The 121,797-nt window shown below is 43.6% G+C and overlaps 6 protein-coding genes and 1 non-coding gene across 22 annotated transcripts in view; 3 read left to right on the top strand and 4 right to left on the bottom strand.

Moving 5' to 3' along the window:
* Positions 1-6,182: 6,182 nt before the first annotated feature.
* Positions 6,183-59,443, top strand: sptan1 (spectrin alpha, non-erythrocytic 1). Of its 11 annotated transcripts, none has more exons than XM_031802362.1 (51): positions 6,183-6,314; positions 21,465-21,704; positions 22,131-22,256; positions 22,948-23,088; positions 23,381-23,661; positions 23,792-24,091; positions 24,389-24,524; positions 24,666-24,767; positions 24,870-25,007; positions 25,107-25,217; positions 25,294-25,371; positions 25,635-25,790; positions 26,075-26,279; positions 26,574-26,755; positions 27,450-27,816; positions 32,275-32,492; positions 32,643-32,735; positions 33,003-33,137; positions 33,371-33,519; positions 33,976-34,032; positions 34,759-34,957; positions 35,179-35,283; positions 36,838-36,870; positions 36,983-37,018; positions 38,126-38,173; positions 39,106-39,197; positions 39,312-39,456; positions 39,575-39,856; positions 40,018-40,215; positions 40,552-40,802; positions 40,918-41,080; positions 41,643-41,657; positions 44,565-44,696; positions 47,221-47,358; positions 47,732-47,836; positions 48,113-48,321; positions 48,436-48,678; positions 50,222-50,453; positions 50,674-50,833; positions 50,959-51,035; positions 51,147-51,356; positions 51,555-51,851; positions 52,137-52,249; positions 53,079-53,096; positions 53,725-53,787; positions 54,667-54,721; positions 56,651-56,847; positions 56,928-56,981; positions 58,381-58,527; positions 58,711-58,858; positions 59,050-59,443. In XM_031802362.1, exons 2-51 carry the CDS (start codon positions 21,468-21,470, stop codon positions 59,173-59,175), a joined length of 7,503 nt encoding a protein of 2,500 aa, XP_031658222.1. In that variant the 5' UTR covers positions 6,183-6,314; positions 21,465-21,467; the 3' UTR covers positions 59,176-59,443. The 11 variants fall into 11 exon arrangements, with proteins under 11 accessions (XP_031658222.1, XP_031658219.1, XP_031658225.1 ...); XM_031802359.1 differs by lacking the exon at positions 6,183-6,314 and adding an exon at positions 12,928-13,057; XM_031802363.1 differs by lacking the exon at positions 6,183-6,314 and adding an exon at positions 20,937-21,021.
* On the top strand, positions 27,188-27,323 carry LOC116356687 (small nucleolar RNA SNORA84). The gene has a single exon (XR_004205113.1). It is a non-coding gene; the product is annotated as a small nucleolar RNA SNORA84 (small nucleolar RNA).
* dync2i2 (dynein 2 intermediate chain 2) lies at positions 59,442-63,740 on the bottom strand. 2 transcript variants are annotated; one of them, XM_020458107.2, is made up of 9 exons: positions 63,385-63,740; positions 62,616-62,876; positions 62,261-62,370; positions 62,008-62,165; positions 61,802-61,911; positions 61,269-61,436; positions 60,820-61,052; positions 60,182-60,339; positions 59,442-59,915 (listed from the first exon to the last, which is right to left on the bottom strand). In XM_020458107.2, exons 1-9 carry the CDS (start codon positions 63,460-63,462, stop codon positions 59,677-59,679), a joined length of 1,515 nt encoding a protein of 504 aa, XP_020313696.1. In that variant the 5' UTR covers positions 63,463-63,740; the 3' UTR covers positions 59,442-59,676. The 2 variants fall into 2 exon arrangements, with proteins under 2 accessions (XP_020313696.1, XP_020313695.1); XM_020458106.2 differs by having other exon boundaries at positions 62,616-62,898; positions 63,385-63,722.
* A 444-nt stretch (positions 63,741-64,184) lies between these two features.
* LOC109868869 (protein SET-like) lies at positions 64,185-68,647 on the bottom strand. Its single transcript, XM_020458610.2, has 8 exons — positions 67,741-68,647; positions 66,748-66,805; positions 66,509-66,651; positions 66,222-66,325; positions 66,031-66,144; positions 65,725-65,895; positions 65,219-65,344; positions 64,185-65,082 (listed from the first exon to the last, which is right to left on the bottom strand). The coding sequence occupies exons 1-8, from the start codon at positions 67,808-67,810 to the stop codon at positions 65,062-65,064; spliced, it is 807 nt and encodes a 268-aa protein (XP_020314199.1). The 5' UTR covers positions 67,811-68,647; the 3' UTR covers positions 64,185-65,061.
* Positions 68,014-77,509, top strand: uap1l1 (UDP-N-acetylglucosamine pyrophosphorylase 1 like 1). The gene is made up of 9 exons (XM_020458609.2): positions 68,014-68,746; positions 70,917-71,121; positions 72,949-73,124; positions 73,939-74,111; positions 74,290-74,483; positions 74,987-75,127; positions 75,391-75,576; positions 75,789-75,855; positions 76,297-77,509. Exons 1-9 carry the CDS (start codon positions 68,461-68,463, stop codon positions 76,384-76,386), a joined length of 1,518 nt encoding a protein of 505 aa, XP_020314198.1. The 5' UTR covers positions 68,014-68,460; the 3' UTR covers positions 76,387-77,509.
* Positions 77,510-89,350: 11,841 nt separating this feature from the next.
* On the bottom strand, positions 89,351-108,218 carry pkn3 (protein kinase N3). Its single transcript, XM_020457859.2, has 22 exons — positions 107,910-108,218; positions 106,807-107,086; positions 106,313-106,467; positions 104,123-104,252; positions 102,501-102,652; positions 101,843-102,065; positions 101,361-101,543; positions 98,036-98,145; positions 96,974-97,117; positions 96,162-96,237; positions 95,892-96,078; positions 95,509-95,623; positions 95,049-95,122; positions 94,806-94,881; positions 94,520-94,611; positions 94,188-94,364; positions 92,689-92,751; positions 92,192-92,268; positions 91,778-91,920; positions 91,372-91,479; positions 89,932-90,012; positions 89,351-89,834 (listed from the first exon to the last, which is right to left on the bottom strand). The coding sequence occupies exons 1-22, from the start codon at positions 107,928-107,930 to the stop codon at positions 89,652-89,654; spliced, it is 2,850 nt and encodes a 949-aa protein (XP_020313448.1). The 5' UTR covers positions 107,931-108,218; the 3' UTR covers positions 89,351-89,651.
* A 5,620-nt stretch (positions 108,219-113,838) lies between these two features.
* The window catches only part of slc25a25b (solute carrier family 25 member 25b), a 52,856-nt gene continuing 44,897 nt past the window's right edge, over positions 113,839-121,797 (bottom strand). For all 5 annotated transcript variants that reach the window (XM_031802747.1, XM_020458254.2, XM_031802748.1 and 2 more), the window contains 2 exons: positions 121,636-121,786; positions 113,839-116,664 (listed from right to left, as the gene is read on the bottom strand). In XM_031802747.1, coding sequence (XP_031658607.1) covers positions 116,480-116,664; positions 121,636-121,786 — 336 coding nt within the window. In that variant the 3' untranslated portion in view covers positions 113,839-116,479. The remainder of the gene's footprint in view (positions 116,665-121,635; positions 121,787-121,797) is intronic.

Here is a 121,797-nt window from a genome sequence, read left to right as displayed (position 1 = left end):
TACATCAATTGTCTTAAAATCATTTATTTACTAAGTACTCACAGAAATGCATAACACAAACAAACAAAGTAGATATGGTTACAAAGAAATTATAGGGGGATGTGCCCTAGTGGGCTAAACCGGTATGGTGGCTTGTTAGAGTGATAATTATAACAATTTAAATGCTAATCCTTTGCACATGAACGCTCACTCATTTGGGAACAATTGCAATCAATATATATATTTACGCTCAGTGTGTCATCGGGATCTCTGTTGAAAAGTTTGTTTTTGTTGGAGTCTGTCCTCTCTCTCTCTCTCTCTCTCTCTCTCTGTCGTGGTTAGATTGACTAGTTCAGAGTGACATTCATTCATGTCGTTATAGAATAGATGTTTCGGCGGTTGTCGGTCTTCGCGTTCAATGATGCCGAATTCCTAGCTGCAGACTAGTAATTAATATCAGACTTGTTCTTATTCTGTCGGTATCGATAGTCTAAGAGTTTAATCACGTGGTATGGTTAAAAGATTCAGCCATCTACTCAAACCTTAGTTTATACTCAGGTTTATGGTCTCTACTCAAACCTTGGCCCTCTCGTGGTAAGCTGGTCTGCAACCTTTAGCCATCTCGTAATTGAGGTAAGCTCGGTCTGCTGATAGAAAACCCAGGTGGGGGTTTTATTCGGGACATAGAAAAAGGCTGTCTCATGACGCCAGGTCCTGACTTAGTGAAACTTTTTAGGGAATTGGAGTTTCCTTCATTAAACAGTCCAAAATCACATTACACAATTTCACAAACAGTATCACCCTCACTCATTCATCTTATACAACAAATATGTAAGCCTCCTAACTGAGGCTATTGTATAAACAGCGTTATGGTAATGTGGCTGTATTGTCTCCCATGAGTTTCACAAAATTGTACCAAACGGACCAGTTCATACCCGGATTCTTCAATCTTTTATACCTTCTCCAGAACATAAATGTCGTTTGGTTCTCCAGTTCTGTGAGGTGGAAGAAATTCCTTTGTTCTCTCTATGAAAACTCACTCTCTATGCTTTTTCTCATCCACTTTAATATAGGTAAAAGGGAAAATAAATATATACAATGTATACATTTTTATAAAAATATTGTACAGAAAAGCTAAGATCATTATGGTATTCAAAGGAATTATGCATGGAATTTATGCACGAATGCATGGAATTGATTGTATATTTTCATTCTTTCACCTAACTCTCTCATGAGAGAAGCCTGTCATAAGGCTATTGACTTGCTGTCAACTGCAAATCATCTTGCATCAAATAACTAGCCATTTCTCGCCACTTGGGTAAGTGGCATAACTTTATCAAATAACTTCAAATTTCTCACAAACATCACATCCCCTGGTTCCAGAACCCAAGGTTCACACAACATTTGGTTATGGGTTGCTGAGTTTACCTAACTCGATATCTCTTAGGTAGGTCTCATGCACAGCTCTGACTTGTGCCTTCATCAGGATGTGCCTTCTCTCCAAAATCCTCCCTTTAGCTTCAGCTTCTCTGGCTCTGGTCCTGAGCTCATCACGTTGCTGGATTATCAGCGCGAATTGTCTTCGAAAGGTGTTTTTCAGTGCTTGCCGGGATTTTATCACCGCCCGTAGGCGTATACTGATTGAGGTGAGAGGTTGGCCACAAGAAGAACAGAGAGTGTCACCATCACATCTCATAGCACTGTTCTGAGATCCACAAACAGTTCTTATCGGAATAGGCATTTGATACTGTCTAGCCTGTTCACGCAGTTCCTGGAAGAGATCAAAATAAAGCTAAAAGTTCTACATCTAATTTCAACACAAGTAATTGACACAAATTTGGCCCTCGTTGTGTTTAAGGAATTGTCTCCCCATTTGTCTTTAGCTTTCAGCATCTGCACAAAAATACAGCCCTACCTACACATCCTAATCAAGCCAGAAAAGTAAACCTACCTGTATTTGTCTGCTGGCTCGCAAGTTGTTTGAGATCTGACCAGATGGTAAATGGAATTGACCTGGTTGTAAAGCACTGACCTGTGCCCTCAACACAATGGCCTTTCTCTCAAACATCCTCACTTTGGCTTTGGCTTCTCTGTCTCTCCTCTGGTACTCGTCACGTTGCTGGATTGTTATCACTAACTGTCTTCGGAGTCTGTTTTTAAGTTCATCTCGTGAACTCATTTCGGCCATTAGGTGAATGATGGTGGCGATGGGAGATCCTTCACAAGAACAGAGAGCAATCGTGGGACTTCTCATAGCATTGTTGTTCTCAGATTCATGAATATTTCTTCTTGGACTAGGCAGGTTAGGCATTTCCTAGAAAACATCCAAACAACAGTGTTTTTTTAAACACACTGACACACTTTAATTTGGATTGAAAAGATAATAGGTGATAACTGTGTATCTGGTGCCAACACTTAGGCCTAGTAGTCTTTTGATTGTCCTTTCCAGCATGGTTTGAGCAACTATGGTAGAAGGATATCTAAGGCCAGCCCCGTACTGCTTGGGTTAGCTTGGCCCTATAAGCATGAATCTGTAGTGAAGTAATATTTGAAATACATTTATATTGTTATCCCCTCATGGGGCCTGTGATTCCGCAATTATTATGAACAAAGAGAGGGAGAGAGTTCATGGGCTGAAAGGCCATGCCCCAAGAGTCCACGGGGAGTTTAGACAGTGTAGGTATCTCACCACAGCAGGCCAGAAACAAAAGAGAACGACACAATGAGTCTAAGACCCTTTTATAAACATTTGATTTGTTTGGAATCGAAATCTGAGGTGATCAATAGAATAATGTAAAAGTTAACTTCCAATCACAGCATCAGACCTATAGGCTTTTATCACAACTGCTTCACAGAGGTGTGACAGAATGGGGGTTGTGGATAGCGTTTGCATAGAGTGTTGATAAAAATGAGGTCGGGTGTTGGGCCTGCCTACAAATCAGGCAATAGTATGTTTCACAAGGCATGGTCACACCAGAGGGTATTAGCACACAAATCAGTAAAAATAAAACCAAAATAGGCTTACCTGTAATTGTTGGACATCAAAATTGGTTGGGACGACACCAGGTTGCAAACTGTATCCTGAGTCAACTGCATCAAAGCTGTTGAGCAAATGATGAGTTGTATTACTGCATAACCTTTCAGTCAGCGGCAGATATGCTTAAATAGAACAATTTGGTATGGCAACCTCCCCTCAGCAAAGGACTAATTCATGTAACTGTCAGCAGGATAATAGTAAAGAAATGTGGTACTTACAAGTGGAATGCTATGCCTCTACCATTGTCCCTTGCTGCCAAATTCTCACTGGACAATGCAAAGTCCTCAGAAGTTGACATCCTCCTGGTTTGGTCTGTGTCGGTCACTGAAATGAATGTGAAGATTGCAAGGGTTGATTGCTGGTTTATATGGGGTTCTGGATCTAGAGTAGCGGGTGTCTTTCTATTGGTTGTTTCTGTCCTCTTTGTCCTTCTATCTTGATGGGGCTGTCTAATGTAAACAGAGCCGACAATTGAAAGTTGTGACAACATGGTTCATTGCATGTCTGCTAAGGAGGGTGATACTTCAAGACAGAGCCATCTGGGAACATGTTATATTATAATAGAAATGGAAGCACACTATTGGTAGGTATTCTATGTTATTTGCTACAAGTAAGTTGTTTGTGTGCCTAGTTAAATAAAGGTGAAATAAAAAATGGATAAACAAATAAAGTTATGTTGTGAGTGTCAGGTAATTTGGGAAAACATTTTACATGACATTTTAGTCATTTAGCAGGTGCTCTTATCCAGAGTGACTTACAGAGAAGAGCTTGAACACCTATAGGGGTGAGAGGGCCAAAGTCATATTGAATTGAATCCTCAACCCAACGCCACCAATAATAGGTTGCCTGCTGTAGGCCTAGCACTAGTTATACTACTGCAATTATAAAGTCATATTGAATTGAATCCTCAACCCAACGCCACCAATAATAGGTTAGTTGTGTCAGGTACTTTGGGAAAACATTTTACATGACATTTTAGTCATTTAGCAGGCGCTCTTATCCAGAGTGACTTACAGAGAAGAGCTTGAACACCTTTAGGGGTGAGAGGGCCAAGAGACTTGAGGTGGCAGAAAGTAGTGCTCAGGTTGGGGTGTAGTGTTTGAGCATAGCTTGAAGGTAGGGAGGGGCAGTTCCTCTTGCTGTTCCGTAGGTAAGCACCATGGTCTTGTGGTGGATGCGAGCTTCAACTGGAAGCCAGTGGAGTGTGTGGAGGAGTGGGGTGACATGAGAGAACATGGGAAGGCGCCATTTCCTGTGTTAGGTAAGGTCGTACTCTACGGATGTTGTGACCATGAACCTATAGGAGCATGCCAGTGCTTTGATGTTTTCAGAGAACAACAGGATGTTGTCCAGGGTCACTCCAAGGTTATTTGCACTCTGGGATGGCGACACTGTGGATTTGTCAACTGTGATGGTCTTTGAGCGGGCAGGCCTTCCCCAGGGGAAAGAGCACTTCCATCTTGTTTAGGATGCGCTTGAGATGGTGGGCTGACACACAAGTTGAGATATCTGCCAGGCACGCAGAGATGCGTGTCGCCACTTGGGTGTCAGAAGGGGGAAGGAGAAAATAAGCTGAGTGTCATCCGCGTAGAAATGATAGGAAAGACCATGTGTATGGATATGACAGAGCCAAGTGACTTGGTGTATAGAAAGAAGAGGAGAGCACCTAGAACCGAGCCCTGGGGGACACCAGTAGTGAGAGTACATGGCGCAGACAGAGATCCTCTAGGAGCGGCATGCCAAGTAGGATGCAATCCAAGAGTGTGCAGAGCCTGAGATGCCCAGCCCTGGGAGGGTGAAGAGGAGGATCTGATGGTTCACAGTGTCGAAGTCAGCAAATAGATCTAGGAGGATGAGAACAGAGGAGAGAGAGTCAGCTTTGGCAATGGGGAGAGCCTCCGTGACACAGAGAAGAGCGGTCTCGGTTGAGTGACCCGTCTTGAAGCCTGACTGGTTTAGGGTCAAGAAGATTGCTCTGAGAGAGATAATGAGATAGTTGATCAGAGACAGCACTATCAAGTGTTTTTGAAAGAAAAGAAAGATGGGATACAGGTCTATAGTTTTTGACATCAGATGAGTCGAGTGTTGGTTTCTTGAGAAGGGGAGCAACTCAGGCCATTTTGAAGTCAGAGGGGACGCAACCAGTGGTCAGGGATGAGTTGATGAGGGATTTGAGGAATGAGAGAAGGTCTCCAGAGATGGTCTGGAGAAGGGAGGAGGGGATGGGGTCAAGTGGGCAGGTTGTCGGGCAGCCCGACCTCACTAGTCGCAGGATGTCATCTGGAGAGAGAGGGAAGAAAGAGGTCAAGGTGTAAGGTAGTTCTGTGTGAGTGAGACCAATGGATTCAATGGGTTGAGTGAATGAGTAGCCGATGTCATCAAATATTTTTTCAAAGTGGTTGACAAAGTCATCTGCAGAGAGGGAGTGGGTGGAGGCTTAAGGAGGGATGAGACAGTGAAATAAAGTTGTCGTCGACAGTTTCCTAGGGTTAGAGGCAGAAGCTTGAAATTTATAGTGATAGAAAGTGGCATTGGCAGCAGATACAGAGGAAGAGGCTGCCCACAGCCCTGTTCTGTAAGCTCACAATGATTCACTCAGGAGGGGAGGGCCGAGCCAGCCCGGAGGAAAACATGGCATTGCCCTCAAGTGTTAAGCATACATTCTTGAAATATTACAGCCTAGTTTAAAATCAAGTACATTGTGTCAGTCAGATTGGTTTGCATGCTAACACAAAGCAAACTATGTATCAATATTGCATTCCATGTTAATTTAAAATAATAGGAAACAATGTTGGTAATTTGATACAGGGGTATAACAAAACATGTTTTATTTCTATGAATAAGACAACAATCATAAGGTGACACGATACAGTACAAACCATACACATTTTTATATATTTGTATTGAACCAACATGTATTCTGTGGCACCCGGCCAAATGGCCTGCATCCTGCACGAGTACACACCCAGTCTACTTCTACACATATGAAACAGTCACTAAATGAATGTGATATGATACCGTTTCATTATCACTGGAAATAATGATAATTTAAGTCACATTTATTACAAATGTATTACATAAGCATGCAAAACTATAGCGTGATGAGGTTCGGTATTTTCCGGTAGTCATCGTTAGACATTCGGTGCTGCGGTGTATGATGTCACTAGCGACATCCCAAACAGCTCGCTCTACAGCCCAGAACAGCTCGTTGCCCGTCGACAGATATTTTATTCCGGGAGGTTTCCACACATTTTTGATCCGGTTTTAGAAAGCTACCCAAGCTAACTGCAAAGTAGAGGTAAGCGTGCACGTGGTGGGTTTCAATAAAAACGGCTTTGGCGTTTACTAACTAGCCTATTCATATAGCAATTTACCATCCTGCTTTTTCTAGTAAGGTTAGGTTGTGTGGGATAGCATTTTTGTCACTAACACAACTAGCCTCACCCTATATACCTCAGTGGCCTCACCATCCCCCTGCTAACTAAGTTAGCTAGCTACTTGCATCTGGGAGATGCAAGCCCGACAGCAAAACCAGTTTCTAAACGTACTATACAATATTTGACATAACTGTCAGGGCACCGCCATCTCCTGCCTGGTAAAAAAACATGCTTAATTTATAACTTGTTGAAACAGACTTATATAACCTTATGGAGACTAGCTTTATTAGCTAGCTGAACCAGAAGCCATCACTGGCTTGTCAGCTTGCTAGCAAGTTAGCTAAGCTTCCTTGCGTTGACAGAGCGAGCCCATAACGTCGCGACCCATTCTACAGCAATATTTTCAGCTTATAAATGTTTATAAATCAAATACCCATTTATACATATGGTATGTAATTGACTATAACCTTAGTGTATACACATACATTATTTAATCAATTGTTATTTATTGTCTGTTGTCGACGGAATACATATTTGTGTCGGCTATAGGCGAAGGACCCGCCCAGCATCAATGCCACACAGTTAGAATGCCATTGAATATAATGGCATCATCTGCTGGTCAAACCATCCAAGGCGTTTGTAAATAGCAGCAATACTGCGTAGTGGCAAATATTTACATACTTCTAAAATACGGCTTTAAGAATATCCTAAACTAATCTTTATCATGGTAAGCAGAAAGCAGCTGGCTGGCTATTCATTGTTTTAGTAATTCGGCCATTGGATGGTGTCGATGGTCTTTGTCGATTTGTCTTTCACCTCGCTTTCAATGCATTTTGATGGTTTTCACATTGGGTGGTGGTATTACTAGCCTTTGTATACCTAATCCTTCCTGATTATAATCGTCTTGATGGTGTGGTAAACTTCTTGCACTAAATAGAGTTTTATCTCACCCACTCTGGCTCCTGAGTGGTGTAGTGGTCGGTCTAAGGCACTGCATCTCAGTGCTAGAGGTGTCACTACAGACCCTGGTTCGATTCCAGGCAGTATCACAACCGGCCGTGATTGGGAGTCCCATAAGGCGGCACACAATTGGCCCAGCGTCATAAGGGTTTGGCTGGGGTAGGCCGTCATTGTGAATAAGAATTTGTTCTTTAACTAACTTGCCTAGTTAAATAAAAGTTGATACATTAAAACCAATTATAATAATAACAAAATTCATAAAAATCGTAATAAATGTAAAGTTATCATAATGAAAATATTTGTATTTTCCAACACACACTTGGATGCTGCTGTTGTCAGCAGTTCACCTTCTTTAAAAGTTTGGCAAGGGCCCTAAGGCAATGTAGATGTGAACAAACATGCCATGCCAATAAAAATAAAAGATAGATATGTGTTGAAGTCACAGGGAGAGGATTTGCAGAGCTGGGTGGGTGATGACCTCTGAGAATTTGGACCACGCTGTGCCTCGCTTGCGTCATTGCGTTTGACTGTCCTAACCACCACCCATTTCAAGGGTGGTGGCCAATTGTGGACATGACATAAGCCTTTTCCATCCTCAGTGAGAAATCCATAGGGAAAGTAACAACTACGTCCTCAAAGATTAGCATGCAAGGCTTGTGATCTGTGCTTGCTGCTTTTAGCTGTTTTAGTTTTTACTTCTCCTGTGACCTAGTAAGACCAATGTCTCCATGACATTGCAGAGACGAGAAGGCCTGTCATTTTTCTAGTTGATGGCCTTATTCCGTGCTAATTTATTAATAGAATTTCAGGTCTATTCTCCGAGCTGCAGCCTGAGTGAAGAAATCATTTCTGCGTTATGGATGAGCCTGTTCAGTTGTCTCCTCTCTGTACTCATAGTGTCTCTGGTAGTTTTTGCACCAATGTCAGAATTTAGTTTTCCAGTCATCACTCCAGACTAAAGACGGTATGTTCCGAACTCGGGCCTGGCTGCATTGTGGCCCCTAACTCCTTCCAATAGTCCCTCGCCCTACTATGCACAGATCTGAATCGATTGGATGAGGGAAGGAAGCTCTACTTAGTGTTTCGGAGAGTTAGGTGGAGCAATCATAATGCTGCTGCTGTCTGTCCCTATCCCTTCGATGAGGTAATCTCTGGAAATATATAGAATGGAAGGGGCCAGGCAGGAAACAAAATTAAGTTATTTCATTAGCTTCTTGTGTAGTCAAGGGAGTTCATCCACCGAGCTCAGACATTGGTATATTTTATAAGCTCTTCTACCCACCACCACCAACTTCCCTTCATAGGTGATGCACATTGTGTTTCTGTTGAAGGGTGACAGAATGGGTGTGGCTCAACAACAAACTGCTCAAACCATTAGACACACACTACCTTGAAACACTAAAATGTACCCTTGGCAGTTCTGTGTTTTGCATTCTTGATGTGTGTTTTGCATTCTTGATGGGATCAAGAACACGGTTGAGGTCATCAACTGTCACCAGAGTGAAGGAGACACACGACCAAGGACAAATTCACGTGAAAAATGTTTAATCAGCGCTCCTCACTTACAACAAAAAAAAAGTGTCGTATGCATTTCATTTTAAAGTCTGAACCTCGTATAGGCCTAACCCTAAACATATTAACAGCGGACTGATTTAGCTTCCAGTTCCCAGCATATTCAAGAGTTTTTTTTCTATGTTTGTCTTGTTTAACATGGTCAGCTATATGGTTTCCGGCTGGCTGACTGATAATCACATTTGAACAGAGAATGTGTTGACCGTGAAGTAGCCTAATTTAAAGCATCCCTATCCATTTAGTCACTCCCTGTCTGAAATGGTCGAGGACAGATGCCACTCTTATTCAGTTATACTGTCCGTATATGTTCTGTTCAGTGTGTCAGTTTTGTGTAAAGGGCCCTACGCAAACAGAGCGACGGATATGGTCCGTTCCAAAATTTGAGCTGCACAAAAGTATATGGGTGATTCTCACGAAACTGACAGAAAATAATTACTCTTGGATCACTAACATTAGGATCTTTATTCATCCATTTCATAATTGTTGGGTTTATTGATCAGATATGCATTTTTACCACAATTTCCACAACTACTAATGCAATAATTCTTAATACCGCAACAGTTTTCGAAGTCCAAAAAGGTAATAAACAAAGCAACCTCAAAAGTTTATTTATTTTGTATTTTATTTATTTTATTTTTACATTGCTCACCTATTGAAAAGGCTGGAGTTAAACAACACTGAAAATAAATATATTTAAAATTAACTTATTATAATGTATTTCGCAACACAATCTTTTTTTAAACTTATTTTTTGTCATAACTTGTGTATACATGTTATTTGTATGTACCCATCCACTACATGGCCAATGGTATGCTCGTCGAACATCACATTCCAAAATCATGGGATTAATATGGAGTTGGTCCCCCCCTTTGCTGCTCTTCTGGGAAGGCTTTCCACTAGATGTTGGAACAGTGCTGCGGGGATTTGCTTCCATTCAGCCACGTGCATTAGTGAGGTCGGGCACTGATGTTGGGCGATTAGGCCTGGCTCGCAGTAGGCGTTCCATTTCATCCCAAAGGTGTTCGATGGGGATGAGGTCAGGGCTCTGTGCAGGACAGTCAAGTTCTTCCACACCGATTTCAACAAACCATTTCTGTATGTACCTCGCTTTGTGCATGGGGGCATTGTCATGCTGCAATAGGAAAGGGCCTTCCCCAAACTGTTGCCACAAAGTTGGAAGCACAGAATTGTCTAGAATGTAATTGTAAACTGTAGCGTTAAGATTTCCCTTCACTTGAACTAAGGGGCTAGCCCGAACCATGAAAAACAGCCCCAGGCCATAATTCCTCCTTCACCAAACTTTACAGTTGGCACTATTCATTGGGACAGCTAGTGTTCTCCAGGCATCTGCCAAACCCATATATGTCTGTCATACTGCCAGATATTGAAGCATTTTTCATCACTCCAGAGAATGCGTTTCCACTGCTCCAGAGTCCAAAGGCGGTGAGCTTTACTCCACTCCACTCCACTGCCAACATTGCGCATGGGGATCTTTGGCTTGTGTGCGGCTGCTCGGCCATGGAAACCCATTTCATGAAGCTCCTAACGAACAGTTATTGTGCTGACGTTGCTTCCAGTGTCAGTTTGGAACTTGGTAGTGAGTGTTGCAATCAAGGACAGACTATTTTTTACAAGCTTCAGCACTTGGCAGTCCAGTTCTATGAGTTTGTGTGGCCTACCACTTCGCGGCCCGAGCCGTTGTTGCTCCTTAACCTTTCCACTTCACAATAACAGCCCATACAGTTGACTGGGGCAGCTCTAGCAGGGCAGATATTTTTACGAACTGACTTCTTGGAAAGGTGGAATTCTGTGTGCTTGATTTTACACACCTGTCAGCTACATGTGTGGCTGAAATAGCCGAATCCACTAATTTGAAGGGGAGTCCACATACTTTTGTATGTATATAGTTTATGTATAAAGAACAAGGGGCACACTATCAGATTAAGCCCAGATTGCCAAAGTAAACGTTTTATTTTTCCAAAATGGTTTCGGGGAGGAGAATGCATGTTTCGGTAATGAGTGTTACCTAGTTTGCCATTGGAAAACTTTACTGAGCTCTATTTGAGATTTAGTAACCCAATACATCAAACTGTGTCATTTGTTAATCCCAAATGATTTGCATAATACAAAAATGACTGATCTTAATGCAGTTGATAAAAATTCCCCTTATTTTAGCACAAGTACTGTAGTTACATGCATGCATTTTCAGAATTCAAAGTGGACTTAAGCATAGAAAAAGTAATTTCTCCAAGGTCTTTACAGGTAATATTGGTGTATTAGGGATCCTATGGGTAAATGGCATCTAAATATGTGGGATCTGGACCAACAACTGGCTTGGGATATCAAACAACAGTATAGGTAAATGCTAAAACAGGTGAACGTGTCAAATGGGGATTTCCTCCTTTAAGTGGTCGGGTTGCTCTTTGCTGAAACAAAAACTCCAGATTGTGTCTTTAAGTAACTCATATTTTACAAAACATCTGTACAATAGGTGTAAGCAGTGGTACTGGTAAATCATTGAATTTACCAGCATAGGACACCTGTTGACTATACATTAGAATTAGCTCATTATCATCACCTAAATTAAGGTTATAATTATCGAAACAGACCTAAAAATGATTTGGTAATGAGAAATGTGTGTTAATGAGGCCCTTGGCTCAATCAGCAAGTAATAGGAGACAGCCATTATGAGTCAGCAAACCATTGACCACATCACTGAAGCCCATTCATGCCTCCATGTTGGTAAGGTAATGGCTCTCGAGTTTTTCACAATTTGAGCTTTTTAGTCATTTCGGAAATGAGAAAGTGTCATAAAGGCGTGTTTGAGAACAAGATATACTAAGGACTACTCCTCTAGATGATGCATCATGGGTGAATAACATTTTATTTAAAAAAAAAAATATTGCAGTTTTTACAGCAACTTAGTGTTACGGTAATGAAAAACATGTCCTCAGACACTGTTTTTACATAATCAATATTATTTGAATGTAAACTTCAACTAGTTTACAATTTTAATGATTTATGCACAACCTACAGCAAAATATTTGGTTTAATTCAAATAAGATACATTTATCTCAAGTAAAAGAGTATAAAATGACGCAAGAATTTAATCTGGTCTCATTTCGGTAATGAGAATTTGGTGTTAAAATGTCTAATTCAGGCAAATGTAAAATGTATTTCAAATAAGACACTGCCATATACTAGGTATCTTCGTTTTCAGAATGACAGTTGATTCTTGCAGATAGATGCATCATGGTTTTATAACTCAACCATGGCAGTAGCAAATTAACTAGTTTCATGAGTATCTCCCACGTAAACCTACATAGAAAACGATGCTGCGTTTGCATAAAGTGAGTAGCAGCTTAATGCCATAGGAACTAGGCTAAGGAGCCTCTTGTCTGGATGTCATGCGAATGCTGTTACCATGGCCTTAGTGGTCTATCAGGTTGCTGGCTGGCTGTCCTAACTCACCTCATACTTTGGGCATGCACACTTGACACAAAGCAAATAACAAACACTTTTGTAATGCTGTGACTGAATGAATATTCTTATTGCAACTGTATTTATCAATGTCAACAAGTCATGTTCGTTAAAAGCAATAGTTTGAATTCTCCTCTTTTTGAATGGTTGGAAATAACCCATTGCTCTGACATGAAACTGTGGTGTATGTTGTTGCCTTTAGCCTGCGCAGGCACCTGCCGTCATGTCCCAGTTTATTAAACCAAAACTGAAGGTAACGTGTGTCACCACTGTGTGTTAGTTTGCATGTTGTGTGCGTTGCTGCTATCGGAAGGGTGTTCATCGGATGCATGGACATTTCTGGAATGCTGAGAGCAGCCAGGGAGAATGTTTGAGAGCAGGCCATGATGCTGTTGTTTTGCTGAATAGAGGAAGAGGGAGGGAGGGAGAGAGGCAGAGAGACGCAAAGGGCTGGGCGGTATCTTGGCCTGCTCCCATCACGGCCTAGCCACTGCAGGGGCGATGCGTCTGTCTGCGCTGCAGCGAGAGAACGAGTGAGAGAGAGAATAAGAGGGGCGTTCAGTTCTCATTCTTCCTTTATCAGTTGAGCCTTTCATCTGGAGCCTAGACCGAAGTGACTGCTGCTGGCTTCATGGCCACCACCTCTCCTCAGGTACTGATTGCAGAGACAGTGTTGGAAAGAACAGGGCTCTGGATAAACAGCCCAGAATATCTTGATGTTCTCTTGATACATAACCAAAGTTGGTTTTACAGGTTAATGGTTAGCCCATGTCCCTTAATTTTTGAGAATTTAAGTTGAGTAAATGTTTATGGTTAACTGTGTTAATCTAACTCTGGTCAGTTTATTTGGTTTTAGTTTATTTTAATGGTAATTTGTCACAGAATTCAGGCCTGCGTTTTCTGCATGCATTGTATGTTTGTGTAAGCAAATGTTTTTTGTCTTGACAGGACTTGGTTAATGTGGTAATTTGATTGGTTTTAACTGAATTCCATGGTAATTGAATCACTGAATTCAGGCCTACGTGTAGGCTACTGCATGCGTTGTCAGTGGAGTCGTGTGCATGAAACTGAAGGTTTGTGTTGATTTTAACTGAGCTGGATTAAATTAATGTCACTGACCATTATTTATGAAAAAAATACATGCAAGGGAATCACGTTTGCATTTGGCATGGTAAACATCCCCAGATGTCAAATCTCTTGACATTGGCATTTCACTGTGTTGTTGACTGGGCGGCAGCCATTTTGATTTAATCCAGACGTGATTGTTTTGGTGATGTTCCAGAGTAGGATTTGTATGACGGATTGAAAGTTTATGTGAAAATTTATGAAAATAAGAGTAACAATGAAGCTGAATTAAATCTTTTGTCATGTAGCCTTATCCCACTCTTGTACATATTGTTTTAATTCACAAACCAACCATCCACTGTTAACTTCTTCAGCTGCACTCAAATCTCCCCTGGGCATGCTACCGATCAGCTAGGAGTAGAGTGGGCTGTAAGGGGGGGGGGGGGTTGTCAAGGTTCACTCTGAGGGAAGGGAACTGAAGCTACGCCTCATCTCTTTGCACATGTATTTGGCATGTACTAAGTCTTCTGGGATCACCCTGCCGTTTCCTGTAAATTCCTCCGGTCTGCATTCGCCCAGTATGGCGTCATATAACCCCTCGCTAACTGATGTTACCATAGGAACCGTGAGGGGGCTGACTATGGCTGCGTTTACACAGGCAGCCCAATTCTGATCTTTTTTTCACCTACTGGTCTTTTGACCAATCCGATCAGCTCTGAAACGATCAGATGTGTAAAGATCTGATATAATTGGTCGAAAGACCAATTATCTGTTTCCCACTGTCTCACCCTTTGGGAGTGATGATGGGCCTTCTCCTCAGTATAATCATTTTTTGTGCTCCGTCAAAACTAATGGATTTGTTTATGCCAGGAAGCGAGCGAAGACTTTGGTGCACTCAAATTAAATATCCAGCTACTAAGAGTAGCCTAGGCCTAATGCGTAGGCAATAATTCTAATGAAGCAAATCGATACCCCTCCCCTCTCCACCAACCCGTCCACCCACCCACCTTGTGTCGCATTCTCTCTCCGCAGAGCAATATCTCTGGATACTTGTGCAGCGATGGGAGCCACACAGGGATCTATAAATATCTCTGGCCTCCTCGAATGGAATCTGTGGCACGTTTTTATGAAAATGACCTGATTTTTAAAATGGGGAGAGTGGGAATAGATGCACTTAGGGTTTTCATCCTTTACTTCTAATCATGGACTGATTCAGAACTGGGACACCAGGTGAGTGCAATTAACTACCAGGTAGAAACAAAAACCAGAAGTGTTTTGGCCCTCCAGGACCGGAATTGGAACAGCCCTGTTAATATGCCTTCATGACAATGGCTAACCGTCTGAAAAGGTACTGTCACTACTGTGTGGCGATTACAAGTGGTTATTTCAGTGACAAATACCTATTGCAGACAATGACGTGATGATATTTGCGTTAAAGTTGTTGACTCATCAAGAATACCAAATTAATATTAATTTTGAATATTGCTGATTCACTCAATTCCGTTAATGCATTGAAAATGTGAAATAGTTTGACATGACAGTTTGAGGTAAACACCCAAGTTGAATGCACCTTTGGTAAATGACTGAAGGGGAGAACAGAGGGAGGGAAGAATCTTCTAGAGAACCTTGAAACAGCCACATTTACATAACACTTCAAGTGTGCCGGTCCCGTGCATGAGTACTGACATAGCGTCTTTCTTTCTCTAAAGATGTCTTATGTAGTTGGTACTGAAGTGGCAATTTAGCCTAGTTTCCTGCGTCAGTATTTAACCCAACCACTTTCCGGGTATCTAGGCCTATAGTTTGTGTTTTTTTTCTGCATAGAAAACTATTTGGGAAAATAGTTTTAGGGATGGAAAAAAAGCTTTTTAACTAAAATGACTAAAACCAAATAAAGTATGTAGGAATGATAATGGCACTTAAAAAGAGACCTAGCAATCACCAAAATAAATGCTAGATAGTCAGGGAGAATAAATAATTCCCCAAATGATGCATTCGGGAGTATTTTTGTCATTGCATGAGGCCCCCATTTGATTTGATGTTTAAGTCACTCAGATGGCATAAGCCATGGCAAAATGTGTAGAATGGCAGATTTTCTCTTAGCTCCATTGTAAAATGGTGTAGATTTGCAGGAAACTAGCATAAATCTTTTAGCTAAGCCTAAAAGATTTCAGATTTTTCGCGCAACAGGTAGCTAAGTGGTTTGAGCGTTGGACTTCTTAACTGACTCGCCTGGTTAAATAAAGGTAAAAAGTATTATTTTTAAGATTTCTTGTTGTTGACTGTACCATTGGCCACACCCATGGCCACCCACCTGTCACCCCCACCACCTAAGTGCTATTTTGAACCAGAAAAAAAACAGTAACAATGAAGCCACAAAAACAGGATGTGGGTCCACCACCTCAATCCACAACCTTTGTCTCTGTACAGTTGACAAGCAGCCCTAACCACGGTTAGGTATAAGTCCTAACCACCGTAGAGTTATTTAATTGCTGCTTGCTTACACGGTTGAGAAACCAGGTGGTTGGACATTGACTATCCTATGTAATGCGGATGGAATTTGTGCATGGTGCTTCTGTCTCCTCCTCTTAGCACTAAAAATGAATGAGCCTGTTGGCGAGAGATCAAGGGTTATATAGACTGTGAGCCTCGAGGAAACATTCAGCTCTGCTGTTTAGTAGTAGTATGTGGGAGTGTGTGAGGTAGTTAGTGGGTAAGTGGACGAGGGAGGGAAAGAGTGTTAGAGAGAGGGGGCAGGAGATGGAGGAAATTGGTGTTATCTACCACTCACAGCGTCAGTCGAGCACTATCTCCTATTGCAGCTGCACTGTGCTAGGGGGTCTTCCGCAGGTCGAAGATACAACGTGCTATGACGTGGCCTCTTCCTTCCCTAAATGTATTGTGGTCTGATAAATGCTACATATGTTTTTCTGTAATGTAACCATTTACAGTGCCTTCAGAAAGTATTCCCACCCTTTGACTTTTTCCACATTTTGTTGTGTTACAGCCTGAATTTGAAATATTAAATAGAGATTTTCTTTGTCACTGGCCTACACACAATACTCTATAATGTCAAAGTGGAATTATTACTTTGTAGTTATTACTCCACAATACTAACCTAAATGAGAGTGAAAAGAATGAAGCCTGTACAGCATAAAAACTATTCCAAAACATGTATCCTGTTTGCAACAAGGCACTAAAGTAATACTGCAAAAATGTGGCAAAGTAATTCACTTTATGTCCTGAATACAAAGTTACATTTGGGGCAAATCCAATACACCACATTACTGATTACTACTCTCCATGTTTTCAAGCATAGGGGTGGCTGTATCATGTTATGGGTATGCTTGTAATCGTTAAGGAGTTTTTCAGGGTTGAAAATAAATGGAATGGAGCTATGCACAGGCATATCCTAGAGGAAAACCTGGTCCAGTCTGTCAAGGGGTCTGAATACTTTCCGAATGCCAATTCTACACTGGAGTTGCTTACCGGCCTGATGGGCCGAGTTACACTTTTGACTTAAATCTGCTTGATGGCACGACTTAAATAAATTTCTAGCAATTTGACAGAGCTTTAATAAAATAAAAAAAAGAATGGGCAAGTATTGTACAATCCAGGTGTGTAACGCACTTAGAGACTTACCCAGAAAGATTCAGAGCTATTTTCGCTGCCAAAGGTGATTCTAACATGTATCGACTCGGGTGTGTGAATATTTTCATATTTCATTTTCAACACATTTGCAAACATTTCAAAAAACATGTGTTCACTCCATCTTTATGGAGTATCATATGTAGATGGGTGAGGAAAGATATCTATTTAATCCATTTTGAATTCAGGCTGTTAAACAAAAAATGTGGAATAAGTCAAGGGGTATACATGCTTTCGGAAGGCATTGGGCTTGAAACCTGGACTTGCACACACATTCAGTTGTCTCTAAACCACATGCCAACAGGGCAAACTCTTTACAAGGTCCGATGACTTCAAGTTCACACTGAAGTGACAATATCTCACACGGCTGTAAAATTCGCTGCATCACTCCTTTAACAACGACTTTGGCACATTGTGTCTCAGAGCAGCAGTGTCTCCCAGGAGAGGGTGGTGTCCTGAAGACACATGACCCAAAGGCTGTTTACTCATTGGTCCAGAGAGCTGTCCCTCAAATAGGCTAGTCAGAGTAGCGTGTGCCTTCATCCCCACAGGCAGATGTCAGAGCAGAACGGGGTTGTGGTCAGCTAAATCCTGGGATGATTTAAACCCTTGTGTATTAGGACTGGTGTAAGGGGACGGGGGAGGGGAAATAGTCTAGTATGATGCTTTTTACAGAAAATGGGCCAGTGTAGAGGCTACTAATGGGTTTAAATGCTTTTTCATGATCTTGTCAGTTATTTCTGACGTATCTCTTTCTTTTTATAGATTGATTTGTTTGATGGCAGAGTGGCCATAAACTCATACAGTACATTCGGATAGTATATTGAAATTAAGCTCCGGTGCTTCCTGTTTTCAATGATCATTGAGATGTTTCTACAACTTGATTGGAGTCCACCTGTGGTAAATTCAGTTGATTGGACATGATTTGGAAAGGCACACACCTGTCTATGTAAGGTCTCACAGTTGACCGTGCATGTCAGAGCAAAAACCAAGCCATGAGGTCGAAGGAATTGTCCGTAGAGCTCCGAGACAGGATTGTGTCGACACACCGATCTGGGAAAGGGTACCTGCAGCAACGAAGGTCCCCAAGAACACAACAGCCTCCGTCATTCTTAAATGGAAGAAGTTTGGAACCACCAAGACTCTTCCTAGAGCTGGCCGCCCGGCCAAACTGAGCAATAGGGGGAGGAGGCATTTGGTCAGGGAACCCAATGGTCACTCTGACAGAGTTCCTCTGTGGCGATGGGATACCTTTTCTAGAAGTACAATCATCTCTGCAGCACTCCACCAATCAGGCCTTTATGATAGTGTTCAGACGGAAGCCACTCCTCAGTAAAGGCACATGGCAGCCTGCTTAGATTTTGCCAAAAGGCACGTACATAAAGGACTCTCAGGCCTTGAGAAACAAGATTCTCTGGTCTGATGAATCCAAGATTGAACTCTGGCCTGAATGCCAAGCGTCATGTCTGGAGGAAACCTGGCACCATCCCTACCGTGATGCATGGTGGTGGCGGCATCATGCTCTGTGGATGTTTTTCATTGGCAGGGACTGGGAGACTAGGAAACATGAACGGAGCAAAGTACAGAAAGATCCTTGATGAAAACCTGCTCTAGAGCGCTCAGGACCGTGGACTGGGGAGACTTCCAACAGGACAATGCCCCTAAGCACACAGCCAAGACAACGCAGGAGTGGCTTCGGGACAGAGAATAATGGGAGAAACTCCTCAAATACAGGTGTGCCAAGCTTGTAGCGTCATACCCAAGGCTGTAAACATGGCCACAAAGGTGCTTCAACAAAGTACTGAGTAGAGGGCCTGAATACTTATGTAAATGTGAAATTTCAAATGTTTTTGCAAAAATGTCTGAAAAGCAGTTTTTGCCTTTTCATTATGGGGTATTGTGTGTAGATTGATAAGTGGAAAAACAATTTAATCCATGTTAGAATAAGGCTGTAATATAACAAAATGTGTTACAAGTCAAGGGGTCTGAATACTTTCCGAATGCACTGTATATGAGCTATATAGAACAATCTGCACTTTGACTGGACTCCTGGCTCCTCAGTTCTCTCTCTTGCTGGTGCCATCTCTTCAGTGGGTTAGAGTTATGGTGTAGTTCAGTGGTTCCCAAACTCTTTAATTTACTGTACCTCCCAACGGAATTTTGCTCTGAACGGAGTGCACCCGAATTACCCCTTCATGTGCATCTTCTCAAGTACCCCCTGGTTGGGAGCCACTGGTGTAGGAAGATGTTTGGGGAAGAATTGAACCAGGCAACAAACTGGTCTGTTGATTGTTGAGGAGACCCAGCCAGCCCAGCGGCCCCTCTGTGGACCAGACCAAGCAGTGTCTCCTGGATCTGCTGAATGTCACCACACTGCTGACTCCACTAATCCTACTGTCAGAGATGGACCATTTCACTGTCTCTCTCCCTCCGTCTATCTCTCTCCACCCCTCTTTCTCGCTGTATGAATGGGAGCTGCGCTGGCCGTGTTTTAACAATGGGCCTATTTCATGAGGTCTAGCACTACCCCCGCCCCCCGGGGCAGACTGTTGGACTGTCAGCTATTTTATTTAATTTATATATGGTCCTCTTTGCTCATGGGGTTCACTGTCCTTGGGTTGGCTGGGTAAATCAATGTTCTGTCCCTCCTTACTGAAATAAATGACTCAGTTAAGCACACTGAATTCTGTTCATCATATTCGTCATATCACATTTTGATCTTATCCATGTCTATTGTGAGACACCTTGTCTGTACCTTTCTTTCTGGAAGAACGGTTTAGTCTGTTTATTTCTGTCAAGAAGGTTCTGATTGTATGAAGGGTATGAGATGGTCTATTGGAACTGGATGACAACCATGCGCAAACATTCCTGACCTGAGATGAAGGATGCTGTGTGTTTTCTCCCCCTGGTGTTCAGCTGGACTGGCCTCTCTCCACCAGGGCCTGGTCTGGTGTATCAGAGGTCACAGGGACCTGATAGGCCACAGTGTAGGTCACACCACCCTGAGAAAAGACTCCAGATGTAGGCCTAAGCATTGGGAAAGACTGGCCACGGACAATTTATCAATCCCCCCACAATGGTTGGCAGGTAGGCTGGGATTACACCCATGTGCTAAAATCCTACAATCTCACGGAAGCCATTTGGAGGCTGCCTCACATTTTGTTGTGTATTCATCAATGATTGAAAAAGACAAACTTGCCATCTTAAATGCACTTTATGCTGCTACAGTTCACTGTCACATCAGCTTCAAAGTTGCCATGTTGAATGCTGGTAATTCAATTTATGGTCTAGGAGCCTAGATTCTCTCGGCCTCCCGGGCCCCCTGCCACTCCAGAAATGACACCAAATGTTCAGCTCACATTCCTCGTTGTCCAGAGAGACAAGTAGTATATGAAAGGAAGCACCCTGGGTATGCCTGCCTGGCAGAGACTGTGTTACAGTCACTACCAGGGTGTGGTCCTCTGACAGCCCCACTATCCAGGCTGGGGACTAGAATACAGGGTGGGTGACTGTGATCCTGTCTGGTTACCTCGCCCTACTCTTCCCTCTTTCTACTGGCCTCCACTCCCCCGGTGTATGGTGGGATGGTATATAGGCTTGGTGAAGAGGGGGGCTGAGGGCCAGTGCGTGTTAGGAGGGCTGACAGCAGCAGTCCAATTGTGAAGTGAGGTCTGGTTACTGTTTGTTCAGAGCTGTGTGGAATTTCTGCCTCCACTCCCTTTTTTCATTCTCGCATTCTCAGCTGCTGGCCCCACGGCGAGTCAGCTGGACTGGAGAGGAGCTGGCTACTTACTTCACTGGGGAGTTTTTGTCCTTTCATAGCAATAGTCAGCCTTGTCTCGTTGTATTCTATAAAGTTGTGTGTCTTCCGTGACTTTTTCTCTATATCCATTTTTTTGCGTGGTGAGTAGAGATCCATGAAGAGCTGCACTGTGTTCAAATGCCCCCAGGGAAAGAGAAAGTGGAAAAGAAAGAATGGCATTTCGTGACCTTCTGGAAGTCCTCCACAGCTATTCAGTTTCTGAGAGCTCTTGTGTTTTAAAGGCCTAAAGAAGCAGAGATTAGAGAGATTGGATGACGGCCAAGTAGAAATGCTTGATGCGATGCTAGCGTTGCCATAGCAGGCTCAGTTGGACCTTTTATTTCTATACTATTCAAAGCGATGGACAAATGGTAGCAGCCATCTTGTTCATACACATACATTTGTCAAGATGGCTGACGGCATTCTCATCCACTCATCTCAATTGTAGTAACTATTAATGCTAACAACTAGAAAGCAGAATCGTTTTGTTGCAAGTGGTAAGAAGTGTTAATGATTACCTCCCCCATTGTATTTCTCTTGTCAGAGAATGGATACCAGTGGGGTGAAAGTGCTGGAGTCTGCTGATGACATCCAGGAGCGCCGGCAGCAGGTGTTGGACCGCTACCGGCGCTTCAAGGAGCTATCGGGCGTGCGACGGCAGAAGCTGGAGGACTCGTACCGCTTCCAGTTCTTCCGCCGCGATGCTGACGAGCTGGAGAAGTGGATCCAGGAGAAGCTGCAGATTGCCTCTGATGAGAACTACAAGGACCCTACCAACCTCCAGGTCAGTCTGCCTTGTCCGTATGTCTGTCAGCATATGGCATAACAGTACCTACCTATCGCACATCATGGGTTTTAGTGCACAAGGATGCATTTCAACAGCTCCAGGTAGATTTAGGATCAGCCTGTCCAGTTGTCATTTTAGTCTATTGGAATTTGGGTTGTGTTGTACTGTAACCATGGCTTTGACAAAATGAATGATAACATCCTGATTCCATTTTGTCACCTTACTTTATTACAGTATGCACAAGCCACTTTTTGTGAATTGACTGACTTGTAGCCTTTCTAGTGGCCGTTCAAAATGAAACCGCAAGGCCATAAAACTCACACAGAATGATCAGTACATCATAATCTGTGACCCTTCGCCAGGTATGTCTGTCCAGTCCATTGTAGTCTTTGCCATGCTAACATGCCTCCTCTCCCCCCACAGGGCAAGCTCCAGAAACATCAGGCCTTTGAGGCGGAGGTGCAGGCCAACGCTGGAGCCATCATTAAGCTAGACGAGACTGGCAACCTTATGATCTCCGAAGGCCACTTTGCCTCCGAAACGATCCGCGTAAGAGACAAAGACACACACCCACACAGTCCGCTGAGCTATGTGCCTGACCAAGATAGATCTACACAATCCACCCTTTTTAACCCTGATCATGTCTGGTTCAGTCCTTCACGCCCTACCGGACTTCCCAGAGACCCATAGTTTCAAGTTTCAATATGGCTGACTATATAAAAGTAGGTGCTTGGGTTTTGTGGACCTCCTGGCTCTTGTGTTTCTCTCTCTTTTAGGTTCCACTCCCTTTTAATTCTTTCAGATCCATTCTGTTTGCTGTGTGGTTATGACCTATATATGAAGACTATGAGAAGTGCATGATGTGTGTGTGCCTATTTTCTATTGATATGCACTTATCTTGGTCTCAAACTACAGCTTCAGCAAGTACTGGACTCAAAGTACTGGAACCATAACCTGTGTCTCAGAGTAGGAGTGCTGATTTGGGATCAGTTTTAACTTTTGGATCATTAATGGACAAGATCACATGGATGAGGGGAGCTGGTCTTAGGTCACTAGGTCTCTTAGATACTTTGTGAATATGGGCCCTAATTTCTACTTTTAGATCGTAATGAATAACGTTGTATGGACAGAGGGGACCTGATCCCAGATCAGCACTCCAACTCCGAGAGACTGAATATGGGCCCTGGTCTTGAATCAGTTTCCATCACCCTGTGTAAATTGTTTCCCTTTCTGCTTTTAGACTCGTCTGGAGGAGCTTCACCGTCTTTGGGACATGCTGCTGCAGAAGACCAAGGAGAAGGGTGTCCGTCTACTGCAGGCCCAGAAGCTAGTGCAGTACCTGCGCGAGTGTGAGGATGCCCTGGACTGGATCAGTGACAAGGTCAGTGTCTCAACCTGAAGTCACACACATCCTCTATATCTACTGGAGGCCATGGCCTAAAGCATGTCTACGGAACTCTAATAGACAACATGACCTTACCCTAAATCATATCCAACAGGAAACCATTGCCATAGGACCTTATTGACAACCTATCCTAACATTAGCCTTCCTAAACCGTGTCTGCAGGGCCCTACTAGATAACCAATTCTAAACATTAGCCTCCCTAAACCATGTCTGCAGGGCCCTACTATATAACCGATCCTGAATCTTACCAAAACCTGTGTCTTAACAGGAGGCCATGGCCACCTCGGAGGAGCTGGGCCAGGACCTGGAGCACGTAGAGGTGCTACAGAAGAAGTTTGAGGAGTTCCAGACGGACCTGGCAGCTCACGAGGAGCGTGTGAACGAGGTGAACCAGCTGGCGGGCAAGTTGAGCCAGGAGTCCCACCCCGAGGCGGAGCTCATCGTTCGCAAGCAGGAGGAGGTGAACGCCGCCTGGCAGAGGCTCAAGGGCCTGGCGCAGCAGAGGCAGGGCAGGCTGTTCGGAGCCGCCGAGGTGCAGAGATTTAACAGGTATGCCCAGGACAGGCTGGGTGTGTGTTTTCTTTTGGAGTGTGTGTGTGATGGGGAAGCCACAAGACAACTGAGAGGATCAAGACATTTGGATTTTCTGTTCTGACTAAGAGTGTTATGTGGCCTGCAGGGATGTGGACGAGACCATTAGCTGGATCAAGGAGAAGGAGCAGCTCATGGCATCCGATGACTTTGGCCGGGACCTGGCCAGCGTTCAGGCTCTGCTGCGCAAGCATGAGGGCCTGGAGAGAGACCTGGCTGCCCTCGAGGACAAGGTCAACACTCTGGGCGGAGAGGCTGAACGTCTGCAGCAGACCCACCCCCAGAACGCCTCCCAGATCCACCTGAAGAGGGATGAGCTCATCACCAACTGGGAGCAGATCCGCACGCTGGCCGCCGAGCGCCACGCCCGCCTCAACGACTCCTACAGGTGGGTACCGGTAAAACCCTGGCCGCCCTAACAGCGAACACACTAACTTTACTGGGTCAGTACCGTATTGTTACTATGTCACTACCATAACATTGCAGTGTCCCTACTGTAACCGTGCTTGGTCAGTACTGTAACTTTACTGGGTTAGTACCGTAACACCACTGCGATCAACACACAGCGACTACCCAATAGCATGGTCAAACAAAACATTTATCAGCCATTTAAGCCCAGTTTAGTTGAAAGTATGCAGAACCCTATCTTCTGACTGACTGTCTGTATGTGTTTTGCCCCCTGCAGGCTGCAGCGCTACACTTCAGACTTCCGTGACCTGACCAGCTGGGTGACGGAGATGAAGGCCCTGATCAACGCTGATGAGCTGGCCAACGACGTGGCTGGAGCTGAGGCTCTCCTCGACCGCCACCAGGAACACAAGGTACAGGAAAACTGATCCTAATAATAATTTTAATATAATTGCAGTTGTTAAGTACTATATATTTTCTCAGATCTTCAATCAGTGATGCTAGTTTTTCCTGCAATGTTGCTGACGTTTACTGTGTGTGTGTGTGGTCCTTAGGGTGAGATTGACGCCCATGAGGACAGCTTCAAAGCCACGGACGAGGCCGGCAAGGCTCTGCTCAACACTGGACACTACGCCTCAGAGGAGGTCAAGGAGAAGGTAGGGCTATCTGTCTCTTTATCCTTGGTTTGGAATTCAAGCTTTTACATGGACCTGTGGACAGATTAATTTAACCCCATCCGTATGTGTGTGTGTGTGTAGCTGGGTGTACTGACTGAGGAGAAGGAGTCTCTGTTGGAGCTGTGGGAGGTGCGCAGGCAGCAGTACGAGCAGTGCATGGACCTGCAGCTCTTCTACAGGGACACGGAGCAGGTCGACAACTGGATGAGCAAGCAAGAGGTATCGCCATCCACACACAATAACATACTCACTTAATTACACTTAAATTATTATTCTCCAAAAATGTTTGGGTGTGAAGTAATTATTGTGTGCGTGCAGGCGTTCCTTCTGAACGAGGATCTTGGTGACTCTCTGGACAGCGTGGAGGCCCTGCTGAAGAAACACGAGGACTTTGAGAAGTCCCTCAGCGCCCAGGAGGAGAAGATCACTGTGAGTACATAACAGTAACCTCTAAGATCAGCTTTTCCTCCTCAAATGTTATGCCTAATCTCTAACCTCTCTCCAGGCCCTGGATGAATTTGCCACCAAACTGATCCAGAACAACCACTACGCCAAGGAGGATGTGGCCACTCGTAGAGATGCTGTAAGTAGAATACGATGATCAGGACCAGAATGTGTCCTATGTTTGTAGCACTTTGCTAAATGACTAAAATGTAAAATAGAGAGTACAGACTCTCTTATCCAGAGCAATTAGGGTTAAGTGCTTTGCTCAAGTGTACATCAACAGATTTTTCACCTAGTCGGCTTGGGAATTCTCAACACTCTGAACCACTAGGCTACCTGCTGCCCTATATCTGCTTATACCATATCCTGGGTGTTATGTATAAAATCTCACCCACCCTTCAGCTGCTGAGCCGTCGTAACGCCCTGCATGAGCGTGCCCAGTCCCGCCGCGCTGCCCTGGAGGACTCCTTCCACTTGCAGCAGTTCTCCCGCGACTCGGACGAGCTCAAGAGCTGGATCAATGAGAAGATGAAGACGGCCACCGACGAAGCCTACAAGGTATCAATGTTTCTCAGTTAGCTACTTTAGCTAGCTATTCTATAGTGATGTACTTTAGCTAGTTAGTTAACTACTTTAAAGTGGTATACTTTAGCTAGTAAGCTACTTAGTACTTTATAATGGGGTTTCAATACTCAACGTGACTTTCTCCTAGACTGCAGTGGGATCCCATTAGGCTGCAATACCACTGTGAACCACACAGTTCCGTATTCCCAGTACTATGGCCTAATACTTATAACAACCCCTTCCTTTCACCATCTCTCTGCTCTTTCTGTTCTCCCCAGGATCCGTCCAACTTGCAGGGCAAGGTCCAGAAGCACCAGGCCTTCGAGGCGGAGCTGTCAGCCAACCAGAGCCGCATCGACGCGCTGCAGAAGTCTGGACAGGAGCTCCTGGACGGCAAGCACTACGCCGCCGATGAAGTGTCGGTCCGCATGGACGAGGTCAGCTCCCAGTGGAAGAAGCTGCTGGAGGCCACCGAGCTCAAAGGTGAGATGAGTGGGAGTGAGGCTGTTATTATTATGGCGCCCACCATTTTGAGTTTGCCTTGAGTGGAGGAAATATAAAATGGCGGTGACGCTAGTTACTCTGTAGAGGAGCGCTGCAAAAAGGCTCATTTATGTTTTAAGCTAGTTTTTAGTCACTACACTAGGTTTCATTTAAGAGCCCCAAGATCTGAAACCAAACCTACAAATTTAGAACTGCCCTTCCTTCAATACCTACATCCAACTTAATTTCATCCACCCTTAAACCTCTCCTCACCACCCTCTTCTCTCTCCCCAGGCATCAAGCTGCGTGAGGCTAACCAGCAGCAGCAGTTCAACAGGAATGTGGAGGACATTGAGCTGTGGCTTTACGAGGTGGAGGGCCATCTGGCCTCCGACGACTACGGCAAGGACCTGACCAGCGTCCAGAACCTGCAGAAGAAACATGCCCTGCTGGAGGCCGATGTGGCCGCACACCAGGTAATGATTTACTGTCATTTATAAACTGGGTGGTTCGAGCCCTGAATGCTGATTAGCTGACAGCCGTGGTATATCAGACTGTATACCACATGTATGACAAAACATTTTATATAACGTTCGTAATTAGTTTATAATAGCAATAAGGCAACTCTGGGTTTGTGGTATATAGCCAATATACTACGGCTAAGGACTGTGTCCAGGCACTCCGCAATGCGGCTTGCATAAGAACAGCCCTTAGCCGTGGTATATTGGCCATATACCACACACTCTCGTGCCTTATTGCTTAAATCACCGCTAGGTAACTGACTGACTGACTGACTGCCATCACTAGATGTTTTCAGAACCAAAAAGTAAACTACTAACAGACACTGTTGCATTTACCTCTGGGAGCAGCTAGTGCGTTTCTACTCTAATTCTAAGAATCGCGTCCATGCCTGGTAGTTCCTAGAAAAAGCTGGACTGTGCTGATCTATAGGTTTTTGAATGACTGGCAAATATATACTCTGTGATTTTATGCATGGGAGTTGCCACTCCAAGTAGCCTTCATAGCCCAGTTGCAGAGACATTATTATGGTCTACAATATTCAGGCATTCAAATATTTGTGTTGACTACTGTCTGTCAGTGCACAAGGTAAGTCTTGCTGACTGACTTACTGCCGACACTTAACTGACTGACTCTCTCTCCCCTCTCTAGGACCGCATTGACGGCATCACCATCCAGGCGCGTCAGTTCCAGGAGGCGGGCCACTTTGACGCTGACAACATCAAGCGCAAGCAGGAGGCGCTGATGGCGCGCTACGACGCCCTTCGCGACCCCATGGCTGCCCGCAAGCAGAAGCTATCGGACTCGCTGCGGCTACAGCAGCTCTTCAGGGATGTGGAGGACGAGGAGACCTGGATCCGGGAGAAGGAGCCCATCGCCGCCTCCACCAACCGGGGAAAAGACTTGATTGGCGTTCAGAACTTGCTGAAGAAGCACCAGGCCCTGCAAGCGGAGATTGCCGGCCACGAACCCCGCATCAAGGCTGTCACCCAGAAGGGAGAAGCCATGGTGGAGGAAGGTAAGCCGGCTCTTACTAACATGCATACTGCCACCTTTTTCAACTGTTCACCTGTTGACTATCTAGCAGGTTGGGTCAATTCCATTTATATTCAACACATTGACTCTAGTACTCGCGCTGCTAAAACACTTGATCACTGCTATTCGCCCTTCCAGGATGTCTACAAAGCCCTCCCCGTCATCCCTTCAGCAAATCAGATCACAACTCCATTTTGTTCCTCCTTTCCTATAGGCAGAAACTCAAACATGAAGTACCTGTGCTAAGGTCTATTCAATACTGGTCTGTCCAATCGGAATCCATGCTTCAAGATTGTTTTGATCACGCGTACTGGGATATGTTCCGGGTAGCCTCCGAGAATAACATTCATATATACACAGACATGGTGACTGAGTTCTTCAGGAAGTGTATAGGCGATGTTGTTCTGACTGTGACTATTAAAACCTACTCAAACCAGAAACTGTGAATACACGGCAGCATTCGCGCAAAACTGAAAGTGCGAACCACTGGGAATCTGGGGAAATACAAACAGTGTAGGTATTTCCTCAGTAAGGCAATCAAACAGGCAAAACGTCAGCACAGAGACAAAGTGGAGTCGCAATTCAACGGCTCTGACACCAGATGTATGTGGCAGGGTCTACAGACGGTCACGGATTGCAAATGAAAAACCGCCCACGTCCCGGGCATGATGTCTTGCTCCCAGACAAGCTAAACACCGTCGCCTGCTTTGAGGATAACACAGTGCCACCAACACTGCATGCTATCAAGGACTGTGGGCTATCGTTCTCTGTGGCTAACGTGAGTGAGACATTTAAGCGTGTTAACCCTCGCAAGGCTGCCGGCCCAGACGGCATCCCAAGCCGTGTCCTCAGCATGCGCAGACCAGCAGGCTGGAGTGTTTACGGACATATTCAATCTCTCCCTATCTGTCGGCTGTCCCCACTTGCTTCAAGAAATCCACTATTGTTCCTGTGCCCAAGAAAGCAAAGGTAACTGAACTCAATGACTATCGCCCTGTAGCACTCACTTCTGTCATCATGAAGTGCTTTGAGAGGCTAGTTAAGGATCAAATCACCTCCTACCTTACCTGACACTAGACCCACTTAAATTTGCATACCGCCCCAATAGATCCATAGACGATGCAATCGCCTTCGCATTGCACACTGTCCTATCCCATCTGGACAAGAGGAATACCCATGCATTGACTATAGCTCAGCCTTTAACACCATAGTACCCTCCAAGCTCATCATTAAGCTTGGGGCCTTGGGTCTGAACCCCGCCCGGTGCAACTGGGTCCTGGACTTCCTGACGGGCAACCCCCCAGGTGGTGAAGGTAGAAAACAATACCTCCACTTTGTCGATCCTCAACACTGGGGCCCCACAAGGGTGTGTGATCAGCCCCCTCCTGTACTCCCTGTTCACCCTTGACTGAGTGGCCACACAAGCCTCATCAAGTTTGCAGATAACACAACAATAGTAGACCTGATTACCAATGTTAGCAACTGATGTTATTCTTCAATAACACAAACTCCAAAGCAAATCATGGGGAGAAAAATAGGTTTATTCAGAGAGGACTGCCCCCGACTCAATATACAGACCAATGAAAACGTGGCACAGGTACCACACGTCACTGAGTTCAGGAGTGACATTCCACAGATTCTGAACAGATGTCGAACTGAACTCCAATTTACAATTCCCTAATGACCATTAATACTCTAGTTTTTAGTCCTCTCATCCGCTCATCTTCTGCATTGTGTATTTATCTTCAACATATTCCTACACCATCAATGGCAAGACAGCCCAGAGGAAGGAGGTGAGTATCCTGGCAGAGTGGTGCCAGGAAAATAACATCTCCCTCAATGTAAAAAAAACAAAGGAGCTGATTGTGGACTTCAGGAAACAGCAGAGGGAGCACGCCCCTATCCACATTGACGGGACCGCACTGGCGAAGATGGAAAGCTTCGAGTTCCTCTGCATACGCATCAATAACAATCTGAAATGGTCCACCCACACAGACAGTATGGTGAAGAAGGCGCAACAGAGCCTCTTCAACCTCGGGGCTGAAGAAATTCGGCTTGACCCTTAAGACACTCAAACCTTTACAGATGCTCAGTTGAGAGCATCCTGTCATTCTTACAGACGGTAGGCAATTAAGGTCACAGTTATAAAAACTTAGGACACTAAAGAGGCCTTTCTTATGACTCTGAAAAACACCAAAAGAAAGTTGCCCAGGGTCCCTGCTCATCTGCGTGAACGTGCCTTAGGCATGCTGCAAGGAGGCATGAGGACTGCAGATATGGCCAGGGCAATAAATTGCAATGTCCGTACTGTGAGATGCCTAAGACAGCACTACAGGGAGACAGGGTGGACAGCTGATCGTCCTTGCAGTGGCAGACTACGTGTGACGACACCTGCACAGGATCGGTACATCCGAACATCACACCTGCGGGACAGGTACAGGATGGCAACAACAACTGCCCGAGTTACACCAGGAACACACAATCCCTCCATCAGTGCTCAGACTGTCAGCAATAGGCTGAAGCTGGACTGAGGGCTTGTAGGCCTGTTGTAAGGCAGGTCCTCACCAGACATCACCGGCAACAACGTCGCCTATGGGCACAAACCCAACATGGCGGATATTTCTTTGGAATCCGGAAACTATCATTTAGAAAACAAAACGTTTATTCTTTCTGTGAAATACGGAACCGTTCCGTATTTTTTCTAATGGATGGCATCTCTAAGTCTAAATATTGCTGTTGCATTGTACAACCTTCAATGTTATGTCATAATTATGTACAATTCTGGCAAATTAATTATGGCCTTTGTTAGGAATAAATGGACTTCACACAGTTCGCAACGAGCCAGGCGGCCCAAACTGCTGCATATACCCTGACTGCTGCATATACCCTGACTGCTGCATATACCCTGACTGCTGCATATACCCTGACTGCTGCATATACCCTGACTGCTTGCACGGAACGCAAGAGAAATGACACAATTTCCCTAGTTATAAGAAATGTATGTTAGCGGGCAATATTAACTAAATATGCAGGTTTAAAAATATATACTTGTGTATTGGTTTTAAAGAAAGGCAGTGATGTTTATGGTTAGGAACCTTGGTGCAACGACAGTGCTTTTTTCGCAAATGCGCTTGTTAAATCATCAAGTAGGCTGTGATTCAATGAGAAATGAACTGGCACTGCATCGATTATATGCAACGCAGGACACGCTAGATAAACTAGTAATATCATCAACCATGTGTAGTTAACTAGTGATTATGTTAAGATTGATTGTTTTTTATAAGATAAGTTTAATGCTAGCTAGCAACTTACCATGGCTTCTTGCTGCCCTCGCGTAACAGGTAGTCAGCCTGCCACGCAGGCTCCTCGTGGAGTACAATGTAAGGCAGGTGGTTAGAGCATTGGACTAGTAACCGGAAGGTTGCAAAAACGAATCTCCGAGCTGACAAGGTAAAAATCAGTCATTCTGCCCCTGAACAAGGCAGTTAACCCATCGTTCCTAGGCCGTCATTGAAAATAAGAATGTGTTCTTAACTGACTTGCCTAGTTAAATAAAGGTGTAAAAAAATTGTTTTTTTTAAATCGTCAAATCGGTGTCCAAAAATACAGATTGTTATGAGAACTTGAAATCGGACCTAATTAATTGGCCATTCCGATTAATCGGTTGACCTCTACTCTTGAGCGGGATCAATTTGGAGGTGGAGGGTCCGTCATGGTCTGGGGCGGTGTGTCACAGCATCATTGTACTGAGCTTGTTGTAATTGCAGGCATTCTCAATGCTGTGCATTACAGGGAAGACATCCTCCTCTCTCATGTGGTACCCTTCCTGCAGGCTCATCTTGACATGACCCTCCAGCATGACAATGCCACCAGCCATACTGCTCATTCTGTGCGTGATTTCCTTCAAGACAGGAATGTCAGTATTCTGCCATGGCCAGCGAAGAGCCTGGATCTCAATCCCATTGCGCACGTCTGGGACCTGTTGGATCGGAGGGTGAGGGCTAGGGCCATTTCCCCCAGAAATGTCTGGGAACTTGCAGGTGCCTTGGTGGAAGAGTGGGGTAACATTTCACAGAAAATCTGGTGCAGTCCATGAGGAGGAGATGCACTGCAGTACTTAATGCAGCTGTTGGCCACACCAGATACTGACTGTTACTTTTGATTTTGACCCCCCCCCCCCTTTTGTTCAGGGACACATTATTCCATTTCTGTTAGTCACATGTCTGTGGAACTTGTTCAGTTTATGTCTGTTGAATCTTGTTATGTTCATACAAATATTTACACATGTTAAATTTGCTGAAAATAAACGCAGTTGACAGTGAGAGGGCTGAAATGGAATTGTCCCAACCCCGCTCTCCAGGTCGTTCTTGTAAAATATATTTTTTAAATGATTTTCCCTCTAATAAATAAACTATCCACCTCTCCCCGTGGTCCCCACTAGGTCACTTTGCCGGAGAGGAGGTGAAGGTGAAGCTGGAGGAGCTGAACGGCCGCTGGGACACCCTGAAGGGCAAGGCCGGGCAGCGCAGGCAGGACCTGGAGGATTCGCTGCAGGCCCAGCAGTACTTTGCCGACGCCAACGAGGCAGAGTCCTGGATGAGAGAGAAGGAGCCCATTGTGGGCAGCCCCGACTACGGCAAGGACGAGGACTCTGCTGAGGTAAGAGAGGCGGAGAGGGACATTTGACTAGGTGGGTAAATTATGGAGGTGAATTAATGAATGAATACTTTGTTTGAGGATAGGTTTGGATGTAGAAGGTTGGAGGATGGAAAGTGGAGATGACACTCACCCCTCTCTGTTCTTCCCCAGGCCCTGCTGAAGAAGCACGAAGCCCTGATGTCTGATCTGAGTGCCTATGGAAGCAGCATCCAGGCTCTGAAGGAGCAGGCCCAAACCTGTAGGGTAAGTCTGGAACCCACATTGTATCTTTAGCATTATTGTAAAATGGATATGAACCATTTGTCAGCTTATGAATGCCTTAACTAGCTAGTTCACATTCTTTGGATAATAAAACTGTGTTTCTCATCCATGCAAACATCTGAGAACCAGAGGTCCAACAAATCAATAATTTATTTTCTACTCCCGGTCTATCATATACACAACCTGATATTTTTATGTTGCCATCTTCTAGATTACACCTATAATCCTTATTTTTAATCTCACCTGCAGCAACAAGTGGCTCCCACCGATGATGAGACGGGTAAAGAGCTGGTGCTGGCCCTCTATGACTACCAGGAGAAGAGCCCCCGCGAGGTCACCATGAAGAAGGGAGACATCCTCACCCTGCTCAACAGCACTAACAAGGTACACACACACACACACACACACAGCATTTTAGCGAGATGAACAAAAGCCTTGTACCGGAAACAACTACTAGGTCATACCCATGACTAGGCACTTGATGTAGAACGGAAAGAATTGGAAGGATATAGGCAAGAGAGTATGGGACATATATCTTAATATTTTATGGGGGATAAAAAGAGCATGTCTTCTCCTGTGGTCCTTTCTCCTGACCTCCCCTCTCTCCCCTGCTGTAGGACTGGTGGAAGGTGGAGGTGAATGACCGCCAGGGTTTTGTTCCGGCAGCCTACGTCAAGAAGTTGGATCCCACCCAGTCCTCTTCCAGAGAGAACTTGCTGGATGAGCAGGGCAGCATCGGCCTGCGCCAGGATCAGATTGAGAACCAGTAAGGGACTACTTCTATTCCCTCCACCTAAGCCAGTCCCAAAATACCCTATCCCCAGTACTTCTCTTCAGTACACTCCTGCATCTCTGTATAGTTATTTACCCCTTTAACTTAGGACATGTTGTCCCTAATGGGTTAATTAACTGTGTATTCTGTGTTCTAACGTTTCCTGACTTGAAGAAATGTCCATGTGAGCTCAACCCAATAACATTTACCTCTTTGATGCCCCAGTCTTGTTCTCCCTTTTCTGTCTCGCTCTCCCCTTTCTGTCTCGCTCTCTCTTCAAATTATTTTTGTTTCCCTTTCTATTCCTTAGTGAAACAGCCCAGAGTCACACTTTTTTTTCTCTCTCTCTCTCTATCACTAACGGCCTTTTGCCTTTTTCTCCATCTATCTCTGTTTCTCTCTAACCACTAACGCCTGCCTGCCTGCGCATGTCATTTCTGGACTGAGCAGGCCGTCGGCCAAGGAGGCGTGCAGTGTGTCTGTACGCATGAAGCAGGTGGAGGAACTGTGAGTAGGACCAGTGTCCCCGTAGGTGTCGTGTTTGCGAAGCCACCACGCATCGCCACGGGCAAAGCCATTTGCCATTCCTGCCACTCCCTAAATCAATACCCATGTCAATCAATACCCATGTCGATGTCGTGGTCCTTGTGACTGTGATTCCAGTGCTCTCTCTCTCTCTCTCACATACCCATCACTCATCTTCTATTCAACAGATGGATAGAAGCTTCATCTGTCTTTCTCACTCCTTTTTTCCTCCCAGCTTGCCTGTGGGTGTCATGAGCTCTCACTTGCATTCTGTTTTTCCATGAGAGCGTATAGACGTGTTTTTCACTCTGCATCATAGACAGCCATGTTACAAACCTGGCTGATTGTCATTCCGATGTCATCTTATGAAATTGTGAGCATAGTAAGGGGGAGTCACCTCATCCACCACCAATGTGTAGCAACCACCTGATGGATGCCATGACAGCCATTTTGTGCTGTGCCAGAAAGCTCACCACACATCAGCTCTCACAGTGGAGAGGTGTGCACTTTAGGGCTGACCCTGGAGGTCTACCGGTATTTAAAGATTTGCTAAATTATTAATCCAAATTGAAATATAATTTTGGCAACAACCCTAGTGCGCTCAGTTCTCCCTGTAGATCATAATGTATTGACACTTCAGCATTATTTCCACCACCGAGTGTCCCCCTCACACAGGGAATTCTGAAAGCCTTTATCCTGTATTTTTAGGTACGGAACTCTCCAGGAGCTAGGCGAGAAGCGCAAGGACATGCTGGAGAAGAGCTGTAAGAAGTTCATGCTGTTCCGCGAGGCCAACGAACTACAGCAGTGGATTAATGAGAAGGAGGGAGCCCTCACCAATGAGGAGGTGGGCTCCGACCTGGAGCAGGTGGAGGTGCTGCAGAAGAAGTTTGACGACTTCCAGAAGGTATGCCGCACACAACATGGCCACCAGTAGTAGGAGAAGGATACTAGATTACTTACTGGACTAAGAAGCATTTAAAAATCATGTTCAAGCACAGGAGCAATGTGTGTATTATACTTACTCAGTTCTTCTAATCTATGCTGTCCCATCTCACCCAGTACATTGGTGAATACTGGTATGAGTTTTGTGTTGACTGTCTTGTCTTCTGTCTGTTTGACTACCAGGACCTGAAGGCCAATGAGTCTCGTCTGAGGGACATCAACAAGGTGGCGTCTGAGCTGGAGTCTGAGGGCCTGATGGCCGAGGAGGCAACCATGGTCCAAGCTCAGGTAGGATGGTGTAGCCAACCACTGCAGAGATATTAAATACTTTTCATATTACGTCAATGATAAAAGCATATGGAGTGAATTATGAGGATTTGTAAAAAGTAATTTGGTACATTATTTGAAACAAATCAAATGTATTAACATTTCTAGCGCGGAACCCCTCGACAACATTCCCCTGAAAAGCAGTGCGCGAAATTATGTAACTTTCACACATTAACAAGTCCAATACAGCAAATGAAAGATAAACATCATATTAATCTACCCATTGGGTCCAATTTCAAAAATGCTTTACAGCGAAAGCACCACATATGATTATGTTCGGTCATAGCCAAGTCGAAAAAACACAGCCAAACACAGGAGTCACAAAAAGCAGAAATATAGATAAATGAATCACTAAACTTTGATGTTCTTCATCAGATGACACTCATAGGACATCATGTTACACAATACATGTATGTTTTATTTGATAATGTGCATATTTATATCCAAAAATCTCAGTTTACATTGGCGCATTACTTGCAGTAATGTTTTTAATTCCAAAACATACATGATTTTGCAGAAATACTCATAATAAACATTGATAAAAGATACAAGTGTATCAGAATTAAAGATAGACTTCTCCTTAATGCAATCACTGTGTCAGATTTTTTTTAAACTTTACGGAAAAAGCATAATCTAAGAACAACGCTCAGAACCCAAAAGAACCAGAGGAATATCCGCCATTTTGGAATCAACAAAGTTAGAAACAACACCATAAATATTCACTTACCTTTGATCTTCATCAGAAGGCACTCCCAGGAATCACAGGTCGACAATAAATGACTGATTTGTTCCATAAAGTCCGTCATTTATGTCCAAATAGCCACTTGTTATTAGCGTGTTCAGCCCAGTAATCCATCTACATGAGGCGCAGGCACACTTCATCCAGGCAAAAACTCTAAAAGTTCCGTTACAGTCCTTTAGAAACATGTCAAACGATGTATGGAATCAATCTTTAGGATGTTTTTAACATAAAACATCAATAAGTTCCAACCGGAGAATTGCTTTGTCTTCAGAAAGGCACTAGAACAAGAGGTAACTCTGTCGGGAGAGCGCGTCATGAGACCGAGGCTCTCTGCCAGACCACTGAAGTCTCATGAGCCCCTCCTTTATAGTAGAATCCTCAAACCAGTTTCTAAAGACGGTTGACATCTAGTGGAAGCCCTAGGAAGTGCAACCTCATCCATATCTCAACGTGTATTCGGTAGGCCAAGCTTTGAAAAACTACAAACTTCAATGTCCCACTTCCTGGTTCGATTTTTCTCAGGTTTTCGCCTGTCATATGAGTTCTGTTATACTCACAGACATCATTCAAACAGTTTTAGAAACTTCAGAGTGTTTTCTATCCAATACTACTAATAATATGAATATATTAGCATCTGGGACTGAGCAGTTCACTCTGGGCACACTATTCATCCAAAAGTGAAAATGCTGCCTCCTATCCCAAAAAGGTTCAACTCAAATGTGTAAGTTGAAGTTATGGTAACATTTCTCTCGTCTTCTTTCTCTCCTCTCTAGGAACAAGTGATGCTGGGATCTGCTCCTGGCCAGGTAAGACAATTTCACAGTTGCAATACGTTATACTGGTAAGGAAAGTTAATGCAATCAAAATGTATAGATGTGCCATCAACGTCAACACAAATTCCGCTCTTTGTTCCAACAGGATGAGGCTGATAACAAGAATGCCTCTCCATGGAAGGTAAGACGCTCGTCTTCTGACAAAAAGACCAATCAACGTGATTTCATGTGCTTCCAAACAAAACATTTTGTGTCCCGACCTTATTTTAATGTTGTTTTAGTCCATAACAGATATCAACTGCTAAGATTGGACAGCATGCAGCAGCCTGTCAATCTGGACTTGTCATATGAACCTGAGCATGATTGAACTGTATGGTGGGTTTTGACACAGTGGGAGTCAAAACTATTAGAATGAACCTAAATCATGCCCACTAATTCAGCCTTGTTCATAGGAGCTTACATCAGTTAATGTAAGATGTATTTGTTAACACAAACAAGAGACAAACGAATGGAAGACCTGGCAGTGGTACTCGCCATTCTATCTACAAGTTTACTTAAACAATAAGGCCTGAGGAGGGGGTGTGGTATATGGCTGTTTTTAGGTATGGCTGTTCTTACATAAGACGCAACACAGCCCCTGCCTGGATACAGCCCTTAGCTGTTGTATATTGGCCATATATTATAAACTGGTTACCAATGTATTTTTACTGCTCTAATTACATGTTTTGTCATACACGTGGTTTACAGTCTTGATATACCACAGCTGTCAGCCAATCAGCATTCAGGGCTCGAACCACCCAGTTTATAAAAGACAGTAGAGTAGCTGTACTCCACTTTTGTAGCTACTCTGTTTACTTACTAGCTGTTTACTCATTAGGGTAAACATTATTCCTCAAAATCAGGTCATTTTTAAATGTAAAGCAGCCTGAAAAGACCAAAGCAGACACATGTTGACTCACCCATATAAATAGAATTAGAACACAGTATTATATGTCTCTCTATGGACACACCCTGCACATAAATGTCCATATTACCTAGTGCACTGTATGTGTAGCAGTTCACGTTGGGGTTCAGTGTCCACTTCAGGTTCTGCTGGTCTTCTATTGCCATGGTGATGGTGCTGGTTGTCTCTTGGGCAACCGTGTAAAGACATGGGCAGCTTTTACCTCCCTGCTGCGCTAACATGGTGACTGGTGTGGTGTTTTCTGTTATTTTCCAAATCCTCCTTCCCTCCTCCCCCCTTTTCCTCTCCGCCCTCCTGATCTGGTTTTTTCATCTTTGATTGTAGAATGTACGCTTGGCTGTTCAAACGACGGCTAACTTTAATACTATCAAGGTAAGATTTTTAAAGACCACTCCATCTGTCCCGCCCCTGATCGCACCCCCTTCTCCTCCCTTGCATTATGTCCTCCTGGCTCGTCTCATACCTGCATCGTGTTTATTCGGGAGACTAAGCCCTTCCATCAACAGTCTCATTGTGGTCTTGCCGTGCGTTCGTTGTCGTCCTGTAGTTCCATTGTCTTGTACATCGTCCTGGTCTGGTCTGCGTGTCCACACTCCTTACATCGTTTTTTGTTCTAATCATGTGACCGATGTCATTGAATGGCCTTGTCCCTCGTTACGGTTTTCATTTGTCTCACCCCCCTCTTCTTTAACCATTGTTATTTGTTTTCAGAAGGAAGGATGGCTGTTACAAAAAGGCATTGAAATATGCCTCAACACCATCTTTGTAACCCTAGCATTTTGTTGTCATTTGTTTCTCCATTTTGTGTGTTCTCATCACCATGCATCCCTCTCCCTGTCTGACTTACCTTCTTCCTCATCACCAACTCCTCATCTGTGTTCAACACCCTCCTTTTACGTCAGTCTCTCTGTCAAACACACAGAGCACAAACTGAATCTTTGAGCACTTTCAGTGATTCACGATTGATATTCACCACTGATATCAGTTTAAGTCTAGATTATCCGGATTGGGCTCCATTGTAACTGTCAATGCAAACAAGTTCATATTCAATTAATAAATGAAGTATATATATTTTTCATTTGAGTTCAAATGGAATTTATCCTAACCTGGAGGATATACAACCATAGAATCCTGAAAATAAGTAACTTATCAATACAGTAAAACATTCCCTCAATTTGAATCAGCTAAATTGGAGCACTGGGTTCCAGAAACCTGGGTAGAGGCCTCAAGGGAGTGATTGACTCCTGGCGATGTTCCATCTAGCTCTGTGATTGGGTGATACATTTCTGGGGGTGTGTTTGTAGGAGCTGAACAACCGCTGGAGATCCCTGCAGCAGCTGGCCGAGGAGAGGAGCAACATGCTGGGCAGTGCCCACGAAGTGCAGAGGTTCCACAGGTACACACACACAGTTGAGCAAGAAACAGTGGGTGGATTTGAATATTACAACGCACATGAAACAAAATGGCTGGTGTTGAGTCAATTGAAATGTCTGCTTTTTGTTGTCCTCAGGGATGCGGATGAGACCAAGGAGTGGATCGAGGAGAAGAACCAAGCGCTGAACACAGACAACTATGGCCACGACCTGGCCAGCGTTCAGGCCCTTCAGCGCAAACACGAGGGCTTTGAGAGAGACCTGGCTGCCCTGGGAGATAAGGTGAGAGTGAACACAGTCGGTCTCTCAAACACACACACACACACACACACACACAGTCGCACACTTTCGTTGCTCTGCTGTTTAGAGACGATACTGACCCTTTTCCTTCCGGTTCCAGGTGAACTCCCTGGGGGAGACAGCGGAGCGTCTGATCCAGTCCCACCCGGAGGCGGTGGACGACATCCAGGAGAAGTGCACAGAGCTCAATACGGCCTGGAGCAGCCTGGTAGGGCGCGCCGACCAGCGAAAGGATAAGCTAGGCAACTCCCACGACCTGCAGCGCTTCCTCTCCGACTTCAGGGACCTCATGTCCTGGATCAACGGCATCCGAGGCCTGGTGTCCTCAGAAGAGCTGGCCAAGGACGTGACCGGGGCTGAGGCCCTGCTAGAGAGACACCAGGTACTGCCTCTACACACACACACACACACACACACACACTGCACTGGTACCGTCCATCCACTGTCTCCTTATGGACACCAGATAAGTTTGATCCCACATATCAACATACAAAGTTCTCGTCCATCAAATACACCTTCTTACCCTCCCCTTCTTCTCTCTAGGAGCACCGTACTGAGATCGACGCCCGTGCGGGCACCTTCCAGGCCTTTGAGCAGTTTGGCCAGCAGCTGTTGGCGCGCGGCCACTATGCCAGTCCTGAGATCCAGCAGAAGCTGGAGGCCTTGGACCACGAGAGGGCAGACCTGGAGAAGGCCTGGGTGCAGAGACGAATGATGCTCGACCAGTGCCTGGAGCTCCAGGTATAAACGCAGGCACACACACTCTTAGAAACCCCCTCTTAGAAACCTCCTCTTGCTGATCTTTGCTTCTGGCACATTTAAGAGTACAAGACGAATCCTTCCAAAAGCAAATGTCTTGTCTCAGTGACTTTTGGCTATTTGGACTCAAGGACATGTTTCTGTGTCCCCATAAGTGTATGTTCCGTTGCACCAGATCTGACACCTTTTGAACAAGGCCTAATCTATTGTGTGTCTACCAACCCACACAATTTTTAACAATTACTAGCCTCTATACAACATCCACTGCCAGTGAATAACCTCTCTCTTTTCCCCTCTCTCTCTGCTCTCCTCCCTCAGCTGTTCAACCGTGACTGTGAACAGGCTGAGAACTGGATGGCGGCTCGCGAGGCCTTCCTGGCCAGCGACGACAAGGGTGACTCCCTGGACAGCGTGGAGGCTCTCATCAAGAAACACGAGGACTTTGACAAGGCCATCAACGTGCAGGAGGAGAAAATCGCTGCTCTGCAGTCCTTTGCAGACCAGCTGGTTGGCGCTGATCATTATGCCAAACCAGAGATATTCAACCGTCGCAATGAAGTCCTGGACAGGTCAGTCTTTCTCTTTTTGATGACCGTGTGTATGACTTAGTTACACACAAAGATGCCCACAGTCTGCCTGTTCGTTGTTGCTCCAGTCTTAAGTGTTTGTCCTCCCGGCCTGTAGGTGGCGCCGTCTGAAGGCTCAGATGATTGAGAAGCGCTCCAAGCTGGGCGAGTCCCAGACACTGCAGCAGTTCAGCCGCGACGTGGACGAGATAGAGGCCTGGATCAGCGAGAAGCTGCAGACAGCTACAGATGAGTCCTATAAGGACCCCACCAACATCCAGGTACAGGATTGGCTAGCAGCATCTCAGGGCTCCACCCTTAGAGGTTTGAGCACGCTGCCCCATAGAGGGCACACTTGCCACAAAAGGCAATGATAAGCATGGGCAGCTCCATGGAAGACTTTAACCATGGGAAGTATGCCCTCTAACCATCTCAATGGGCTGCCCCTATCCCCATATTTAGGGTCAGTTTACCCTACTGCCCCATACCCATTAGTAGGATAACAGATATCTGACCCTCTGGCAGTGGTTAGGGTTCATTTTTACCTAGCCTGTTAAGACTTTCTTGTCGGATGAAACACTTTGACCTGTTCAATAGATCACGATCTAATAATGACTTAATTCATTGTATATTTGTTTCAATGGATGGTTAGTTTTGTGAGGGTTTGTTAATATACGTTGAATGACATCTAACTTGCCAGTGGTTTTAATGCTGCAATTTAATGTCTTGTCACTCCTTGTTAACAATGACTACTACTTCTACTCCTGTGACTACTGAACCAACCCCATGTGTTGTGTCTATATGGGACTGAATCTCTCCTCTGTTTTATTGTCTTGTTTATAGCTGTCGAAGCTGCTGGTAAGTTGAATAGTGTGTCAGCTAAGCTAACATCCAAAGTAGGTTTCCTGTTATATGTCCACGTCTGTTGCCTTGTTTGATGTAGAACGCCATCCCGTCTGTCTATTTTCTGTGTTCCTCCGCACTCGCGAGTGCCTGCTTCTTTTTTGTATGGGTTTCATTCATGTGTTCATCCCCCCCCCATCTTCTGCCATCAACGCACATGTTTGTACATGACTGTAGTTCTGTTATCATTTTAGCAAATGTCACTTTGTGTAGTTGCTGGTCGTGGCTTCCATATTGTGGTTTTCTTTTTTTGCTTGTTTGAGGTATGGTCATCTTCAAACACGCTCCACATATTGTTGCTTTTGTTTAAATATTCCTATAAATCTTGAAATGTCTAAACATGTTCTGATCTTAATATAACAGAAACATGACATATAATTTTATAAAACGTTTAGTGTATAAAAATTTTAAAAACGGCTTCCATCTATCAGAACTGCAATGTAAAATTGAATTGAGCAAATCTGTAGTGTATCAAATACATTGACCTGAGAGGGAGAGAGGATACCTCCAGCTTAGAATTGTTGTGCCTTGCCTTATTGTAGCTAATGTAGAGACATGTATGCTAGCAGAAGCCATGGTTGTGAACAAAAACCATACTTTAGCCGTAAAATAAGTATTGTCAAAGATCTATCAAACATCAAGGATAGCTCAGACTAGGACTGTTGCGGTGACCGTATTACCGCCACACCGGCGGTCAAATTCCACATGACCATTTAGTCACAGTAATTAGGCTTCTCCAAGCTCTGATTCTGCTGCTGGTCATTAGTAGCCTACCAAACTTGCTAACTGCCTGGTACTCAGCACTCTATTGTCCCTCTAATCACTCTGACATCAATGCAAATGTTATTATATTTTCGATCAGACTTTGAGCTCATGTTGTGTAACATTTCTATAGGCTATGCAATTGCGTGAGAAAATGGTGATGGTCTCTACTAAAAAAAGGAGGATCCCATCAGCTTTCTATAGGCTAGGGCTTCCATATTTATTTCTCAACTTTCCTAATATTAAGCACATTGCTTATATTTACAACCGGACTATAGCCTACCTTTCTGGCATGAAAATAAACCACAGGGAAAAGTGTCCTCCATTTGCTATTTAAGTACATAGATGACATGTCTTTTTTCCACTACCCAGTTTCCATACAGGTGCTTGATAATGGTCCAATGTCTCATATATTATTTACCATATCAAAAGACAAGATTAAATCAAGAAAAGGCTAATATTGTCACCAATCAGACAATCACTTGTTAATTATCACTGCCCAGCGTAAGAAACAATGCCTTTTTTTGCAACTTTTTCTAATCATAGTCGCACACCTCATGTAGCCTAGCCCATAGGCCTATATGTTTTGTATCACAACTAAAGTGACCAAATAACTTAAAATTAAGCACATTAATCCGCTTTACAAGCGGTGTAGAGCCTAACTGGCATACATAAGCAGCGGGTGAGTTTCAAGTTTGGGGAAGATCATTTTCACCATTAAAATGCACCATTATAATAAAAGCAATACATGCATAATTGCATTTGCGGTCACTTTTGATAATGGTGTTTTTCCACTAATGGACCATTCACGCTTATAGCCTACTACGAGGTGCGCATTGCAGGGCTCATGCCTTTTGAAGCAACTTTTTTCAAATCATCATTAGTCGCATCATGCAGCCTTACAATGTATTAAAAATCAAAACATATAGCCCAATGTTTGTAGAACAACTCAAGTTACATTAATAACTCTAAATTAAGCATATAGGAATACCTATTTCTTTGTTAACCTCAACACACAATAGCCGCATATATGCGCACCCCCTCAAATCGTTGAGAAAATATTTATATTTTATTCAGCTTTGTTCAATTGTATTCTTCATACTATAAAATAATGCCATGCAATTATGAGTCTTGTCTGCTAAATGAACTAGTATAGCCCACAGCCATTTGGCATAGACACATCAGGTTCTAACATAAGGACAACTCAGAGTATGCTATTCTTTTATTCTGACAGACCACATTTTCTTCATATCATGCTTCTTTAGACCTGTCTAAAATAAATAATGGATTTATTGTGAAGGTATAGGCTATATTACATGGATTTTTTTGACTTAAAAAAAATGGCTTGTAGGCTATGTGTGGAAGCCAGGAGATGCTAAATGTGTTTGTTAATTAACGGTCAATTACCGTGAGACCGACCAGTTATTTGCTTGACAATCACCGGCTGACAATTTCGTGATCGCCACAGCCCTAGCTTAGACACCTCGCATAAGGTTTTTATTGTTTGCTCTCTCTCGGTGTGTAAAAACATTGTGGAACGAGTTTTGAAAAGACCCTAACCTCTTCTAGGTACTCTTGAAAAGTAAAATTTGTCGTGGCCCCGTTGTGGGTCTGTTCCAACTTCATTTTGTGTTTGTCACCTTGGTGTTTCTTGTCTTGTAGAAGTCAGTCCGACACATTGTCTGTCCTCATTTGGTGGTGTCTGAATTTCACATTTGTGACCTCATCTTTAAAAAAAAAAAAATATGGCCTCACCTTTTGTGTGGATTTTGTCCTACAGTTATCTCCTGGATGTAGACTTAGTGTATATATGTTTGTATATATCCATCAACAATAGCCCCAAGTTAGGAGACATTTACTCTCCAAACATGCATGAAAAATGACTGCCACTTATAAAAGTTCCATTCTAATATATATACATGTACTCAGCCTCCTTATTTTCAAATTGTACATCAACCCTTACCAACACATTATTTCTAAGTAGCCTACCGGATTGTGTTTTCACACAATCTAAGGGAGATATCACCCATCCACCACCAACCCACTCCCTCCCATAGTTCTCACTCCCGCTCTTTCACCCCTTCCCCTGCCTGAGCTCAGAGTAAGCACCAGAAGCACCAGGCCTTCGAGGCGGAGTTGCATGCCAACGCAGACCGCATCCGTGGGGTTATCGACACTGGCAACGCCCTCATCCATAGAGGGGCCTGCTCCGGCAGTGAGGATGCGGTTCAGGTACACACACTGTCTTTAATCATACTTGTTATTATACATACACTTCATACTTGTAAGTATATAACAAAAAATATTTACATACAGTTGAAGTCGGAAGTTTACATACACCTAGGTTGGAAAATTCATTTTTCAACCACTCCATTTCTTGTTAACAAACAATAGTTTTGGAAAGTCTGTTGTTTCATGCACAAAGTAAATGTTCTAAGTCATTTTTTCCAACAATTGTTTACAGACTGATTACTTCACTAATAATTCACTGTATCACAATTCCAGTGGGTCAGAAGTTTACATAGACTAAGTTGACTGTGCCTTTAAACAGCTTGGAATATTCCAGAAAATGATGTCATGGCTTTAGAAGCTTCTGATAGGCTAATTGACACACATTTGTGTACCTGTGGATGTAGTTCAAGGCCTACTTTCAAAAGCAGTGCCTCTTTGCTTGACATCATGGGAAAATAAAAATAAATCAGTCAAGACCTCAGAAGGAAAATTGTAGACCTCCACAAGTCTGGTTCATCCTTGGGAGCAATTTCCAAATGCCTGAAGGTACCACATTCATCTGTACAAACAATAATACGCAAGTATAAACAGCATGGGACCACACAGCCGTCATACCGTTCAGGAAGGAGACGTCCAGAAGGACCTTGTGATGATGCTGGAGGAAACCGGTACAAATGTATCCATATCCACAGTAAAATGAGTCCTACTACGACACAACCTGAAAAGCCACTCAGCAAGGAAGAAGCCACTGCTCTAAAACCGCCATAAAAAAGCCAGACTACGGTTTGCAACTGCACATGGGGACAAATATCGTACTTTTTGGAGAAATGTCCTCTGGTCTGATGAAACAAAAATAGAACTGTTTGGCCATAATGACCATCATTATGTTTGGATGAAAAAGGGTGAGGCTTGCAAGCCGAAGAACACCATCCCATGAAGCACGGGGGTGGCAGCATCATGTTGTGGGGGTGCTTTGCTGCAGGAGGGACTGGTGCACTTCACAACATAGATGGCATCATGAGGAAGGGAAATTATGTGGATATACAGTGAGGGGGAAAAAGTATTTGATCCCTTGCTGATTTTGTACGTTTGCCCACTGACAAAGAAATGATCAGTCTATCATTTTAATGGTAGGTTTATTTGAACCGTGATATACAGAATAACAACAAAATCCAGAAAAACGCATGTCAAAAATGTTATAAATTGATTTGCATTAATGAGGGAAATAAGTATTTGACCCCTCTGCAAAACATGACTTAGTACTTGGTGGCAGAACCCTTGTTGGCAATCAGAGGTCAGATGTTTCTTGTAGTTGGCCACCAGGTTTGCACACATCTCAGGAGGGATTTTGTCCCAGTCCTCTTTGCAGATCTTCTCCAAGTAATTAAGGTTTCGAGGCTGACGTTTGGCAACTCAAACCTTCAGCTCCCTCCACAGATTTTCTATGGGATTAAGGTCTGGAGACTGGCTAGGCTACTCCAGGACCTTAATGTGCTTATTCTTGAGCCACTCCTTTGTTGCCTTGGTCGTGTGTTTTGGGTCAATGTCATGCTGGAATACCCATCCACAACCCATTTTCAATGCCCTGGCTGAGGGAAGGAGGTTCTCACCCAAGATTTGACGGTACATGGCCCCGTCCATCGTCCCTTTGATGCGGTGAAGTTGTCCTGTCCCCTTAGCAGAAAAACATCCCCAAAGCATCATTTTTCCACCTCCATTTTTGACGGTGGGGATGGTGTTCTTGGGGTCATAGGCAGCATTCCTCCTCCTTCAAACACGGCGAGTTGAGTTGATGCCAAAGAGCTCCATTTGTCTCATCTGACCACAACACTTTCACCCAGTTGTCGTCTGAATCATTCAGATGTTCATTGGTAAACTTCAGACGAGCATGGATATGTACTTTCTTGAGCAGGGAGACCTTGCGGGCGCTGCAGGATTTTAGTCCGTCACGGCGTAGAGTGTGTTACCAATAGTTTTCTTGGTGACTATGGTCCCAGCTGCCTTGAGATCATTGACAAGATCTTCCCGTGTAGTTCTGGGCTGATTCCTCACCGTTCTCATGATCATTGCAACTCCGAGGTAAGTTATTGTGGGAAGCTTGTGGAAGGCTACCTGAAATGTTTGTCCCAAGTTAACAATTTAAAGGCAATGCTACCAAATACTAATTGAGAGTATGTAAACTTCTGACCCACTGGGAATGTGATGAAAGAAATTAAAGCTGAAATAAATCATTCACTCTACTATTATTCTGACATTTCACATTCTTAAAATAGTGGTGATCCTAACTGACCTAAGACAGGGAATTTTTACTCTGATTAAATGTCAGGAATTGAAAAACTGAGTTTAAATGTACTTCTACCATGCCACTTCAAGGATGAAAGCTTTTGAGAAAAATATGGTGATAACATTGCAAACAGAATGTTAACTGTTCCTATGGCATTCAAACTACGTGAACTGATTCTTGCCTCATTCAACATCTATTGTTCCAAAGCTGGGTATCTAACCTGGGTGTGTGTTTCACCAGTCGCGTCTGGGTGCTCTGGACGAGCAGTGGCAGTTCCTGGTGAACAAGTCGGCAGAGAAGAGCCAGAAGCTGAAAGAAGCCAACAAGCAGCAGAACTTCAACACTGGCATTAAGGACTTTGACTTCTGGCTCTCTGAGGTAAAATAATGAAATAAATAAACATATTTTCTAGATGTCAATATGACTACTTTCATCTCAGTTCAAATCTCCATCCACCACACAATTCTCAAAGTTAAAGATGCTGATATTTGATCTGTGATGAGAAATTGTGTATTCTGTACTGAAAACCTTGATGTTCAATAGGATTTATCTGAGACCTGCACAGATTAAGTACTGGACAGACACCCAAACATCACCTCTGGATCTGAGATTGTGTCAGGCTATTTAGTTTTCTTATTGAAATGGATTTGACTTGTTAACCCATTAGCCTACCTGTGCTGTAGGAAAACAAAAACAAAAGAAGAGGCTGAGATTAGATTTGGAAAAAATATTTTTTGTTTTCTCTCTGTAGGTCGAGGCCCTTCTTGCCTCTGAGGATTATGGCAAAGACCTGGCCTCCGTCAACAACCTGCTGAAGAAACATCAGCTTCTGGAAGCCGACATCTCTGCTCATGAGGTAATGTATTCAACGTCCCTGTATCTCTGTCAAACCTGGATTGATGCTGGGCTCAGCTGGGGGCCTTGATGTACTAAAGGATCTGTCAGATTACACACCTTTATATGCTGACTGGCTGATTGGTGACGCTGCCTTGGACTCAAAGCTTTCGATGGCAACCAAACCGAGTGTCCTTTGTTGAACAACTTCCAAGTCTATGAAGCATGATTTTGTACAAAGACATCCACTGAGTTCAGTCTAGTGCTTTGGTTTGAACATCTTTCTGTCCGTCCACAGGATCGTCTGAAGGACCTGAACGGCCAGGCTGACAGCCTGACGGCCAGCACAGCCTTCGACCCCACCCAGGTTAAAGACAAGCGCGACGCCGTCAATGGACGCTTCACGAAGATCAAGAGCATGGCCACTGGCCGCCGTGCAAAGCTCAACGAGTCGCACCGCCTGCATCAGTTCTTCAGGGACCTGGACGACGAGGAGTCTTGGATCAAGTAAGAGCGCCCCCTGGAGTTGTGGAGGAATGGATGCAAGTTGACATCTGAGGGTTTTTCGATGTTGAGACATTGTGATTACTAACATTCTTTCACTCTCTGTTCTCTATCCAGAGAAAAGAAATTGCTAGTGAGTTCGGAGGACTATGGACGTGATTTGACAGGAGTGCAGAATCTGAGGAAGAAACACAAGAGGCTGGAGGCTGAGTTGGGGGCCCATGAGCCGGCCATCCAGTCTGTGCAGGACACAGGGAAGAAGCTGTCCGATGACAACACCATCGGCCAGGATGAGATTGAGCAGAGGCTGGCCCAGTTTGAGGAGCACTGGATGGAGCTGAAGGACCTGGCTGCAGCCAGGTTAGACTAGGAACACAGACACGCGTATACATTCTGACACACACACACATATATTCCCAGGCCTGCTTTGCAATGAAACGCCATTATCATCTTAAACATTTATTGATTTTGAGTGTTAAATTCTTACGGCTGAGATGCCATTAACGGGATTGATATGACAACAGCCAGTGAAAGTGCAGGGCGCCAAATTCAAAGAACAGAAATCTTATAATTAAAATGCCTCAAACATACAAGTATTTTACACTATTTTAAAGATAAACTTGTTGTTAATCCCACCACAGTGTCCGATTTCAAAAAGTCTTTACGACGAAAGGATACCATGCGATTATGTTCGGTCAGCACCTAGTCACAGAAAAACAGCCATTTTTCCAGCCAAAGAGAGGAGTCACAAAAAGCAGAAATAGAGATAAAATGAATCACTAACCTTTGATGATCTTCATCAGATGACACTCATAGGACTTCATGTTACACAATACATGTATGTTTTGTTCGATAAAGTTCATATTTATATCCAAAAATCTCAGTTTACTTTGGCGCTTTATGTTCAGTAATGTTTTGCTTCGAAAAAAACAGGTGATTTTGCAGAGAGCCACATCAATTTACTGAAATACTCATAATAAACATTGATAAAAGATACAAGTGTTATGCATGGAACATTAGATAAACTTCTCCTTAATGCAACCGCTGTGTCAGATTTCGAAAAAGCACACCATGCAATAATCTGAGTACAGCGCTCAGAGACCAAAACAAGCCATACAGATACCCGCCATGTTGTGGAGTCAACAGAAGTCAGAAATATTCACTTATTATCTTCATCAGAATGCACTCCCAGGAATCCCAGTTCCACAATAAATGTTTGTTTTGTTAAAGTTCATTATTTATGTCCAAATACCTCCTTTTTGTTTGCGCGTTTAGTTCACAAATCCAAATTCACGAAGCGCAGGCCAGACTAAAAGTAAAAAAAATCCATTACAGTTCGTAGAAACATGTCAAACGATGTATAGAATCAATCTTTAGGATGTTTTTAGCATAAATCTTCAATAATGTTCCAACCGGAGAATTCCTTTTGTCTTTAGAAATGTAATGGAACGCAGCTAACTCTCATGGGCGCACGCGAGACTGAGCTCATGGCACTCTGCCAGACCTCTTACTCAATCAGCTCTTATTCTCTCCTCCTTCACAGTAGAAGCCTGAAACAAGGTTCTAAAGACTTGACATCTAGTGGAAGCCTTAGGAAGTGCAATCGGACCAAATTTTACACAGGATAGGCAACGACTTACAAACCTCAGATTTCCCACTTCCTGGTTGGATTTTTTCTCAGGGTTTTTCCTGCCATATGAGTTCTGTTATACTCACAGACATCATTCAAACAGTTTTAGAAACTTCAGAGTGTTTTCTATCCAAATATACTAATATGCATATCTTAGCTTCTGGGCCTGAGTAGCAGGCAGTTTACTCTGGGCACCTTATTCATCCAAGCTTCTCAATACTGCCCCCCAGCCATAAGAAGTTAATCTGTGTGTGCCTCTGTGTGTGTGATCAGGGGACAGAGGCTGGAGGAGTCGCTGGAGTACCAGCAGTTTGTTGCGAATGTTGAAGAGGAGGAAGCCTGGATTAACGAGAAGCTGAACCTGGTGGGAAGTGAAGACTACGGGGATACCCTGGCTGCTGTGCAGGGCCTGTTGAAGAAGCATGAGGCGTTTGAGACTGATTTCTCAGTGCACAGGGACAGAGTGAATGACGTGTGTTCCAACGGAGACGAGCTCATCAAAAAGGTAAACACTGACAATACTGTTGTCGTATAGAAGATGATAAAATATCAAATGAATAGCCTTTCCGTCTCTTCATACGGTACCAGCTGAAATAGTGTTTAAGCAATAGTTCACACACAAAATTTAAAATCAACTTTTACAATGATTTTCCACTTACCTTGGCTGTTGTCAATTCACCCACACAGTTAAATGCATATTTTGCTTTTGTCCATCCCTCCATTAGAACAACCACCACGTGGACAGCATCTCAGCCAAGATGGCGTCCCTGCGGGGCAAGGTGTCTGAGCTGGAGAGGGCCGCTGCCATGAGAAAAGCCAAGCTGGATGAGAACTCTGCCTTCTTGCAGTTCAACTGGAAGGCTGACGTGGTGGAGTCCTGGATCGGTACGGTGTGAGACCTGAGAAGGGAAGGTTTAGGGGATGAGGCTTCAACATTCTCTAGTGAGATGAAAGCATTGTTTAATTTTTAAGTGTAGCACTGAATTTATACTGTCTGGTTGTTTGTTCAGGTGAGAAGGAGAACAGCCTGAAGACGGATGAGTACGGACGAGATCTCTCCTCTGTGCAGACCTTGCTCACTAAGCAGGTACTGTGTAGCAATATGTAGCTCCCAAATGAGTGATGCTACGGCAGCCATTTTGTGCAAGAAAGCTAGACACGTTCTCCTATGCCTCATGTTCCCCCTTCGGGTCCACAGGAGACGTTTGACGCAGGGCTGCAGGCCTTCCAGCAGGAGGGTATCACCAACATCACAGCCCTCAAGGACCAGCTGCTGGCGGCCAAGCACGTCCAGTCCAAGGCCATCGAGACGCGCCACGCTGCCCTCATGAAGCGCTGGAACCAGCTTCTCGACAACTCGCAGGCCCGCAAGAAGAAACTGCTGGAGGCCCAGGAGCACTTCAGGAAGGTATGTAAAGACTATGATGACGGATATTTGTCATTTAGCTTACGATGAGGATATCATGACTACTGTTCATAGATATTATTGTTGTTGATGTTCATATTTTGAACAGGAATATTAGACTATCCTTCACCTACGAAGTCAAAAACCTTAGTGGATGTGGACCTCTTACCTCCATCGATTCCATCTTGCTTCTGTCTCCAGGTGGAAGACCTGTTCCTGACCTTTGCCAAGAAGGCGTCGGCCTTCAACAGCTGGTTTGAGAATGCTGAGGAGGACTTGACTGATCCGGTGCGCTGCAACTCGCTGGAGGAGATCCGGGCGCTGCGCGACGCCCACGAGGCCTTCCGCTCATCGCTGAGCTCGGCGCAGGCCGACTTCAACCAGCTGGCCGAGCTGGACCGGCAGATCAAGAGCTACCAGGTGGTGTCCAACCCCTACACCTGGTTCACCATGGAGGCCCTGGAAGAGACCTGGAGGAACCTGCAGAAGATCATCAAGGTTAGAAGGGAGAAGAGGGGGGAGGTAGCATGGTCCCAGATTTGTTTGTGCTGTATTACTAACCAATTGGCATGACAACGACCATATGAATTGGCTATACAGCACTAATGTATCTGAGGAGCAGGCTTGGTGAGGAGGACATGCACATCTCAAATGTTGTCCTATTCCCCACTGTAATGCTCTACTTATGTCCAGAACCTCTGGGGGCCGATGTCTTGGTCTGCATCATGTCTGGAAAGCACTTCATACATCCATCTCCATCCCTCTCTGTCTCTGTCTGTATAGGAACGAGAGCTGGAGCTGCAGAAGGAGCAGAGGAGGCAGGAGGAGAATGACAAGCTGCGGCAGGAGTTTGCGCAGCACGCCAATGCATTCCACCAGTGGCTGCAGGAGACCAGGTAGGGCCTGGATCTGTTGTGCTAGGAAGACTCACAGAACTCCCTTAATCAATATTCCTTTTGGCAATTTAATAGATAGGAATCGAATACAATTTATAGGAATAGAATGGGGACATTTCCAAGGCCTTGTGGCTGTTTAAAGAATGTAGTTTAAGTTCATTGAATAACGTCACCTGCATGAATAGCATTGAGATGTCTTTAAATGTTGCATGCATCATTCTTTAGATTCTCTTTCAACAATGATAAATCAATGGAGCTACCTGGAATTTAAAAGTGCCTTGTGCTCAGAAATCTGCCTCCTGTCTCTCTCTGCCACCATGTTCTCAGCCATAGAGAACAGGAAGCTGCTATTCATCGGAGCGCAACGTGAAGTGTTGCAGATAAATGTTTGTTATATGAAACTGACATGATTCTTTACAGTTTCTCTATTCTACACCTTGCATTTATATCTGCAATGCTCTGAATGTTGCTCCTCACTGAATTGGCCCCAGGCAACGCATTCTTAGTGTATCATATATTCTGTAGATTTTGGGGGGTGGGTGGGGGAGCGCTGATACGACTTTTACACAACCGCACAAGTGGTCTGTGAACGTTTAGAAATGAAAATGGGATCATACTGCAGATGCTCCTGTGCTCCCACTATTTCTGTGCCTGTGTCTGTATATGTTTGTTTAGGGGGGGATGATGGAGTGACCATTTTGTCCCTGCCTAGTATTTCTAACCGTTGTCTCTTTCTCTCTCTTTTCCCGTCCCATCCCACCCCCCCACCCTTTCCTCTCCCTCTCTCTTGCTGCTACCTCGCTGATGCTTGGATAACTTTGCTAATCAGGACATATCTTCTGGATGGGTTAATATCACATTTTACTATCTCTCAGTTGGGGCTGGGACGATACTAGTATCGCGGCAAGGGAAGAAAACACAAAGCGGATTTAATTTTAGGATAACATCCCTAATGTTGGAAACAAGCATCATTATGTTTGTTATTCAGAGTCACATTTATTTATTTTCCAAGATATAGCACACATTTTACATACAGCAGGTTATGGGACCAAAGAGTTTAGTCTGCTTCGTCTTTTCTTTATTGTCATTGAATTGTTGCGATACTGCCCTACTGTGTTTGTGTGTCTGACTGTGTGAATGGGGTCAAATCAATGAGGGTTGATTGGAGTGACATTGTTTTGGACCAAGGTCGGTGGGGGGGACATTATTGTCAGGTCAGTGGCAAGATGTTGCATAACATAGAACCACCAGGTAGGTAGGTAGGTATCTGTCAAATAAAGGTAAAACTGGACCAGGTATCACTATGTTCAAGGGAATCCAAGTTGTATTGTGTATTATTACTGTGTTTCTGTAAGCTTTTTTCCCCCCTTTTGACAGTTTTTGTTGTATAATTTCCCTTTTGTTTGTCTCTAATTTCCCTCTTTCTGTTGGTATTTACTTTATTTTCATCCTTCCCTCCCTCCCTTTCTAAATAGCATAGCTTATCGACGGGTTGTCCGTGTCATTCAATATGAAGTCGGTGATGATCTTTCTGGAAGGTCTTTTCCTTTTTCTCATGGTTTTACATTCCATATATCCCTCACTCGCCTTTCCTTCACCCTTCATTACTTCCATCACGCCCTCTGGGTTGCGTGTCTTCATACACTTCTAAAATCCACCATTGGAGATCGGTTTGCTCAGTTACATCTCTACTAACGTCACCCCAATGTAGCTTTCTGAAACTAAGATCAAACTCATGATTGGTCTGGATACTCTTTTTGAGTCTGGCAACATTGAGCACTGTTTTAAAGGAGTGAAAAGTCTTCACTTTCATCTTTTGGGGATATTTCTTTCACCAAATTTAAGGGTGGACACTACTTGAAATTTCTATATTTTTTTGTTGAAAGTGTTAGACTAATTCACAACTGATTCAGGGTTAAAATGCAGTTTCCTGCCCTTTACACATTAGTCCTAACCTTGCATGGTATAGGTTACCATGGCTATGAGTTTACTTCTTTGGCATGCATTGGGAGGGTGGTGTTGCTCTGAACATTTTGAGTGATGGAAAGTTCTTTTTGTGTGTTTTGTACTTCTGTTTCCCCTTTTTTTATTCACCAAATGTTCCCTGAAATATTCACCAAAATATTGAGGTTTCAGAAAAATCTTTACTTTGCTTCTTTACAAAAAAATCATTGGTTGGATTTCAATTAGTGCATTTCAAGATTTGTTTAGAATCTCTTGACACACCTCTAGTATATTCAAATATATTAAATGGATCTTATCAAAATGAAAATGAATTTCACGGTAGGAATGGTTGGATCTAAGGGGTCCTACAAGTAGATGGGTGTGGGTGTGACTGACTGTGGCATGTTGTCTATCCCAATATTTGATCATCCTTTCAAGATCCTCTCCCCTGACACTTGTGTGTATGCATCTAGGTCCTGCATGGTAGAAGAATCCGGAACCTTGGAATCACAACTTGAGGCAACCAAGGTAAGAAAGAATCCCTCATCATTTATGCTATAGACCAGGGTTTCACAACCCTCTCCTCAGGCCCCACCAGCAGTTTTACATTTTTTTAACCCTAAACTAGCACCCCTGATTGAGTTAGTCAAAGGCTTCGTGATTAGTTGACTAATAGAATCAGGTGTGCCAGTTTAGGGTTAAAATAAACATTTGAAACGTATGGGGGGGGGGGGCCTGAAGAGACCATCTTGGCTATTTCAAATCAAATAAAAATGTATTTGTCACATGCAACAAATACAACGGGTGTAGACTTCACCGTGAAATGGTTTCTTACGGGCCCTTCCAAATAATGCAGAATTTAAAAAAAATTATACTAATTTAAAATAATATCAGGAGGAATAAAATACGCAGGTCAACATTCACAAGGCCGCAGAGCCAGACGGATTACCAGGACGTGTACTACGAGCATGCGCTGACCAACTGGCAAGTGTCTTCACTAACATTTTCAACTTCTCCCTGTCCGAGTCTGTAATACCAGCATGTTTCAAGCAGACCACCATAGTCCCTGTGCCCAAGAACACTAAGGTAACCTCTCTAATGACTACCGAACCGTAGCATGTCTATAGCCATGAAATGCTTTGAAAGGCTGGTCATGGCTCACATCAACACCATTATCTCAGAAACCCTAGACCCACTCCAATTTGTATACCGCACCAACAGATCCTCAGATGATGCAATCTCTATTGCACTCCACACTGCTCTTTCACACCTAGACAGAAGGAACACCTACATGAGAATGCTGTTCATTGACTACAGCTCAGCGTTCAACACCATAGTGCCTTCAAAGCTCATCATTAAGCTAAGGACCCTGGGACTAAATACCTCCCTCTGTAACTGGTTCCTGGACTTCCTGATGGGCTGCCCCCAGGTGGTAAGGGTAGGTAACAACACATCTGCCACACTGATCCTCAACACAGGGGCCCCTCGGGTGCGTGCTCAGCCCCCTCCTGTACTCTCTGTTCACTCTTGGCTGCACGGCCAGGCACAACTCCAACACCATTAAGTTTGCTGATGACACAACAGTGGTAGGCCTGATCACAGACAATGATGAGCCAGCCTATAGGGAGGTGGTCAGAGACCTGACCGTGTGGTGCAAGGACAACAACCTCCCTCAACGTGATCAAGACAAAACCGATGATTGTGGACTACAGGAAAAGGAGGACCGAGCACGCCCCCATACTCATCAATGGGGCTGTAGTGGAGCAGGTTGAGAGCTTCAAGTTCCTTGACGTCCACATCAACAAACTAACATGGTCCAAGCACACCAAGACAGTCATGAAGAGGGCACGATAAAATCTATTCCCCCTCAGGAGAGTAGTGCGTATTGCCCAGTACATCACTGGAGCCAAGCTTTCTGCCATCCAAGACCGCAATACCAGGCAGTGTCTGAGGAAGGCCCTAAAAATGGTCAAATACTCCAGCCACCCTAGTCATAGACTGTTCTCTCTGCTACCGCACAGCAAGCAGTACCGGAGCGCCAAGTCTAGGTCCAAAAGGCTCCTATAGCTTCTACCCCCAAGCCATAAGACTCCCGAACAGCTAATCAAATGGCTACACAGACTATTTGCATTGCCCCCCCACAACACTGCTGCTACTCTTATCTATGCATAGTCACTTTAATAACTCTACCTACATGTACATATTACATCGACACCGGTGCCCCCGCACATTGACTCTTCTTATTTATTTTAAAAAATATATATTTTCTTAACTGCATTGTTGGTTAAGGGCTTGTAAGCAAGCATTTCACTCTAAGGTCTACACCTATAGTATTCGGCACATGTGACAAATAACATTTGATTTGATACACACAGCAAGTACCAATTATATTTCAGCTGTATTGACTACTTTTGTAATTGCATACCCTCACCCTTCTGTGTGCCACTCTGTCTGTAGCGCAAGCACCAGGAGATCCGGGCAATGCGTAGCCAGCTGAAGAAGATTGAGGACCTGGGCGCGGCCATGGAGGAGGCTCTGATCCTGGACAACAAGTACACAGAACACAGCACGGTGGGCCTGGCCCAGCAGTGGGACCAGCTAGACCAACTGGGCATGAGGATGCAGCACAACCTGGAGCAGCAGATCCAGGCCAGGTCAGAGAGACACACACATACAGTACCTCACAAGCAGTGAACATATTTCCTAATCCTGTCGAATCTCTCTTCCACCATAGGAACACCACTGGAGTGACAGAGGATGCCCTGAAGGAGTTCAGCATGATGTTCAAGTGAGTGGCGGCCATTTTAACACGACGTTCAAGTGAGTGGCGGCTATTTTAATACGATGTTCAAGTGAGTGGTGGCCATTTTAACACGATGTTCAAGTGAGTGGTGGCCATTTTAACACGATGTTCAAGTGAGTGGTGGCCATTTTAACATGATGTTCAAGTGAGCGGCGGCCATTTTAACATTGTTCAAGTGAGCGGCGGCCATTTTAACACGATGTTGAAGTGAGCGGCGGCCATTTTAACCATGTTGAAGTGAGCGGCGGCCATTTTAACACGCTGTTGAAGTGAGCGGCGGCCATTTTAACACGGTGTTGAAGTGAGCGGCGGCCATTTTAACGTTGTTGAAGTGAGCGGCGGCCATTTTAACACGGTGTTGAAGTGAGCGGCGGCCATTTTAACACGGTGTTGAAGTGAGCGGCGGCCATTTTAACACGGTGTTGAAGTGAGCGGCGGCCATTTTAACGTTGTTGAAGTGAGCGGCGGCCATTTTAACACGGTGTTGAAGTGAGCGGCGGCCATTTTAACACGGTGTTGAAGTGAGCGGCGGCCATTTTAACACGGTGTTGAAGTGAGCGGCGGCCATTTTAACGTTGTTGAAGTGAGCGGCGGCCATTTTAACACGGTGTTGAAGTGAGCGGCGGCCATTTTAACACGGTGTTGAAGTGAGCGGCGGCCATTTTAACACGGTGTTGAAGTGAGCGGCGGCCATTTTAACACGGTGTTGAAGTGAGCGGCGGCCATTTTAACACGGTGTTGAAGTGAGCGGCGGCCATTTTAACACGGTGTTGAAGTGAGCGGCGGCCATTTTAACACGGTGTTGAAGTGAGCGGCGGCCATTTTAACACGGTGTTGAAGTGAGCGGCGGCCATTTTAACACGGTGTTGAAGTGAGCGGCGGCCATTTTAACACGGTGTTGAAGTGAGCGGCGGCCATTTTAACACGGTGTTGAAGTGAGCGGCGGCCATTTTAACACGGTGTTGAAGTGAGCGGCGGCCATTTTAACACGGCGTTGAAGTGAGCGGCGGCCATTTTAACACGGCGTTGAAATTAGCGGTGGCCATTTTAACACGATGTTGAAATTAGCGGTGGCCATTTTAACACGATGTTGAAATTAGCGGCGGCCATTTTAACACGATGTTGAAATTAGCGGTGGCCATTTTAACACGATGTTGAAATTAGCGGCAGGCATTTTAACACGGTGTTCAAGTGAGTGGGGGCCATTTTAACGACGTTCAAGTGAGTGGGGGCCATTTTAACGACGTTCAAGTGAGTGGGGGCCATTTTAACATGGTGTTCAACTGAGTGGCGGCCATTTTCACCATACCTTTTAGTCATACCAAGTAGTTGCTTAAAGTAAAGAAACTCCCAATAATCTCAGCCATGTTCTCTTTGCTCCCAGGCACTTTGACAAAGAGAAGTCTGGCCGTCTGAACCACCAGGAGTTCAAGTCGTGTCTGCGCTCACTGGGTTACGACCTGCCCATGGTGGAGGAGGGAGAGCCAGACCCAGAGTTTGAGTCCATCCTCGACACTGTCGACCCCAACAGGTCAGCAACCCCAGCTCTTCTCACTCATCTCTATTTGGGGTTTTCGATCAGTAGTTTGAGTAAAGCCAACATTCACAAGAATATTATTTTATTCAGAATGGGTGTGTCTTGTTGCCTAATTTTCTTCTATTTTGGAGTTTTTTGCTTTATTATGGGTAACTGATTTAATTTGGTGTTTTCCAGGGATGGCAACGTGTCCTTGCAGGAGTACATGGCCTTCATGATCAGCCGCGAGACAGAGAACGTCAAGTCCAGCGAGGAGATTGAGAGCGCCTTCCGAGCCCTCAGCGTCGATGCCAAGCCCTACGTTACCAAGGAGGAGCTCTACCAGGTACTTACAGTTCTGTCTTCCCTCCTTCACTTTCTGGCTCTGTCATAGTGCTTATAGAAATGAGTATTAAATAGTACCAACATTTGAGTATGAGCTTCAGCCATAAGTTGCGCATTTATTTCTCTTAAATAACTTAGCAAAACTTAAGGTTAAAACCTCATACCTGACCATCTCTTCTCCTCTTCATTCAGAATCTGTCCAAGGAACAGGCAGACTACTGCATCTCGCACATGAAGCCCTACCTAGACAGCAAGGGCCGGGAAATGCCCTCGGCCTTCGACTTTGTCGAATTCACCCGCTCACTTTTTGTCAACTAATCCCTTGCCTGCCAGTGACCAATCGGGATGCGTTTGTCACGCACACATGCTGAAACTGCATGATTCTGACACTAGAATACTCCATAGTTAGTACCTATATATATCTCACTCTTTGTGCTTCACTGTCAATAGCCTAGTGTTTGCATTTGAATGTTTTAACTGTTTTAGTGCTTTCGCTGGATTTAAGAACCTATAGATATGGTATGCTGTAACATCACAATAAGGACTGCGGTGTGCTTTAATAAACGCTACTGGTTAGAACTGGAAATGTTTTCTGTGCCTTTATTACATGTTTTCAGTACACACGAAAAAGTCTTAATAACCAGTTCAGTACCTACTGAGTAATATTTGATGTTTCACGATAACAAATCCATCTAAAATAATATGGCACAAAAACGCACGTTCTTCTACCTATATACATCCACAGATATGCCAGCAACCTTGCACGGAGACGACCCTGTTATTCTGTAATTTCATTGGCCCTCTCCTTCCTTCCTCGACTCACTCTGCCACCTCATTAGCTAGTTGCTCCAGCTTGGCAGTCTCTCGGGGCCCCTGTTCCGTCAGCTCCGTGCTCAGGTGCCAGATGTTGACGGAGCCGTCGGAGTTGCCCACCGCTAGGAGGTCTTTCCGTCTGGGGTTGAACTCCAGGCAGTAGACTGGTTGGCCACCCGTCAGCTGGTCTAGGGTGGCTGCTGGTCTCAGGGACTTCCTGCCCAGATCAAATATCTGCACCAGACCTGGGACGAGAGAAGGTTATGGGCTTTTAAACTTGTCTGTTTAGTGAAAAACTAAAGGTTAATTGATGAACTGGTGAGTTAACTTTACATCAAGATGTGCCATTGTTTTTAGCGGTTAGGGACTGTTTCAGACTTGATATGGACTTATCGTAAGTCTGAATGGGGGGGGCCCGTAATGATTTTAAATATATTAACTCTGGCTCAAGTCACACCATTTATAGTGAAGTTCTGTGAACCAATTGAGAATGAGCTGAAATGGAGGATACCTTGTCCTGTGGCTGCAGCAAAGAGGAGGGGCCTTGTTGGTGACCAGCGTACCCCGAACACATATGAGTCGGACACCCGCAGCGAGAGCAGCGGATCGGGCTGCAGCAGAGAGTGAAGATGGGCCAGGCCGTCGGTCCCCACACTGACGAACAGGTTCCTTAGACACGAAATGGGAGACAACTAGATCATAACTTTGATTCATTGACAGAATATGGTACTATAAAGCATTTTGCAGCTGTAGAGTTCAAAACTTATTGCGAGATGCAAGTTAACTACACGCTTCCAAATGTACTATAGGAACAGGGCAAACTGTTGAACAAACAGGTAAACATGAATATCACTGGTTCATTTTGGAATCAAAACACAGTATAATGACAGTTCCGAATAAAAAAATGTTCAGTTCAATTCTCTTATTTTTGTAAGTCTTAAACCATAGTCTCAAGCATTCAGTCTGGTTCATTTCTCACTAAAACCACCTTCAGGCCTGACCTGAACCATGGGGAAGATCTCATTTGCACTCCTCGCGTCATCTCTTTCTCAAAACCCATTGGAGGTCATAGGGGAGGGACCTCTGGCTTTCTCATTCAAAGGGATGTGAGAAGTATGCAATTGATCTTCCCACCCATGTCTCTCTCACCTGTGGAAAGGGGAGCAGTGCAAGGAGTGGACAGGGCCTCCTCGGGGGCTGAAGGAGAACTGGGCTGGGGCACGCAGAGTCACACTCTCTCCATCGGGAGGTGCTGCCGCCAGCGTCTGGGCTGAGAAAGAGCACTTAAGGACCAGACCGCTTTCGGAGCCCACCAGGAATGTGTCCAAGTCCCAGGGGGACAGGGCCAGGGAGGTGACCCCCACATTGCTGCTCCCTCTGTTCTGTAGCAGGCAGGCAGGTACCATTACAAAAACAACATCAGAAGGAGAGTTTTTTTGAAGGTTTAAGAAAATCTCTATAGATAAATGTCTGTTTCAGACAATTTTGTTAATAACACAATCATATTTCATCTATTAATCACACATTTTCATGCAAAATCAAAATACATTTTCAAGGTCTGCAAATCACCACGTTGGCCCCTGTATCCCGAGTCTCACCTTGCTCAGTGCACTGTTGTGAGGCACCTGCTGTCTGATGAGGGCAAAGCCGGCACTGAGCACCAGCCTCCCCTCGTCTGAGTCCACTGTCCACAGCAGCACCCTGCCCCCAGAACCAGCACTCAGCACCACCATCTCCCCTCGCCTTGGTCCAGGGACCCAGGCTACCTGAAAACACACTTGTTCAGACCTCTGTCATGTTTATTACGACTTGCAACTGAAAATGTGTGTTTCTTATTGGACAAGTCCAGGTTGTCCCTCAATTTCAATCCCATGTCTTCTGTTTGGTGCCTAATGAACACAACCCTGCTATGAAAAATCTTACTGTCATCATCCCATAATGATTCTCACCACTATGTGATTTTCATGTGGTTTATTAGTAATATACAAGGGACCTACAGTACATAGGGACTGTGTACAAATTACACCATGAGAATAACCAATACTAGATAAAGCATTTACCATCAGTTAACGTGTCCTCCTGAATGAAGGTGTATTTTAGTGCCATAGGAGGCAGTATGAAGTATCTATACCTGGTAGACTGGCTCTCGGTGAGTGTCGGTCGACATTCCTGTCTGCGCCAAAATTAGGTCCTGTGTCCTGTTTGTGTCCCAGACCACTACCTCTCCACTGTAAAGACCCCCTGTGGCGTTGGGTAGATGGTGAGAGAAGTAAGGAGTGAGCTACACAGGACAGTTGGTGATCAAACCACTGGTGGAAGCAATATGGAAGTTCATACCAGCTATGAGAGAGGGTTGAGAGGGGTGGAAGGACAGAGACATTACTGGCCTGGCCACATCTATGACCATGTCTGGTCGTTTGGGGTTCAGGCCTCTGCGGTCCAGGTTCCAAGTGCACACACAGGACTTCTCTGTGCTCCAGTCTCCGTCATCAACACTGAGACAGATAGATCACTGTTCACCTCAAGTTCTGGCTATACAACAACGATGTTGGCAAACATGATGGAAAATGAATGTGAAGTTTGAACATACCGACCGAAGGCGCAGGCGATTACTGAACCTGTGCAACTCCAGGATATACTGGTAACTTGAAGACCCTTCTCCTGGGCACTGGGGTACTGGAGACAATGTATGCATGAAACCTACACATAAACACATTTTAGAATTGACAATTCAACAGGGGGAAATGCACACAAAAAAATGGTCCAATATCAAATACAATTTGATTTGTCATATGCCAAGCCGTTAACCAACAAGGCAGTTTTAATAAAGAGTTAAGAAAATATTTATTAAATAAAAAGTTTTAAAAAATTAAAAAATTAACATGGAAATAATGCACACTGAGATATTGCACATTTTGTTAGTGTGTTACTTATACTATTCTCACCGTTTCGTTCTGATCCTCCCAATTCACATCGAACCCATCAAACGCATGACTCTTGGCGTTGCTGGCCAACTCCTTGACAACCATGTCCTCCACTCGATGCAGGAAGTCCCTCAGCCCGGGAGACTCTGGTTGGAGCTCACCTTTAGGGGGGAGTTGGTATATGTGGTGGTCTTGTGGATCCGTCTGGGTGCCATTATCTGCATTAAGCAGGGGCTGTATTTCAGCCTCAGCTGTGTGTACGGGCCGGGTTTGACAACCTCTCTGAAAAGCCAACAGACATAGCCTACTTGGATTATATTAGGCCTATATAACATGTTAAAACATGCCCATAACTGGCTTGATGATTGTGTGTCAGTAATTCCACCAACTGTTGATGAGAACCCCACTTTTGTGTACCTTGTCATTATTCAACTAGCTACTAGTATGTTGAGAAATGTGTTGGGCTTCACAACAACGCTGAAAATGACACGTTGGACAATGCACGTGGTCAGCCCACCACCAACACTGATCAGGATGTGCCGACTGTTGCTCCAGACCATCATCGCTAACTAGCTAAATATTTTGGCTAGCTGGGCAGATTCAGGAGCTTTAGCAATACTCGACACTGGTAGTATTCATGTGTCTGATCTTTTCAGGGCCTATAGCCTTGTCATATATGGCCAGGTAAGTAAACGTACACGAAATCGTTAGTTAGCTAAACAAAACAAATCAGCTAACATGCCATAGCAAACCTCTGATGCTAGCTAACTAGGTTGTCAACAGAACATACCGATTCCTGTGCAAACTGTTGCGATTTCCTCCACAGCGACTCAACGCCCAAGGCATCCAAAGTTTCATCAGTGAACATGACTACCGTGCCTCATAGACGTACCTGTCTAGCTAGTAGCACATTAATAATATCCCCATACGGATTTACATATCACTGAACTTAATTGTCTATTCAACACAAACAGACATGTTTAGAGATGGATTTACTTCCGTTTACCGCTGCTTCCTTGGAAACACTTCGACGATGGGACCAATCCGTTTTATTCTAAGCACCATGCGCATTCCCCTCATTGGTCCGGGGTCGTCATTTTGGCCGTTGGAATACTTTTACAATGCACCCACCCTTCTTCCTTGCCTTAAAGTAATCGGTGATCTGATTGGTGAAAGCAATAACTTGTTTGGTATTACAATAGGGTGACAAGGAGTGCCACACCGTCTGAGACAATCTATATTATTTCTCAAGCATTTGTGGTAGAATTCTAGCCTGCCAAGCAGGGGAAGGGCATGTTTTGAAGTATTTGGAATATACAGAATGCATCTGTGAGTAGACAAAGTCAGTGGTCCCATTGAATATGAATGACCCATCCAGCATTCAATCATAGGGGTTTTACAAAAAAAATACTTGATTTAAGTTATGGTGATCAACTGACTAGCTGTTGTGACTACAGAACAATGGATAACCTTGAAAATCAGATGATCAGCAGAAGGCTCTTGAGACAGTAACAATTGTTTCCCCATCAGCCTAAATTAGATACCCCCACAACACACATTGTGTCAAAACAGTTCAGAAACTACCCCAAACACTTGTGTATACATTTATTGTAACAAAGCAACTGGTACACTTAAAATGTTAATGTGAACAGTTTTCCAGTGGAAAAGGTGGAGATCACTAGTATATCCTATGAGATTCTATAGGGTCTCTACTTTTTCTTAAATAACCTGTTAATTAGCCAAGTTCAAAATTACAAGAGGACATTTTTTGGGTTTTGTTTTTATTAAAAATGTCATTTTCAAACCTCATGGGCGTCTGTAAAACATTACAATGAAAAGTCAATCAACATAAACCCAAATGTTGAGGTGTCAAATGCCCACTTACCCCACCAAACCCCATTTAACTGTCTACAATAATAACCGTGTCATACCAAGATATCAACCCCAAAACATTTACAATCGCTGACAGGAACAAGCCGGTGCTTTCCGTTAGTACAACGCATGACGAAGAAAATGTGTCAACTCCAGAAGACCCCCCCCCACCCCCAAACTCTGCATTAAAGAAAATGTATAAAATAAAATGTGGCCAGGGATGCTAAGTTATCACTGCACCATTGCTTATCTTTATTCAACTCACAAGTTAACAGAAACCTTATTTATCATACATATAAATTGCTATTCGACTTTATTTTAGTCTAAGATGACGTGCAGAATGCCTGTACTTTTATTGGTCTTCATGGACATGTGTAGTAGTTTTATGACACGCGAGACGGCAGAGTTTTCTGATCTGGGAATTTACTCGTCTTCAGACATGGTATGGACAGGCGGAAGCTTGTGGAACAGGAGACAAGAGCACAAAATAATACAAAAATAAAATGAAAACAAAGCTTCTTGCTCCCAAGCGTTGAAGGATGATTAGAAGGAAAGAATGGGCAAAGGTATAGGTTGGAATATGTCCTTTTCTGCCTTAATCATCCTCGCCGTCATCCTGTAGAAAAGAGATACACGGTTAACCCCATGCCCGATGACTAACATTTCAGACAAGTGGCAGTCAACCAACAATTGTTTTTACAACGGTGACAATATTGTCCAAACAAGACCAGAGTGAATGACCTCTACCATACCTCTCCTTCTCCTTCCTCATCGTCATCTTCCTCTCCTTCATCCTCATCCCCTTCCTCATCGATGTCCTCCAAGCCCTCTTCCTCATCTTCCTCACCTTCCCCTTCCTCATCATCCATGTCAGGGACCTTGACGAGTTGAGATGTCATATGAATAAGAGTTCCCAAACATAATGCCAGCATGAGACGATTTACAGTCCAGAATCTAGGAATCCAGAAGAGATGTCTAGGTGGCTGGATATGGTTTTGTCATGCTCCGTAGAACCCTATGGTTATACAACACACTTCTGAAAGTGTCCCCGGAACACCCTTAGAAAAATCTTGCAGATGTCACCTTTTACAGAGCCACTTTTGTCTGACTATGGCCGTAATGCCAAGATATTTTGTACAATTGTAAGAAACATGCAGAATACTCTACCAGAGTAAGACGGTGCTGGCACCAATTCAAAAATGTTCAGCACACCATGGGCAGTCAACAAAGAACTATGGACAATAGCATGAAATCGTACCAGGTAATACTGCAATGGGTTTGGCCAGATGTCATCCTTAACGACCTCTCCTAGTTCGTCTGCCCCAGCGTCAGAGTGATCTGTGAACCAGGTGAAGAAGCTCTCTGGTTCTTCATGTTGCCTCTTCTTGCCAGCCTTGTTCGGCGTTTGGCCGGCACGCTTTGTCAGGTCCTGTGAGAGGGGACAAATGAATAAAAACACAAAAACAGCAACGCCACGCATTTTGCATCCAGCATGACGTCACAAGACAGGACTTGAAATATATATATAAAAAAGACTACATATAAGACACAGGTGTAAACATACCTTTCCAGCCTTCCATTTGATTTCAGTTGACTTTGAAGATGGGTCCCCACTTTCATTCAAGTGAAACTCTTTGGAGAGGATTTTGTTCTCAAAGTACGGGTTCTCATCGAAGTACTGGAAAAAAACAATATGGTTAATTTACGCGCCATTTAGTTTGAAATGCACGATCAAAAAGAGATGTAAATACTTACAAAATCTATTCTGTAACCCGACTTGATATCCTCAAACTCAGTCACCTCCACTCTGGTAAGGTAATGAAGTGCCTCCTCATCCTCTTCACCGAGAAGGGCTGAAACTGAGAACAAGAACACATTTACACAGAAAGTTTGTCACCGAACAACAGTTTGTATATCAACCCCTTAAATCAGACCGATGGAAACATTTGTCACGTGCAGAATCCCACCATGTACAATAAGTGTACAATTCCTCAAGAAAAGAACACAAACTAGTAAAATAAGAGCATGATATCTGAACTTACCCTGTGGGTGGTTAACAAATGTAGTGACCCAGAAGTTGGGGATTTTAGCTATGAGGTCTGACCGCTTCTGGAAGAATGGCTGGCGTAACTTATTGTACTTCTGCTCTACTTTTAAAATCTCCTCACTGGCCTGTTCGTTCAATCTAGAGGGAAGAGAATTGTGCAACACAATTTGACGAGATGTATACGGTAAAAGGTTTGTCTTATAAACCACAAAAGTTCCAGGATAATTAACTCACCTGTCAATTTCATTTTGTACTTCGTCAATGTGTTCAATAGCTTCTTGTTGCTCTTTTTCTGAAAGATATTAAATTCGTGTTAATTTTCTTGAAATAAATTTATGAAATTGGATGGGCATGTACATGTAGAACATCTTGATGGTAAAAATAAAGACATGGTAAAGAACCAACCAACGTAAACAACGTATAGTACACGAAGACTTGCGCATTGGGTACCCAAGCTAAGCATTCCACCATCTTTTGTAGTAACGATTACCTCTCAAGCTATGAAGTAAGTAGCTCTCTAGCCAAGCTAGCCAAAGTACTCTGATGCAGCTTCCTGCTGTTTCTCAAGGCCGCGTGGTTTGAATGAAGTGGCCGCCGCACGCTGGGGACTGGTTTCACCCCTCAGACAGCCGGTTGGCATAATAGCCGACTATTAGGATCTTACTAGCGCAATATTTTTGTAGTAATCTATGTCGACCCTAGTGCTGCATTTTGTTAGTTTACAATGGCAAGTAAGTACTTCTACGCGTGGGTGCAAACCGCGATGGCGGAGCAACAATGAATGTTGGGCCTCACGCAAACAAATGTTAGCTTGCTAGCCAACTTAGCTGCCGCATTTGTTAGTCTACTAACTAGCTGGCTATTTCCCAAACAACGTGAAGTTAACAAAACATGTGTAAGGTATTTAACCTTAAGAAGTTACTTTAATTTGGAAGTACACGCGAATTACACCCAAACCTGCGTGGCACAATGAGCTTGTGCAAGGCACAACATGGCCTCCTCCAACGACGTTGTAGCATAGTTGGCTAGCCAGTTAGCAAGTTCTGTTCTCACTACTAGTCCTGCAAGAGCCATCACATTTCACCGTTGGCTAAAGCCTCCATCAAATAAGTACATCGTTTTGGACTAACTAAAGAGTGTTCGCTTAACCAAAAGTATACGCCATGGTAACAGTTTTGCAATATAAAAACTATAAATTGCGTTGTATAGGAGGCCGCCATTTCTTACCGGAGGTCTCGTCCGCTCCATCATGATTAGAGTTTTCCTTTCTAACGACTTTCGCCGACGAGGCTGCCATGATTTTCGAACACCGTAGATGTTTGCGTCAGAATATATATTCCCTGTTGTTTAGACTTCTCCTCGGGGAAGAGAAAGGTGAAGTTCCACCTTGAATGGTGGAGAGTGCAAATAAAGCGTGTCGTGAACGAGAGAGGCTTTGCTCATGCACACACTCTCCTCTTCTCGCGCTCGCCAGAACGCGCACCCCCCCCAACTCCTCCCCCAACAGAACGGGTTCGCCGTGTTGAAATCGAATACTTTAAAAATGCATCCTTCCTTCTTTCCTTGGCGCGATCAAACGATTTCCACTCAAAGTAGTGTTTATATTTCTCCGGGGCTGCAGTTGGATACTGTAGTCATTGTACAGTGTTTGTAATATAGCAAGCCAACCACTGAGAGAAAACCGCATCTAAAACTAAAATGTTTCTTCATATTTTGATGAATGCGCAGTTGTGTGGTTTTGCTTTGCCCAGCCACAGGCAGCAACTCAAATTTAATCACAAGACAGCCTTTGTGTATTTTGCTCTTTCCTACTGAGCCCTGCACAAGTCACGAGTTCCTGACGAAGGGAGTAACAAACCGAAGATTGACCAAGTCAAACTAACCTTTACCACGGCTGTGTAACATGGTATAGGTGAACGTGTTTCTTCTGAATATTAGGTCGTGAAAATGCTTTCATTTGAGGAAATAAAATCTTCTTTAGAACATGCAGGACAGTCTCACGTTCTGCAATTTTGGTCTGAACTTTCTGGGGATGACAAAAACACATTTCTGGTTGAGTTGTCTCAGTTGGATTTAAATGAATTGCGCGAGCACTGTGAACGGGCGGCGGAGTCTGCTAAAGCTGATCATTCCGCAACAGCCGCGGACCAGCAAATTGAGCCAGTATCTTCAGAATTCATCGGGAGCATTCGGAAGAGTGATCACACCGCCTTAACTGGCTGGGAAAATGAAGGTAGGCTACTGTATTCTCGATATGAGAAAAGTAAACACTCAACTAGCTAATTTGAAGTGAAATCAGGAATTGCCAATAACGAAGTAATCCCCGCCTCGAGATGGTGCTGAAGAAAATGTAACCTCTTAAATTCATAGACAGCGATATGGGATGCAAGGATTGACCGTCCACGATATACAAATGATAGTTTTAAGCATGTTTTAAATCTATAGTGTTTTTTTTTATGTATTTATTTTTTTATACAGTGTTTAGAAGCATTACTCCATTACTATTCCATCCAAGCGTTTAAAGAGCGTTGGGCCAGTAACCGAAAGGTTGCCGGTTCGATTCCTCCTGCGGAATAGGTGCTAAATCTGTTGACGTGCCCTTGAGCATGGCACGTAATCCTAATTGCTCCTGTAATTTTCTCTGGATAAGAACGTCTGCTAAATGACTAACATGTCAAATTTGTGAAACAAGTGTATATTTGTGGGGCTCTGATGCGGTACGACAATTGCGGTACGAGAAGTTTAAAAAATATTTACGAAATAAACTTAAGTAAAATATAAACACAATAAAATAAAACATTTTTGGGCCTTCCTCTGACACCGCCTAGTATATAGGTCCTGGATGGCAGGAAGTTTGGCCCCAGTGATGTACTGGGCTGTATGCACTACCCTCTGTAGCGCCTTACGGTTGATGCCGAGCAGTTGCCATACAAGGCAGTGATACAACCGGTCAGGATGCTCTCGATGGTGCAGCTGGATAATTTTTGGAATGATTTGGGGACCTATGCCAAATCTTTTCACTCTCCTGAGGGGGAAAAGATGTTGTTGTGCCCTCTTCACAACTGTCTTGGTGTGTTTTAACCATGATAGTTTGTTGGTGATGTGGACACCAAGGAACTTTAAACTTTTGACCCGCTCCACTAAAGCCCCGTTGATGTGAATGGGGGCGTGTTTGGTCCTCCTTTTCCCATAGTCCACGATCAGCTCCTTTGTCTTGCTCACGTTGAGGGAGAGTTTGTTGTCCTGGCACCACACTGCCAGGTCTCTGGCCTCCTCCCTATTTTTTAGTTTTTCATTTTAGCTTTATTTAACTAGGCAAGTCAGTTAAGAACAAATTCGTATTTTCAATGACGGCCTAGGAACAGTGGGTTAACTGCCTGTTCAGGGGCAGAACAACAGATTTGTACCTTGTTCAAATCCCTGAGCTGACTTGCAACCTTCCGGTTACTAGTCCAACACTCTAACCACTAGGCTGCCCTGTCGCCCCAGCCCCATAGGCTGTCTCATCGTTGTGTTGTCAGCAAACTTAATGATGGTGTTGGAGTCGTGCTTGGCCACGCAGTCATGGGTGAACAGGGAGGAGGAGGGGACTAGCATACACCCCTGAGGCATTTCTAGCTAGTTTCTAGCTAGTTAGCTACACTGTTGAAACAATTCCAACTAGTCTTTACTTGTGATTGGAGTTCATTCTGCTGCTGACATCTGCCTCTTAGGCTTACTAACAAACAGTTGAATTGAAGCCTTCCCTTGCAACCCAAAAGGAAGCCACTTCTACACTGCCGTTCAGAGCTGGTTCCTTCCCACTGGGCACACATGTCAACTCAACATCTATTCGACGTTGATTAAACGTCGTTGAATTGAAATGGCGTGGAAACAAAATGTATTCAACCAGTGTGTGCCCAGTAGCTTCTGCCTGCAGGACAAGTGTAGGTGCCAGCGCTCATGGGGTCAGTGAAGTGGGGGAGGGGGAATTTTCCAAGAAATTAGCTAGTTTGATGGGAAATTCATTTAAATAACAATAGAGAAAACAATGAAAAAATGTAATGATTAAAACACTCTCATAGGAGGACAAGGGGGCAGGTGCTCAGACACCCTTAGACCTCTATCTGTGCCTGGGTCCCACTGTCATTTGAACGTATGGCAATTACACTTACATTTTGATCACGCATAGGTCAGGGATTTCCGAAATGTGTATTTTTTTGTTGTAATGGTAAATGAGGACTGTCAGGCCACTGTAGTGCACCAACATAGTAGCTTACTCTATAAAACCACAGCAAATGCAAATGTTGATACTAACACCTGTTTGGTGAATGTCAGTGTCAACCTTGTTTCTTTGGTTTGTCTGTGCTCTGCCATGGTGCTGTAATGATTGCTTTCTTTCCTCTGGTATTGTCCTTTTACAGGGTTTTTGCAAATTTCCCAGAACAGAGTGGCTGTGCTGCTGTTGGCTGGTGGCCAGGGGACACGTCTTGGGGTTTCATACCCCAAAGGGATGTACAATGTGGGTCTCCCGAGCAGCAAAACTCTGTATCAAATCCAGGCAGAGCGCATCTGCAAAATACAGGAGCTGGCGAATGCAAAGCATGGATCAAAGTGCACAGTACCATGGTGAGATCTAATGGCAGTCAATTGACTGCTCTCATTTTATGAGCTGGCACAATTTCAATTCAGTGCAATATGTGCAGAATCAGATTCATTTCCAAACACATGATCAAAACAAAATAAAAAACAGTGCTGTTAAACAGCAGATCACACAATACTACTACTGCTCAAAAAAATAAAGGGAACACTAAAATAACACATCCTAGATCTGAATTAATGAAATATTCTTATTAAATACTTTTTTCTTTACATAGTTGAATGTGCTGACAACAAAATCACACAAAAATTATCAATGGAAATCAAATGTATCAACCCATGGAGGTCTGGATTTGGAGTCACACTCAAAATTAAAGTGGAAAACCACACTACAGGCTGATCCAACTTTGATGTAATGTCCTTAAAACAAGTCAAAATGAGGCTCAGTAGTGTGTGTGTGGCCTCCACGTGCCTGTATGACCTCCCTACAACGCCTGGGCATGCTCCTGATGAGGTGGCAGATTGTCTCCTGAGGGATCTCCTCCCAGACCTGGACTAAAGCATCTGCCAACTCCTGGACAGTCTGTGGTGCAACGCCACGTTGGTGGATGGAGCGAGACATGATGTCCCAGATGTGCTCAATTGGATTCAGGTCTGGGGAACGGGCGGGCCAGTCCATAGCATCAATGCCTTCATCTTGCAGGAACTGCTGACACACTCCAGCCACATGAGGTCTAGCATTGTCTTGCATTAGGAGGAACCCAGGGCCAACCACACCAGCATATGGTCTCACAAGGGGTCTGAGGATCTCATCTCGGTACCTAATGGCAGGCAGGCTACCTCTGGCGAGCACATGGAGGGCTGTGCGACCCCCCCCCCCCCCCAAAGAAATGCCACCCCACACCATGACTGACCCACCGCCAAACCGGTCATGCTGGAGGATGTTGCAGGCAGCAGAACGTTCTTCACGTCTGTCACATGTGCTCAGTGTGAACCTGCTTTCATCTGTGAAGAGCACAGGGCGCCAGTGGCGAATTTGCCAATCTTAGTGTTCTCTGGCAAATGCCAAACATCCTGCACGGTGTTGGGCTGTAAGCACAACCCCCACCTGTGGACGTCGGGCCCTCATACCACCCTCATGGAGTCTGTTTCTGATCGTTTGAGCAGACACATGCACATTTGTAGCCTGCTGGAGGTCATTTTGCAGGGCTCGGGCAGTGCTCCTCCTGCTCCTCCTTGCACAAAGGCGGAGGTAGCGGTCCTGCTGCTGGGTTGTTGCCCTCCTACGGCCTCCTCCACGTCTCCTGATGTACTGGCCTGTCTCCTGGTAGCGCCTCCATGCTCTGGACACTACGCTGACAGACACCGCAAACCTTCTTGCCACATCTCGCATTGATGTGCCATCCTGGATGAGCTGCACTACCTGAGCCACTTGTGTGGGTTGTAGACTCCGTCTCATGCTACCGCTAGAGTTAAAGCACCGCCAGCATTCAAAAGTGAATAAAACATCAGCCAGGAAGCATAGGAACTGAGAAGTGGTCTGTGGTCCCCACCTGCAGAACCACTCCTTTATTGGGGGTGTCTTGCTAATTGCCTATAATTTCCACCTGTTGTCTATTCCATTTGCACAACAGCATGTGAAATGTATTGTCAATCAGTGTTGCTTGCTAAGTGGACAGTTTGATTTCACAGAAGTGTGATTGACTTGGAGTTACATTGTGTTGTTTAAGTGTTCCCTTTATTTTTTTGAGCAGTGTATATTTGCAAACTTAAAAGTTATCAATTTGACTGAGCGTTCCTGCTCTCTGACATTGGTTTTCCTCTGTGTGCTCTATGCTACTGTTCTGCCATCATCAGGTACATCATGACCAGTGAGTTTACCCTGGATCCTACCAAGAAGTTCTTCCAGGAGAATAAGTACTTTGGTCTGGATCCCTCTGACGTGGTCATGTTTGAGCAAAGGATGATCCCTGCTGTGACCTTTGATGGAAAAGTCATCCTACAGGACAAAGGGAAGATAGCTATGGCCCCAGGTAAGAAAATGGCATGGAGTTGGTTGACAGATTAAAGTGAAGTTTTTATTAAAGCAGGAATATGTAACTTTTTGGGCAACCTGACCAAATTCATATAGAAATGTTAGTTACAGATCTGTCATTCTCGTTGAAAGCAAGTCTAAGAAGCAGTGGGCTATTTCTATGCTTCTCGTTCTTAATTTTTTAATTTTTTAATATTTTTACTTTCGGTTTTGTACACCACTTTCAAACAGCTGAAAATATAATATTTTTGGTTATGGAAAAAATTTCAAGGCAGTTTAGATGGTATAATGAGTCTCTACTCCCCTCAAACTCAACTCTGGACCCCGAAGCCAGTTCCACTGCATTTTTTCATTGTTCCCATTTAATCAGCGACTGCTTTAGACTTGGGACACCAGGTGTGTGCAATTAATTTTTAGGTAGAGCAGAAAACCAGCATGCTCCGGACCTCGTAGGGTAAGAATACTCCTGCCCTACACAATGACTGCTTGTTTTGTCAAATAAACTGAAATTAGGCTACCTATTAGAATTTTAACAATCAGGAAAGACATATTCCCATTCACCCCTTTAGCTTTGTGTGTATTAGGTAGTTAGTTGTTCGGAAATTGTTAGATTACTTGTTAGATATTACTGCACTGTTGGAACTAGAAGCACAAGCATTTCGCTACACCCGCAATAACATCTGCTAACCATGTGTATGTGACCAATACAATTTGATTTTGATTTCTGCATATTGCATCTTTAATGCAATTTAGTTGATCGGGGCAGTTCATATGAATCCATGATTCTCTTTTCCGTCTCTCTAAACTTTTAGATGGAAATGGTGGCCTGTACCGAGCACTGGTGGATAACAAGGTACTTGAGAACATGGAGGAGAGGGGTGTGGAGTACCTCCACGTCTACTGTGTAGACAACATCCTGGTCAAAATGGCCGACCCTATCTTCATTGGTTTCTGCGTGAGTAAAGGAGCAGACTGCGGTGCCAAGGTAAACAAAGGCGAATCATCACACCTACAATGTAATCATGCGGGCATGTTTTCCTGATTCACACTTATTAGGTTGTATACTTGTTATAACTTGGTCACATGCATGTTATTTATATGCACATTTGGTTCTACATTCTTAAGATTTCAAATGTTATGACAGTTGACATGACTATTTCCAGGTAGTTGAGAAGGCGTACCCAGCGGAGCCGGTGGGCGTGGTATGCAAGGTGAAGGGTGTGTACCAGGTGGTGGAGTACAGCGAGCTCCGCCCAGAGACGGCCGAGCAGCGAGACCCAGGAGGAGAGCTGGTGTACAGCGCAGGAAACATCTGCAACCACTTCTTCACACGGCCCTTCCTCAACGAAGTGGCACAGTGAGTGAGATGAAGAGATGTATACTGTAATGGGGCAAAAATAAAACCACTATGTACAAGTCATGTGCACAACACTTCAGTAAGAAGAAGAATAAAAAAATGAAAACAATTCTTACTGAAAGTAATGGTTGAATAAATTAAATTATTATTATTTATTTTTTTGACCTTTTATTTAACCAGGCAAGTCAGTTAAGAACAAATTCTTATTTTCAATGACAGCCTAGGAACAGTGGGTTAACTGCCTGTTCAGGGGCAGAATGACAGATTTGTACCTTGACAGCTCGGGGGTTTGAACTTGCAACCTTCCGGTTACTAGTCCAACGCTCTAACCACTAGGCTACCCTGGAATGGAATGAGTTGAAATTACATGGACCCCACTCCTGCACAATTTTGCACACTGTCACTGTCTTGTCATATTGCATTGCTGATACAACTGTCTGGGCAAAACCAACTTGTGATATAACAGTTTGTAATGTCTTCCATTCGTCCACCTATCTCCTCAGGAAGTTTCAGGGCCAGCTGAAGCAGCACGTGGCGCTTAAGAAAGTCCCTTTTGTGGACAGGGAAGGAAACCTGGTGAAACCCACCAAGCCCAATGGGATCAAAATGGAGAAGTTTGTTTTTGATGTCTTTCAGTTTTCAAGGTGAAATTCAAATTTTGTGACTGATTTGCATTACACAATTTTCCTAGTTTCCAATATTTCAATGATATTCTAGACAATTTTACTAATGTTACATAGTAACCATAAATTGACTGCTTATTTTACCAAAATGATTGCTTATTTAAACATAATTTATATTAATGCATGTAAGATATAATGTAAACGGAACACAGTAAAATATTTTGCTACTGAATGACATTCTCCAGCACACCAAATATGAGACATTTTCCTCCTGACATTGGCAGGAAATTTGTGGCATTTGAGGTTCTGAGAGAGGAAGAATTCTCGCCATTGAAAAATGCTGATGGGGCACCTCTGGACACTCCTACCACAGCCAGACAATCCTTACTGGCACAGCATTACCGCTGGGCGATGGCTGCAGGAGCCAGCTTCCTGGATGCCCAAGGGAAATCCCTACCTCCTAGACCCAGGTGGGAGTGAGCGCAACTCTACATAAAATATGGGGATCTCAATGGGGATTAGAGGGTGGGTGTGTGTGTGTGTGTGCGCACTTATCTCACCAATAAATCACAGTTGGGATTATATAAATTGCAGACATCTTTTATTTTTTCCTATATGTTGTTCTGTCCAGCACCTGAAACATTGGGATAATGATATATTTCCTTTTTCAAATTCTTGTTAGGGTGACACGGGATGAAGACCCCCCAGCTGTCTGTGAGATCTCCCCGCTGGTGTCTTTCTTCGGAGAGGTGAGGCCACAACAACAGTTCCTACGTGATGTCACTTCCTGCCCTTATTTCCTCCTATTGGAGTCTCCTAACAATATGACCATTAATATTTAATCTGCAGGGTCCAGTGTTGAGTTTCTCTGTAAGGTTACACTAGACTGAGCAGTTACTTCGCCACTCTAATATTGTTAATGTGAACTCATGGCAAATTAGGAAAGTGTTCTGTTTTATTCTCGTCCTCAAGAACATATCTACTGGCACTTTCCCATGAGAGTGGGGGGAGGTGTATTTTTTTTACTCTAAATGCACACTTTCAAACATGTTAGATATTGCTGCACTGTCGAACTAGAAGCACAAGCATTTCGCTACACTCGCAATAACATCTGCTAACCATGTGTATGTGACCAGACCAATAACATTTGATTTGACTAAAGCTGCTCTCTCCATGTCTGTCTCCCCCAGGGTTTGGAGCAGCTGCTGGGACAGAAGGTCCTGACGACCCCCTTCCTTCTGGATGAGAACAGGGCAAAAGAACTCCTCCAGGCTCAGTAGCTAGCTCTACAGTACACTGTTCCCATCAGATGGGCTTACCTCTTGAGCAGTTGGGCCTGTTGATATGAGCTGCTCATTCCTTGGCTTGATTTCAAAATGGAGCCTTTTGTTGCCCCTAATGGCATGTTTCTCATAGAAAGTAACCTACCCAACCCTGTTTAAGTGTAATCTGTTACTAGTTACCTGTCCAAAATTGTAATCAGTAACAACTTTAGGATTACCAAAAATCATTACTGTAACCTGATTACTTTGTTACTTTTAGATTACTTTCCCCTTAAGAGACATTAAAAGAAGACAAAGGCTACAACAAATGCATTTGGTGTGCCGTTATAGTGGTCAGACTCGCTCAGGTGGAACAAACTTTAACTTGCGCCTTTTTCAATGCTTAATTTAATGTAATTGAGAAACCGGAAGGTGTCAATGTATCCTTTCTGAATTTAAAAGTACTCGAAGAAGTAATCTTCTAGTTTTTCAAAAGTATCTGTAATCTGATAACAATATGTAACTGTAATGTCTTGTAACTGATTACAGTTGTTTTTTTTGATTATCAGATTAACTGATTACATGTAGAAGTAATCAGTTACTCCATAACCATGCTCATAACTATCTGGTCCTTTCAGATTTTCATGAAGTGTTGAGGAAAGGGAACTTAAGGGTCTGTTTGGAATTCAGCACCAGAGCACAAAGATGCATTGGCAATTACAAGGGAATTTTTGTATCCACATTTTTTTTCATCCAAACATGCTCATTACAATGTTGTCCCATACTCTTCCATGATCTATTGCTTAAAAGGAAACAAATTATTCTAGCACTTTAAGACACATTGTGTTTATCTTCTGATTATACACATTTCAGTTAATTTTATGGACATAATTTAAACGGGATACACATTTCAGTATGCATTTGGAAAAGTGAAATCTAAAAGTTATTGATAAAGCAAAACTCAAGTACTGTAATCATGATACCTTAATACCAAGGAACTAATATAAAACATCTGATTATATTTTTACTTTATGATACACTTTGAGGAAATGAATTGACCTTTTTTACCCTTTTTTATAATGTGTCAAATGTTAATGATCAAAGCAACTGTGGAAATTATAAAGCTTTTCTATACCCCAGCCTTTCTGTATGAAATGCATCTTTTCTATACCCCAGCCTTTCTGTATGAAATGCATCTTTTCTATACCCCAGCCTTTCTGTATGAAATGCATCTTTTCTATACCCCAGCCTTTCTGTATGAAATGCATCTTTTCTATACCCCAGCCTTTCTGTATGAGATGCATCTTTTATTTTACATTTTTCTTTGCCTCTTTGGTTGTCAGTAGATACCACAGCCAAGAAGTTCAAATTGGCTATGTTGTAAAAATGAATAAAAACAAAAAAAATGTTTGTCCTAATTTAAGGTTATACATTAAGTTAGCGTCATAGTTAAGGATTAGATTTAAAATGACATTTTAAGAACATAAATTGTAGAACGCGGCACTGTTTATGACTTTGTGGCTGTGGTAACTAGTGACAACCCTCCCCTTTGGATCATCATAATTCAGTCGAAAATGAGTCAATATTGCCATCCAATGGTAACATAACGCTTAACATGATTCAGTTTCCATCCAGTACAGTACACAGATTTTTTTGTTTGTTGCTACGTTCATATACTACTCGGAAATAACAACCATCGGACTGAACAAGTCGGGGTAGAAGTTGTTTCCCATATTCCAACTCATAATTCTGTTTTTGAGGATCATAAATGAACTGTTTTGGCGTCGTAAAATCTTTATATGTCCCGTTGTTAGATAGCACTTGAATACCAAACACATTTCCCAGTCAGCGTTCTGGAATTCCTAGAGGAGGACATTAATTCAGCAAAAATCTATGTACACGATGATGTCATCATGTACCACGTGAATGCAACTGACCAATAGAACGAACGTATCCGTAGGAACGACAGCAACCGAACAGTAATATTGCAGCCCTCCAGAGATGCTTTCGATCATATTTATTAGAGAGAAAAGGATTTGAGTGCTTTTTGGTGGTTCGGACAAAATATAGTCAGCTCACTAGTTGTCAGGTTGTATGCATCTAAGCAGAAAGCTTGGTATGTTAATTTGGGGATTTAGTAGACCTTACTGTGAACTGCTTACTTACAAGCCCTTAACCAACAATGCAGTTTTAAGAAAAATAAGACTTAAGGTTGATTTAAAAAAGAAACTAAATTATCCAAAGTAAAAAATAAGAGCGACAATAAAATAACAGTAAGGAGGCTATATATAGGGGGTACCTAGTCAATGTGCGGGGGTACAGGTTAGTCGAGATAATTGAGGTAATATGTACATGTAGGGATGGGATAAAGTGACTATGCATAGATAATGGATAATAAACAGCAAGTAGCAGAAGTGTAAAAAAGAGGGGTAGGTCAATGGAGATATTCCGGATTGCCATTTGATTAGCTGTTCAGGAGACTTATGGCTTGGGGGTAGAAGCTGTTTAGAAGCCTCTTGGACCTAGACTTGGTGCTCTGGTACCACTTGCCGTGCGGTAGCAGAGAGAACAGTCTGACTAGGGTGGCTGGAGTCTTTGGCAATTTCTAGGGCCTTCCTCTGACACCACCTGGTATAAAGGTCCTGTATGGCAGGAAGCTTGGCCCCAGTGATGTACTGGGCCGTACGCACTACCCTCTGTAGCGCCTTGTGGTCAGAAGCTGAGCAGTTGCCATTCCATGCCTTCTTCACGACAGTCTTGGTGTATTTGGACCATGATAGTTTGGTGATGTGGACGCCAAGGAACTTGAAGCTCTCAACCTGCTCCACTACAGCCCTGTCGATGAGAATGGGGGCGTGCTCGGCCCTCCTTTTCATGTAGTCCACAATCGTCTCCTTTGTCTTAATCACATTGATGGAGAGGTTGTTTTCTTTGCACCACACTTCCAGGTCTCTGAACTCTTTCCTATAGGCTGTCTGTCATTGTCAATGATCAGGCCTTCCACCGTTGTCATCACCAAACTTAATGATGGTGTTGGAGTCGTGCTCGGCCACAAAGTCATGGGTGAACAGGGAGTACAGGAGGGGACTAAGCATGTACCCCTGAGGGGCCCCTGTGTTTGAGGATCAGCATGGCAGATGTGTTGTTGCCTACCCTTATCACCTGGGGGCGGCCCGCCAGGAAGTCCAGTTGCAGAGGGAGGTATTTAGTCCCAGGGTCCTTAGCTTAGTGATGAGATTTGAAGGCACTACAGTGTTGAATGCTGAGCTGTAGTCAATGAACCGCATTCTCACGTAGGTGTTCCCTTTGTCCAGGTGGGAAAGGGCAGTCTTGAGTGCAATAGAGATTGCGTCATCTGTGGATCTGTTGGGGCGGTATGCAAATCGGAGTGGGTCTAGGGTTTCTGGGATGATGGTGTTGATGTGAGCTGTGACCAGCCTTTCAAAGCACTTCATGGCTACAGACGTGAGTGCTACGGGTTGGTTGTCATTTAGGAAGGTTACCTTGGTGTTATTGGGCACAGGGACTATGGTGGTCTGCTTGAAACATGTAGGTATTACAGACTCGGCCAGAAACAGGTTGAAAATGTCCGTTTTTCAGCGCATGCTGAGAGTACACGTCCTGGCAATCTGTGCGGCCTTGGGAATGTTGACCTGTTTAACGGTCTTACGCACATTGGCTACGACGAGCGTGATCACACAGTCGTCCGGAACAGCTGGTGTGCTCATGCATGCTCCAGTGTTGCTTGCCTTGAAGCCCGCATATAAGTCATTTACCTAGTTTGGTAAGCTTGTGTCACTGGGCATCTTGTGGCTGGGCCTCCCTTTGTAGTCCGTAATAGTTTGCAAGCCCTGGCTCATCCGACGAGCGTCAGAGCCGGTGTAGTAGGATTCAGTCTTAGTCCTGTATTTACGCTTTGCCTGTTTGATGGTTCGTCTGAGGGCATAGAAGGATATTTTATAAGCATCCAGCTCCTTGAAAGTGGAAGCTTTACCCTTTAGCTCAGTGCGGATGTTGCCTGTAATCCCTGACTTCTGGTTGGGGTATATACAGTGCCTTGCAAAAGTATTCGCCCCCCTTGAACTTTGCGACCTTTTGCCACATTTCAGGCTTCAAACATAAAGATATAAAAATGTATTTTTTTGTGAAGAATCAACAACAAGTGGGACACAATCATGAAGTGGAACGACATTTATTGGATATTTCAAACTTTTTTAACAAATCAAAAACTGAAAAATTGGGCGTGCAAAATTATTCAGCCCCTTTACTTTCAGTGCAGCAAACTCTCTCCAGAAGTTCAGTGAGGATCTCTGAATGATCCAATGTTGACCTAAATGACTAATGATGATAAATACAATCCACCTGTGTGTAATCAAGTCTCCGTATAAATGCACCTGCACTGTGATAGTCTCAGAGGTCTGTTAAAAGCGCAGAGAGCATCATGAAGAACAAAGAACACACCAGGCAGGTCCGAGATACTGTTGTGAAGAAGTTTAAAGCCGGATTTGGATACAAAAAGATTTCCCAAGCTTTAAACATCCCAAGGAGCACTGTGCAAGCGATAATATTGAAATGGAAGGAGTATCAGACCACTGCAAATCTACCAAGACCTGGCCGTCCCTCTAAACTTTCAGCTCATACAAGGAGAACACTGATCAGAGATGCAGCCAAGAGGCCCATGATCACTCTGGATGAACTGCAGAGATCTACAGCTGAGGTGGGAGACTCTGTACATAGGACAACAATCAGTCGTATATTGCACAAATCTGGCCTTTATGGAAGAGTGGCAAGAAGAAAGCCATTTCTTAAAGATATCCATAAAAAGTGTCGTTTAAAGTTTGCCACAAGCCACCTGGGAGACACACCAAACATGTGGAAGAAGGTGCTCTGGTCAGATGAAACCAAAATTGAACTTTTTGGCAACAATGCAAAACGTTATGTTTGGCGTAAAAGCAACACAGCTCATCACCCTGAACACACCATCCCCACTGTCAAACATGGTGGTGGCAGCATCATGGTTTGGGCCTGCTTTTCTTCAGCAGGGACAGGGAAGATGGTTAAAATTGATGGGAAGATGGATGGAGCCAAATACAGGACCATTCTGGAAGAAAACCTGAGTCTGCAAAAGACCTGAGACTGGGACGGAGATTTGTCTTCCAACAAGACAATGATCCAAAACATAAAGCAAAATCTACAATGGAATGGTTCAAAAATAAACATATCCAGGTGTTAGAATGGCCAAGTCCAGACCTGAATCCAATCGAGAATCTGTGGAAAGAACTGAAAACTGCTGTTCACAAATGCTCTCCATCCAACCTCACTGAGCTCGAGCTGTTTTGCAAGGAGGAATGGGAAAACATTTCAGTCTCTCGATGTGCAAAACTGATAGAGACATACCCCAAGCGACTTACAGCTGTAATCGCAGAAAAAGGTGGCGCTACAAAGTATTAACTTAAGGGGGCTGAATAATTTTGCACGCCCAATTTTTCAGTTTTTGATTTGTTAAAAAAGTTTGAAATATCCAATAAATGTCGTTCCACTTCATGATTGTGTCCCACTTGTTGTTGATTCTTCACAAAAAATACAGTTTTATATCTTTATGTTTGAAGCCTGAAATGTGGCAAAAGGTCGCAAAGTTCAAGGGGGCCGAATACTTTCGCAAGGCACTGTACGTACGGTCACTGTGGGGACAACGACACCGATGCACTTATTGATGAAGCTGGTGACTGATGTGGTATACTCCTCAATGCCATCGGATGAGTCCCGGAACATACTCCAGTCTGTGCTAGCAAACCAGTCCTGTAGCTTAGCATCTGCATCACCTGACCACTTCCGTATTGAGCGAGTCACTGGTACTTCACTTGTAAGCAGGAATCAGGAGGATAGAGGATAGAATTATGGTCAGATTTGCCAAATGGAGGGAGAGAAAGAGCTCTCATCTCTGTGTGGAGTAAAGGTGGTCTAGAGTTTTTTTTCTCCTCTTGTTGCACATATAACATGCTGCTAGAAATGAGGTAAAACGGATTTAAGTTTCCCTGCATTAAAGTCCTCGGGCCACTAGGCGCGCCGCCTCTGGATGAGCATTCGCTTGTTTGCTTATGGCTTTATATAGCTCGTTGAGTGCGGTCTCAGTGCCAGCATCGGTTTGTGGTGGTAAATAGATAGCTACAAAAATATAGATAAACTCTCTTTTTAAATTGTACCTTTATTTTACTAGGCAAGTCAGTTAAGAACAAATTCTTATTTTCAATGACGGCCTAGGAACAGGGATCAAATGGAACAAATGGATAATGTAGGCTACTTCAAAGCAACGTATCTAAATAGAGAAAGTTATTCAACACCCAATGCCCCTGTTTGAAAAAGTAATTGTCCCATTACACTCAATAACTGGTTGTGCCACCTTCAGCAGCAATGACTTCAACCAAACTCTTCCTGTAGTTGTTGATCAGTCTCTCACGTCACTGTGGAAGAATTTTGGCCCACTCTTCCATGCAGAACTACTTTATCTCAGCGACATTTGTAGGTTTTCAAGCATGAACTGCTCATTTCAAGTCCTGCCACAACATCTCAATTGGGATTAGGTCTGGACTTTGACTTGTCCATTCCAAAACTTTCAATTTGTTGCTTTTTAGACATTTTCATGTAGACTTGATTGTGTGTTTTGGATCATTGCCTTGCTGCATGACCCACCTGCGCTTCAGGTTAAGTTCACAGATGGATGGATCGTACTTTCTACTCTTGGTGAACGCGTCCAGCAACAGCTTAGGTGCTATGCTGTCCCAAGTACAGGAACGGGGAGCTACTGCCAGACCTATAACCTTTACGAGCAAGTTCCTCAGTTTTGCACACTCAAGGTATCCTGCGCACAGGTTCAAGTTCTTTGCCATGAAATGGGCTATCTGTGACAAATTCCACCACTGGTTACGGGGGCAGCAGTTCACAGTATGGACGAATAATAATCCCTTGACATACATCCTGACCAAAGCAAAGCTCGATGCTTGTGAACAGAGATGGGTCGCCAAGCTGGCACCGTACGAGTTTGACATCAAGTACATACCTGGGCCAATTTTTTTTTTGTAGATGCTTTGAGCAGAGGTTCATACAACCCAGTGCACTCCATCGCTTGACAAGGGTCCCGTACGAGACCTTACTAGCTGAAGCTAATGCTGTGCGCACAGACAGAGTGCAAGACCTGTTTTGCTGGTCCAACCACCCTTTTGACAAAGCCTCTGACTCCAACAAGGTGGTCATTAGCTGCCAGGCTACTGTTGACCTCCCATCTGGTGCTTTATCAAGACATGAAGTTGCAGTTGTTCTTCATTAACACAGGTGCTGTGTGGGTGATGTGGGCTCACATGCACTGCTGTTGCCACAGCTTCCGCAGGCTGTTATGCTATCAGAGCAGACCGATGTCGATGTTCTACCACACGACCTACTGATGATTAAGCAGGGCCAACATAGAACAGTCTACCTGACAAGACAGAGGTTCTGGAAAGCATAATAACAACTGAGCCTCTTGAACTAGTGTGCATAGACTTTTGGTCTGTAGAACTGTTGTGTGTTGCAGGTGTTCAGAAGTCACACTTGAAAATAAAAGAGAGCCGCACACTCTAGGAGCTCAGATGCAAAAAAATGTAATTACCAACGTTGACAGCCAAGCTGTCTTCATCCGGGTATAATCACAAACACTGCGGGATGGCTCGTTTATATAGTGTCAAAAGACACAGGTGTCTGTAATCATGGCCAAGAGTGGCCTAATATCATTGGTTAATAATCAAATATTAAAATGTCATACAAAGAACAAATGGATAGCATACGATCATAGATTAATTTGACTACACAAGTTTACAAACAATTACAATGGCAAAGTCACAATAATCACAAGAATGGCTTCAGATCAAAGTCTACGTTGAGACCGAAGGGCGCAAGGGTCTTTAAATTAAAGATCCAGGCAGCCTCTCGTTTTAACAATAAATTATCAAGGTCACCCCTCTCCTAGGGAGGGTGACATGTTCGATGCCAATATAACGCAGAGACGAAATCGAGTGGCCTGCCTCCAAGAAGTGGGCCGCAACTGGATAAGTAAAGTTTTTACACCTAATGGTGCTACGATGCTCTGAGATACGTACTTTTAATTCGCGCTTTGTTTTACCTACATAATTTTTACCACAAGGACAAGTTATAAGATAAATAACTGCCTTAGTGGAGCACGTAATAACACCTTTTATTGGGATCGATTTCCCTGTTTGTGGGTGTTTGAAGGATCTACATTTATAAGTGCCATTGCATTGAGCACAGCCATTACATTTGTAATTTCCATTCAGTAGGGGCGCAAATAGACGTTGTTCAGGAATATATTGGGGTGGTAAATCAGAGTTTACCAATTGGTCTCTGAGATTTCTGCCCCGCGAGAATACGACCAAGGTAAGGTCCGAAAACACATTACCGAGACTATCATCGGATTTTAGGATGTGCCAATGTTTGAACAATTCCCTTAATTTGTTCAGAGCACTTTGAATAGCGGGTAGTTAGAACGCAAGAATGCGTCTTTTTGCGAGACTGACCTTGAAAAAGATCATGTCTCGTTTTGTTTTGTATTTTCTCAATGGCAATATTAATCTGATCATTCTTGTAGCCCGTCTCCTTGAACTTTCTTTGCGTCTCAGCCATATTTCTGTCGAAATATTTCTGGCCACTCCAATACCTTGACTTTGTTGTCCTTAATCCATTTTGCCACAACTTTGGAAGTATGCTTGGGGTCATTGTCCATTTAGAAGACCCATTTGCGACCAAGCTTTAACTTCCTGACTGATGTCTTGAGATTTTGCTTCAATATATCCACATAATTTTCCCTCCTCATGAAGCCATCTATTTTGTGAAGTGCACCAGTCTCTCCTGCAGCAAAGCACCCTCACAACATGATGCTGCCACACCCGTACGTCACAGTTGGGATGGTGTTCTTTGGCTTGCAAGCATCACCCCTTTTCCTCCAAACATAACGATGGTCATTATGTCCAAACAGTTATATTTTTGTTTCATCAGACCAGAGGACATTTCTCCAAAAAGTACAATTTTTGTCCCCATGTGCAGTTGCAAACCGTAGTCTGGCTTTTTTATGGCGGTTTTGGAGCAGTGGCTTCTTCCTTGCAGAGTTCCTTTTCAGGTTGTGTCGTAGTAGGACTCATTTTACTGTGGATATGGATACATTTGTACCGGTTTCCTCCAGCATCTTCACAAGGTCCTTTGCTGTCTTTCTGGAATTGATTTGCACTTTTCGCACCAAAGTATGTTCATCTCTAGGAGACACAACACGTCTCCTTCCTGAGTGCTATGACAGCTGCGTGGTCCCATGGTGTTCATACTTGCGTACTATTGTTTGTACAGATGAACGTGGTACCTTCAGTCATTTGGAAATTGCTCCCAAGGATGAATCAGACTTTTTGATGTCTCTATTTTTTTTTCTGAAGTCTTGGCTGATTTCTTCTGATTTTCCCATGATGTCAAGCAAATAAGCACTACGTTTGAAGGTAGGCCTTGAAATACATCCATAGGTACACCTCCAATTGACTCAAATTATGTCAAAGAGCCTATCTGAAGCTTCTAAAGCCATGACATCATTTTCTGGAATTTTCCAAGCTGTTTAAAAGGCACAGTCAACTTAGTGTATGTAAACTTCTGACCCACTAGAATTGTGATACAGTGAATTATAAGTGAAATAATCTGTCTGTAAACAATTATTGGAAAAATGCCTTGTGTCATGCACAAAGTAGATGTCCTAACCAACTTGCCAAAACTATAGTTAACAACAAATTTGTGGAGTGGTTGAAAAACGAGTTTTAATGACTCCAACCTAAGTGTATGTAAACTTCCGACTTCACTGTATATCCACATCGGACTTATGTAATCACAATGGAATGGTCTGCGTTCCATTGACCCCTTTACTGCATCTATTGCATGAGCCACATCATTAGGATGATCTGAATGAACATTCTACATTAGAATGGCAATCCAACATCAGTTGATAGAACATCCCAAAATATCATGGAGGTTATTGCATCACAATACTTGGCAGCCATAGCAATGAGTTTACCAGTCAAATTGCCAGGGTAAGAACGTCCAAGCCCGTTCCATTCATTATATTTCTATAATCTTTAGATGAGACAGACGTCCAAATGAACTATGACTCCTCTCATCACTTCAGCTTGTGACCAAACTCTTTGGAACCAGGATTGCAAGAAATTCCAGTTCAGTATGTAAGTGGATTTCAAAGGAATTGACCCCAATCCTGGTATTTGTGTCAGTTGACAAAAGAACAAAGGTCAGAGGCAGGAAAAGTTTTACTGAAACAAATGGGTCAGAAATTCTCTCTGCATTAGAAAGGTAATTGCTGTGAATAGTAGTGAGATCCTTAGTCTTGGTATGTTGATTTTCCAACTCTACTACCCCACTGGGCACAGACATCAACTGAATGTCTATTCCACGTTGGTTCAATGTACAGCTGAAGTTCGACGTTTACATACACCTAAGCCAAATACATTTAAACTAAGTTTTTCCACAATTCATGACATTTAATCCTAGTAAAAATTCAGTCTTGGGTCAGTTAGGATCGATCGCCACTTTATTTTAAGAATGTGAAATGTCAGAATAATAGTAGAGAATTATTTATTTCAGCTTTTATTTCTTTCATCACATTCCCAGTGGGTCAGAAGTTGACATGCTACAAAATACTAATTGAGTGTATTGCCTTTAAATTGTTTAACTTGGGTCAAACATTTCAGGTAGCCTTCCACAAGCTTCCCACAATAAGTTGGGGGAAATTTGTCCCATTCCTCCTGACAGAGCTGGTATAACTGAGTCAGGTTTGTAGGCCTCATTGCCTGCACACGCCTTTTTCAGTTCTGCCCACACATTTTCTATATGATTGAGGTCAGGGCTTTGTGATGGCCACTCCAATACCTTTACTTGGTTGTCCTTAATCCATTTTGCAAAAACTTTGGAAGTATGCTTGGGGTCATTGTCCATTTGGAAGACCCATTTGCGACCAAGCTTTAACTTCCTGACTGATGTCTTGAGATGTTGCTTCAATATATGAAAATTAAAATTACGTGAGAACTTTGATTCAACCAGTGTGCCCAGTGGGACACTCCCACCTACTCCAATGTCCTCTTCAGTCCAAAGAATCATTTAGAAGACTGAAGAGTTCAACTTTAGGAATTTGAGCTAAGTGACGGAACACTTGTGTGAGGAAACACATTTACAGAGAATAGATCACACCATTCCTTGGCTGCATTTAGACAGCCTGCCCAATTCTGGTCTTTTAATTATAATTTTTTTACACTAATTGGTCTTTTGACCAACCACCGCAGATCTGAATGGTCAAAATACCAATTAGTGAAAAAAATATCAGAATTGGGCTGCCTGTGTAAATTAAGCCCTTGAAAGTTAGGGTAACAGATACATGAAAATCACTTATGGCCTGTTGTACAATTCCCTGAGCTTACTAGTCATACACCAACTGTTATTTACAGTATAAAAGGTACTTTCATATACTCATTATATAAAACAATTTTTTAGAGCATTATTTAGTTCTTTGTTGGTGTCCTTTCCCCAATATCAACTCCGCATGGACAGAGCCTCTGTAGCTACTAAGTGGCTGATTGACTAAGGGCTGTACTCAATCCGTATCGCTGAAATTAAGCTTTACAGCGTCATTGAAATTTAAAGGCAATGTTCCTGCGTTGTCGGCTCAAATCGGAAATGTACCTTTACAGCACGCAATCTGTAAAAACTGATTTGCGTTGAGTTCCCCAACTCAAGCGTCAGCTTATCTTTTGTGCAATAGGAGAGCACTGAAAAACAGAAATAAGCAATAATGGTAATATGGACTACATTGGAAAATCATTCTGGCTCTTCCAGTAAAATTTGAAGATGAGTGATGTGATTTTATATACACTAATGTTTGGTCGAGGGCTGATTTCAGTGTGAACCGTTTCTGAACAAAATGTATGCATTTTTATTTTAAGTAATTTTAAAATGCAGTACTCTTGTGAAAATTGAATTACAATGGTTGATTCTGAAAAATGCTTCAAGAGTCCAGTAGATATATTTATTAATTTACATTTCCTTCATGCATTGTAAAGAAAAACGTACTTGTTTCATCTCTAGACACAGAATCTTTCTCATTGTAATTCACAGCATATATATTTTAGTAATAAAGCATGTATATTCATATGAAATACAATATATAAATGGCAATATACTCATTACTGGAATGGAATGAAAATGACTCCCTAGGAATACTTAAACTATAATCCTTCCAAAAAGTTTACTTACAATTACTATTTTTTTTAGAAAGATACTTCAGGATGATGTCAGTTTCAACATGACATTCAATGGCCTAAACCAGCCCAAGATGGACCCATGGAATAGGTTGATTTCAAAGTAGCACAATACACTTTTTAAACAGCTTCAGGGACCGTTTCCTCCATTAACATAACATACACTAGCCTAGGAACGAATGGCGATTCAGTTTGGATTCCCAGGCTAAACATACAAACATCAGTCGCTACAATCAGTGTAAGATCCAAAACAGCAGTGGGTTTACAATAAATATATTTTTCTATCTTCATTTACAGCAAAGATTCTTACGAATGGAGTGTAGTGTTAGGAGGTGCAGGTCATGCATAACCTAATTAGAACCAATTAAAAAACTCATTATTGCATTGGTGCAATTTTTGAAACAAAGTACTCTTGTTCAGTTTCACAAATGAATACAAAAAAGTGCAACAATATGGCCTATTGATTATTGTTGACATAGCACCAAAACAGTGGCATGTCAAGTATTGATTTGGCAATATCAATGTCGAACCTAGTTGATATACTATCAATATGGAGTGGGAACCTCTTAAAGGAAAAAAATAAGAAAAAAGACAAGTACAGTTGTAATAAAAGTCAATGTCGAACACCAACACAGAGACCCCGACATACCAATCCAGATTTGAACAAGGCAGGCCGAGCTCCCAGTTCTGATTGGCTGTAGAGGTACAGGTGGAGTTCTCATCACCCACGGAGCATATGAACAGTAATGGACCTGAAGATAAGATGGCTACCCAAGAGGACATCACGATAGCCTGTGTCGTCAGTACTCATTCAGCCACAGGTAGCCGTTTGACACAATGAAGTAGAGGAAACATCTTCAGTGGAGCAGCAACCGTTTTGGCTTTCAGTCCGGTCTGTCCATCCGTCAGTGTATGTTTAAAAAGGTCAGTGCAGAGAGGGAAAAGTCAAAAATCGGCAAAGATCTCCTGTTGGTCTGCAGTGAGAAAGTAGGGTGTCTGTGGGGGGGTGAGGACTGGCTTGAGCTTTGTGAACTCCTCGTCAAAGTTACTGACGTCCCCCGGCGTCCTGATGCGCGGGAAGAACGGAGGAACCACTTTTTTGTGAAGCAAGGCCGCCCAGTCCACTCCCTGGGAACATCATACATCAAATGTACTATACCAAAATCTTGGCGATGCTCAACTGAAATTAAATTACACAAAAGCCCCAAATTAAGCTACTTTTTACCTGGAAGAACCTGTGTTTCTTGACCTCGTTGGCATCCGGCTCTCCTGATCCCAGCCTTCTCTCAGGGTTCTTTTGTAGAAGCTGCAGCACAATAGGAAAGCCTGGCTCAGTCGATGCCCCCCCACTATGCATCTTTGTATGTTTTTTTCCCACTCATAGTTTTCATTGTGTGTACTTGCAATGCAGTTTGTTGTTGATTCAGACAACGTAATATATATATATTTTTTTTTATATAAAAAGAGGTAACCTGTATCCAGACTAGAGGTCGACCAAGTTTTCATAACAATTGGAAATGGGTATTTTTGGGCGCCATTTTTTTTTATACCTTTATTTAACTAGGCAAGTCAGTTAAGAACACATTCTTATTTTCAATGGCGGCCTAGGAATGGTGGGTTAACTGTCTTGTTCAGGGGCAGAACGACAGATTTTCACCTTGTCAGCTCGGGGGATCCAATCTTGCAGCCTTACAGTTAACTAGTCCAACGCAATAACGACCTGCCTCTCTCTCGTTGCACTCCACAAGGAGACTGCCTGTTATGCGAATGCAGTAAGCCAAGGTAAGTTGCTAGCTAGCATTAAACTTCTTATAAAAAAACAATAAATCATAATCACTAGATATTATCTAGCGTGTCCTGCGCTGCATATAATCTGACTAAGCATACAAGTATCTAAGTATCTGACTGAGCGGTGGTAGGCAGAAGCAGGCGCGTAAACATTCATTCAAACAGCACTTTTGTGCGTTTTGCCAGCAGCTCTTCGTTGTGCGTCAAGCATTGCGCTGTTTATGACTTCATGCCTATCAACTCCCGAGATGAGGCTCGTGTAACCGAAGTGAAATGTCTAACTAGTTAGCGCGCGCTAATTGTCATTGTGTTGCTGGTTCGAGCCCAGGGAGGAGCGAGGAGAGGGACAGAAACTATACTGTTACACTGGCAATACTAAAGTGCCTATAAGAACATCCAATAGTCAAGGGTTAATGAAATACAAAATGGTATAGAGGGAAATAGTCCTATAATAACTACAACCTAAAACTTCATACCTGGGAATATTGAAGACTCATGTTAAAAAGAACCACCAGCTTTCAAGTGTTCTCATGTTCTGAGCAAGGAACTGAAACGTTAGCTTTCTTACATAGCACATATTGCACTTTTACTTTCTTCTCCAACACTGTTTTTGCATTATTTAAACCAAATTGAACACGTTTCATTATTTACTTGAGGATAAATTGATTTTATTGGTGTATTATATTAAGTTCAAATAAGTGTTCATTCAATATTGTAAATGTCATTATTAGAAAGAAAGAAACACAAAAATCGTCCAATTAATCGGTATCGGCTTTTTTGGTCTTCCAATAATCGGTATCTGCATTGAAAAATCATAATCGGTCGACCTCTAATCCAGACCTGTACAAGGCAGTATACTGAGTGATGGCCCACATACCTTCTGGGTGATGGAGACAGACTCTGGAGAGAGGAACCTGGGGTAGCGCACCTCATCATTCACTATGCTGTCAAACACCTCCTCCTCATCGTCACCAGGGAAGGGAGACTGCCACAGATATGAGAGAGCAACAAAAGCCCAACCAACCTCACTCTTTAGCATCCGAAAACATCTTAAATTCTAGCAAGACCAATCATCAGAATAATACTTAATGGGATCCCAATATGATTGGACATTGTGAGCCAACTGACCAGAAACATCTAAACTCTATTAATTTCTCTGGACCAAACACGTAAATTCAACCAAGACCTTAAAATACTTTCTAGATTCACCATAGGAGTGGACCTGTGAGCCAACTGACCAGAAAGATCCTCTAGGTTCCATTATTCATCTCTATTTTACTGACCTCTCCCACCAGCATCTCGTAGATGAGGACACCCAGGCCCCACCAGTCCACACAGCGGGTATAGTTGTTGTCTGTCAGCACCTCAGGGGCTAGGAACTCTGGTGTGCCGCAGAACGTGGAGGTGCGGTCTCCATGACCCATACCTGCACACACACACACACACACACACACACACACGGCAGGGAAAGATAACATTTTAACGGGATTGGAGGGGTGTGCATCAAGACAGCAAGCTTGACGCTGTTGTCCCACTTTTAATAGTGAGGCGTTGCTTAGCCAAGGGCTAAAAGCAAATGACTGAACTAAAGTGCAACCTAAACCTAATAACACTGACTGTTCATTTGATAAATCAAGTGAGTGGGTGGGACAGTGGGTGTCAAAGGGAATGCCATAACCATAATGTACCGTACATACCTTCCTTGCACAATCCAAAGTCTGCTATCCTCACATAACCATCTGCGTCCATCAACAGGTTGTCTAGCTTCAGATCACTGAGAGAGAAGAGAGAGATCAGTAACAGGTTGTCTAGCTTCAGATCACTGAGAGAGAAGAGAGATCAGTAACATGTTGTTTAGCTTCAGATCCCTGAGAGAGAAGAGAGATCAGTAACAGGTTGTTTAGCTTCAGATCCCTGAGAGAGAAGAGAGAGATCAGTAACAGGTCGTTTAGCTTCAGATCCCCGAGAGAGGAGGTGAGAAACATGACAGGATGAAATGGGACAAGAATCAATTGAACCTGTATATAGCTTACTTACTTTGAGTTATTATTTCTAAGTGTGTTTTTGTTGTACTTGACTTAATGTTTTATAGTACTATTGATAACTGCATTGTCGGGAAAGAATGACCCACAGGTAGCTTCTTCAGTGTGTGAAGGCGGAGGGCTGGAAAGCAGTGCTGAGAGAACTTACTCACCGGTAAACTATCTTGTTCTGGTGCAGAAACTCTAGTCCCAGCAGCACGCAGGAGGCATAGAACCTAAATAAGGCACACATAATGGTGATTTTAGATACATCAACTCTAAAGCTCGTACTCATTACTGTACCCTTTGTATGAGAATTAGACTAGCCTGAATTATCTATTTGTAGTCACCGGTAGGTACAGTTGAAGTTGGAAGTTTACATACACTTAGGTTGGAGTCATTAAAACTTGTTTTTCAACCACTCCACAGATTTCTTGTTAACAAACTATAGTTTTGGTAATTCGGTTAGGACATCTACTTTGTTCATGACAAGTCATTTTTCCAACAGATTATTTCACTTTATCACAATTCCAGTGGGTCAGAAGTTTACATACACTAAGTTGACTGTGCCTTTAAACAGCTTGGAAAATTCCAGAAAATTATGTCATGGCTTTAGAAGCTTCTGATCGGCTAATTGACCACATTTGAGTCAATTGGACGTGTGGATGTAGTTCAAGGTCTACCTTCAAACTCAGTGCCTCTTTGTTTGACATCATGGGAAAATCAAAAGAAATCAGCAAAGACCTCAGGAAAAAAATTGTAGACCTCCACAAGTCTGTTTCATCCTTTGGAGCAATTCCCAAACGCCTGAAGGTACCACATTCATCTGTACAAACAATAGTACGCAAGTAGAAACACCATGGGACTACACAGCCGTCATACCGCTCAGGAAGGGGACGCGAAAGTGCGAATCAATCCCAGAACAGCAAAGGACCGTATGAAGATACTGGAGGAAACATGTACAAAAGTATCTATAAGCACAGTAAAACGAGTCCTTTATCGACATAACCTGAAACGTCGCTCAGCAAGGAAGAAGCCAATGCTCAAAAACCGCCATAAAAAAAGCCAGACTACAGTTTGCAACTGCACATGGGGACGAAGATCGTAAGCCCGGACCGCAATCCCATAGAACATTTGTGGGCAGAACTGAAAAAGCGTGTGCGAGCAAGGAGGCCTACAAACCTGACTCAGTTACACCAGCTCTGTCAGGAGGAATGGGACAAATTTCACCCAACTTATTGTGGGAAGCTTGTGGAAGGCTACACAAAACATTTGACCCAAGTTAAACAATTTAAAGGCAATGCTACCAAATACTAATTGAGTGTATGCAAACTTCTAACCCACTGGGAATGTGATGGAAGAAATAAAAGCTGAAATAAATAATTATTTCTACTATTATTCTGACATTTCACATTCTTAAAATAAAGTGGTGATCCTAACTGACCTAAGACAGGGAATTTTTACTGATTAAATGTCAGGAATTGTGAAAAACTGTTTAAATGTCTTTAAGGTGTATGTAAACTTCCGAGTTCAACTGTACATGTTCCTGTAGCAAATGTACACGACCCTTGCACTATTAGCATATTTTGTTGCCTTACAGTCTGGAATTGCAATGCTTCACACTCGGGTTGCTGTCATAATGGGGCCTGTGTGTGTGTTGCGTAAGGCTTACTGAGCCTGTCTCTCAGTGAAGATGCTGGTGTGTATGTGGGTCATGAGGTCTCCCCCGGGGGAGTAATCCATCACAAAGCACACGTGGTCCGCCGTCTGGAAACAGCCGTGCAGATTCACCAGGAAGGGATGGTGGGAGGAGTTGATCGTCTCGAAGATCCTCTTCTCACACATTAGACTAAAATCACAGACATGTGCACACAAAAGAACAAGCACAAAAAAATACATATATAATAATAATAGTATATTTTAGGTGGAACGCAACTGCTAGTCTTTCTGATCCGGTCCCCTCAACCTGTGGTATGTCTGAATCCACTCACTGTGCTCCCTCACCTGTCCACTTCATCACGCATCACGACGTCCCCTTTCTTCAAGGCTTTGATGGCATACAGTTTGCCTGACCTCTTGAACTCTGCCAGCAAGACCTTGGGGCAGTGGGAAGGATTTAGGAGCAACACAGTGAGAAGGTTGTGAACACCAAACAGAAGAAAACAGGTAAGAACTACTTGGACTTTTTGTTTTTCTTTGCAAAACATTTTAATGAATACAACCCAGTGTAACTAAATAAAAAGTTCCATTCTTTAGGTATGAGGGCCTTGGGTTGTGAGTGTGACAGTACCTTTCCAAAGTGTCCTCGCCCCAGAACCGAGACGCAGTTGAAATCTTCCATTTGCATCCCACCATTCACTTCCCTCCTGAACACAGACCAAACAAGAAGGGAACGTGAAAGAGGAGGAGGGGGGTTAGATAACTAGGTAACAAACATCACTTCCAGTCCTGACGGGGCTTAAAAAATATGTAGTGGATTTGGGTTACTGCTGTGTGTGCGTGTAGGAGGTTATACTGAATGAGAGAGAGATACTTAGGAGTAGGCTGAGATACAGTCTTTGGCTTGGGCGTTGGCCTGTTATCCTCTGTTGAATGACCTTTGGAGGACTATGGGAAGGAAGGGAGAGAGAACAAAAATAACCTGAAGACAGAGATATTTGATACTCCCCCCAAAAAAAAACATGAAAGTGTACGAGCCCCTAAATGCTGTAGAAGTGCAACGTCACTGTGAAAGTGTACGAGCCCCTAAATGCTGTAGAAGTGCAACGTCACTGTGAAAGTGTACGAGCCCCTAAATGCTGTAGAAGTGCAACGTCACTGTGAAAGTGAGACCATGGAAACAGAATGTCTAGAACACAATCCTATTCATATGAGTGAAACTATGAGAGGAGACTTTGTAGTACTCCTGAAACAAAAGATTTTTAAAAACTATTATATTAATATATTAACGCAATCTTAAAAATAAAAATGAGTTTTTCCTGTTAGTCTCCTACCTGAGAGAGAGTGGTTTGCCACATGGATTCTGATGCGAGAGTTTTCCCCACATTGTTCTGCAGGGAATTGTTGGGGCGTTCCTCACTGAAGTCCAATTTCACCACAGCAGAATCTCTACAATGACAGAACTAGCCTTCAGAAAACATTTCCATTACTGCAATCAATACCAGTGTCACATGCACAAGTATAGTGAAATGCTTGACTTTCAAGCTGATCTAGGATCAGGCCCTCCCTGTCCATACTCCGGTCATTATGATCTTAAAGACAAAAGTGATCCTATACCAGCCCTCCTACTCTGAGACTATTTGTGAATGTGGGCCACAAAATCAATGTTACAGTTGGTCTTTCTTAAAAAGGGGCCTGGGTGCACCCTCCAACTTACCTTAGAGGGGGGGTGGACTTGGCCATCTTCTCCATGGACGGGGGCGAGGTGATGGCCATGTCAGAGCCCACCAGTGGGGGGCTCATGGCCTGCAAGGAACCATTGCAGGGGGGCAGGACACTCATCATCAGACGCCCCCACGTGGCAAAGTTCATGTTCATCTGGGCCGCCCGCAGGAAATTCTTCCCTGAGGACGGGGTAAATGCAGCTAAAGACAGTTTGATCGGTTCCCCATGTCATGATATATTGAAAAATATCAGGAACATATACCTTTTTCTTTAGGGAATATGCGCTTCTGTCTCTGAAGTTTAGGATGCCACTCAATGACAGGGTTGATGAATGTCACCTACAATAAACAGTAAAACATAATGGTTAACTGAGGTTGTAGCATCAAAAAGAAAGTGCAGTGGTCAATGTTGTGGTCAGGTAACAATCTAGAAGAGATGGTGTTGATTTCATATCAAACATAATGCATATGGTGATTGTAACAATTATGCTATTGCAGCAGACGACCACACCGGGTTCCACTCCTATCGGCTAAAAACAAGAAGCTGCTACATTTCCATAAGTATTCAGACCCTTTACTCAGTACTTTGTTGAAGCATCTTTGGCAGCGATTACATCCTCGAGTCTTCTTGGGTACAACGCTACACGCTTGGTACACCTGTATTTGGGAAGTTTCTCCCATTCTTCTCTGCAGTTCCTCTCAAGCTCTGTCAGATTGGATGAGGAGCGTCACTGCACAACTATTTTCAGGTCTCTCCAGAGTTGTTCGATCGGGTTCAAGTCTGGGCTCTGGCTGGGCCACTCAAGGACATTAAGAGACTTGTTCCAAAGCAATGCAGATGTAGAAGCATGGTGCCTACGGAAAAACTCCCATGAAAAGGCAGGAACCTATGAAGAAACCTAGAGAGGAACCAGGGTCTAAGGGGTGGCCAGTCCTCTTCTGGCTGTGCCGGGTGGAGATTATAAGAGTACATGGCCATTAAGGCCAGAGATCGTGACATATTACTTATTGTGGCATATATAATATTGACTGTGACAATGTCTTATTGTGATTGTGAAATAAGGGTGGTTGTTACCTCAGCGAACAGCATGCCCTGGGGTTCCAGGTAAAGACACATGCCGTGGCGCTGGTTGTCCAGGAAGTCCTCTAGACGTAGGAACTTGACCCCACACAGAGCCCTCCAGTCCCGCCAGTACACCCCAATCTCCAGCTCCCTGGACTGGAAACAGACTCTTAGTCATTTTTAGGGAAAGAAATGCAAATAGATTTGCAGGGAAAATGTTTACAGACTGCAACACCTCATCTTCCTCTACAATAAATAACACTTCATCTTGTTAATCTTTAAAACGCCCCAGCCCGAGGCTTTCAGCAGCACAATCCAAAATACCAGTACAGCGCCACTCAGATGTGCCATTTTAAGACTCAGTGGTCATCTATGAACATTTTCTGTTATAATCTCCACCCGGCACAGCCAGAAGAGGACTGGCCACCCCTCATAGCCTGGTTCCTCTCTAGTTTCTTCCTAGGTTCCGGGCTATCTAGGGTGTTTTTCCTAGCCCCCGTGCTTCTACACCTGCATTGCTTGCTGTTTGGGGTTTTAGGCTGGGTTTCTGTACAGCACTTTGTGACATCAGCCGATGTAAGAAGGGCTTTATAAATACATTTGATTGATTGATTGAGAGGATGAGGACAAAGTAGTGTGTGCCCTTGAGCTAGGAGCTGAAAGTAGTCTTCAAGCTCAACCATTGCCTCCAAAAGCCTGGCATGGGGCTATGGTTGAGATTAGTGGAAAGTGTTAAAGGATTAGCAGTGGGATTGCTCACTGCTGTCCCAATAGCTGAGAGTTGTTAAAGCCAGCAGACTCTTGCTTTAAGCATCGATGAGACAAGAGTGCCATTGATAGATCAACTGTTTGGAAGTGGCGTACCGGTAACTTTGATTTTGAGATGTGTAGGGGGACAACTGAAGGCTGGGGGTTCTCCCGATAGATTGCAAGAATAATTAAAACCAATTTCCTGCATTTCTACACTATTTAACATGACTCATGGCACCAATAGTGTTACTTTGAGAAAATAGTTTCCATTCAAAGGAATAGAATGTGTGAACTGCTCCTACTGGTGTTAAACAAAACACTGACCCGCTCCAGCTCGATGCTGAAGCTCTGGTCCCAGGCATCCTTGCTCAGGGCTCTCCAGTGTGTCCGGCCCACCATCCTGTTGTCCACCTTCAGCACCGCAATTATCTCCGCTGTGGACAGCATACAGTGGGACAGATAGACAGTCAGTACACCTCCAGACACACACTAGCTGTCCCAGTCAGATATTGACTGGGATACTAAATTACCACAGCCAAAGATACTGGGTTTAATGATCATATGCCTCTCATTCCAAAGAGAATAGAGCCATATCCTTAGCTACTTTTCAAGGTGAGGATTTCTGCTCATAGTACAGGCTATCTGCAGGTTCCATGAAGTTGAATGTAAGACTGACCTTTTTAAAGTGCCACTTGGAATGCAAATCAATACAAATGTTTAGGTCTGCATGCACCACACACCTGCTAATATTCCTCTCCTAAAGTGAGCCAATATTGGCAATAAGTAGTATTCCAGGGCTGGTTATAGCCTATATAGCTCATATCAGGCAGGTGTGCTATTTTAGCAATTGGCATTCTCCTGTCGCCTAATGAATGTTGTAGCATAGTTGCTAGGCTATAGATGGCTGAATCATGAGGTTGCCCATCTGCATTGATTTAAGCTACCCATTAGCTAGATCAAACTATGTTTTCAGAATTACCAATAATGTTATCAGCTTAGTATAACGATACTCAATACGATACCCCTGTGAAAAAATGCCTTCAAGTCAAATATACAGAACTGTTACTGTATAAAAGATGTGGTCAACTCTCCATCTGGAGCGCTAGGACTGCTCAAACACACCCAAGCAAGCTTAACAAGGTTCCGATGAGAAGTTGATTTGTAGAATCTGGTGTGTTAGAGGGGCTGGAACAAAAGTCTACACACCCAGTAGCTGGCTTGGCAGGTACCATGCTAAAACTAACTGCAACCAAAAAGTACAATAAAACAATTCCCTCATTCAGTGAATCAGGTATCAAAGAAGCTACAGTTGAAGTCAGAAGTTTACATACAAGTTTGAATACATACACTCCACAAATTTCTTCTTAACAAACTATAGTTTTGGCAAGTCGGTTAGGACATCTACTTTGTGCATGACAAGTCATTTTCCCAACAATTGTTTACAGACAGATTATTTCACTATCACAATTCCAGTGGGTCAGAAGTTTACATACACTAAGTTGACTGTGCCTTTAAACAGCTTGGAAAATTTCAGAAAATTATGTCATGGCTTTAGAAGCTTCTGATCGGCTAATTTACATCATTTGAGTCAATTGGAGGTGTACATGTGGATGTATTTCGTGGCCTACCTTCAAACTTTACATGACATCATGGGATAATCAAAAGAGATCAGCCAAGACCTCAGTAAAAAAAATGCGTAGACGTCCACAAGTCTGGTTCATCCTTGGGAGCAATTTCCTAATGCCTGAAGGTACCACGTTCATCTGTACAAACAGTAGTACGCAAGTAGAAACACCATGGGACCACTCAGCCGTCATACCGCTCAGGAAGGAGACGCATTCTGTCTCCTAGAGATGAACGTACTTTGGTGCGAAAAGTGCAAATCAATCCCAGAACAACAGCAAAGGACCTTGTGAAGATGCTGGAGGAAACCGATACAAAAGTATCTATCCACAGTAAAACGACTCCTATAAATCAACATAACCCGAAAGGCCTCTCAGCAAGGAAGAAGCCACTGCTCCAAAGCCGCCATAAAAAAAGCCAGACTGCGGTTTGCAACTGCACATGGGGACAAAGATCTTACTTTTCTTTTTAAATAGAACCGTTTGGCCATAATGACCATTGTTATGTTTTGAGGAAATAGGGGGAGGCTTGCAAGCTGAAGAACACCACCCAACCATGAAGCATGTGGGTGGCAGTGTCATGTGGGGGTGCTTTGCTGCAGGAGGGACTGGTGCACTTCACAAAATAGATGGCTTCATGAGGGAAAATTATGTGGATATATTGAAGCAACATCTCAAGACATCAGTCAGGAAGTTCAAGCTTGGTCGCAAATGGGTCTTCCATACTTCCAGTTGTGTCAAAATGGCTTGAGGACAACAAAGTCAAGGTATTGGAGTGGCAATCATAAAGCCCTGACCTCAAACCCATAGAACATTTGTGGGCAGAACTGATAAAGCTTGTGTGAGCAAGGAGGCCTACAAACCTGACTCAGTTACACCAGCTCTGTCAGGAGGAATGGGCCACAATTCACCCAACTTATTGTGGGAAGCTTGGGGGAGTTTACCCGAAACGTTTGACCCAGGTCAAACAATTCAAAGGCAATGCTACGAAATACTAATTAAGTGTATGTCAACTTCTGACCCACTGGGAATGTGATGAAAGAAATAAAAGCTGAAATAAAGCATTCTCTCTACTAAACTTTTTGGGTAGACCTATATAGGCTACTTGATGTATTATCCACAAAGGGCACACTCAGTATCATCCCAATTACATAATCAGTAAAGTGGTGTCATTTCCTCTATATGGACTTTTACATTTTGGTTGGATAGCTCTCTAACAGGTGGTTGGATAGCTCTCTACCAGGTGGTTGGATAGCTCTCTAACAGGTGGTTGGATAGCTCTCTAACAGGTGGTTGGATAGCTCTCTAACAGGTGGTTGGATAGCTCTCTAACAGGTGGTTGGATAGCTCTCTAACAGGTGGTTGGATAGCTCTCTAACAGGTGGTTGGATAGCTCTCTAACAGGTGGTTGGATAGCTCTCTAACAGGTGGTTGGATAGCTCTCTAACAGGTGGTTGGATAGCTCTCTAACAGGTGGTTGGATAGCTCTCTAACAGGTGGTTGGATAGCTCTCTAACAGGTGGTTGGATAGCTCTCTAACAGGTGGTTGGATAGCTCTCTAACAGGTGGTTGGATAGCTCTCTAACAGGTGGTTGGATAGCTCTCTAACAGGTGGTTGGATAGCTCTCTAACAGGTGGTTGGATAGCTCTCTAACAGGTGGTTGGATAGCTCTCTAACAGGTGGTTGGATAGCTCTCTAACATCTTGAAAGTATTATTTGAGGTTTTTTTCACTGTGGAAGAATTAAGCAGCAGCACAATATAACGGGAACACTGTAGTCATCTCTGTCGCAGATTCTGAGAACCTTTAAAAACTCTATTTAAGACATTTTAGAACTTAAGGCTTTTAAATCAGATAAAATACTACGACTCAAGGACCTGTGGACACCCTGCTAGTAAGTAAATGACCACTCCTTGTTCCTGAATGATATAAAAGTACGAAACATTTGCATGTTTTCCATGACTTGTATTTTTATGGAGGTAATTCAAATGTAAAACAACATTTGCATAGGACTAGTGTCGACTCACTGGAGAGCTCATCGGTCTTGGTGATTTTGCCATTGGTGCTGCGTCCGGAGAGACCAGCCCTCATCTTCAGGGACTTGGCTTCGGAGGGGCTGCCGGGGGTGGAGGTGATGCAGGCCATGCGGCACCGACCTGGCACTGACTCCTGCAGGTCCTGGCAGCCCATCAGACGCACCTCCAACCGACCTGGAGAGCGACGAGACAACATACAGGGAACATTAGTTCAGGCTTACTGCCCTGAGAAGGCAATTCAAACTCCATGTCCTTGGCAGAACTTTATACAAGGGCATATACACATTTTGTAACAGTCTTTTCATGCGAGTACTTTCCTTCAGGGTGACATCAATATACTATACGATAACAAAATATATATTTTTAAACGTACAAAAATAACACAATGAGACCAAAAAGTACCACACACACATATTTGGAATAGTTAACTAAATCAGGCCGCTATAGCATAGAGTAACAACGCTGTCCGTTACCTGTGAGAGTGGCAGGTTTGAAGAAGGAGGACGACGAACAGGAAGAGGTGGAGTTGAGGCGCTCCAGCTGCAGACCCAGGGAGGGCGAGGAGGCACCCAGTGTGAGCTCCTCCTTGATAACAGACAGTTTGGGGTGGTCCCCGGGCAGCTCGGCTAGACGGCGCTCCAGAGACAGACGCAGCAGGTCCAGCTTCTGGCTCGACTCCTGCAACCTTGTCTGGGCCTGGGGGACACATATACAGTCAGATACATGAGAAACACACTTTTAGATTTTCCTTGTGACCCACCAGGTACACATAACTAAAGTTTCCAGCCAGGAAAACATTAACCGGAATCCTTAACGGTGAAACTGCCATGCCCTTTTTGCAATATTACAACAAAGAAGTTATTGCAAACAAATAACTATTTTTTTCCCCCTCAGACATCATTGCATAGAACGGCAACATAAGTACAGCATTTTTTTTTTTTTTACCTTGATGCACAACGCTCCCCACTTCTGCTTCGTCAAAAAAACTAAAACAATAACAACGTCTGTGGGACGGACAGTGGTGCCGTTTCCCCTACTGCAGATTCCATCTTTAAGCTGCAACCCAAAAGGAATCATACCTGTATTTACCAGATTTCCTCTAAAGACCTCAGCTATATCCTGGTGCCCTACCTCTGCCAGTGCGCGGCGGTCCTGCACCTTGCGCCCGCCCAGGTGCTTGACCACATTCTTGGCCCCCTCTGCCACAGCAGCCTCGATCTTCAGGTGATGCCGTAGCTCAGCCACCCGCAGCTCTAGAGGACTGATAGTCTCAGAGGGACGGCCTGCAGGGAGGGAGGAGGAATGGGCGAGCATTTATTCACCAATGGACAAACAATCAAAAGAACGGCACTGGAAAAAACACCAAATGTACAGTAACACATACACTACATGACAAAAGTATGTGGAAACCTGCTCGAACATCTCATCCCAAAATCATGGCCAATAATATGGAGTTGGTCCCCCCTTTCTGCCATAACAGCCTCGGAAAACATTCCACTAAATGTTGAAACATTGCTTCCATTCAGCCACAACAGCATTAGTGAAGTCAGGCACTGATGTTGAGCGATTAGGCCTGGCTCACAGTCGGCGTTCCAATTCATTCCAAAGTTGTTCGGTAGGATTGGTTTAGGGCTCTGTGTCAAGTTCTTCCACACAGATCTCTACAAACTATTTCTGTATGGACCTCGCTTTGCGCACGGGGGCATTGTCATGCTGAAACAGGAAAGGGCCTTTCCCAAACTGTTGCTACAAAGTTGAAAGTCTTTGTATACTGTAGAGTTAAGATATCCCTTCACTGGAACTAAGGGGCCTAGACCAAACCATGAAAAACAGCCCCAGACCATTATTCCTCCTCCACCAAACTTTACAGTTGGCACTATGCAGTTGGCAGGTAGCGTTCTCCTGGCAGCCGCCAAACCCAGATTTGTCCGTCGGACTGCCAGATAGTAAAGTGTGATTCATCACTCCAGAGAATGCTTTTCCACTGCTCCAGAGTCCAATGGCGGCGAGTTTTACACCACTCCAGCCGACACTTGGCATTGCGCATGGTGAACTTAGGCTTGTGGGCAGCTGTTCAGCCATGGAAACCCATTCCATGAAGCTCTCGACGAACAGTTCAAGTGCTGTCGTTGCTTCCAAAGGCAGTTTGGAACTTGGTAGTGAGTGTTGCAACCGAGTACAGACTATTATTACATGCTACGCGCTTCAGCGGTCCCATTCTGTGAGCTTGTGGGGCCTACCACTTTGCGGCTGAACCGTTGTTGCTACAAGATGTTTCCACAATAACAGCACTAATAGTTGACCGGGGCAGCTCAAGCAGGGCAGAAATCTGATGAATTGACTTGTTGGAAAGGTGCCACCCTATGACAGTGCCATGTTGAAAGTCACTGAGCACTTAATTACGGGCCATTCTACTCCCAATGTTTGTCTATGGAGATTGCTTGGCTGTGTGCTCGATTTTATACACCCGTAAGCAACAGGTGTAGTTGAAATAGCCGATTTGAAGGGGTAATTACATACTTTTGGCCATCAAATCAAAATCAAATCAAATGTATTTATATAGCCCTTCGTACATCAGCTGATCTCAAAGTGCTATACAGAAACCCAGCCTAAAACCCCAAACAGCAAGCAATGCAGGTGTAGAAGCACGGCCATGTAGTGTATAACCAAGACAAAGACATGGCAAAGGACAAACAAGCTCACACACACACACAACCTGTGTGTGTGTGTGTGTGTGTGTGTGTGTATCTCACCGTCTGTCTCTGTGGCTTCCCGCTCCCCCTCTCTAGCTTGGGTGACTTTGACAATCTGCATGCGGAGCAGCTCAATCTTGGTGCGGCTGTCCTGAAGCATCTGCTGGGCCATGGACAGCATCTTACGGTCCTTGGGAGGGGAGACCACACAAAAAAATATCCAACTAGTGCACAAGTCAGCCATGTCCTGTACCTCACTTGTCCATGATACAGCAGCCCTTAACAGCATTGGCCACTTACAGCAGTCCTAGTGCCCTTGTTCATTGACATGCATGGTGCTATTTTTTATTTAACTAGGCAGGTCAGTTAAGAAAAAATTATTATTTACAATGTCGGCCTATGAACAGTGGGTTAACTGCCTTGTTCAGGGGCAGAACGACAGAGTTTTACCATGTCAGCTCGGGGATTCGATCCAGCAACCTTTCAGTTACTGGCCCAATGCTCTAACCACTAGGACACCTGCCGCCCCGTAGTAGCCAACACCCATCTCAACTAACACGCCTTCCCTCAAAGTCCACGACAGCATGATGAATGGGGCCCTCGAGAACTCTGCCTTGCAAAGTTTTAACTGACAGCTCAGCCAACCCTTTACAAGCAGCACCATTCCTCTGATGTGAACACTCTCGGGAGGTGTCCCCATAGAATTTCCAAAGTAAAAGCAAGGTGGTGTAACTAGCCAATCCTTTCATTCTCATGAATGGAGAAGATGGGGAAAGGAAGTAGTATAGTTACCGCTTGGGTCAGATGCTGCGTTAGCAACAAACCAATCTAAATTGCAATTCAAGGCAGGAAAGTGTGACAGGTGATCAACCTACTAATAAAGAGGATCTCGTCTGCTTGTGAAAGTGAGGTGCTCTCTGCAGCACCAGTTGTTAGTATGCAGATTTACTCACTGTTACAGTAAATCGGGCATGCCTTACTCATTTTAGGAACTCATGCTGCAAACGTTAGAAATGAGCCCTCAGGTGTTTTACTGCTTGGCTGGAACAAAAGCCTGCACCCACACATAAGCCCACTTTTCATTAGTAGCACATTTTTGCTAGAATTTCTCCCTTTACAAAAGTCTAATTTATGAATGTCCTCAAGACCCTATGGCCCTAAAACCCTTAATGTGAGGATTACAGCTGGTAATTGGTTATGGCTAGTGTTAGATTTTTAATCACATTCGTACAGAGTAGATCGTTTCACAAGCCGCTCTCTGGCCTCACCTTGAAATGCAAAGAGGTGTAATGGGTTCACACTCAAAAAGATGTCGCATAAAGCTTACTTCATTATTCAATGTTTTTAATTGTTTCCACTGCATCAGGGATCGTGTACAGACGTTTCGGCTTTATAGCCTTCAGTGTGTGTAGGTACAATTTCCTCTAATTCATAACAGCATTTGTAAAGAAAATGCGATATGTTACACCCCCCCTTATGTCGGGGTGTCCTTCCTGGGCTGCTCATTTACAGAGAGTTTATCCACTCTTCACTGGCTAGTGACACAGACCACCATACTCGGTCCATCTGTCCCCTTCCCCTTCCATCTCACTCTTAACACTTAAGACACCCAGCTTCTCAGAAAAGCAGCATGCTGAGATCATCCGCCTTCAGTCAACTTCATCCCTCCTTCTTGCTTTTTTCCCCTCTGGAAACAGACTTCCGTCCAAAGGACAAGTTTAACTCTGTGCCTGGAAGGACCCTGGCTGACTATACCCTACAACTACATTGGCTGGCATAGAGTCACATGGTCTGCTGCTGTTGCAATGCTGGGAGGGGAGAAGTTCACACATACACACCCTTCTTCTGAGCCGACTGGGTTTATGTTTGTGTGAGCATATCTCGAAGTTTGAATAACTGTGTGCGTGTGAGTGAAAGTGAGCGACTGTGTGTGTGTGAGAGATAGTGTGAGTGACAGAGCGAGTGAGAGAGCGAGAGAGGTGTGCCTGAGTGTTCTTGCGTGTGTGAGTATGTGCATGTGGTGGGAACTCCATACACAAGCAGAGTCTGAAACGCACAGAGCAGTAGCGGCATAAATCACTAGCTGCCAGTGCAGAGTTCAACAGTGTGCCTACTGAACATTCAAAATGACAAAACAAATGGGAATCTTGTGTCTAATATACAAGACACTACATTAGACAGCACCTTAGTGGCATGTGTTACATGGAAAGCTCATTTGACAGACACATTTACACTATGCATGTGCCAAACCTTGACGGAGCTGCTGACGTAAGTCTGGATGATGTTCTCGGCCCCCTGCTTCACCTTGGTCTCCATGGTGAGCTGTTTCTTCAGGGCACAGATGCGCCCGGCAAGTGGGGATGTCACCTCCTCCCAGCGACATGGGTCAGGCGACGTGCTGCCATCTGCTTTGACAGAGACACAAGCAGTGAGTGACAGGACAGAAAGTTTGGGATACAGTTGCTGAAAAAGCCTATACAGTGAACAATTAGTCTTAGCCTAGTCCTTGCAACAAAAAAGTACAATTACTTGTTCCTACTGCTAATAGTATCTGTTTTATTGAACATAATTTGCAGATTGAGCATAATTTGTCAAAAGTTAATATTGTCATGATGATCATCATAATCATGATTATTACTAGCCTGTATGTGTTATAAAGCTAACTTCCATGTCTATGGTCATTGTCAACCATAGAAGTCAGCTTCACAGAGAACTCCAGATCTGAGAACAGTCATGATTATTACCTGTGGGGCTGTCCTTCTGGGGCTTGGGGGTGATGGCACGGGTGTTGAGCTCCTGCAGCTCCCAGTGCAGTTGCTCCAGCTTGCGGCTCGACGCCCTCAGCTGGCCCTCCACTTCGGCGGCGCTCTTACGGTTAGTAACAGCCCGCCGCAGCCTCTCGGCCGCCTCCTTGATCTTCAGCTCCCGTTGGATCTCCTGCCTCAGCAGGGTGCGTGCGTCTTCCAGCCGCTGCTGGAACTCCGGGTCCAGGATGTCCCCGTCCAACCGGCCCGCAGGCAGGTGCTTTGGGAGGGATGGAACTTTTGATGAATGGAATGTGGCATGTTGGCAACGGTTTATGTAAGAGCAAATTGCAACAACCGGGCCAGTATATGGCAATGTGTTGTGATTGCATGTGGCACCAGTTTTTATGTCCAATCAGAACATTTGTAGACGAAAGCTCTATAGAAGAACAACCCTCCTTGCCTAAAGGCTAAGGGAAACACTGAATCATCTGACCACACTTCTGACACACCCTGACATCCACTGGCCAAATCAGAATTAATACTGTAACTACTCATTTATGCTTTTTAGCACTGGATATTTCAAGAAAGGTACATTGTAGTTGGTGATGAAGCAGTGTTATGGCTTGAGAAGTAGAGAACCGAGAGTAGATATAGCTCTCCAGCATGTCTGCCAATGGAGTTGATGGCCGGTTACAAGTGGAAAATCCCCTCTGACTGTCAACAGTAACACGAACCTTTGAAACAAACAGGTTGATATAGTTTGCTAGCTACTTTGATATTTTCCAGGCTGCATTGTTGAATTATGAAAAGGTAATTAATACATGCTAAGTGGGGAAACCAGTTTAACCAGAAACCCTTCATTGTCTGGTGCTATTCACAAGGATTTTTCACGAGACAGTGGTAGAAACACATCTTGATGAGAGAGAAACTATTGTAGATAGTAAATTGACGTCAGCTTGCTAGCAAGCTAGCCAACTGCTCAGCAAACTGAACCGATAAGAAAAGTTGTGAAGTTAGTTACCCATTGCTTCTTTCTACTAGCTGAATAACAGTTCGATAAAAGGCGCACAATTAGGCTAAATAAAACAATCTGTGCTTACCTGTATTGTTAAACCTGCCATGTCAGACTCAAAATGTCAGAAACGCGATTATTGATTTCAAACTGGGAGGGTTGGGAAAATAGCCATACACTGACCACAGCTCAAGTCAGCGTCTCGTCCAGTTTCGCTCGAAAGAAACACAATTGAACAACTTTATAACCAGTTAAAATACCACGACCGACAACTAAAAGTTGTAAAAGTTACAAAAAGTGACCAAGGCGCAGTAAAGCGTTCGCACGTACCAGTTCCTCATCCATTGAATAGATTTGGTGGCAAAAGCAAACTGTCTGGACTTCCTGGCATTACACACGGCTGATGGTTTGAATAAACATCGACTCCTCCCCCCTTCCAAAATGTCGATTGGCTGAATGTCCTGTCAACCAAAGCACAACCACAATAATGTCCAATCAGATCGTCTCCCGTGCTATTTTGGATCATCCTTTTTGTGCACCTGCCAAGGTAACTATTTCTCTGAAAACAAAGTTCTATTTACATCATAACAGATTTCCATTTAACAAAATAGCCCAAATGTGCTAGAAAAATGCAGTATTGTTTTCAATCAATAATTACTAAACTACTGGCACTGCCAACTTGGATGGAAAATTACTTAGGATGGTAAGGTAATATAGTCCGCTACCATACCATCCTAAGTAATTTTCCATCCAGGCCTAATCGCAGCAATGTTCCAACATCTAGTTGAAAGCCTTCCCAGAAGAGTGGAGGCTATTGTAGCAGGAAAGGGACGATCAACTCCATATTAATACTCATGATTTTGGAATGAGATGTCAATGAGCAGGACATGTCCACATACTTTTGGCCATATAATATATCTAATATAACACAAAGAGTGTTCTATTAAAGAACACCCTAACGTAAACCAGGTAGAGTTTGGCATACTTCAAGATAGCTGTGTTGGACCCTTTTTAATATTTTTACTAATGACCTAACACTAGCATTGAGTAAAGCCTGTGTGTCTATGTATGCTGATGACTATACACGTCAGCTACCACAGTAAGTGAAATACCGGCAACACTTAAGAGCTGCAGTCAGTTTTAGAATGGGTGGCAAGTAATAACAAAAATATAAACGCAACATGTAAAGTGTTCATCCCATGTTTCATAAGCTGAAATAAAAGATCTCAGACATTTTCCAGAAGCACACAAAGCATATTTCTGTCAATATTTGTGCACAAATTTGTTTACATCCCTGTTAGTGAGCATTTATCCTTTGCCAAGATAATCCATCCACCTGACAGGTGTAGCATGTCAAGAAGCTGATTAAACAGCATGATCATTACACAGGTGCACCTTGTGCTGGAGACAATAAAATGCCACTGTAAAATATGCAGTTTTGTCACACAACACAATGCCACACGTTTGAGGGAGTGTGCAATTGGCATGCTGACTGCAGGAATGTCCACCAGCTGTTGCCAGAGAATTGAATGTTAATTTCTATACCAACGTTGTTTTAGAGAATTTGTCAGTATGTCCAACTGGTCTCACAACCGTACACCGTGTGTATGGTGTCGTGTTGGCAAGCGGTTTGCTGATGTCAACATGGTGAACAGAGTGCCCCATGGTGGCGGTGGGATTGTGCTATGGGCAGGCATAAGCTACTGACGTCGTTCATTTCCCCCTCATCTTTCCCTTAAAGTTTCCTTAACTTTAAGTCAGTTGCACATAACTTTGTATGGTGAATTTCCCCCTTAAGTTAAGTGACCAATCTAAGGGTGCCCATGAGGTCCCTTGCTCCTTAGTGGTGCGGCGGTTTAGGGCACTGAATCTCAGACACTAGGGTTCATTACAGGCCAGGCCTGTATCACAACCGGCTGTGGTTGTCCCATTGGGTGGCGCACAATTGGCCCAGCGTTGTCTGGGTTAGGGGTTTGGCCGGGGTAGGCCGTCATTGTAGATAAAACTCAACTACTTCATTCGGTATGGATATCAATGTAAACAACATTTGTGGAGGTGAATGTTGCTTTATTCTACTCTGGTTACAAAAGGAAAACATCGATCAGCTAACAACTTAGCTAAACAATGGAGGGTGCACAAACCTTGGCTACAAAGCCAGCTTGCTAGTTAGCTATAGCTACTCTGTAAGCGAGCTTGATGTACTAGAATGTAATATAAACTAATTGAGAAAAAAAAGTAACAAGGGACATGGTTTATTATCTTAAGTAATTTGGTTATCCTGTCTTGATTGTAGAAGTTCTATTTTGCTATCTCACTAAATGAAAGCCATCTCTTTTGATGTAACATTTCGTCAGTGAATCAAGCCGTCTCGATGGTAACCAGATACTCTTACTGCCACACATGCCTTCAAACTACTGTAAAAACCCTTAAGTATGCCCTTACCTAAGGAAATATTTGAGAGGCTCTATGCAACGCCCTTAATAAATTCCCTTTAGGTAAGGGAAAATTATTCCTTTTAAGGGAAACACTTAAGATGTGTTATGCAACGGGCCCTGGCCCTTAAATGTACACGGATGGCTAATATCAGTAACATGCATGTCAAATCTCTCCTGGCTCAAAGTAGAGGAGAGATTGACTGCATCACTACTGGTCTTTATGAGTATTGATGTGTTGAAAGTACCAAACTGTCTGTTCAAACAGCTAACACACAGATTAGACACCCATACATAAACTCAGCAAAAAAAGAAACGTCCCTTTTTCAGAACCCTGTCTTTCAAAGATCATTCGTAAAAATCAAAAATCAAAACTTCACAGATCTTCATTGTGAAATGTTTAAACACAGTTTCCCATGCTTGTTCAATGAACATAAACAATTAATGAACATGCACCTGTGGAACGGTCGTTAAGGCTCTAACAGCTTACAGACGGTAGGCAATTAAGGTCAGTTATGAAAACTTAGGACACTAAAGAGGCCCTTCTACTGACTCTGAAAAACACCAAAAGAAAGATGCCCAGGGTCCCTGCTCATCTGCGTGAACGTGCCTTAGGCATGCTGCAAGGAGGCATGAGGACTGCAGATGTGACCAGGGCAATAAATTGCAATGTCCGTACTGTGAGACGCCTAAGACAGCACTACAGGGAGACAGGAAGGACAGCTGATCGTCCTCGCAATGGCAGACCACGTGTAACAACACCTGCACAGGATCGGTACATCCGAACATCACACCTGCAGGACAGGTACAGGATGGCAACAACAACTGCCTGAGTTACACCAGGAACGCACAATCAGTGCTCAGACTGTCCACAATAGGCTGGACTGAGGGCTTGTAGGCCTGTTGTAAGGCAGGTCCTCACCAGACATCACCGGCAACAACGTCGCCTATGGGCACAAACCCACCGTCGCTGGACCAGATAGGACTGGAAAAAAGTGCTCTTCACTGACGAGTCGTGGTTTTGTCTCACCAGGGGTGATGGTCGGATTCCCATTTATCGTCGAAGGAATGAGCGTTACACTGAGGCCTGTACTCTGTATCAATTTGGAGGTGGAGGGTCCGTCACAGTCTGGGGTGGTGTGTCGGCATCATCGGACTGAGCTTGTTGTCATTAGAGCCATAGCGCCATCATGACTTGATGTAACTCTCTGCCATATCAAGTAACTCAAGCGAGTAGTATCAGATTTTTTAAAAACAGATAAAACAACACCAAGGCACAACGCGGACTGTGAAGAGACACACACAAACACACACACTTTAACACACACTGTAGTTGTGGTATTTATTGTATGTGTGGATTTTATATTGTAAATTTGTAATAGAGTAATAAGGTAATGTCTTGTATGATGTATATTTTTAATGACGTAGGCTGTTGTGTTTCGCTGTGATGTAATTGGGGGGGGAGGGCATCCTCTTCTGGCTGACTGAGCATCATAACCACTGGGAACAGAGGCAGTCCAGAGACACAGCGACCCTGTCCGTAAACACCTCCCAACCACCAGCCCCACTCACACTCAGACTGGAAGGAACCGGTCAGTCACAAGCAACACAGCAAAATACCCAAGGTGGAGCCACCACTAAATCATCCAACCACCCACCCACCCACCCAAATCCCCCAAATCGACACAAGTGCCCCGAAGGCAGAGGCAATGGGTTACCCCCAGACTGAGTCTATTATAGGGGTTTTCCATTACAGCACCACTGTGTTGCCAGTCATTATACTAATGTTTTTTGGGGGAACTGTTTTTCCATAGCTAGGGTTGCTAGGGTTGACACTGAAGACTTATGAAGAGCAGAATCAACAACCTCTGCATCATCAACACAATTGCTTTGTGAGGTGGTAACAGTGGAAGGTGTTAGCCAATTATTTATATATACACTAGATGACTGATAGGGGGCACTGTATTGAAGCCATGAATTTACTCATGTCGACATTCATTTTTGACATGTTTATTTTATTACACACACAATGCATACATTAAAAGTATATGTGAGCTAAATTACTAATGTTACTGTCCCCACTACAACAACAAATACTGAAATACATGTAATGTTGTCCTTAAAACATTGAATTGAAATACTGTAGAATTCCATTCATTCCAAGGGAGGACTGCTCCTACTGGGGAGTGCCAATATGTCCGACCGGTGACTTCCAAGCCTCTCAACGGGCAATACATTGTTATGTAAATGCCAGCTGAAAAATACCAGTGGCCTTGCCTTGGTCCCAAGTCAGAGCAAGTACACTGAGGCCATGGTCCAGCGATACACTAGAGCTGGGCTGTGGAAACACAAAAGTCTCAGCCTTTTTGGTAAAACAATGGGGTGAATCCCCATTATGTATCAGTATCAGAAAGTTTAGAAATCAGAATGTATTTATATTTTCTCCCCTGTGCAAGATACACATCTGGAGATTGTATTTTGTACCATGCATGGCATATTCCCTTTAAATGATGTAAAGTTTGTGGAGGTGTAGGGCTGTGTGATGACTATCATCCCTTTGTCTTGAATTTGGTGGTCTTTCACAAGCCAGGTTGACCAATACTGACACCTATATGATATTCATAAGTACTGCAGGGTGAAGGCTCACTTTTCATAGAGATACCGGCTCTGCCAGTAGCTCCTCTCCCCCACAAACACACCATAGCTGCCATCCTAGTGCAACAGTGACAAACAAAGCAAAGTCTCTGTCTCACTGTAAATAGATTATTTGACACATTTTCACTATGTTCTTCTCACTTCTATTGTCTGATATACAATTTCTAAGCATTATAAAATATTTTGCAGGTGTCAAGTTTCATGTTCAATCATGTTTTATCCCATATGAAGTCTGTGTCTCCCTCCCACCATGTCAATGATGAGACCTGGTTGGTACAGGCTGGGATAATCATTGATCCTCCATTTGCTATGCAATATCTATGTATAGTGCTTAAGATGTGAAGTGATTCAGATGTGGTCAATTCAAACCAGGACTCAATACAAAATGTAATATTGAGTTACTTTAAAACATAAGCATGAATACATTTAGCTTTAAATTCCTTCAACAAATATGTATTCTTCTACAAAGGGACAACAATTGTTTTCAATTACATATTTTAATACTTATCTAAATATAATCAGGATTTAGTCTGTATAAGTTTTGTAAAATATTTAGATACCATGAATGAGCTATTTTGATTCAAAAGAGACCATCTAAAAGACTAATATATAGATACTATACATTTCAGCCTAAAGCAATAAACGGGGGGACCATGTGCAGTGCATTTCAAGTTTACAAAAGCGATGAGTCTGATTGCCTGCTCGTCAATGCAAGAGAAGGAGCTACATTTCAGGCAGTATGGAGTGGTATCCTTAGTTGGAGTACAATACTATAGACACAGCCTTTTCCATCCTCTTGTGGACAGAATATATGGATTCAGGCTCTGATATTTGCACTAAAGCAAAAGTGTAAAAGATAACTTATTTTTGTGGAGCTGTGCCAAGCAGAAAAAGCCCATAGCCAAATAATGACAACCATGTGTCAACATGTTTATGCATATAATTTACCCTTTATATATACATGCAGTGCGAGGACAGTGAAGACTAGGGAAACTGACACTGCCTAGCGAACACTGGGAAACATTGACAGGGGGAATTATGAGAAAATGTGTTTTTCAGAACACTGAAAGCCCCAAACTACTAAATTCTCCCTGAGGATGGAACAAAATAAATGACTTAGACCAATTTCTCTCTCCATCCTCTGGAAACTGAGTCCATGAATCAAAAAGTCAATTCATGGATCTCAGGTAAAATAAGGCCTTCAACATACAGGACAAACAGCTTTTGAGACATTAAGCCTTACAACAAATAACATATCAGCCTCGATTCACGATCCATATAACACTTAAAAGGTCCAATGCAGCCATTTTTATCTCAATATCAAATCATTTCTGGGTAACAATAAAGTACCTTACTGGGATTGTTTTCAATTAAAATGATCAAAAATAAACAAAAATAGCTTCTTCTCAAAGAGCAATTTCTCAAGCAAGAATTTCACTAGGACTGTCTGGGAATGGTCTGAGTTAGAAGGGGAAAACAGAAAATGTGCTGTTATGGGCGGAGAGGTTTGGAACTCTTTATTGGTCTATTAACTAATTTACAGCATGGTGACGTCACCATGGAAGGCCAAACTCCATCCCACCAAAACAAGCTGAAAATTCAGGCAGTCTTTTCAAACAGCTCTTATACTAACAGGGCATTATAATTTTCACAATTTCACAGATTTATTCCAACGTCAGTGTGGAAATATACATATAAAACACAAGAAAATCTTGTTTTTGACTGCACTGGGCCTTTAATATGAATCATTTCAGTCAAATGTATGATAAAATAAATAAAACATCACAATGCAATGCTAGCAATCCCTCATTTGATTTCAGTAAAACAAAAAAGAGATTCAAGTCTGGTTCAAGTTAAAGAAAATGACCTTAAAGTGCATTATTAAGTGTTTCTTGTTTAAGTGCAGTGAGATGAAGCTTGGTGGTGGAAGTGTTTGCACATTGTAGTTTAAATGTAATGGTGCAAAACGAGAGACCTCATGCACACAGGTCCTCATTCACACAGACCATGGCCCTGTCCCATTGCAGATATTTTTCTCCATTATACGGCCCTGGAGACAGAGCACTCCCACGCTTGCTGATGCTGTGTCTGCCAGTGCCTTGCACTTTGACGAAGGCCGCACTACGCCACCACGCCCTCACAGACTTATTGAAAAGGGACATAGAATATCCTGCACCCTGGAAATTCACGCATTTACAGACTGTAGACTTCAGGTGCAGAGAAGGTCCCAGAGGAACAAATGTCAAATCAGGACTTCCAGTCTGAAATGTTAAACAGGTAGTGACAACATAACACCTCAAACCTTGATCAATAGGTAGGCTAATCATTGTGTGTTGCATCATAATTGCTAAATACAATATATAAACAGTTGCTGAATATGTTGTTATAGTATTGTAACTAAACTTATATGCTAGCAGCATCTAATATTTGAGTGCTGTCTGTACGGACCACATTTAAATAAATATCTGGTTACAATACAAAAATAAATTAGCATCAAGACACACACATCTTCTTACCAGCTGTTTTAAGTGGACAATAAGACACTATGGGTATTCAACCTGCATCACCTTTTCAGTTCAAATCAGTTTAACATTCTTATCAAGTCAAACAATGAGAAAAAGGAAAACCACAGTTTGGATTTCTTTGAATGGGGCAAAACAATACAGGAATTAATCAGTTAAACCAAAATTCTGAGTTGAGGTTTTTCTCCCTCGAGACAAATTTGCCACAGCTAGTGCCCTAATAGTTGCCGAATTGGGGAGTGCTGCGTTAAAGGGGGACAGATAATACATAAGAACATTTTAGATGACAATCAGAAAAGCCCTTTGTCGGGAATTAGGCTTTGGTTGTCTTTCACAAGCCATTTACTTGATATGTGCTCCCCCAGTTGATTTGGTCAACCTGGTCAGTCCCCAGGTCCACCATAATGCAACAGTCACGAACAAAAGCGGCTTCTTGGTCCCTAAATACATTATTATTAGCAAACTTCAAGCTGGTTGGAGATTGTTGGTGTTCCAGTGAAGAGATTGCTTTTTAGTTAACCTGCGTCTTCGTGTTTGATTTAAAAAAAGCCAACAGTGGACTCATGGTGAAGTGCCTCTGGACTGATAACAAAATAACACATTAAATAATGATGATTAAAGGTTACATCTATGAGAGAGGATCCCCATACCTCCCTCCAAGTCACAGTGTCTGTCCACATCCGTCCATCACTTCATTTAGTCCAAAGTTCTCCAACCCTGTTCCTGGTAGGGGGGTTGGAGCTACCCTCCTGGAGTTTTTGCAGGACAGTAGCTCTCCAGGAACAGGGTTGGAGAATCCCGTTTTAGTTGTTTGTGTTGTAGTATATATCTCCCCCTTCCTTCCACCTCGACCCACCTGTCCTCATAACATTCACAGAATGAGACGTTTCCAACAACCCCTTCTTTCCAAGTCACCTGCTCCGTTGCTTGGCAACTCTTCTCACTCAGTCTCCTACTCTTCGCTCTCCTTTTTTTCTCTCCAAAAAGAAAAGCAAAAAAATAACCCTTTGGTTTTTAGGGGAGGTGCTCTCTCCCTTTCCTCCTGGTCCTCACCGAGACACGACCCCCAAGCTTATCTTGAGGTTCTCGTAGACCACGTAGCTGATGCTGACTGCTGGAATGACCTTCATGAAGTTCGGGGCCAGGCCCCGGTAGAGTCCAAACACACCCTCAGTCTTCACGATGTGTTTAAACAGCCCTGACATGGTCATCTGGGGACCGCCCTCGATGGTGGCTGAGGGGACACAACATGAGAGGAAGATGGATGAGAGACAAGAAATACACATCAACACTAGGGATGTACCGATCTGGAAACAAAGTACATTTTTTATTTATTTAACCAGGTTGGCTAGTTGAGAACAAGTTCTCATTTACAACTGCGACCTGGCCAAGATAAAACAAAGCAGTGCGACACAAACAACAACAGAGTTTCACATGGAATAAACAAGCGTACAGTCAATAACACAATAGAAAAAAAGGCGTGAGGTGGTAAGGCAATAAATAGGCCATAGTAGCGAAGTAATTTAGCAAATTAACACTGGAGTGATAGATGAGCAGATGGTGATGAAATAATGGTGTGCAAAAGAGCAGAAAAGTAAATAAAAACAATATGGGAGTGAGGTAGGTAGATTGGATGGGATATTTACAGATTGGCTATGTACAGCTGCAGCGATCGGTTAGCTGCTCAGATAACTGATGTTTAAAGTTAGTGAGGGAAAGATAAGTCCCCAGCTTCAGCTATTTTTGCAATTCATTCCAGTCATTGGCAGTAGAGAATTGGAAGGAAAGGCAGCCAAAGGAGGTGTTGGCTTTGGGGAAGACCAGTGAGATATACCTGCTGGAGCACGTGCTACGGGTGGGTGTTGTTATCGTGACCAGTGAACTGAGATAAGGCAGAGCTTTACTTTAGCATAGACTTATTGATGACCTGGAGCCAGTGGGTCTGGCGACGAATATGTAGCGAGGGCCAGCTAACTAGAGCATACAGGTTGTAGTGGTGGGTGGTATAAGGGGCTTTGGTGACAAAATGGATGGTACTGTGATAGACTTCATCCAGTTTGCTGAGTAGAGTATTGGAAGCTATTTTGTAAATGACAATCGCCGAAGTCGAGGATCGGTCGGATAGTCAGTTTTACGAGGGTATCTTTGGCAGTGTGAGTGAAGGAGGCTTTGTTGCGAAGTCGATTCTAGATTTAATTTTGGATTGGAGATGTTTAATATGAGTCTGGAAGGAGGGTTTACAGTCTAGCCAGACACCTAGGTATTTGTAGTTAGAGTAGTGATGCTAGAGTAGTGATGCTAGTCGGGCAGAGGGGTGCGGGCAGCGAACGGTTGAAAAGCATGCATTTAGTTTGACTAGCGTTTAAGAGCAGTTGGAGGCCACGGAAGGAGTGTTGTATGGCATTGAAGCTTGTTTGGGGGTTAGTTAACACAGTGTCCAACTAAGGGCCAGATGTATACAGAATGGTGTCGTCTGCGTAGAGGTGCATCAGGGAATCACCCGCAGCAAGAGCGGCATCGTTGATATATACAGAGAAAAGAGTCGGCCCGAGAATTTAACCCTGTGGTACCCCCATAGAGACTGCCAGAGGCCCGGACAACAAGCCCTCTGACTTGACACACTGAACTCTGTCTGAGAAGTAGTTGGTGAACCAAGCGAGGCAGTCATTTGAGAAACCAAGGCTGTTGAGTCTAAGAATACGGGGATTGACCGAGTCGAAAGCTTTTGGCCAGGTCAATGAAGACGGCTGCACAGTACTGTCTTTTATCGATGGCGGTTATGATATCGTTTAGTACCTTGAGCGTGGCTGAGGTGCACCAGTGACTAGCTCGAAAACCGGATTGCACAGTGGAGAAGGTACAGTGGGATTCGAAATGGTCAGTGATCTGTTTATTAACTTGGCTTTCGAAGACTTTAGAAAGGCAGGACACGATGGATATAGGTCTATAACAGTTTGGGTTTAGAGTGTCATCCTCTTTGAAGAGAGGGATGATCGCGGAAGCTTTCCAATCTTTAGGGATCTAGGACGATACGAAAGAGAGGTTGAGCAGACTGGTAATAGGGGTTCCACCAATGGAGGCGGATAATTTTAGAGAGGGTCCAGATTGTCTAGCCCAGCTGATTTGTACAGGTCCAGGTTTTGCAGCTCTTTCAGAACATCAGCTATCTGGATTTGGGTGAAGGAGAAGCTGGGGAGGCTTGGGCAAGTAGCTGCGGGAGGTGCGGAGCTGTTGACCGGGGTTGGGGTAGCCAGGAGGAAAGCATTCTTGAAATTCTCGATTATCGTGGATTTATTGGTGGTGACAGTGTTACCTAGCCTCAGCGCAGTGGGCAGCTGGGAGGAGGTGCTCTTATTCTCCATGGACTTTACAGTATCCCAGAACATTTTGGAGTGAGAGCTACAGGATGCTAATTTCTGTCTGAAGAAGCTAGCCTTTGCTTTCCTAACTCCCTGTGTATATTGGTTCCTGACTTCCCTGAAAAGTTGCATATCGCGGGGACTATTCGGTGCTAGTGCAGTCCGCCACAGGATGTTTTTGTGCTGGTCGAGGGCAGTCAGTTCTGGAGTAAACCAAGGGCTACATCTGTTCTTAGTTCTACATTTTTTGAAAGGGGCATGTTTTTTTAACCTCTTGAAGCTAGAGGGGGCACTATTTTTATGTTTGGAGAAATAACGTTCCCAAAGTAAACAACCTATTTCTCAGGACCAGATGCTAGAATATGCATATAATTGACAGATTAGGATAGAAAACACTCAAGTTTCCAAAACTGTAAAAATATTGTCTGTGAGTATAACAGAACTGATATTGCAGGCGAAAGCCTGAGAAAAATCCAATCAGGAAGGGACTCTTATATAGAAAGCTCTGCATTCCTATGCGTCCCTATTGAGCAGTGGATGAGATATCAACCAGATTCCCTTTTCTATGGCTTCCCTAATGTGTCTAGTGTGAACCTGAACGTCAACATTGCGTCAGTGGTCAGCTGAAGTCTCTCAGAGTGTTTTGTGCGTAAAGGACAAATGCGGCCATTGTTTCTCTCTTTCCTACTAAGAAGCCATCTGTCCCGACGGATATATTATCGAATAGATATTTGAAAAACACCTTGAGGCTTGATTATAAACAACGTTTGCCATGTTTCTGTCGATATTATGGAGCTAATTTGGAATATTTTTCGGCTTTGTAGTGGCCGCAATTTCCGGTCGATTTCTCAGCCAAACGTGAAGAACAAACAGAGCTATTTCACCTACAAAAATAATATTTTTGGAAAAAAGGAACATTTTGCTATCTAACTGGGAGTCTTGTGAGTGAAAACTCACTCACAAGCTCAAAGGTAAACGATTTAATTTGATTGCTTTTCTGATTTTTGTGACCAGGTTGCCTGCTGCTAGCTAGTCATAATGCTATGCTAGGCTATCGATAAACTTACACAAATGATTGTCTTGCTTTGGCTGTATAGCATATTTTCAAAATCTGAGATGACAGGGTGATTAACAAAAGGCTAAGCTGTGTTTCAATATATTTCACTTGTGATTTCATGAATAGGAATATTTTCTGGTAATATTTATGTCTGTTGCGTTATGCTAATTAGTGTCAGTTGATGATTACGCTCCTGGGAGGGGTAGTATCAAGAGGTTTTAAAGGGATATCAACCAGATTCCTTTTCCTATCGCTTCCTCAAGGTGTCAACAGTGTTCAGACATAGTTTCAGGCTTTTATTTTGAAAAATGAGCCAGAACGATAACATCGTGTCAAGTGGTCACATGAGTTTTGCTCGCGCAACAGAGTTTGGATAGGTATTGCTTTTCCCTCTCTTACTGTGAAAGACATTTGCAGTTGATATATTATCGATTATATATTTTAAAAACACATTTGACATGTTTCTGTGGACATTCCGGATATTATTTGGAATTTGTCTGCGTTGTCGTGACCGCTCTTTCCTGTGGATTTCTGAACATAATGCGCCAAACAAAGGGAGGTATTTTGGATATAAAAATCGTCTTTATTGAACAAAAGGAACATTTTTTGTGTAACTGGGAGTCTCGGGAGTGAAAACATCCGAAGATCAAAGGTAAATGATTAATTTGACTGCTTTTCTGATTTTCGTGACCAAGCTACCTGATGCTAAGTGTACTTAATGTTTTGTCATGCGATCGATACATTTAAACGCTTGGATTGCTTTCGCTGTAAAGCATAATTTCAAAATCTGAGACGACAGGTGGATTAACAAAAGGCTAAACTGTGCAATATTGCACTTGTGATTTCATGAATATTAATATTTTTTGTAATATTATTTGACTGAGGCGCTATGCTATTCAGCGGTTGCTGATGACAATTATCCCGCTTAAGGGATGGGTAGCGTTAAGATGGTGAGGAAATTACTTTTAAAGAACGACCAGGCATCCTCGACTGACGGGATGAGGTCAATATCCTTCCAGGATACCCGGGCCAGGTCAATTAGAAAGGCCTGCTTGCAGAAGTGTTTTAGGGAGCGTTTGACACTGATGAGGGGTGGTCATTTGACCGCGGACCCATAACGGATGCAGGGAATGAGGCAGTGTCCGCTGAGATCCTGATTGAAAACAGCAGAGGTGTATTTGGAGGGCAAGTTGGTCAGGATAATATCTATGAGGGTGCCCATGTAAACGGATGTAGGGTTGTACCTGGTTGGTTCCTTGATAATTTGTGAGAGATTGAGGGCATCAAGTTTAGATTGTAGGACTGCCGGGGTGTTAAGCTTATCCCAGTTTAGGTCACCTAACCGAAAGAACTCTGAAGATAGATGGGGGGCTATCAATTCACATATGGTGACCAGGGCACAGGGAGAGACTTATTTCTGGAGAGATTAATTTTTAAAATTAGAAGCTCAAACTGTTTTGGAATAGACCTGGAAAGTATGGCAGAACTTTGCAGGCTAACTCCTCCCCCTTTGGCAGTTCTATCTTGACAGAAAATGTTGTAGTTGGGTATGGAAATCTCAGAATGTCGACAACTATCTGATATGGCAACTATATATATAACATCTGTAATAAAATACACTACCCCTGTACCCCTCCACCAGTACGGAGACAGACATATTATGCATCCCCAATTAACACATTCCATTGTACCACCGATTATGGTTGGTCCATGAACCAACACTGTCACCAATTAATTCTATGCAAGTGATCTAATGAAACTTCCAAATAGAAATGGGCAGAGGGCGTACCTTGTGCCTGCATGCGGGTCCTGACCAGGGCCAGGGGGTAGCTAGCCAGCTGGCCACAGGTGCTGGAAGTGGTACCGCAGGCTAAAAGGACAAACACCCCGGGGTCTGCACTGTCTGTGGCATAGCGCTGCAGCCACGAGTTCTTCAGAGTCTGGATGGAGG

This window comes from Oncorhynchus kisutch, linkage group LG23, assembly GCF_002021735.2.
Source record: "Oncorhynchus kisutch isolate 150728-3 linkage group LG23, Okis_V2, whole genome shotgun sequence".
Classification (NCBI taxonomy): Eukaryota; Metazoa; Chordata; class Actinopteri; order Salmoniformes; family Salmonidae; genus Oncorhynchus; species Oncorhynchus kisutch.
Note: the sequence above shows the minus strand (reverse complement) of the source record. Positions and strands in the feature narration are given on the sequence as shown.

Bases quoted from the DNA above. Each gene is read 5' to 3' on its own strand.
- pkn3 (XM_020457859.2), bottom strand. From the start codon at position 107,930: ATGGCAGGTTTAACAATACAG. The intron at 91,480-91,777 runs GTCAGTAAAATA...TATCTGTGGCAG, and splicing joins ACGAGATGCTGGTGGGAGAG to TCTCCCTTCCCTGGTGACGA. The intron at 89,835-89,931 runs GTAAAAAGTAGC...TGATGTTCCCAG, and splicing joins AGAAACACAGGTTCTTCCAG to GGAGTGGACTGGGCGGCCTT.
- LOC109868869 (XM_020458610.2), bottom strand. From the start codon at position 67,810: ATGGCAGCCTCGTCGGCGAAAGTCGTTAGAAAGGAAAACTCTAATCAT. The intron at 66,806-67,740 runs GTAAGAAATGGC...AATATCTTTCAG, and splicing joins TGGAGCGGACGAGACCTCCG to AAAAAGAGCAACAAGAAGCT. The intron at 65,896-66,030 runs GTATGTTTACAC...CCCCTCTCACAG, and splicing joins TCAAATGGAAGGCTGGAAAG to GACCTGACAAAGCGTGCCGG.
- sptan1 (XM_031802359.1), top strand. From the start codon at position 13,037: ATGGCCACCACCTCTCCTCAG. The intron at 34,033-34,758 runs GTGAGTAGGACC...CTGTATTTTTAG, and splicing joins ATGAAGCAGGTGGAGGAACT to GTACGGAACTCTCCAGGAGC. The intron at 36,871-36,982 runs GTAAGACAATTT...TTGTTCCAACAG, and splicing joins TGGGATCTGCTCCTGGCCAG to GATGAGGCTGATAACAAGAA.
- uap1l1 (XM_020458609.2), top strand. From the start codon at position 68,461: ATGCTTTCATTTGAGGAAATAAAATCTTCTTTAGAACATGCAGGACAG. The intron at 74,484-74,986 runs GTGAGTGAGATG...CTATCTCCTCAG, and splicing joins TTCCTCAACGAAGTGGCACA to GAAGTTTCAGGGCCAGCTGA. The intron at 75,856-76,296 runs GTGAGGCCACAA...TGTCTCCCCCAG, and splicing joins TGGTGTCTTTCTTCGGAGAG to GGTTTGGAGCAGCTGCTGGG.
- dync2i2 (XM_020458106.2), bottom strand. From the start codon at position 63,452: ATGAAACTTTGGATGCCTTGGGCGTTGAGTCGCTGTGGAGGAAATCGC. The intron at 61,912-62,007 runs GTATGAACTTCC...CCAACGCCACAG, and splicing joins TCAACCCTCTCTCATAGCTG to GGGGTCTTTACAGTGGAGAG. The intron at 59,916-60,181 runs GTATCCTCCATT...CTCTCGTCCCAG, and splicing joins TGCTGCAGCCACAGGACAAG to GTCTGGTGCAGATATTTGAT.